We start from the raw sequence: 125495 nt of genomic DNA on the forward strand, positions 1-125495 counted from the left end.
CTCTCCTTTTTAACTTCTTTTTTATTTTGTTCTTATGGCTTTTTATTAGGGTTTATAAGTCATTTACAAAATATAAAATATGTCATTAGAATTTTTTATTAAAAAGTGGGTGGTGAAATAGGACATGTGACTATGTGAGTGGCTTTAGTATTCATTTAATATCATGAAAAGAATATTTATCCAGACTTATTTTTTCCTATGCTCTTGAAATATTATTTTGATCTCGTCTTGCCTTTTGAAATTTAAATTTTGTCAGTTAACCCTTCCACTCTACCAGCTGGATTCAATCTATTTCGTTAAATATCAGTATAATTATTGATGTGTCATTCAGAAATTATACGGCAAGCAATAGGAAGATGAATAGACAGATAAATATTCTTCTTATAATATTAGACATTAGTCAAGAAAGCACCTTACAAGATCTTTAACATTTAAATATATTTAAAAAAAAATTGAAATTCCACTGCAAAATCAATCGATAATATAAGGAGTATTATTTATAAGCACATCAAGTGTACTAGTGTAGTTCCTTCGCAAATGAACCTCAAAATACCAAGAGCACCATTCCCTTATGCAAAGCTTTCAGATAGTCTCATCTTGAGATCCATCTGAGCTCTCTGCATTTCAGGGAAGGAAAAACTTTACTTTTAGTGCTGGTGCCCTCCATGTTGAATTATTATTAAGTTGAAATGGGACACCACGACTTAAATTGATTTTGAGATCGTTTATGTTAGTTTTTGGGATGTGCACTTGGTGTATATATTGATCTTATATGTTTAATTGTTGATATATGAAAGTGTGATTAACTGAAGAGTTACTTTATATTTGTTAAAAATTGTAATTTTAAATCACAAAAGAGAAAATATTTGATTCATCACACGATGTTCTCTTAATAGCTATCTGAATTGACATATGTGACCCAAGTGATTACAGCACATATTAAGGTGACAAGCAATGATTACAACACCACTTATACATTTAATATGTGATGAAAAATTTACGTTACTTTGCATCCAAAAAAAAAAAATATATATATATATATATATATACACACGTCATTGATAATTCGTCATATATAGTAAGAATTTTCATATTTATGTACGAATATTTGTCGTCATAAATACCATATAGGTGGAGGAAGAATAATTAAACAATGTATCGGTATTTTTCTCATGATGTCACACACATAAAGAATTTCTTTATTCTTCTTAGTAATGATATTTGAGAGGAAAACAACAAGATGTGAGATTACCTGAAAACGGGAAATACGTATCATTCTTAATTGCACAAGCAAAACTAAATCCACGAGAATAAGGAAACTTATATTATTGATTATTTCCTCCTATAGGCTAACATAGAAAATAAAATATAATTCCAAAATTTTATAAAACTTGCCTATAGGTTTTAGGTTGTATATATACTCACATTCTATTATTTGGAAAAACTTTCCTGCTTTCCCATTATCCAACAAGAAAATTAATAAAACGTGTGTGATTAAGATATTGAATTTTGATAAAACTTACTCTAAACACTATACGCTCACATAATAACATCGTACGTATTAAAAAATTACGCTTACATGATGAGGATCTTCTTGGATCATTTATTTTTCCAAGACTTGTGAGAGTTGACTTTCCTTTGTTAACTTCTTCCCGAGTCCAAATAGGGGGTTGACCTTGTTATAATCTTAACTATAAAGAAGAGGCGCATGCACGTCCTGAACACACCATCAAATATCACCTTTCATACACTAGTACAAAAATCAATTTGCGCGACGGAAATTTGCGCGACGCATCAAATTTCGTCGCCCAAAGTGTGTTTGCGCGACACTATACAAAACACGTCGCGCAAAGCTGTTTTGCGCAACGTACTTTGCGCGACGAAGACGACGTCGCGCAAAACAGCTTTGCGCGACGAATACATCGTCGCGCAAAGTTTCATTGCGCAAAAGACGTTTGCGTGACCCCTATATGCGTCGCGCAAGATTTTGGCGCCAAACGAAGGATCGTTACCGCTTTTTTTTTCTAAATTTGCTCAACGAAGGCAGAAACACGTCGCGCAAAATAGCTTTGCGCGACGTAGTTGGGAAGGCGTCGCGCAAAACAGCTTTGCGCTACGTGTACCTATCTATGTCGCGCAAAGCTCTTTTGCGCGACACAGTTGTACCTACGTCGCGCAAAGTTTCTTTTTTTTTTATCCCTTTTGCTTTTCTTTTGGGGTTCTTTCATTGCCTTTTCCTTTTGTGGTATCCACTTGTGTAAATATTTTAAATTGACGATCTAATTAGTTCATTGTATTCATATAGGGTTAAAGAGTGTAGCTGTAAAAAATCATCAAAATCAGAGTTAAAATAACCGTTAAATCAAGATTTTTTCGTATATATCCGTCGAAATGGTTCGTCCCGTTACTTGATCTCTTAATGTTTGTTTTTTGCAATTTTTGGCGTATGCGATCTCGAAGCATATACAAACAAGTTTGACGGTTGGATCGTTGAAACTAGTTTCGTACAATTCGTATCCCATCAAAACATTAGCTTCACTAACACTTGGAGTTTATTTATACTTTCATTAAGTATAACATAAGATTTTGTGGTATCCACTTGTGTAAATGTTTTAAATTGACAATCGAATTAGTTCATTGTATTCATATAGGGTTAAAGAGTGTAGCTGTAAAAAATCATCAAAATCAGAGTTAAAATAACCGTTAAATCAAGATTTTTTCGTTTATAGCCGTCGAAATGGTTCGTCCCGTTACTTGATCTCTTAATGTTTGTTTTTTGCAATTTTTGGCGTATGCGATCTCGAAGCGTATACAAACAAGTTTGACGGTTGGATCGTTGAAACTAGTTTCGTACAATGCGTATCCCATCAAAACATTAGCTTCACTAACACTTGGAGTTTATTTATACTTTCATTAAGTATAACATAAGATTTTGTGGTATCCACTTGTGTTTCTTAATATTATTAAATTTCTTAATATTATTTTATTGTTTTTCATATTTGTAGGTCAATTTTGATGTTAACTTGTTGTTCAATTATGTTAAACATGTGGAACTAATTTCTTTTTATTCCAGATTCTTAATCTTATTTTGTTTCTTGTTTTAGGTACTTGTTTATGACTCGGAGTTCTCATCCGATTCGTGAACATATCCTGGAGTGATTGGGTTCTTCGTCCGGCTGCAAGACGTAAAAGAAAGCGCTACTTGGGAGGCAACCCAATGCACTGAATAAAACAAAGCATGTTCATAAAAAAAAAAAAAAAAAAAAAAAAGATACTAAACATGGAGAAAGGTGGAGCTTCACAAAGGTTGTTTGCGTGAAGCCCCACTACGAGGCGCAGAAGCAGAAGGCATAGAAGCGGGAGGCATAGAAGCGGGAGGCATCGGAGCGGAAGCCATCGGAGCGGGAGGCATCGGAGCTAGAGCATTCCAGGCCGCAATACTTGGCCAAGCGCTGGATGACCCAGGAAAAAGGTGCCTCTGAAGATAAGACGCAAGCCTTTGACGGTCACTGTGAATTCGACCCTCAGATTCTTGCAGCTCATCAAGCTTCCTCTTCATGCCCGACGAATAGTTATTTGCAAGCACATGCAAACTTCTATTCTCGTACTTAAGCTGCTGGATCTCTTGCTTAAGACGTTCCACATCTGCCATCAATGATTCCACCTGACGGGACCGAGCAAGCAGGCGTTGGCCCATGTTGGACACAGAGCTCGCACACTGAACACTAAGTGCGAGGGACTCTTGAACGGCCAACTCATCGGACCGTCCTGACAGCAGCTTACTATCTTTTGGAGTGAGGAGGTTCCTAGCTACTATTGTAGCTGTTGTGGCGTCCTGCATCACGGAGTCTTCACCTGTAAGAAGACCGTTAGAAGATAAAAAAGAAGGGCGCCATACATTACCTTGACGGGGCGCAACCGGATCGCTGCTGAGACTCAAATCTAAGCTAAGGTTCGATGAGTTTGCCATTTTTTTTCAAAAGTGTTCAAAGAGAAGGGGTGGATGGAGTAAATTTTCAAAGGGCCGGAGACGATTTTCAAGGAGATAGCTCTATAAAAAGCCAAGGCGACGCGTCCACCGATTCAAAGAGCCGGATTTTCCGGCGTAATTTAGGCGACGCTTTCTCGGCTTTTCAGAAGACGCGTTCAACTTTGTCAAAAGATATCTGACAAAGCTGAAAACACGTGGAGGCCATCATCGCAACTACACGTCTTTAGCCGACAAGCGCAAAGTTCGGCGACGCTTTCTCTGCTTTTCAGAAAATGCGTGCAGCTTTGTCAAAAGAGCCGCACCCGTGACTACTTTTTGCCATGCAGAAATCGAAGGGGCGTTTGTTCAGAAATCGAAGAGCCGTTTGTTCAGATATCAAAGAGACGTTTGTCGACAGTACCACCACTTGATATTATCTCTATATATGTCGACCTTCGTCTTTTATGGCAAGGCAGACCTGAAGAAAATGCCCAACTCTTCCTCACCTCTGAAGCCGCAAAGGCTTTCGAAATACTCAATTTTTTCTTCTTCCCCAAAGATGATACCAGATGCCTGGAGTACAGATGACCCAGGAGGAAACAGCACAACAAATACATGTGCTGATTCTTTCACCGCTTCTTCAAAAGCAAAGGTATCTCATATCATCAAGGTCAAAAGCAAAAGTATCTCATATCATGCTCTTTCCCTGTCCTTTTCTTTGTCCTTGTTCTTACTCGCATGGCAAAGTGAAAGAAGCAATCAGCCGGCACTTGGAGTCAGTCTTCCGATCTGGAGCCAACTGCCTGGAATCTATTCCTGATTGCTTACCTAGCGTTGCTCTCGAGTAGTCATCTTCAACGGATTGGAAAAACTGCATATGCTGAGCTATCCTCTAACCCTCTTCAATACGAATTGGAAAGATTGAACAAAGAAACAGATAAAAGGAGGAAGCTCAGACCTTCGGGGGAGACCAAAAGAATCTTGCTGCCCAGTTCAAGAGTAGCACAAAGGAAAATCAACGATTGGAGGAAACCAAAAGAATCCTCCAGTCCAGTTCAAGAGTAAGCCTGTGGAAGTTACATTCTTTTATTTATTTTTTTTTTTCAAAGGTGTTAAAAGAGAAGGGTGGATGGAGCAAAATCTCAAAGGCCTTGTTTGAGGGTATCCGGTTTTTCACCGTTGTTTTTATCTTGAGTTGTGTTTGAGGAATTGAAGGAAAGAAAAAAGAAAAAGTGACAAACAAAATGATTGTGTAGAAACATTTTAATTTAAGTTAATGCAGAAGAGGAGCCCTACTTCATACCAAACCACAGGCAAAAGAAAAGAAAACCTGATAGGAACACTTTAATGAAAGATGTGTCCTCCTTTAAGCACAAATATTTAAATGTGAAAGGTCTCAAAAGACAAAAAACGAAGGAATTTGAGAGGATGCAAGCACTTGCCGGATGGTCTACGAATCATTGAATGGGGAATTAACCATTCCAAACTTGACACCTCTTTCGATTAGAAACCGTCAAAAACCTTTCCATATTTTCCATTTTATTCCTGCAATTGACTGCTGCCTTCCTCACTCAGTCTTATCCGATCATCACCTTCAATTACGGGCAAATCTGCGAGATGAGAATTTTATTTTTAAAAAAGAAGATGGAGTAGGAGAAGAACGTGATGAGAGTGAGGGTGTGGGGGTCATGAAGGAAAGAAAAAAGAAAAAGTGACAAACAAAATGATTGTGTAGAAACACTTTAATTTAAGTTAATGATTGTTCCATTTGCATAATAGCTTTAGGTGTTTTTGATTTCTCTGTCACCATATCACTGTTGTATGATCTTTTATTTAGTTTTTTTCACACTTCTGGGGATCGATATACACGCAGAGAATGAGTTATTGGCAGCAGATGGATAGGCAAGCAGCATTCAACAGTTAGGAAGAAAGCTGGCAAAATCTAGTAGCAAAGGTGGCAGAAACATGCTTATTCACTCTTTTCATTCTCTTTGTTTTGATTTCCCTCTTGCAATCGACTTTAATTTGTAGAAACATGCTTATTCACTCTTTTCATTCTCTTTGTTTCTTTGCAGATTTATGAAGAAGGATTTGACTTTATCAGCATCCCACATTATCAGCATCTACTGCTCCACATTATCAGGATTCGTCGGAGCGTGACCAATGCGCCTCCCACATTATCAGCATCTACTGCTCCAGGCGTGATTGGGGAGCCTACACCCCTTACTGAGGCTACTCCTACGGCGTCTCAGGTGCCCGTATCATCAACATCATCAGTGTCGGTTCAACCTCTCAATGCACGGCGGCCTCACCGTCGCCGCCGCGAGCTGGAGCCTGGTGATCACGCTTCCTCCTCCTCCGGAGTCGATGGTGGGGCCTCCCAACCAGGTAGTTTTTTTTCTAATTCTCACTACGTTGTATTTTTTTTTTCTATTTTAAAACTATTATTGTATGATTGTGAAAATTTGTTGGATTGTGAAAATGTGTTGCGGGTTGTGAATTACTGTTTTAAGGTTTTGGGAAATTATATACTATTAGGGGAGGTTTTGCCCAATTTTCTGTACAAATTTAAGCTTTTTACCATTTAAGTTTTTTTGGGCAGCTAAAAAAAACACCAGGGGGCCTAATCGAATGCTAAAGGAGGCACATGCTGTACGTATGTCCGCCTCCTTGATCAAGATTGCATATGACTCGCAACATCGTGGAGCGGCTACCTCACAGCAGCATAGCAGCGTTGTTACTAGTTGTGGTTATGTTATTCGGAATTGTTGTCCTATGCGGTGGGAGTCTTGGGCACAAATTCCCGAGGAGACGAAGAAACTGGTGCGAGACAAGTTGTCGGTTAGTAAATTAATTTTTAGCCCTTATCATTTTTTTAAAAAATTTTGTTTACAAATATTATAAACCAAAGTATATTATCTTAATATTATTAAATTTCTTAATATTATTTTATTATTTTTCATATTTGTAGGTCAATTTTGATGTTAAGGACTTATCCCCTGAGGTCAGTGCCTACTTAGAGGGGACCTTAGCAAACCGGTACAAAGATTGGAAGAGCGCTTTTCACACGCATTTTCAGCTATGGGATGATCCGGAGATTGCTCGCCTAGAGGGTTGCCCAAACGAGTTGACGGAGCGGCCAGAGGATTGGGAGTGGCTCTGTAAACATTTTATGGATCCAAAATTTGTGGTATGTACATAATACTTTAATAATAATTTACTGTTTTTGTTATTTTTTTAAGTTTTTTTTAATAATTTCATTCAAATAATCGCACTAACATGTATATTGTATGTTTAACAGAAGAAATCTATTGCTGGCAAGAAAGCTCGGGACTCAAAGACACTTCTCCATCATTCCGGTTCGAAGCCCTTTTCGTATAGGCTTGAGGCACGACGTCAGGTAAAAGTATATTAATTTTTAAATTTTATACATTTTATTCTTTATTATTGACTAATAAAATTTACTTAATGATTTTTTTTTTAGGAGGGTTCTAAGTTCCCACAGATTGACTTGTTCAATGACGTTTACGTTCGACCCGGCAATGAGACCGCTAAGGAGATTCATGTAAGTATATGTAATTCTTATTATTCTTATTTTTACGAATCGTTCAAATATTATTTACATTTTGTTATTAAACATTATATGTTTTTTCTTTATTATTACAGGATGTTATGGTGGAAAAGTCCACTGCTGTTCTCCAAGAAGCAACATCGCAGCTTCCCCCGGAGACCCCGATCGAGGACGTCAATGTACCCGATGATGCAGATATTCAGATCGTGACTGAGGTCTTGGATCAGAAGTTGGGTCGTCGTTATGGCAAGGTTGTTCGATGTATGGGGAAGGCGGGGGTTTGTGAGACGGGTGCCTCCTCTTCCAGATCGTCCACAGGAGAGGTCAATGCCTTGAAGGAGGAAGTGACAACCCTAAAAGGTCAGCTTGCGGCCCAGGGCGAGCACATTAGGGCCCAGGATGAGAGGATGAGTATGATTGTACAAGCCTTAGCGATGTCCGGCCTCCAGATCCCGATGCCAACACGTGATGTTGCTCCACCTTCAACTTCCCAGCCACTTCACCCAGCTGATACCCAGTAGCATGATGTATCCTAGAAGACTAGTAGTTTTTTTTTTTGTGTTTGGACATCTTGTGTGTACATTTTTATATATTTTATAATTAAATACTTTTTCTTGGTTTAATAATTATTGTTTAGAATTTCATTACAATATTTATTAAAAATTAAAAAAAAAATTCTTTGGCCAAAAAAAAAAAAAAAAGGGTTTGCGCGACGAAGAAGTGATCTGCGTTGCGCAAAACCACTTTGCGCGACCCAGGTTCTTAGTTGCGCAAAGTGGTTTTGCGCGACCCAGGTTCTTAGTTGCGCAAAGTTGTTTTGCGCGACGCAGGACATTCGTCGCGCAAAGTGGTTTTGCGCGACCCAGGTTCTTAGTTGCGCAAAGTTGTTTTGCGCGACACAGGACCTAGGTTGCGCAAAGTGGTTTTGCGCGACGCAGGACATTCGTCGCGCAAAGTGGTTTTGCGCGACCCAGGTTCTTAGTTGCGCAAAGTTGTTTTGCGCGACACAGGACCTAGGTTGCGCAAAGTTGTTTTGCGCGACGCAGGACATTCGTCGCGCAAAGTGGTTTTGCGCAACGTAGATCACTACTGCGTCGCGCAAACCCTGCTTTCACGCACTTGGCGCAACGGTGAATGCGCGACGAACATCCGTTGGGCTAATTTTTGCACGACGTTTTTTGACTTTGCGCGACAAAGGTCCTGCGTCGTGCAAAGCCTTTTTTGTACTAGTGATACTTCTTGGAATTTCTATAGAGTACTCCCAACGTAGTCGAGACAATTTGCCTCGGACAAACTCCCCTCTGTCTAAGACTAGCTTGCACCGTCGTCGTAAAAAAGAAATCAATTAATGGATATACCTCATTCAAAAAAACCTCATCATGAACAGGTATATGATGACACAATTGTTAAAATTTCTCTTTGTTTCTTTACTATATAGAATATCTTAATAATTCCCTATGGTTCTACTTAATATATAGCATGAAGGAACCACAATTATTATCGTGGTCTTACGTAAAGGAGTAGTAATCGGTTACGATTCTAGGGTAACAAGAGATGAGGGACGTCGCATAGGTAATTGTTTTTATTTCCTTCTCCTTCTCCTTCTCATTCTATTATTATTTTGTTTTTGTTTTCGTTTTCTTTACAGGTTTTAGGGTTTATTAGCTTCACCTTAATTTATTTAGTCTTTGAATATTTCATATTTTCAGTTAGAGAGACACAGGAAAAAGTTTCAAAAGATTCAAAAGTAACTCCAACCAATATAGTTGTAACGATGGCGGGGAATGCTGAAGAATGCGAAAAAGCTTGTAAACACTTGGAGGAAAACGTATCAGCTAAAGATTTGAAAGGCTCTAAACCTGTTACACGAACAACAAATGTTGGACTCCGTTATATACAGACTATTAGTCCTCCCTGTACATTTGGATTATACATTGCCGGAGTGGAATTGGAAATTTAAGTGTTTATAATATACCACTTTATACTACACTTTAATGGTATTCTTCTTCGCATGTAAACTCGAATCTCGTGGATGTGACGAGTTCATGACCAATTTATTCATTCAGTCCTCAATGTAATCGTACATATAAAAAATGTCTATAATATAGTTATTTAATTATCTTGTTATTATTTATGTGCAGAAGCCAAAGGTGTCTCTTATCGGGTATGCTTACGATGAAAATAAGCAAAAGGGTAAATTGTTTTCTAGGAACATCACTACAATTGATGCATTAGGTGGAGGTGAGGAGGCTGCTAAGGATGCAATGACTGAAGAATTTTCTAGGTTTAAAAATATCAACAAAATTTCCATAACTAAAGCAAGCGAGGAAGTCAGCTATGTATTGTTACAAGCATCTTTGCTCGATCGCAGTACTGGAGGAGATTTGAAGGTTAATTAAGTAATCTCTCAATCAATTTGTTTCCTCAGTTGAGTTATCAATCAATGTATTAATTTATCTGTTTATCGATCGGTTGGCAGTGATATATGTGACATCGAATCAAATCGAACGTAAATCCAACAACACTGTTGTCCAATTGTATATGAAATTTTTTCATCGATTAAAAGCTGTTAACAAGACGTCAGTGTTTATTGTTTATAAGCCGAAAGGAAAACTTGCGGAAGAAAAACTAACGGGTTGGCTTGAGTAAGTTACTTCTCTCTTGTCTATATTTATGATCTTCTCTCTTCCCTGTACATACTCATAATATTTTCAACTTGTCTAGGCACGGAAGAGATATAAAAAATTACGGGCATCCCTTAACAAAATTGAAGGGCAACTATTATCTTCGCCTTGCGACTTTCACTTCAGAATCCTCTGTTAAAAAGTTGCTTCGATTAACAACCGTTGTAGATGAAGTGGTTAAGCTTCCATTTATTAGATCTTGGTGGAGAAATATGTATTTTGATGTTGAAGGCGACCAAGACAATCGAGTTTATATTGCAACGGTTTCGAAAAACTTTTTGGGAAATTTGTTAACAGTTAGCCAAGGGACTTGGCGGGTATTTTAAGCCAAGGGACATGGGAACATAACATGCCTAGTACGGAGAAAGCACTATAACATTATCAATAAACTGTTGCTTATATGATAGCCAGATTAATGTATACTTATACAGCTGGTACACAATATGTATATAGAGTTATGCATGGCACGGCCTGCTTTGCTTGAAATACTCTCTCCAGGAAAGGAAAAAAAGGTTATTTAGTAGCAACTGAGTTAAATATGTATGGAATTGAATTGAAATTGTTTTGAAGGATGGTATAGATGCACATGTATATTTATTTGGGAGATGTTAATAATTATTTATAATAATATCTTCTCCATCACAAATTAATCCTAAAACAAAAATAAAGCCATACAAGGATTCTTCCACACACCGGCTCCTGATCTCATGCGGTACTGGAAATATTTGGGTTCTGTTGTGGAGTTGTTTTTGGATTTGGATTTTGCTTTCAATTTTGCCGCCATGGCGTCATAAGAGAGAGAGAGGGATTGTAGAAGTAGCGTTTTTAGCGTTGTGAAGTAGAGAGATTGTAGAAGTAGCTAGGGCTTTTAGTGTTATGAAGTAGAGCGATTGCACAATTGGGGTTTTAGCATTAGGATGGTGTGAGAAAGTAAATAGTAGAATCAAGGTTTTAGCTTGAGAGAATTGTGAAAACCATCCATACATTTTTCAAAATAGCCCAAAAACTCGACCAAAAAAAAAAAAATAAATAAAGAAAAGAAGGCCCTATACAACAAACTTGAAAGTATTGACTTTTTAAGCTGTAAAATCAGTTTCTTTTAAAATACAAAAGAGGTAATTTCCTATTAAACCGAAGTCGGCCCTCTCCCTTTTTATACATCACCATTTTCCTAATAACCCTGAAACCCTAATTTGTGAAATCTGTGCCTCTCCCTCTCCTGACTTTCTGATCTGCAATATATTATCTGTGGAAAGCCATGGCCAAATCCAAAGCAAAAACTAGAGCCAAACCGAAATCCAAGTCTCACCTCCCTAACGCAAAAATCCTACTTGTGCAAACTGTCTGCGCCAAGGCAAAAGTGAAGGCCAAAGCCAAACCCAAATACAAATCCGGAACTAAACCCAAGTTTCGTGTGAGATCCGGATCTGTGGAGAAACCCCGATGGAGAGTCCTCCATATCCAGAGATCTAATGGTATGGCTTTTGCTTTTGTTTTAGGGTTTGTGCTGGGAAGATTACCTTGAATTTTTTTATTTGACTGAATGAGTAATATTAATAATCCTCAATATGTCCCGAATGAATATATATGCATGCAGATACTTTCCTTCAAGCTCACAATTACATTCAACTCAATTGCTACTTAATAATTGTGTAATTGGCTCAATACATTTTGTTTATAACTCTATAGTATGCATGTTGTGCTGCAAGAAGATTTAGGTTATATATTGTTATAACAATACGTGATTTAAAGAATTTTCTTCTGCTTCTTGTATTTAACAATGGAACTACTAACAAACAGAAAAAGAAAAATGTTTACTAAAGGACGTTGGAGACTCGAAGGCTCAACTCCAGATCGAGGTAAAAACTGAACAAGAAGAACGTAATTTCGGGCACTGTCGAGTTTGCCGTAAGGAAAATGAGCACTTCAGTTCTGCATGTCCATACTGGAATGGTGTTCCACCTGGTGCTATTGTTGGCGATGGCTATGGTGTAGTTTGTGGTATTAATTTTTGATCGTCAACTCTACAGAAACCCCAACCTTTGTGTCCACCCTGGTGGTTCCTGGAAAGGACGTCTTATTGTCGCATATTGTGACTATTGTAAGCATAGTGGTCTCCACTGGCCGGAAAAGTGCCCAGAACGTCCCAAGGACAAACCATATGAACCCCTATTCATCTCATCCTCTAAGCCGAAGCTGCTGAAGAATGTATTCAAGGATTAAGATGGGGTTAAGTCCTGTCTTTTGGTAATGGTGATAAATGAAATGCAATCCACAATGCATTTGCAGGCTTTCATTGGCTTTTTAAATCGTTTGAGTTTTCCTATGTGACTCATAACGTTCAATCGAAGTTTTTTTTCTTTTTCTTTTCAGAATATCTCAAGCTCATTAATTTGGGTGTACGTTTGTAAATTCTTTCACGCTTGAGCATTGCTTTTATATTTCAGATTAAGTTCTGATCGCAGACAATGAGAGAAACATCGATATTAAGTTTTGTGACACTTGATCGCAGACAATGAGTGAAACATGGATAGCAGATTGAATAAACATCTGTACACAACTAAATACTAGGAAATGTACAAGAGAAAAATGAAGTAAAAATTACTTTCCAAAAATAAAAAGAAATTCATTCTAATCATCTTTTGAAATGAAGGCCCATATGTCCAACGCATGACGAAAACAATGGTTTGAGCCACTGATCCTCTTTGGACCGTCAGCAGCACCAACAAGGTAGGCCCATTTCCAACCATAAGAGCTTCCACTTACAGCTATACCACATCGAAAGAAACAACCCCAGAAAAATTAAAACCCCCCACAATAAATCCCCACCTCAGCAGATCGACGAAGAATATCAGAGATGAACAATTCAACAAGTAATTGAAATGAATTCAAAGATTGAATATCAGAGATGAACAATTCAACAAGTACTTGTTGCTGTCACAAAAATATCTTTGAATCCAAAATGTTAATGTTTGAGCTACTTTCAAGCTAAATTTCTCTGGGTAATTGTAATCAATTCAACAAGTAATTGAAATGAATTCAAAGATTGAATATCAGAGATGAACTTTAGAGAGATGAACTTTGAGCTACTTTCATAGCTCGAATCTACATGGTGGGATTTATAGCTGTTGCATACCCACACTCACACACTTGCAGCGTGACTATTATCAATTTATCACATGCACAACACATGTTTTCATTTAACTTCTAACAAAGTAGACATGTGGCAGAATATACATCCTAGAAATGATATAATCCTGGCCGTTCATTACATTATTTGAACTTCAGCTATTCTAACACTTAGAACCTTTCGAACTCCATTTCTTTCTTCCATTCTTCAACTGCAATGCATCTGTGATCCAACTCCCATGCTTATCCACCAACACTCCCTTCTAAGCTGGTAGCTGGCTTAACTCCAAGCTTCTCTCTGAGTGTGCATAATCTATCTTTTGGCAGAGCCTTGGTGAAAATATCAGCAAGTTGATCTTCTTCTGATTTACAGTAGATTAGATTGATAATGTTTGATTGCAAAGCCTCACGAATGTAATGATATCTTCTCCCAATGTGTTTGGTTCTTTGATGAAACACAAGATTTCTTGTCATAGCAATGGCATATGTATTATCACAGTAGAGGGGTAGCTTCAGTTTGTTTTTCACAAAATCTTGAAGTACAAACCTCAGCCACACAGCTTGAGTAGTTGCCTCAGTTGCACTCATGTACTCTGCCTCTGTTGTTGACAAAGCAACACTATGTTGTTTAACTGAGGCCCAAGAGAAAACTCCACTTCCGAATGACAAATGATAAGTAGAGTATCAAAATAAAAGATTGATACTCCAACAAATTAGCTTTATCAGGTATGACAATATTTATGTATGTTTTACCAAGGCCATGTACAGACCATGGTAAGCAAAAGAGATAAAGATGCACCTAGTTGCACCAAGCATTGTGATTTGTGATGCGATCACAAACTGCCAAGAAAAACTCTGAGAAGAAAGTTGATTTATGTTAGAAAACCTATTTCTTCTTAGTATCACGGACTGCTAAATTCTATTTACAACAGTCTTCCTTATTATAACAAACGTAAACAAGTTTCTTACCTACAATCCATACCAAAAGGACATAGGTGTATCCATGAGTTACAGCCGAGATGCAACGAGTAAGTGTAAAAGGACGAACTATATATATATATATATATGGAAAGTAAAAGGTAAAATCTTAGAAGTTTACAATCTTTGGTCTCATATTTATATGAACTCTTGTGGGTGAACTGTATACCTCCATGTCATGTTAAATCAATGATTTTCACTTGTTATTCATTAATTTGTTTTTGAACTTATGCACTACAGAAGTTATCATGTAATCCAAAACGAAGTTCCCTTTGTTCGCCAACTTATCCATGAAACCAAAAGAAATTTGAATTTTATTTTGGTACAAAAGAGCATTTTACATAGAATCTGTGAAATGAATTTAAATATTCTTAACATTAAGAATTTGTGAAATGAAATTAAATATTCTTAACATTATTTCTAATACCTAGCTTAACATTATAATACCATCATGTCTCAAAAAAAATGTTGCTTTCACAAATAAATGATTATAAAAAAAAACAAAAGTTAAAAACTTTACTTTCAAACAATATAGCAACTGCCAGATAGCCAGGTAGTGAAAAACAAAGTTAAATACTTGTCTAGTAATTTATTAAGATTTAAGATTCAAAAAACTAGAACCCACACGTTGTTTTCACCTTAATCTTAAGATGGGATACAAACAGTTTACAATATGAAAATATAGTTCCCAAATGATCCAATCAAGTTAGCAGAAGACAAGATTAGGACACCATACCTCAACAGCAAGCAGAACCTTATATAGTTTTACATGTGGAAAATGCTCCCTGATCTTTCGAATGATTGAAATTGAGTACTGTATTGCATCACAACTTACTATTTGGGCAAGCGGTTGTAGTAACGCAGGAAACTGCTGGCAAACGTCCACCTACAAAATAAATAAGAAGCTGCATAGAATAACAAGCAAGGTTTTGAAAGTTATTTGTCCATGTTAAATGTGCAAAGGTGGTCCTTTTGGAAAGCCAGCCAGCAAGGGAGGAATATCCGAGTTCCAACTTAACTGAATATGCACTTGCAGGTGGGAATTAGGAAGCAATTCTGATCAGATTATGGATCATTTTTTCTCATTTTAATGTAATTAACTAACTAGTCCAAAGCAATACTAGGTAGTAATCTGCAGTTGTTTACCTTTAACTTGTTTAATTGCTCTCTTATATTCCTTCTTTTCGGGTCAACATGATCATGTCTTGGGGACTCAGAAACAGAAGTTCTGTAGAAACAACCGGCAGCGCAGTCAGTGGCAGATAGATGATAAAAAACAGGAAGAGAAAGAGCGGGAGGGGGTACTCACTTGATAAGGCCGAGACCCTGGCTGGGAGTGAGGCGGATGCGTTGGAGGAAGGAATGGCAAATGCTGCCGGTTGTTGGCATTGAATTTGGGGAGCTAGGGTTTGGACCGTAGGGTGATGATGAAGAAGACCTGGGATTGGGGGGTTATAGCGATTGCCAATCGCAATCATCGTCTCTCGTATCAAAACCCCACAATTCTTCCTTGCCTTCACTTTCATGTGTTTGAACAATAAGCTTTTGGGGAAATAAACATAATTTGCTAAGTTCTTTTACTTGAAATTAAAACTTGGCTAGTTGTTAAATTTCTCCCTGTAGATACATGGATTTTGTTCATAATAGTTCTAGAACTTATCACTCCTGTTTCATTTCTTGCTGAGGGGGATGATAACTAGACACTTTTTTCACGATGGTTTAGGAATGTAGTCTATTACTTGAAAAATATGAATTTTCTTCTCTTCTGAAAGTACTTGTTAATGCAAGCAAGGTTTTACACCAAATTTTTAAACAATAGCTGCAGGGTAAACTTGAAGGGGATAAATTTAGTGTGCATGGTGGAAATAATCGTGAGGCAACTGGTACAGTTGATGGGCTTTGCTTGACACACTATATGTACACACTTCGCATTCCACATGTCACTAGTGGAATGTTAGACGGTCACCCCGTTTCCTTGCATGAAGTTGATGAGAGCAAGTCGATGGAATGGTATGCACAGTCGTGCGAACTCAGAAATCATCATATTTTAAGTGCTGATGTCAAAGTAAAGGACGAAAAGGGTCGCGTGTTCTTGTTGACAACCCGAGCAGACGGTTGGTTAAAATCATGGGTTAAGTGTAACCCATGTTTTAATGCAAGATATCCCCATCTTCCATTTCCGAACTTGTTACTGTTAGTGAGGTAAATTTCGAGACTTGACATACTTAGGATGATGCTTTCTTTTTTATTGTTGTTGTATGATGTTATGTTGTTGTATCATGTTAGAGATATCTTGTGTGGTATGAGGGATGTCTAGCTGTAGACAAAGAGGAATCATTCTAATATCAATCTTGACCTGATTTTTTTAGTGTCTTTTGGCGGGCGATATAGAGCAAATGCTTGGGAATCCAATTTAGCCTCCCGACTTGTAGCTACTAGCATATGCAAGAACATAGCTCTATATTGCCCGCCAAAAGACACTAAAAAAATTGTGTCAAGATTAATATTTAAATGATCCCTCTTTGTCTGCAGCTGGACATCACCGTACAAGATATCCCTAACATGATACAACAATATAAGATACAACAACAACAACAAAGAAAGCCTTATCCTAAGTATGTTAATTCTCGAAATTTACCTCACAAACAGTAACAAGTTCGAAAATGGAAAATAGGGATATCTTGCATTAAAACATGGGTTACACTTAACCCATGATTTTAACCAACCGTCTACTCAAGTTGTCAACAAGAACACACGACCCTTTTCGTCCCTTACTTTGACATCAGCACTTAAAATATGATGACTTCTAAGTTCGCACGACTGTGCATACCATTCCATCAACTTGATCTCATCAACTTCATGCAAGGAAACGAGGTGACCGTCTAACATTCCACTAGTGACATGTGGAATGCGAGGTGTGTACATATAGTGTGTCAAGCAAAGCCCATCAACTGTACCAGTTGCCTCACGATTATTTCCACTATTCACACTAAATTTACCCCCTTGAAGTTTACCCACTGGAAGTTTACCCCTACAGCTACTATTTAAAAATTTGCTTGCATCCTGCATTAACAAGGACTTTCAAAAGAGAAAGAAACATTCATATTTTTCAAGTAATAGACTACATTACTAAACTACCGTGAAAAAAGTGTAGTTATCATCTCCTTCCTCAGCAAGAAATGAAACAGTAGGAGTGATAAGTTCTAGAACAATTATGAACAAAACAAAAAGAGCTTGCAAAAGCACAAAATCCATGTATCTACAACCCAGGCCAAGTTTTAATTCAACTAAAAGAAGTTACCAAATTATATTCTGTTTATTCCCCAAAAGCTTATCGTTCAAACACGTGAAAGTTATTCTACTACCATTTCCAAAACAATAATGCCAACTACAAACACCATTTGGAAATAATTGAACTCAACACTTCCGAAGGTTAGTGCGAGAACACATAACAATGCAACCGAAAACAATTATCAGTACAAGCAACAATACCACAAGCCCATAAACAACCCTACACCAATTCATGTACTAACATAACACAACAATCCCTCCTCCTAGTACTAATAATGGTATGTACTCTTATCTGTCAGTCCAACTTGTGCAAAGCAATTAAAAATTTTGAAACCGAAAAACTTACGGAAACCAACCAATCCACAATGGCAGCAACAACAACAAAGCATGATTAGAAACAAAACATGAATGAATTCAGAGACATACAAGCACTCTTAATCTTCCCCTACCCATTTCTCTCAAATTTAACACCCCAAAAACTCCTGTTGCCTCTCAATTTCCCATAAAAGAAATTTTGGCAAAAGCCAAATCAATCAGTCACTAAGCAATAGCCATGTTGCTTAAAAGAATTAATGAATGTATGTGCACTCCGGAATACCAAAAATACCAAAGAGAACTCAATTATGAGACATGAGACAAATAAAAACAAATGAATACAATTTGGTAACAAAACCCGCTTCTAATCATGGTGTAGGTCTACTTTCTAGCTTTGTCAATAATCCTATGCAACACCGACATGGAGCTAAGCTCACAAGACTCAATTTTTTTTAGTTAAAAAGCCCTTGTCTTAAAGTGATGGCATCATCCACTACCACATTTGGTAAATAAGGCTGATGGACATCTCAGCTATAAAAGTTCCCCTTATCTCATCCCTTTCTTGCAACTCACAAAATCCTTTCTTTGAGTGTGGTGAGCGAGCATCTAGGTTGTTATTCAAAACTACTGAGTGAGTATGCATGGTAAGGAAGAAAATGTGCAATTAAAAATTTTGAAACAGAAAAACTAACGGAAACCAACCAATTCCACAATGGCACCAAGAAAAAGAAGCAAGATCAGAAACACACACATCAACAAGGACTTTCAGAAGAAAAGAAATGCTCATATTTTTCAAGTAATAGACTACATTCTTAAACCACCGTGAAAAAAGTGTCTAGTTATCATCGTCGTCCTCAATAAGAAATGAAACAGTAAGAGTGATAAGTTCTAGAATTATTATAAACAAAACAATAAGAGCTTGGAAACCACAAAATTCATGTATCTACTTAGAGAAATTTAACAACTCATGCCAAGTTTTAATTCAAGTAAAAGAAGTTACCAAATTATATTTTGTTTATTTCCCCAAAAGCTTATCTTTCAAACACGTGAAAGTTATTGCACTACCATTTCAAAAACAATAATGCCAACTATAACCACAATTTGGAAATAATTGAACTCAACACTTCCGAAAGGTTAGTGCGAGAACACAGAATAATGCAACCGAAAACAATTATAAATACAAGCAACAATCCCACAGGCCCATAATCATCCCTACACACACACGCCCATAATCAACCCTACACTGATTCATGTACTAACCTAACCCAACCCAACAATCCCTCCTCCAAGTACTGATAATGGTATGTACTGATCTGTCGGTCCAGCTTGTGTAAAGCAATTAAAAATTTTGAAACAGAAAAACTTATAGAAAACAAGCCAATCCACAATGGCAGCAACAACAAAAAAGCATGATCAGAAATAAATCATGCATGAATTCAGAGACATCAAGCACTCTCAATCTTCCCCTACCCATTTCTCTCAAATTTAGTATGGAGAGCTAGAAAGAAAATGTTAAACTAGTAACAAAAACCTGGACTCGAAAAAATTACTATTGGAATATAATACAAATTGCAAAGACCCAAGTAACATAGTAAACCATGAAGCAAGCGTCCTTCGTGCTGAAATCAGAAATTGACCTCAAATATAAAGAAAACAAACCAGAAATTTGTGAGTAATAATTAATTCACTAAAGAGCATCCCAATTCATCAAATGACAGCAAACAAATAAATTAATTCAGAAAAATTAAAAATACTCATACCTTTCTAGTTTGAATCCAATCAACTTTGGTTGTCGATTTGATGAGAGACTAGGAGCAAGCGAAAGAAAAAGATACACTAAGGACTCGGCGGTACGCCCAATCGGTTCAGGCAGATGGAATCGGGGAAATTAAATAGAACAGTGCAGGAAATGTAAGAGGAAGGGAAGAGAATTGAGATTTAAAAGGAAAGAAGGTTCATTTCATTCATCAGATCCCCTTTAACAGAGCACAGCCACATTTACTTATATTCAGCTGGAAGGGAAAACCCTAGCTAGAAGAATAAAACGCAGCCATCGTGTGTCGTCCTAATAGCCTGGGCCTTGAGCAACAAAGCAAGTTGAGAACTAACAAGTATGGGCTGAAAGAGAGCAAATAGGCCCAACAATATGGTTCTTAACACTCGGAGTTCCGAGGTCCTCCTCTGCAAGCAGAGTGTCTTAAAAACATAGTAATATCAAAGTAGCCCTTAGTCTAGGAGCATAAAACTAGAAGCCCCTCTAAAAGAAGGAGTATTGTGTAGGAAAGGAGTTTTGTTACTTAGCTTTCACTTGTCACGCTGAAGCGGTCCAAGATTGGATCGTCGTCCATCCATAGCCTCTCTACGTAACAACACACACATACAGAGTTAATGAATGGAGTAAAAGAAAAGGGTACAAAGGAGGGAAAATAAAAAAAATAAAAAACAAGTGTATATGAAATAGTTAATACTAGAAATTTGTACTCGCGCGGTCCTGCGGGATTTAAAATTATATGAGATATTTTATAGCTTCAATTTTCATAAATAATGTTGAGAGAGAACAGAGAACTACGAATGGCAATGCAATTTATATGTATTATCATGAACGGATACCAAGAGAAAAATCTATTCCTTCAAAGTGCAAAGAAGAAGATAATTGTTCATTCAAAAAGTTGGACTAATGATAACTGCATAACTTACAAATGCAGTATTGAGAGTATACCAGTCAAACAAAGCTTGCTACATGCTAAATAAAGTTGAATGTAAAGCTTGGATACCAGACTTGTTCCTAGCTTGAGGAGTTTCCAGGGAAGGAAAATTTGACCTTTTGTTGTAATAAATTCCAGAGTGTCTTGGATAGTTGTGAATACAACTGCAAAACGTAACAAAGACAATTAGGCAATGATTAAAAAAAAATCAAAATTGAGTTTGGGAGCGTGGAGAGAGAAAGAGAGAGAGAGGTGGTAATTTGACTTGTGAAATTCTCAAATCAAACATTTAAATGAAGTTTAATCAAAATTTAGAACAAAATGTTAATTAGAAATGTGTTAAAATGGAAGTAAAAAAGATTGAAACTTGCCTAATGTGATGTGTACAATTTTACCATCTGTTTGTGAAAAATATACTGCTGTGACATGCCATATGTTGATCTTGCCTTCTTGGAAGTGATATTAGTCGTCGATTTCCAAGTAGCTAAAATCTGTACAATATTTTAAATTATGAGACAAATTATTATGTCAAAGTTGTGCGATAAAAAATAATTTATATTTCTATATTGACGCAAGTTATGATTTTAATTTGCATATACCTTGGTGGAGTTATTCTGTGTATGAGTTTCTTACATTCATCATCCATGTTATGTGAAAAGCTGATTCCAAGTTCTGCAAGAAGTCACAAAGAAATGAAATATAAAATTGGACCAAAAGGAAATTTGAAAAAACAGAAGGAAGAAAATATTATTTCAGTCATTTTCCAATCTTTGAATTGGAATGACACAGAACATATGACTAAAACTTTTAACTTTCTAGTTAAAGTCTTTAACTATTTTATAAATTTTTATCAGCCAATACTGGAAAATGAATGTAAGTAATGCTGAAGGAGGCAGACAATAAAAGTCGATATAACATGTAAAACCCAAAACGTTAAAAACATAACATACCTTTTTCAAAGACAAAAAATGTTGCAAAGGGAAAAAATGTGGTCTGCAGAAAATCTGAAAATGAGAAAAATCGAATTTGATAAAACTGTATTTGAAGAGAACTATTAAATATGCAGTGAAATCAAAATTAATACAGTTTTTGCAAAACAAACTCCATGAGTGATTTATTCAACCAACCCGAGTTTATTTGACCATAATGTATGTCATCTTTGATTAATATCATCTGCGAGAAAACATTTTGTTTTCTACACATCAGTAACCACTCATCTCTAGAGGCAGTATCTTTCTCTAGCTCCGCGAAATCCATGCATTGCCTTTTTATGTTTTGGATTTCGCTTGGCTTGGATGAGAGGTTTTAGATCTGTTGAGGTGGAGGTGGATTCTACTACTGTTGTGACTCTTCTTAATCAGCAGGATAATTTTCTCCATCCTCTCCACATCCTGATCTGTGGCTGCCAAGCTTACTTGAAGATGGACTGGCAACTCTCCTCTGCTTCTTCAAAGCTCAAAACTTTCACACTCAATGGATCAAATAAGCCTTGTTTTTAATACCCTTTTGGAGTTTGATCTTTAAGTCTGTTAAATTTTTTATTTATTTTTTGTCTGATTTGAATTTGTGGGTTTTGTCTCCCAATATCAAAAGCTTATAGTTTTATATATGTCAGTAATAATCCACAATATCTCAATTTTTTTCCAAGCAAAAATAAATATCTCAACAAATCAGTGCTTCATTTGGTATTCTTCTTTCCAGTTCCATATCAAAATCTATTTACATCCCTATGTTCTATAAAGAACAATTGATATGAAAAAATTATCTTATTTACATCCATGTAGTATAATACACAGTAAAAAATTATCTGATTCGTTGCCAAATATTTGATTTTTCGCTACGGTTTGTTATTTTAGCGAATTTGGTTGTTGATAATTCGTATTTTTTATCGTTCATTTGTGTTCTATTGGGGTTGTATTTTGCTAGAATTTCATAGAATTTGATTTGGCTGCGTAACTGATTGGCTTAAAATTTTGTGAGATTAAATATTTCTTGAATTTGATCATTAGATTTCCCTTTTTTTTTTCTTTTTTTTTTGTTTTTTGCAAATATCTTGTTTTCTAGGTCCCACCTTTTAACATTGTTGTTCAGTACTTCACTCTTCTTTGCAGCAAAGAAATGTTTTTCTTGTACCCTGCATAGGATTTTTAGAAATGGATCAAAACTAACATGAGACATAGAACTTCTGTGTTTCACTTACTTATTGATTGGGTTACAATCTCAGCATGAGAAACTCACTCCATGATCTGAAAAACATGGAAGAATTATATAGCTACAGTAGACAAACTAACCTACGATTTTAGAAATACAAAGTAGGATAAATTTGCTACATGGAGATCCCACAACAGAACCAACTTACAAATATTCTAAACTCTCATCCAAAATTCAAACCGTCTGCAATTCTATACAAAAATATAAAGTTGTATGACAATTACTACAATTTGAAGCAAAATTTAACCTATGCAATAGTTGAATTTAATAACTCAACAATATTAATATTCTCAAGAGAAAAAAAAAACACAAAAAAATAAAACCCCATATAAAAAAATCCAAGACTTTGTACAGAACATAGGCTTACCTTTCTTCAAGAACTGCAATTGAAATTGCAGCAGTTGCGTTTGTTGGCTGGTGGGAGTCATTTCGCTGTGCAAGAGTTGCTGAAAATTTACCAAAATCTTAGTAAGATAAAGAACAAAAATAGTAATCACAAACTCAAATTTAAAGCATAGTTTTGTAGCTCCTAATTTTTTTCTAAATAATGCAAACACTCTTCCCTATCTCAGATGGCTATAACTCATGAATCCAAATCTCATTGAATCAAGCCTATTCTCTTAAACCAAAGATGAAATTGTTTCATGATCTGCAACTAATATGATTTACAACTAAAAAATAAAATTAATCAACTCGAAATCAAATATAAATCCAATTCAATTTAAACCTACCAAGCATAACAGAACAAATCATAGATAGACAATCAATCAAACAGAACTGAATGAGATTTAGCTCCTTCAAAAATTTCACATTAAACCCAATTATAAAGCACAAAATCCTACCCAAAAATGAAAACAGAGATAAAACAAAGCAAAAATCGAACAAAAAGGGATGGGTACCTCTGTTTTTGACTCGAGATCTCTGCGCGCTTTGAATTTCTGCACACAAAATATATTACTTTATGTAACACTTGATAAAATTTGGAAGGTCCTTATATAATAAGATTCATGTTTGCTTATGATTTTTTTTTTAAATTCCCAAGCAAGAGGATTAGTAATGGTAAAGCTAAAGTTTGGGGATTCATGTGTGATTTGGCTTTTGATGTTCAAATGACGGAGAATGAATTTGTCAATGTAAGTTGGCAAATATTTGATCGAGTAAAAACTATGTTTAGCCACAAAATACTATCATGTAGTCAGATGGAAGCATTAAGGATTAATTTTCATTAATAGTATTCGATCTATTTGCAGACATTTTGTATGATAATCCTTTTTTCGTGGTTAGTCAGATCAATTAGGGATATATTTAACTAAAATGGTAACACATTTTAACTAAAATGATAATACAATTCAATATCCTTTTCTTTGAATTGGAGATTAAGTAGAAAATATTACCCACAAATCATCCACATATTCATAATTATGCATGAAAAGTAGAAATTCGAAAAGCAAAAACTAAATCACTTACATGGCAGGTCTTCAGCAAGAATAGCATTGCTGCAACCAAAATTGATACCAATAAGCCGTATGAATCTTATTGATTATGAGTACCAATTCTCTAGATTGAGCACTGCGGGGTAAGATCTGCACTTGTGGGTAAAATCAAATTAGGTTCTATTTAATCACAGGTGCACCAGAAAATTATAAAAAATTTCATACCTTTAAGTTTCAACGTTTTTACTCTGGAATCCAAGAAAAACCCATATCAGATTCTAAGTGGGTTTATCACAAATAATAATTTAATCAGAAATTAACACTGAAAATAAATCAAAAACACAAAAAAAATTGAACTTTTCGTACCTCTAAGTTTCTGGGTTTTTACTGTGAATCATATTGAGAACTAAGGGCGCAAATTGCTGGAGGAGAAGACGAAGAGGGAGGAAGCACGGGTTTGTTTTGGCGATGAATGGGAAAGCACGTCAACTTCCAAAAAAAAAAAAAAAGAAAAAAAAAAAGGGAAATCTAATGATCAAATTCAAGAAATATTTAATCTCACAAAATTTTAAGCCAATCAGTTACGCAGCCAAATGAAATTCTAGCAAAATACAATCCCAATAGAACACAAATGAACGATAAAAAATACGAAATATCAACAACCAAATTCGGTAAAATAACAAACCACAGCGAAAAATCAAATATTTGGCTCCTGGGTAGTTGAGAAGAAGTGAGATTTAATTACCTGTTGAAGGCTAGAGAAATTGGTTGCACGATTAGGCGGCAAGGAGATCGCAAAGCAGAGACCAAAAAGATGAGGAAGCAGAGATCGAAGGGATCACGAAGGAGAGATGGAAAGGAACAGGAAGCAGAGATGGAAGAGATCGCAAGGCGGAGTGTAGGACGCATGATCGAAACCGCCAACCCGTTGCAGAGCAGCTGAGAATTCTGTGTTTCGAGTGTTTTCGGCAGAAGTCGAGAGATTTCTACTGGAAACCATGCGGAAACCATGGCCAAAACCGTCATTTTACTGTGGAAAACACGAAAAAAGCAAGACTTGAAGAGCAGCTGAGGGGCAAAAACGGAAGAACACTGGCGAAGGAACAGTAAAAAGGACACAGAGGGAATTAAACAGAAAGTTAGGCGTTTAGTATATACTAGATAGTTTTGCCCGCGCGTTGCTGCGGGATCACAAATTGTGTGAAAATTTTGTTTCAAAGATATAAAAAGATTGTATGACAGAAAATGCTGAATAAATCTTTATATACGAAAGATTTGATTGATACAATCTATATACAAAAGATGATGTGCATGTGAAAAAGATTAATCTTTACTTACATTCCTGCATTCTTACATTTTTCGAACTCACCTACTTTAACTCCTCCACACTCAATAGGCACGAACTTTCATCTTTCTTGTTGGATTAAAAGCTGGCAAATCGGAGAGCTGAAACCATTTTCATTCAATTACAAAGTTGTAGAATCAAAATATCAATTTTATCAATTTACGAAATCACAAATATGCAGATTAAATTGCATGTAAAGAAATGTGTAAATAGAAAAGTATCAAATTGCAAAAGAAATGTTAACACAACACCACTACAATAATAAGAAATCTCAAATAATAACATCTACCACATATGATTTTTTAAAATGGATACTGGTAATAGATAACTTATAGCTTTCACTTGCTTACTGTTGTTAATGAGATACAAAATACAGCCAACAAAAGAAAACATAACAAATACCAAAAGAAAGATTAAGCTCCCAATCAAGTATTTAAATGAAAGAGATGTAAAGGTAGTCAAATAACTGAAAAACATCAATGTTTCAAATAATAACCATCACAAAATTATTCCACTCAAAGTCCCCTAAATAACACATCATGGGCATCCTGCCACGATTATCTGAGAATATATCATTGGTTACTGTTGAAAATATACTGCATTATCTTGAATTCAAAGTACAAACAATGAAGAATGCACATGAAGAACACACAATTTCTTTGCAAAACAATTTTATAATGTTATAATGTTGAATTGGAAATTCAGAATGAACTTCATTAGTTCAATATGAAAAATTCAAGAATTTAATTACACTGAAAAATGAAAATCACGAAGCAACGAAGAAGCAAGCAAACTACAGAATTCAAAGAACCAAACATGCCAGAACTGAAACATTAAAAATAGCATTTACCTATTTCAAAGATAAAAAATCTCAGATATCAGTATATCAGCACTCCCTGCAAAACACCAAAATCAGAAAATTAGAAAAATCTAATTTGATATCATTGTATCTTAAGAAACCACCAAATTTCCAATCAAAGAAAAAGTAATAAAAACCCCTGCACAAAATAATCAGAAGATAAAAGCTGAAATTTGTAAAGCATTTGTGCAAAGCACTTATTAGAGGAACTTACATATGGATGAAAGTGTTGGTCTCTTGTATCATGTTAGAGCAGCATTAGCTGGAATTTACAAATATAATACATTCTGAGCATTCGAATGATTCACTTTGCACAAAACTTAATCATCCAACTGTGCAGAAAAATAAAAAATGCACAATGACAAATTTGAATCTATAGTACTACAAATTTGAATCTATGCACAATGACAAATTTGACCAGTTTTTATTGGTGTCATTACCCCCAATCTTGTACCATATACCAAGATACTGAAAACATACTGTTTCACATTTAATTACACTGTTTCACATTCAACTGTGCACACATAAAATTGGTATCAAATTTATTTCAGTAATGGCTCAATGGTGTAAGGATTCTTTATCGCTTGTTTTGACTTAGACAAATTTTTTCATCATTGCGCCTGTATTTTTTTCTAATACCATCACGTAAAATAAATGCAAACCAAGAATATCTAGAACAATATAAATAAGGAATTTCAAAACATTATAGCAGAAAATCAATTACATGCAACTTTTCTTTAAACACTCTTTAAATGTAGAAAACAAAACTAACCTTTTTTGTAGTAGCGATGATAAGGAATTAAAAACCAAAACAACATCTGCTAAAAAATACAAAAAAGAAAAATCAAAATGAAAAAAAAAAAAATCAATCTTCAAAACCATATGCAAAATAGCGGATTTGTGTCATCATCATTATCCTCACCATTATCATTATCATTACCCACTTGCAATTCCTTGATGTCTGGTTTCAAATTACTCTTAATTCTCATCCAAGTTAATGGGTTTTGAATCGCCACCAACTTCTACAATTCCCAAATCACAAAATTCTAGTAAAGGGTATGCCAAAAACACAAATTCAAAATTCAATTTCTTTTTGTACAGGACAATAGAAAGATTGAGACTTTTTTTACTTCTACAGTTCTACACACTTTCGAGCTCTAAATTTTCTCGGAAACAAACAGAAAGTCAAAGAAGTTGTACCTGGTCCAAGAGAAGAGCAGTGCTAGAAGAGATCTCTGGTGAGAAACTTAATAAGATGGACCAAACCATTGAACAAAGAAACCCAGTAAGACTAAAAGAATGATAATCAACCATAACAATTATAGTTAACAATAAATGTAAAAACCCAGAACCATTAACCTTCCTTAAAAATATGAACTATTGTCCTTATTACTATGTATTTAACCAGATCGCAAACAATCTCATTAGATCTCATGATATCATGAGGGGGCATAAACACATGCAATTATCAAGAAGTTAATTCTCCAATTTCTAATCACAAATTCCAAACATAAACAACGGAGTGCAAGGGATAAGAACATATTGGACTGATGAACGAAATAGCTAATGTGATGAAAATGCTCAAACCTTACTAACAACGCTGCAACTCCTGAAAAATCATAGACTCACAAAATCTGGTTTTACCAGGCAAACCGTGGACAACCCATTGCAATTTACTGCAAAACAAAATTGTTAGTATATCCAAAACACGATTAAAACCCACAAATCCATCACCAAAACAAATAATTTCCCTAACAAAATTAATCATATTAATAATTTTTTCAACCTGATATATAGATACACAACGACATGTATAAACATATCAGAGATATAGAGAGAGAAAGAGAGAGGTAGAGGTAGAGGTAGAGAGAGACCTGATGGTGTTGATGAACATTGGAGAGTGAGAAAAGCAGAGGACAACTGGAGGTTGCTAAAAGAGATTAAGTACAGTGAAAAATTAAATATTTGACTTCTGGGTACTTGAGAAGAAGTGAGATTTAGTTACCTATGTAAGGAGAGATTGGGAAATACTCTGAAACCCTTGCATCAGCAATCGCAAAATCAGGAAGAAAAAAAACCTTGGAAACCAATTTTATGACCTTCCACATAGCGCCGACAAATCTAGGTTTACAGGGATGCAAAACTCATCTGAAAAAAGAGAACCCAAACAAAATCTCAAATAAAAAAAAAAATTTAAAAAGAAAAAAGAAAAGGAAAACCACGATCACAAAACCCCATATTTGAACAAAAGAAAACCCCAGATGTAAGATCCGAAGAACTCACCAAGAAATGCTATCCTTTATGGGTAAAATTTTTCTTCGAATCAAATCGAAAGCGTTTATTGGTTGGGTGGTTTTTCAGCAAAACGGAGAAAGTGAAAGAGAGAAAATCCCTTAAACCACGAAAATCAGCAACCCTTTCCGCGAAAGAAAGCACGGTTATCACAGGAACAGAGGATTGGAAGAAAGAACATCCAAAACGAAAAGAGCAAAAGCCGAAATCAAGAAAAGCAACGAAGGAACAAAACCCTAACTCAAGATGACTCTCGAAGTCGAGAGAATAAAATGAGCGCCTCGTGGAAAACAGGTACACAAACGGAAAGAAAACAGAGAAGCGAGGGCAGTTCCGTCCGGACACTGGTCATCCACAGTACCCAACCCCTACGGGTTTTAGTATATATGATATAATTTAATATGGAGAAATGTAAAAAGTGGTATCTAAGAAATGAATTTTTCTACCTAGCTAGGGTTTGTTGGGGAGTGTAAGGTACAAATTTTTGAATTTGAATTTCATCCGAATTTAAGTTGTGGGAATCCTAGGATCCTCACATTCCTAACCGTTTATTTTGAATTTTTTTATTTAAAATTAAACATAAATAGTACATAACAAAAACTGACCGCTATGACTAAGATGTGAGGATCCTAAGGTTTGGATATCTAACCCACAGCTTCCATGACACGACAAAAATGTGAGGCTCTCTGCCTTCTATGTTCATCATCTTCATCATCTTCCATTGCAAAAGTCTCATCTCCACCTTCCACGAGATTGAGCAATTCTTCATGTTGTGCCAACAATTTTTTTTGTTACTCATACAATCTCCTCGAAGAAGACATTGTAAGAACTCAAGATTTAAAAACGATGAATAATGATTATGAGCTACAAAAGAAGGATTGAGTTTGGTGTATGAATGATGATGGATGTAAGGTTTATATGGACAAAAAAAGAAAGGATGAGGTTCTGGACAATATCACGTGGCACTACATGATTGGTTGAAAATCTATCGAAACCTTGACTAAATTATTGTAAACAGATAGTGACACATGATGCGTTGGGATTGATTGAAAATCTTATCGAAATCTATCCACAATAATAATTTCGAATAATGACACGTGGCATGACAAGATTGGTTACAAATCCTATCCAAAATTAAAACTAATTTTTTTTTTATTTTATAAAAAATAATAATATTTTAAATGGGTTGAGTGCCAGCATATTTTTTAGACTTTGTGCCAGCACATTTTTTAGGAGTGAATATGCATTTGGCCAATTACTGTTCATTGTGGTTAATCACTATTCATTTGAGTGAATTAAATGGGCTTGGTGCCAACGCATTTTTAGGAATGAAGTTGCTCAAATGTATGTCTATTATTAAGCATACGAAAAACTTAATACTTATTTAGCACTAACAAAATTCGAAAAGATTACTTTTCAAGACAATTTTTTTCAAATTCATTAAAATTTCATATGCGAATTCTTGAATATCTACTGTGGTACAATATTCATGTCATATTTTCTCAAATTTTGGCATGGCAGCAATAAAATTCTAGCAGCATCGCTGCTACCAATATGATTTATATACACCTAAAAATGAAGAATAACAAACAAATAAAAAATTGCAATAATAATAATATGAACTGTGAGCGAATGTTTACCCCAATAACAAGGGTGGATGTGCTTGTTTTTCCTTTTCTTCTTTTCTCCATAATCATCATCAGCAATCGATGCATCCACCTATCAAACCAATACAATGCAATACAATACAATTCAATATAAAGATGCAAAAGGAGAAAATAAAATAAAAAACATAAAGAAAATAATAATAATATTGTACCTAGCCCCCAGAATTGTAGAATTTTCTTGACTTTGGTGGATGAATATTGGGCAAAATTCACATCTTTTGAGAAAATTGAAGATTGAAAACCACAACCAAAAGTAGATCTGAAGAAATCAGAATTTGTTGCAGAGGACATGGTAAATCTGGGAGTTGTTGGGAGACCAGAGGTGTGATTTGATTTGTGATAAATTTGCTAACGATGACAGGATCAGAAAGTCTGACTGCTTCCGAGTGGATTGGATTTGACTGGTTTGCTATAACAAGGAAAGGAAAGTACAAGGCGTCTCTCTCCTCTCCTAGGAGGAGGAGGCGGAGGAGGAGGAGGCGGCGGTGGTACTCTCAAGTATTGTCTACTTTTGCTTTTCAAGTTTTAATTAGGGTCTGCAAACGGGCAGAACCCGTGATACCTGTTTTCAAAGCTAAACACAAAAAGGGAAAGGAGGAGCCTCGGGATTCTATGGATTTTATGATCGTAACCATTCATTATACATTGTATAATTAGAAATTATTTTAAAATTTAAAATTAATCATACGATACACGATCACGATTACGAAATTCGTAGGATTCTCAGGAAAAATATCCAACGATAATCCTTTTCCAAACAAAAAAAGAAAAATAAAGGAAACAGTGTCTGTGTCACAGTTATATCCTGTGATATTTTATAAAACAAATAAAATAGTTAAGTAATTGATAATTTAGTGTGTTTACTAGTTCGTTTGTAAGTACTTTTAAAATGATTGAAAGTGTTTAGGTGAAATTAATTTTAGGTTTAAAAAACACTTCAAATATTTTTTCAAATAAGCTTCAGATATGCATCTACTCTCCTTCAAACTCACAGTTATATTCAACTCAAGTAGTACAGTAATAATTGTGTAATTGGCTCAATACAAGTTGTGTATGACTCTATAGTATACATGTTGCGTTGTAAGAAAAATTAAGCTACGGTTATAACTCTATTCGTTTGATTTGAAAGTTTTCTTCTTCTTCGTGTATCCTAAATGATGTTGAAGACTCAAACACTCAACTCTAGCTCGAGGAAAAAACAAAAAAAAGAACATAATTTCGGGCGCCGCAAAGTTTACAATGATATATTTTACACTAAAGAAACGGGGAGTTTGGCTAAGCGATATAATGGGCAACCTGATTTGATATCGAATTCGTCATATACGAGATTTGAACCTAAAACCTCTCGCTTACAAGTGTAGAGAAATACCACCAGACCGTAGTACTGAGTGGATGGGCACTGTAGAGTTTGCCGTAAGAAAAATGAGTTATGCAAGAAATTGCGATCCTTTTCGAGCTCTATTTTCCAGTGGTTACAAATATAATCTTGAGAGAGTAAAAGAAAAGGAATTGTTACTGACAGTCCAAGTTTTTTGTTCATGTTAGATGCAAAGGTGGTCCTTTTGGAAAGCCAGCCAGCAAGGGAGGAATATCCGAGTTCCAACTGAACTGAATATGCACTTGCGGGTGGAAATTGTGAAGCAATTCTGATCAGATTATGGAGCATTTTTCCTTGATTGTTTTTCTCATTTTAATGTAATTAACTAACTAGTCCAAATCATACATGTTGTGTTCAATCCAATGCAATACTAGGTAGTAACCTGCAGTTGTTTCAATGCAATACTGGGTAGTAATCTGCAGTTGTTTAGCTTTAACTTCTTTAATTGCTCTCTTATATTCTTTCTTTTCCGTCAACATCATGACTTGGGGACTCGGAAACCGAAGTTCTGTCAAAACAGCCGGCAGCGCAGTCAGAGACAGATAGATGATAAAAACAGGAAGAGAGAGAGAAAGAGCGAGCGAGAGGGGTACTTACTTGAGCCTGGGCCTACAGCCAAGGCCGAGAGTGCACCGGAGGCGGAGACCCTGGCTAGGAGTGAGGCCAAGGAGGAGGCGGATGCGTTGGAGGAAGGAATGGCAAATGCTGCTGCTGTGGTTGTTGGCATTGAATTTTGTTGGGGGGGGGCGCTAGGGTTTGGACCGTACGGTGATGATGAAGAAGACGACATGGGATTTGGATTCGGGTGTTATAGCGATTGCCAATCCCAATCCTGATCATCGACTCTCGTATCAAAACCTCACAATTCTTCCTCGCCATCTCCACCTCTCTTTCTCTACTCTCTCTGTCTCTCTCGTCGTTGGTCTCTGCTACGAATGTAACATGCCTAGTATGGAGATTGTAAGATGCCACATCGTCCGGGGAGGTGAGGTGAGGTGATGTGCCTTATATGTACATGTCCACCTCCTTATAGTAAGACGCGTTTTAGGTGAAAGCCCAAGAATAAATCTGTGAGGTCATGGCCCAAAGCGGACAATATCTTACTATACGGACTAAGATGTGACAATTTGGTATCAGAGCCACTCTCCAGCCGGAAGTGTGCTCTCTGGCGGGAACTGAGATGTGACAATTTGGTATCAAAACCACTCTCCGTCCAAAAGTGTGCCGACAACCCTAAGGGGGGTGGATTATATATATGTCCACCTCCCTATTGTAAGACGAGTTTTGAGTGGAAGCCCAAGAACAAATCTGTGAGGATGTAGTCCAAAGCGGACAATGTCTTACTATACGGATTGAGATGTGACCGAGATGGTCGGAAATAGGTCTGCACAAGCACTATGACATTTTCAATAAACTGTTGGGCATATATATACTAGCCTCTCTGCACGCACTAACGTGCGTGCGAGAGGCATTTTTGCATCACGGGCGCTACGCGCCCCTAAATGTGTATTGTGTTAGTTTTGTTCCATTGTGGTTGTCAATGTATATGCTTTAGAAAGTATGATACCAAGTTTGGAGGTGAGGTATGAAATCTAGAAGATGACTGCACCTAATTGGAAGCAATAAATTGAAGTTGTTGACGTGGATACTCTCTCACACGCAGCAATGCCTATTACGGTGTTCTCAAGCACGTGCGAAAGACACTTTTTAAATCACGGCACGCTACATGCAACTTACACATTTTAGATGTATTTATATGCGAGGATTGGTTCAAAGTATAGAAACATAAAATAAAGGCGATTATCATCTCTAATAATATAGGCGGAATCTAAAGTATTTTGTCTAGAATATGTAAAAAATAAAAAAGTAATAAATAACAGAGAAGATCCTTATAACTTAGTTGCAACTAAAAGTTAAATAAAAAGTATAAAAACAATCCGAGAAATTTAATTGACCTTGATGCACATGACACCAAAAAATATCATGAACTCATATCATTCCGTCCTGTTGAAAATTTAATGTGTTTGGTTAAAATCAAATATTAGCATTATTTGTAATTGAAGTGCATTAAAAGTTGAAAAAGGGAATTAAACATTAAAAGAAAGAATGTAACCTTATGTTGAATTCGAGGGAAGCAAAATATCTTTGTACACAACATTTCTTGTGAAAACTCCTTCGTTACCGTGTAACTCTCCTTTCTTTACCAATACTTTTGTTGTAGACGCTGAAACTCCTCTTGATAAAGCCACGTACAATTGTCCATGACTGAATACGTGATCTGGTAGATAAATACCCACATTTGGTATTGTCTGCCCTTGTGATTTATTTATAGTTAGTGCAAAACTCAATTTCATTGGAAACTGTTTTCTCATCATTTCGAATGGGAGTCCTGCACTTTCTGTGGTCTTTAAAGAAATTCTTGGTAAAAACACTCTAGTTCCAGCAAATTGTCCAGATAAGATTTCGGCATCAATTAGATTATTGTAAGCTCCATGGCAAGCCAGTCTTGTACCATTGAACAACCCCATCTTCGGATCGATATTTCTCAAAAGCATTATCGGGGCACCTTTTTTCAAAGTTAACTGATGAGGGGGCATTCCACCAGGTGAGATTGAATTCAAGAATTCTTGTTGATACAAATTTCTCACATCGTCCTCAACTGAATCGAAAGAGTATAAGATATGTTCAATCCCCGGAAATTTATCGATGATCATTTTATTGATTTTGTCAGCATCCTCATTTTTTGGTGTTATAATTGCTTTTTCCACCAAGTATCTTGCATCACATACATGACATTCCAAATCGGGGAAAACTTCATTAACCAATTGGACAATGGATTCTTCACCATTCCATGGAATAACCATAGATGATGGTAATTGCATCATGTCGTCTATCATAGTTTCTTGTTCCCCATTACCAACATGAAGTAAGAAATCTGAAAAGTCTTGATCATTGATGGATCTCATGTTATGCCTAAGACAAATGATTTTCACGTGTTCCCAAAATGAAGCATTAATCATACTTGTTTGCATCAATTCAGATCTTGTACCTTTTGGAACAACTAGAAGAACTTGTCGAAAATCTCCTCCAAAGATTATGACCTTTCCTCCATATGGTAGGTCAACGCCCATTATATCTTTGAACGTTCGATCAAGAGCCTCAAATGCAAACCTGTGTGCCATTGGTGCTTCATCCCAAACAACAGCTGATGTTTTTCTTATCAATTCTGCCAAATCTGACTGGATACTAATAGAACATGTGGAAGATGCATCTGGACTGAGGGGAATTTTAAATCTAGAGTGTGTTGTCCTTCCACCTGGCAATATGGTTGCTGCAATTCCAGATGTTGTTGTTGCCAATATAATATGACCCTTACTCCTTAAGGTTGCTAACAAAGCACGATATCAGTATGTCTTTCCTGTCCCTCCGGGACCATCCACAAAAAATATGGCATTGTCTCGTTGTTCAATAGCAGACACAATCGAGTTATACGCTGCCATTTGGTCTTCATTTAGATTTTGTACCGCATTGAGGTCTGCTTCAGAGATGTCAAGTGAAACTTCATCTTGTATTCTCCTTGGAATTGTGTTGTCTCTAACACAATCTTGTGTTATTTGTGGTAAATCGTAATCAGATACAGACTTACTATGTTGCACTAATAGTCCGTTCAAGTCTTGCAAAAGCTTGTTCAAGATAGAAGTATTATTTGTGGTACTTGAAACAGAATAATCTTCCACCATAAATGAATGAAATTCATCCCATAATCTTCTTACTCCATGTGGCTCACAATAAACTAAGATGGTAACAAACAACCTTCGCAAAGCTGACGGCATGTGAATGTTAGTGGCTTCACAGAGACACTGTCTGATGCTATCATCATCTTCTAGCAAACCTCGTTGTTCCACTGCCTTCTTAAATGTTGGTTGTACAATGTCATTGACTGTTCTTAAATTCTCAAATGATGTTGGTCCTCTAACATGATTAAGAAGAATGCATAAGTAGAATTTTTCACCCTCATTCGGCTAGACTGCATATATCCGGCCAATAACTTTATGGTTATTCATCCTCTCACTCCAGAGTTTATCTCTTTGACTCCATTTGAACCGTTCAGGGAATTCCCGGTATAAGTATTGTCGGGCTTCCGGGCAAGTGGTATTCTTGGTAAAAAACTCTGTCAGCATAGTCATCGAGTTAGTGTCATCTGCCAAAATATCTGCTACTCTTTGGTGAGGGTAAAAAAGAATAGTTTGTCCTTCAGGAAGATGAATTTGTAATCGTTCCACCGATGGATAAAGTCGATTAGTTACAAATTTGAATATTCTCCATAAAGCTTCAGGTGCACAAACCCATCTTGCATCAACAAACTGCTTTATTTCATCTTGAATAGGTTCATGATGGACTTCAAAAGCTACTCGGTCGGGACCTTTGTAAACATATTTGTACAGATACTTAACACTCTTAATGCTGCAACAAATCTCAACATTAATATGACAATCATATCTGAGGAGTAGCCATGAGTTATACGGAATGACCCACCGATTATCCACCATTATACATGCATTATGATCTAATGGGATTGGATCATGATTGTCTCTTCTACGATAGACTGGATAAGAATCATTTCCTTGAACTGTAGTTGGTGCAAATGGCTTAGGATAATTTCGTTTACAGCTACCACGTTTCATACAGGGTGACCGTGAATTGTGTATTCCACATGGACCATGTATCATATGCCTTAAGACGGCACCATACAATTCAGGCTCTTCATTTGGATTTGGTATTTCAGCCCGTACCACCTGATCATAATCATCTGGACTATTAAGCTTATCATTTTCTTCTAACATGAGAAGCATGTGAACATGGGGGAGACCGCGCTTTTGAAACTCAATGACATATACATATGCAAGAACTTTGCCTAAAACACCTTTTTTTATAACATCATTCTTCAACTCTTCAAATTTTGCACGAAAAACCCTTGTAAGCAAATCTGGTCGATCTTGTGGTGTTTGGCCAGGTAGTAGCTCATCACTTATTTCTTCCTAAGTTGGATTACATGTCATTGTTAGGAAAATATCTGGTCTTCCATATTTTTGAACCAAAGTCATTGCATCTTGATACCTTTGATACATGTCTCGGGGACTACCAACAAAAGATGATGGTAATATAGTCCTACGACGACCGACGTCTCCTGTATTTGTTTTGTTATAGGTCGTTAATAAGTCTAAATATGTTTGTTTTGTTTCAACCCTTTAATAAGTCTCATTTAATATGACAGAACATGAACTTAAAGAATATATGTTTTATTATAAACTGATTAGCTTCATACCTGCATTATTTTGTCCTGCAATTAATGAGTCTTGCAGTCCTCGATAAAATTCAGATCGAATTGTGTGTTGATTATTACGCATCCATCTAAGCTTTTGTGATTCGATCTTGATGTAATTATCAACTACATATTGTTGCAATAGGCGGCCACCACGAAGTAGAAGCGATTCGTCGTGTTGACGGATCTAAAATGATAAAATTCATTGTTCAACACAATATAAGTTTTAAAAATTAATATTGTATTCATAGAGATGAAGGTCTTAGGTTACCTGAAGAAGATACGAATAATAGTCACAACATGTCACTTTTCTGCTGTTGTTATTTCGAGTATTCACATCCCATCCATATGTTCCATAAGGTAACAACAATGGATATTGTAAAGGGTCATAGTAGCCGACACAGTCTTTGATACTCTTAAGTTGACCATCTGTAGTTTGCACAACAATATCTCGACCTCTAATGTTTTCTGATCCTTCACCACCTACTATGATTGCAGCAACCTGAGATGCAGACGGTAAACAATATTGTCGTTGATTCGCGGGCTGCTCTTTGATAATCAATCTACAACTTTGCAAATCTTGACGTTGCACAAGGTGGTGAAATGTTTGCACAAATGGATTATATTGATTCAAGATTTGTTGGATTTTTTCAACCACATCTCTGTTTAGTGCTTCACTTTCTCTCATTCGATTGTCTATTTCATGAGCTATGTCATATATATACATTTGTAGGAATCTCGGTCTACTATCTCTAATAGGCAAAAGACTTCCAATCTTATGATATATGGAACCTTGAGCACGAAATGTGTAAATACCACGTCTTCCTGTTGCTAGGTTTTCGTAAACATGAACTCCCATTGAAGTGAAGGCAAAAATGTGGTTGTAAGCTCGTATATTCTGCCTAAAATGTCTTCCCTCGGCAGATTGGTTGCAAAAAAGCTCAGTCATTTCAGGAGGGGACGGTGCCAATGGTAGAGCAAGCTTTCCACGTAAGCAACACATTTCAGATGTTTCATGAGAGAACAAACGGGCATGACAATCTGGACATGTGGTTGGATTTGGCATGTGAAATCTTGGGATTTCCATGTTTTCATTAAAGTTTCTAGCACAATTATGAATTGGCCTTCTTCCCATAGTATGATGTCGATGTGGTACGTTCTCGTTAGGCTGGATCTCATTTTCATTAATGAGATTAAAAGCATCTGCTTAAAAAGGAAACATTAAAGGTGTTTCATGATTTAGAGAGCATAGTTGAAATTGTAGGTATTAATATTTAAAAAATGATACCTTCATTGATGATGGGCAGATAACAATGACTCATTGGAGTATTCGAATTGAACGATTGCGCTGTTGTATTTTCTGTTATAATCAAATGAAATGGAAGTAAGGTAATAAGTAGTGTTTACAGTAATGATGATATTGATGTTTATCTTTTTCAAAGTTGTACTATGGTAGTTTGTGTGATTACCATTATTAGTAAAACTTTGTATTAGTCCATCCCTAGGCAAGCGTGTCCTATTCGATCGGGCAATTTGCCTTATATGAGTTAAGCGCATTGTTCTTGGAACTTGATTGATGCTGCCTTCTCCAAACGGCACTATGTTTAGTCGTTCAACATGATTGCTACTGCCTTCATCGAATTGCACTATGTTAGGGTGTTGAACTTGATCGGCCTCACCACCAAATAACATTATGTTTGAGCGTTGAATTTGTTGAACACGATAATTGGATCGTCCCCGTGCTAAATATTCGTGTCTTTGGCTTGAACTCATTGAATTCCGCCTCATACGTTGTTGATCCCGCCATTGCTCTCGTTGGCTTTGTGTCTGATCAGTAACATATGCATTTCGTTGCTCTAAACCAAGAAACGTAATGGTGCACGAAAAATATTAGTAAGCATAGAATATTATTTAAGTACCTACATACGTATTTTTTTTCCTTTTGTTTTTGTAATTGAATCATTGGTATACATTACGTTTTTTTTTCTTTTCGTTTGATTGAGACTGCCTAGGTCGCATAATAAGTGGCAGAGGAAGAAGAAAACAAAGAAAAAGTGAATGTTTTGTATTTTGAGTTATTTTCTCTTTAAAGTCTGTAGCTTTTAGTGATCAGAAAAGCAAAAACTGTGGATTGTTTTGGATGCCAGACCTTGGATGAATAGTAATGTTTATTTTAATTGATCACAGAAAAGAAAAACACATTTTTTTTGGATGAGAGTGGTTTTCTTCTTGCCGTTTTCGGATGAAAATGAATGCAACGCCAATATCTCTGAATCTAGGGTTTACTAAAATTTAGTGAATTTCATGCACTGAATCATTGATTTATGATTTCATTTCTCTGATTTGGGTTGTGCTTTTTGCTTCCTTTGATTTTGCATATGTGTAATTATGTGCTGCATGTTTTTTTTTAACTTCACAATTTTTTCCATTTAGTATCGATGTACTATATCTTTATGTGATGTTATTTTTATATTTTTCTCTTGACTATTATACTTGAACTGTTATTCCAAGTTTACATAATATTCCTTTCCTTCTTTGTTTATTTTTATTTTTATTTTTTTATTTATTTTTCTTGTTTGGAGTACTTGTTAAAACGTTGGTCACTATGGTAAATATATACAATCCAAAATATTGAAATTATTATAGACATAACAGAATTATTAAATGGATGTTTGCATTGATAGTACAAAAAGGCAATGACAACTTAGAATCACTGATTTGTTCAATCTTAATATATTTGTCTTAATAATTTGTACAAAAATGTTAATACAACGTACGAATTGAATAGAGACAAAAAAAATAAAAAATCATAGTTACCCGCAGATGTCGATCCTATGTTTTCTTGGTTTACTTCCGTTTGATTTTGGACTATATTGATTGAGTTCAAGCGGGTTTGATAATTGGCACGTCGTCGTATTGAAATTCGAGCCCGCTGTGATGAATTCATAGATTGTCGTCTTTGTCTTTGTTGATTGCTCCTATGATTTTGCCCTTGTTGATTACTCCTACGATACCTTTGGTCTGACTGTTGAAAATTGTGAATATTTGTTTGTCCAAAGTCAACTTCTTCATTGCCAACCTACATTGAGAAATTGCTAAACAGAATGAATTTTATTTTATTTTTGAAAAATAAGAAAAAATATATCATCTGTACAAAAGAGGAATAATGCAGATAAGGTAACAACCTCTGACATATCGCTTCTATCAATTCCCTCCATACTTGATATGTTGGAGTCCTCCAAAAATCTTAAAACTGAAATTTCAATTTGATGATTCTTAATAAAGGTAAATGAACAAAATTTACGTACAAAATATGGGCAAAATAGATTAAAATAAAAAATGCATAAGTAACTTAAAAACTGCACATAAACAGAAAACTTTAGCTGTGGCTGTTAGGTATTCCTCCCATTTGCAGATCCAATTGAGCTAATTTTCCGGAGCTTACCCTATGTGAATCATAGGCACCCAAGGGAAAGCAAATATTTGAGAGGCGCAAGCATATTTGCAGAGCACTTAGATTCCTTTCTATCAAACCCATTCTTCAGAAATCATTTAAAAAAAGGGAGGTTGGTAAATTTCAGTTCTTACATATCAAATCCCTTTTCATAACACACCAATCTCTGGAAATGGTAGAAATTTAAAAAATGCATAAGTAACTGCACATAAAAATAAAACTTTACCTGCTGCTGTTAGGTATTCCTCCCATTTGCAGATCCGATTGAGCTAATTTTCCTGAGCTTCAACCACGGACCCAATCATGAATCCCTAAATTTACCCAATCTTAACAACATGAAGCATTTGGTACAAATATTTAACCGAGCAGTAAACTTCAAAAGCAAAAAGAGTTACGAAAACAAATAGAAAACATAACGGTTAAACATACAACAAAACATGGAAGAGAAGCAAAAGAGAATAAGACCATTTTAAGTCAATATGTATGTTGTAAGTCTTTGCTTCTTAGTATCCTCTTAGCTACTGTGAACTCTGTTTCTGCAAAGTAATTTAGTAATCAAACTTTCAGCAATACAACTAAAGTTTAAAATTTAAAACAATTAAGTAATGTAATCATTAAACGAAACCTAACACTAATACTCTAAAAGTTTCGTGATATAGGCCCTAAATCAAAGAAAAAACGTTCTAAATTTATTAAAATGGCTAGCACACCTTAAAAACAAATAAAACCTAACCATTTGTTTTATACTGCTGCTTCAAAAAAAACTACAATTCTTGTCTTCGGTAAGCCTCACATATTCATCATCGGGGTGTTTTATTTTATTTTTTTGGGACATTTCAGCACCTAAATGCAATGACATTACCAAAGTCTATAACTGTAGAAATTAAGAAATAGCATAATTAACATTCTACAATACAATCGAATGTAATACTCGGATAAACAAAAGAGAGACCAACGTCCCTCCACCAACTACCCATTACAAAATATGCATAAAAAAATAGATGATGATCAAAGATCGAAGCAACAAATGAGAAAATTTTCGAGTAGTGCAACCATGTAAATGAAGAAGGAAAAAGATAAAAGTACCGAAAATGCAGACTAAATGAACAAAATTGATGTACAGAATATGGGCAAAAGAGATAAAAATAAAGAATGCATAAGTAACTTAAAAACTGCACATAAAAAGAAAACTTCACCTGCTGCTGTTAGGTATTCCTCCCATTTGCAGATCCAATTGAGGTAATTTTCCGGAGCTTACCCTATGTGAATCACCGGCACCCAAGAGAAAGCAAACAATGAGCAGGAAAATAAACTTATTGGCAGAAAGAACATAAAAATGAAAATCTCTAATCCGTCTATACATCTGATGACTTACCGATGCGCATATAAACGTTCATCGATCTGAAAATCTCTAATCCGTCTATACATCCGATGACTTACCGATGCGCGTATAAACGTTCATCGATCTGGAAAAAGTAGCCTTGCCAAAACTGAAAGAATTTCAAAGCAGTTCTTTCTACCTGAAAGAATTTCAAACGCCCAAGATCAGATTTTACATTTCACAATAAAATAAGAACCCAAAAATTATCAAATTATAGAAAACCAAACCGAATTTAAAGAAAATGCGCGGGAGAGATTTTACAATAAAATAAAAACCCAAAAATTATCAAATTATAGAAAACCAAACCGAATTTAAAGAAAATGCGCGGGAGAGAGACTTACCGATTTGTGTACATTCTTAGCATGCAAATGGGTGAGAACTGAAACCTGTAGAGAAATAGTAGTGAAAGAAGGAAAGAATATGGAGTGGTAGGCTGCAGTTAGAAAACAGAATGAATAGAGTTGTACGTGGAATTGTGTGAGGAAGAAGTTTGATCAGAAAATGGGGGAATAGAAGATAGACGTGTGAGTTTGAAAATTGTATGGAAACTGCTATGCAGTTTGAAAATTAAACGTGCTAATCCTGAGGAATTTTATCCCCACGTTGGTTGTTCTCTCTCCTAAAATGGAGGAGTTATCTGTTTCTTTTTTTTTTTTTTCTGTTAATAAAACAAATTTTATATTTTTGTATTCTGACAAAAATGTCCATGAGTTTTTTAATGTATTATATTGTGTCGGTTTTTGTTTTTTTTTGTTTGAGGGTTATTTTAGTCTAGAAATTTTTGGTGAAGCCTTGAGACATCAAAGTTGATTGCTGGCTTTCTAATATTAAAGATTAAAGATTCAGAGTTGGTACACAGTATGTATACTATATATAGGGTTCGAAAAAACATGTACTGAACCAATTGCACAAATTAACCTTTCTTCTACAAACAATACGATTGCCATGCAGGCCACCTGCTTTGCTTGAAATACTCCACTCCAGGAAAGGAAAAAAATATTATTTAGTAGCAACTGATTTAAATAGAATTGAATTGAAATGAGTTTGAAGGATGGTATATAGATGCATGTATATTCAGTTGGAAGATGTTAATTATTTATAATATTCGATTAGCCTATAACCAAAATTCCATATAATATCTTCACCATCACAAATTAATCCTAAAACAAAAATAAAAAGCCATACAAGGATCTGACCTCACGCAGTAGTTGAAATTTTGGGTTTGGTTGTGGATTTGTTTTTGGTTTAAGAATTGGATTTTGCTTTCAATTTTTCCATGGCGTCGTGAGACAGAAGAGAGAGATTGCAGAAGTAGGGTTTTTAGCATTATGAAGTAGAGAGATTGCAGAATTAGGGTTTTAGCGTTAGGATGGTGTGAGAGTAAATTGTAGAATTAAGGTTTTCGCTTGAGAGAAAATTGTGAAAACCATCCACATTTTCAAAATAACCCTAAAATTGCGACAAAACAAAAAAAAGGAAGGTTTCGAATGTATTGACTTCTTTTAGCTGTAAAATCAGTTTTCTTTACAAATAAAAAAAGAAAACAAAAAGGCAATTTATTTACTTTCCTATTAAATTGAAGTCGGCCCTCTCCCTTTTTATACATCACCATTGACAATAACGCTAAAACCCTAATTTGTGAAAATCTCTCGTTTTCTGTCCCCTCTCCTAACTCTCTGATCTGCAATCTTTTCTCTGCGGAAAGCCATGGCCAAAAACGAAGCAAAACTAGAACCAAACCGAAATCCAGTCTCACCTCCACAACGCTAAGGGCACGCTTAGTAATCCGTAATCAAATTGAGAGGAATTGGATTGAGGAGGAATTGAATTGAGGTGAAATCAGAATTAGATTCATGTTGAAGTTGTTTACTAAAACTGTCTGAAATCGGAGTATGAATGATGTTGAGTCCATATAAGTTGTTTACTAATTCACTTCAATCGGAATTAAAACTAGGTTGATTACTAAATTTCCCTTACATAAATAAATTATTTTCATACTAATTAATTAAATTAAATTTCTTAGTTAAATTTATATAATAAAATTATTCTATATAAAAATATATAAATAGGTCCAGCTGCACATTTCCCACGTCTCCATCTTTCCCACGCCTTCATCTTGAAGGTCAAGCTGCAATGCGCACAACCCACCCCTGTCTTTCCTTGCCCTGTCTCCATCTTCCACCCCTTTACGCCTCCATAGCCACCGCCCCACCCCAACTATCTTCAGCTTCCCCCTCTTATTTTTCCATCTACTTATCATCTCCCTCCATCTCTCTCCAACCACACAATCATTGGAATATACCCCCCAACCACCATAGCAATGGATCCACGACCACTGCAGCTTCAATTCCAGGTGTTAGTCGTTCAATTGGTAGATGCGGCATCGAAGGAGTTTCAAATCCGTTCTTCGCCAACGACAACTCATTCCACCAACTCAGTCTTCAAAGCCCATCCTGGCACAAAATCATCCAAAACCGTGATTGAGCTGGTGAACATGCAAGGGAGTCGGCATACTGGGCAATGAAAGTCATAGATACGAAGGGGTAGGTAAAAGATACGGGGGTAGTTTGGGTATAAAAGTTGGATTCCTGGAAGAGCCTTCCTCCCGGAATCCAATTACCACCTCCATCTAGGGGATCCAATTCCGGGAGATTTAGGGATCCAATTCCTGATTTTTAAGTGTACCTAATCTAGAACCGTGATTGAGTTGGTGAACATGCAAGGGGGTCGGCAGACTGGGCAAACAGAGTCACAGATATGAAGGGGGAAGTAGAAGATACAGTTTGGGTATAAAAGTTGGATTCTTGGAAGAGCATTCTCCATGGAATCCAAATACCACCTCCATATAGGGGATCTAATTTCAGGAGATTTAGGGATCCAATTCCTGATTTTAAGTGGACCCCATCTTGTTTTGATTCCGAAAATGTTAGTAAACGACTTGAATGTCTGGGAAAGAATGCAATTCCATTAGCCCTATTCATGCAATCTCTCTTTCTCTCTTCTAATGACGCAAAGGCAAAAGTCAAAGCCAAATCCAAGTACAAATCCGGAACCAAACCCAAATCCAAGTATAGTGTGAGATCCGGATCCGTGGATAATGAAATTAGGGTTCCACCATAAAACCAATTGGTCATATGGAAAGTAGCCCAAGACCATATAAGCCCATAGCAAGACATGTCCCTCACCGATGTAGGACAAACTTTTCCTCACATCATCAAATCTCAACAGTGGAGAAACCCCGACAGGGAGTCCTCCATATCTAGAGACATAATGGTATGGCTTTTGATTTTTGTTTTAGGGTTTGTGTTGGGAAGATTACCTTGAATCCTTTTTATTTGATTAATTGAGTAATATAAATAATTATCAATATCTCCCGAATGAACATATATGCATGCATCTACTCTCCTTAGGTCACAATTCATTTCAATTCAATTGCTAATTAATAATTGTGTAATTGGCTCAATACATGTTGTTTGTAACTCTACAGTATACGTGTTGTGTTGCAAGAAAAATTAGGTTATGGTTTTTACTCTATACGTGTGATTTGGAAGTTTTCTTCTTCTTCTTCTTCGTGTATTTAACAATGGCAGTACTAACAAATAGAAAACCAAAAATGTTTACTAAAGGACGCTGGAGACTCAAAGGCTCAACTCCAACTCGAGGAAAAAACAGAACAAGAAAAGCATAATTTCCGGCACTGTAGAGTTTGCCGTAAGGAATATGAGCACTTTAGTTCCGCCTGCCCATACTCGAATAGTGTCCCACCGGGCACGATTGTTGGCGATGGTTATGGTGTAGTTTGTGGTCTTTTTGATCGTCGACTCTACAAAAACCCCAACCGTTGTGCCCATCCTGGTGGTTCCTCCAAAGGACGTCTTATTGTGGCATATTGTAACTATTGTAGGGATAAAGGTCTCCACTGGTTGGAAAAGTGCCCGGAACGTCCCAAGGACAAACCATATAAACCTCTATTCATCTCATCCTCTAAGCCGAAGCTGCTGAAGAAAATATATTGAACGATTAAGATGAAGTGTGTCAAGACCTGTCTTTTAGTAATGGGGTTTAATAATAAATGAAACACAATACACAAATGCATTTGCAGGTTTTCATTACCTTTTTAAATTGTTTGAGTTTTCCTCCCTGCGACTCATAACGTTCAATCGCTAGGTGTATTTTTTTCTTTTCAGAATTCTTAAGCTCATTACTCTGGAAAGATAAAATAAGAGTTTCCAAAACATTAAGGTGTATTTAATCGGGAATTTGAAAAACTTTAACGGAATTATAAATTCATGGATTTTTATAGAGTTTAATTGATTTATAAAGATTCCATATAAATTTTTTATTCAATTTCCTCGAAATCTCATGGGGAGAGCTGAGATTTGTGGATACTTAAAATACATTAAGAAATCTCTTCAATTCCCTCTAATTCCTCAATTTTTTCAAATTCTTTAAAATCAATTTCTAATTCAATAAACTTCTTTAAAATCATAATTGAATACCCGGATTTATAAGAATTTTAATAAGGGAGCTTTAATAAAAAGGGTTGGATTAAGTTTACTTTAACCAAAAATCACCATATACTATTATTTAACCAAAAGAGCTTTATATTTCATGATAAGGACAAAACTATTATATATCAGGCCCTATAAACCTTGAATACACATGGGCTGAATTAAAAGTTCAAAACGAAATATTTTTTTTTCCAGCTCTCACCCATAACTGTTTTTCCAGCTCTCACCCCTAACGGAACCCCACTCCGTCAGCCGCTCCCGTTAGAAATAGACTTTCCTTTTTTTACAAGTATGCTACTTCCTCATTAAAAAAAAATTTGAAAAAAAAAAAACCCCAATAATTTATACGATCACAAATCCCATCTTGAATTTTGTTCGTTCTTGCTTCGTTAATTTTAAATCGGAGGGGAAAATGTTAGGACCTGTTTGGTTGCTCAGAAAATATCACTGAGATTCTGTTTTCTATTTAGAGTTTGAAACTTGCATAGCTAATTTCAATGGAGGAAGCTCGGAATTTGAGGAGCACTCATTTTTTGCGTTTTATTATGATGAGTTGAGCTCCGAAAGACTGAAAATCCCATAAAGATTCATGAGAAATATGGAAGGTAGAATAACTGGGTTAGTTTTGTTGTTCGACCCTAGCGGCAGTGCGTGGAGTATTGAATTGATTCAACAGAATGGTGGTTTGTTTTTGCATCATGGGTGGCCGACATTTGTGATAGACCATTACGTAGAATGCTGGGACTTCTTGATTTTAGATACGACGGTGATTTGCGTTTCATCGTGCTAATCTCTTATAAAAGTTTGCGTGAGAAAGAAGCTGCATTTCGTTTTGGATATAGCCAAGCCTCTAGCAACTTTGAAAAGTATGTGTATATGAAACGAAAAAGGGGAAGGGAGGAGGCCCCATCATCTGGCAATAAGCTGGTTGATGGTGCGACGAAGAAGATGAGAAATGGCTTGTCTCAATTCCAGTCAGAATGCATCGATGAGGGTTGAGAAGAAGCAACTTGTTCCAAGGAAGAAAATCCACATGAAAACCCTGGGTTGGATGTTGTACTATGAAAAGCCTGGTTTGGATGTTTTTCTATATATATAAAGCAAAGTTTCAAAGAAACGAGACCATAATAAAAGATCTCGTTGAGCAGCACCCACCATTAACATTCCTTCCTGCGCCACAATGCTGGCAAACACTAGTAGTACTAGTGCATTGTTATAGTACTTGTGAGCCATTTATCCAAGTTTCCTTGAACGTGCTTGTTAGTTGTTACTTGTTCGATGCTATATATATATATATATATATATATAGCATCAGCATAGCACACATGACTAAGATGACTTGTCGTGAGGGTGGTGGGTTAGGATTAGCTAATTTGGTAATCCAACTTCTGGTTGCCTAATTGACTAATAGTCTAATAATTAAAGTCATTGTTGTAAGTGCGTTCATTGTTACTTATTAGGATGAGTTATTTTGGTTCTGTTAAAAAATAGTCAGTCAATTTAATAAATGGTGTAGTACCTGTGTCAGTTTAATAAATAGTGTAGTACATGTATCAGTTTCATAAATAGTCAATTAGTTTAATAAATAGTGTAGTACCCATATCAATCTCATAGATAATCAGTAAGTTTAATAAAAATAGTGAGTGCCCGTATCAGTTTCTTAAATAGTGTAGTACATGTGTCAGTTGATAAATAATCAGTCAGTTTAAGAAATAGTGTATTATCCGTATCAATTTCATAAATAGTCAGTCAATTTAATAAAAATAGTGAGTGCCCGTGTCAGTTTCATAATGTAGTACATATGTCAGTTTCATAAATAGTTAGTCAATTTAAGAAATAGTGTAGTACATGTATCAGTTTCATAAATAATTAGTCAATTTAATAAATAGTGTAGTACCCGTATCAATTTCATAAATAATCAATCAATTTAATAAATAGTGTAGTACCCGTGTCAGTTTCATAAATAGTGAGCTTAATAAATAATGTAGTACATGTGACAGTTTCATAAATAGTCAATCAGTTTAAGAAATAGTGTAGTACATATATCAGTTTCATAAATAGTTAGTCAGTTTAACAAATAGTGTAGTACCCGTATCAATTTCATAAATAGTCAGTCAATTTAATAAATAGTGTAGTACCCGTGTCAGTTTCATAAATAGTGAGCTTAATAAATAGTGTATTAGATGTGTCAGTTTCATAAATAGTCAGTCAGTTTAATAAATAGTGTAGTACCTATGAAAATTTCATAAATAGTCAATCAATTTAATATCACTATTTTTTAAACTAGACATTGACAATTTCTGAAAATTAAAAACCTTGATCATACAATATTCACTCCTGCATATACAAATTCAAGATCAAATGTGTATGAACCTTGAGTATTGATTTCTTTCGCATAAGGACAACAAAATCAATATCCCTTAGGGAAAAGTGCAAAGAAAATGCCTGCCCTTTACACTAGCGCAGAGTTCCATTGCCTCTAGCTTGGCAGCAATTCGTGCCACGCAACCATCCACAACAAATATGGTTGAGATATACCAACGGGGTATTTTCAATCAGCTGCAGGAATCAAGAGGACAATGAGAGTGCATCATAGGCCAAATCAAAATATAAAACAAAATAAAAATTGAATGCTTAAGTTTGATGAAGAAAAATGGTACTTCGGTGACATCGTTCTTGATTGCAAATTTGACTTGCATATTTATCTTCTCTTGCAGCAAGCTGTGAAAACAGATTCAAATGTTCAATTCTACTGCAGACCAACCAATCTTTACATTTAAAAAATAATTCATTTATTAATTTAAACAATAAAAGTTCTACAAATCAAAAGCAACCAGAAAACTCCAAACACTTAATCATTTCATCTTCTAAAAAAATCACTTGAAAAGGATATGAGTAAAATATTGCAAAAGCCCAGAAATACTCAACATAATCACACCTAGAAGACCCCAAATATGCAGAAAATAAATAGAGAGAAACAAATCCACACTTTTTCACAAATTCGAAACAAAATTTACAGTTACCTCTTGGAGTCCATCTTTAAGCTATCTCTGATGATCGTCAGAACTCGCTCGAACTTCTAGTTATCAGTGGAAGACTGGTCGGGAGCGTTCCGAACTTCTCGAACTCTTCCTGGCCTTGACTTCCTCATGGATCACAAGGGTGGGGTCATCTTTATCGTAGACAATCAGATCGAAATTATAAATTGAGAAAATAGCAGAGAGAAAATGCCATGAGATCTGTAGAAACTTGTAGAAACCGTACAAAAGTTTTTTTTATTTCATCTGAAGTGAAGCGGATGAAATAAACGGGAGAATGTGTTGCCATTAGGGTAAAATCGGAAACTCATTGTTTGGGCCAATTTTGATTGGGTTGATTTAATGTTTGGTTTATCCTAACCATTAAATAAAGTTAGTATGTGATTTTTTGTTAAGATTCAAAGTTATGAAGCCCTTTTCATTAGTTTTCATTTTTAATAAACTATCTTAAACTCCTGATGGAATACATTTTGAATCTCGAAGAATCACTGAAAAACCTGATTGAAAATACCTAAATTTATTAAAAGAATTAAAATCTTTCAAAATCCCGATTGAATACATCATTTAAGTTAGATGGGTAAATGGAATCCACATGTGATGAGATAAGCGTGAAGGTAGGAAAAATAAAAAGGCAAATTATTATGATAAAGAGAATCAACAATTCAAAGTATAACATTTGTACACAACTAAATACCAAAAAAATGTGCAAATGATATTTTACCACAGTGATAGAAAGGAGTTAAGTCCTTGCATGACAACGTGAGTTTAAACCTCGTCGGTGACTAATCTAAAATCTAATCTAATAAAATCTATTGTTTCACCCAAAAAAAAAAAAAAAAAAAAAAAAAAAAAACCAAAAAATGTACTACAGAAAATAAAGTGCGAAAAACACTTCCCGAAAATAAGAAGAAATTCAATCAATTATCTTTTCAACCAATTAACATGACGAAAACTGTGGTTTGACCCACTGATCATATTTGGACCGTTAGCAGCAGCAATAAGGTAGGCCAAAGCTTCCACTTACAGCTAGATCAAATCGAAAGAAACAACCCCAGAAAAATACCCCCCCATCCCACCTCAGCATTCAGGAAGTAGTTAGAATCCAGTGGAGTTCTTGATGTCCTCACCAAAGGTTTGTTGAAGTTTGAGACTTTTCCTGGTTTATTTTGTGGGTTGTGTTCTTTTTATTGACTAATTTGATGCACATTTTATTTTTCTGTTTTATTTTTCATATATTTTTGTGATTTTTTTATATGGGGAAGTCCCGGATGCATTGTGTGAGCAGAACGAGAACCCTTCATCTGCACTTGAGTGAGTTCATTTGTTTGAATAATTGCTCAAGAATTCAGATGTTATTATTACTTACATATTCTTCCACATCAAAAGTTAGATGTTAGCTTTTTCGGGTTTGCATTTTCGTTTTAAATCTCATTGTCATTGCACACATTTTTGCTCGTATTGTCAACCCTTACGATATTGTTTCTGACCAGTTTATAATACACCTAGAGTAAGTGTGAACCGTGTTAGGAATTTTGAGAGCTTTGAACATATGATCGTTGGTATGCAACTAAGCGGTCATTGTTCGCGGGGTTTAGTCGAAATACTACTTCATTTGTGTATCAATTCTTTTGGAAATGGTACTTTAAATTGTCAATATGCTCTTTGCTCAATTTACACGGGTTACTAAGGTATAAATCCGTTATTAACAAGTTCATAACGGGTGACCCGATTAGTATTGATCCAAAATCTGTTATTTTTGTGTTGTATTAACGGATCGTGTAAGAAATTATGAAATTATCAGATCTAGCGCCACATCACAGGTTAATGATTGTTTAAAGAGAAAGCTTAACAAATGTATGAAAGTGTCCCATAATTATCACTTTAGGTATCAAATTGGAACGAAAAAACTTGATGTATAAAATTTTGAAAACCAAAAAAACTTCACGGTAGTAAACTGAGAATTACAATACGCAACACAGCTTGGCATGATATATTTGCGTGATTTGTATGGACTTGGGTCCAATAAACTATTATTTTATTTCGTACTTTATGCATGGATTTAAGTTTGACTTGTGACTCTTCTTCAACGATTTGACTTTGAGAAGTGATTGGGCTTGTAATTGAAATTCGCCCAGGCTAAACCCTATTTTTAACAACCGCCGGTTTTAGGGATCAGCGAATCGAGATCGAGAGAGGCGAAAATGGCGAGGATGAATTTCGGGGGGGGTTTTGACGCGGCAGTTGGTCGGGGGAAATCGCAACAAGCACCAGCTCTGCGCACGTCTCCTTTCTAATTCTGTCCAAACTCTAAACTCCTCCAGACCATCAAAAACTTCCCCACCACAGACGGCAATTAATTGGAAATTAGCCGCCGCCCCTGCTGCCGCCACCTCCTCCGTCTACTACCCTTGTTCCCTCCTTAACTACCACCCAAACCCAAACCTCCATTTTGTGAGACACAAGCACTCGGTTCCACTTCCAGATGGAGATCGAGATCCGGCTCCTCGTCCTCCTCCCAACGTTTTCTTCTTGAATGTCGCACCCAAATATGACGATGCACTCAAACAAGTTGAAGGTGTGCATGCTATTATTTTACTAGTAATTTCTTTTTGAAAATGTTTTGTTTTAGGGTATAATTTTGTTTTCTGGTAATTTATTGGTACAGATGAAAGTCTTTCAGCGGTTTTCTACTTCACCGAACGTCGGGGATCGAGTTCTGGTAAGTTGTAATGATCGAATTCCCTTTCATTTTTTTTGTGCAATGAATTGAATTTAGGAAGTTTTAACGAAAAGTCCGGTACTGTTTACTTTAACGAAAAACTACATTTTTTTCATTCAAAAGTCAAACCTAGTGCTATTCAATTTACCCTTTATTTTGTCCTTATCATTAAAACTTAAAGTTTTTAAGTTATTTTTATTAATTTTCCTTTGAATTTACTGTAATCAATTAAGTAAACCTTAAACCCTAAACCCAATAATAATCGGTGTTTCTTCTTGTGCAGTCTCTTACTCGAGTGATGATCCAATCTTGAATTACATGTGTGTGTTTTACCCACACATTACAAAATTTAGGGTTTGCTTTTTCAAGGTACGGAATCTAGTTACGGGTCTAAGTTCAGTTCAATAGTTAGTTCCTGTATTTTTGAACATTTTAATAGTTATTCGAAACGCTCGCTAACTTAGCAATTCTCTGATTACTTCCTCGTTATGTGCTAATAGCTGAATAGTCTAGATCCCTAGTCCTTATTCTTTTCCTAGGAGCAACAAGCATGCTAAACTGTTATGGGTAAAAGATTACTTAATGATATAAATTATGATCCGTCGTGTAGCTGCACATAGAAGAATCATACGATAACTTCTTTTTATTATGCCTTTAAATTTGTGAACCTGACGTTCTATATTTTATCTATAGACTGCAGGTTGTTCCTCATTGTGCTGGGTGGGAGTTTACAAGACGGTAAATGATTTGATCCTTGTATTTTTTATACCGCACGTGTCTGTTCTTGAAACCTTGTGTGTGCGTGTGTGTGTTCCTTTGCTGATGTGTGCATTTTTCTGCAGCCAACGTTCCGTTTCTTTCTAAAAGGGGAAAAGGTTGATGAACTTGCCAAACCTTCTATCAACAGCTTGTTAAAGACTCTCGCAAATGTTTACAAGTAATCCTTCAATCTCTTGGTTTCTTTTTTCTTTTTTTGGTGGTCAATCTCTTGGTTACTTTTTGTTTGCTGATTTTGTGTATTTGTTAATGGAATCATATATGTTGAATATCCTCGATCGTCTGATGACTTGCTTAATGTGTGTAAATTAGTCCATCTGGGATGAAGAAAAGGAGAAGACAAGTTATAAAAGGTGGAGTGGATCCGTCACAACTTGTTGAGGTACTTCCGATTAGTTTTGTTGCATCGTCATATCCTAAAGCGATGGAGGCAGTTGAGTCTTTACCTGGGGTAGAACCCGGTGACAGGCTATGGTGGTTTGCAAAAGGGCTATTTTTATCTCAGGAGAAGAGAGAGACATTTTCCAAGCTGCAAGATGATGATGCCAAGCTTGAATGGCTGTGTAGTGAGATGGCTGAGGGGGAAGAAGGAGAGATGTTTTCTGATGAATGGCTGTATGCCAACATGCCTTAGGAATAATGTATTTATTTATATTAGGATTATGAATCTTGTTATGTGAGGTTGTTGACACTATGGTCCAGACCACTTAGTGTCCTGGTTTGGAATTTGGATAATTATGTAAGTAAATGTAACGCTCGACTTGTTTGTTTATTTACGTAATAGCACTCGATAATAGTCGTCATATTGCACTCGTGCATGCACGATTGAGTGTAACGCTCAACTTGTTTGCTTATTTACGTAATAGCACTCGATAATAGTCGTCATGTTACACTTGTGCATGCACTACTGAGTGCAAGACAGACGACAACTTTGGAGTGCTATATATTATCGGCTTCTGGAAAAGTTTTATGTTACTCTTGTACCGTTTCTGCTATATGAATGAACCCCAAACAGTTTTGACTGATTTTTCATTCCTTAGTAATATAATGCATCGATCAAGCATGTGGCAGTTTTCTTGAGATCCACTATGATGATGGAGCATTTAACATTGAACCCATAGCTTTCACTATACTAAGTATCAGTCATTTTACTATCTCCCCGAGTCATGTTCCACCATAATGATGGAAATAGTGGTCACTTACTATTGTTAGATAAAAGATCAAATGGTGGGTTCAATCTTAATCCAACGGTGAAAGATAAAAAGTACAACAGAAAAGTTAAACGAGCACCTACAGTTAGATCAAAGACCAAACGGTGGGTTCGATCTTAATCCAACGGCGGTATAAGATAAAGTACAACTTAAAAATAAGCACCTACCGTTAGATTAAAGACCAAACGGTGGGTGACACCCATTTTCTCTAAACCTCTAGGGTTTAGGAGAACAGTTCTGACAAATCACAGCTGGTAAACATATGATAAAATGGGCAAAAAATTGTTGCACTGGCAGATAATAACAATGCTAGTACCAGAAGGAAACCAAAGATAGGCTCAATATTATATAATCAAATAAGAGTCAACGTAGCACAAACATCTACTAGTACAACTTACTTGTCCAAATTTAAATAAACCCACCCATCCGAACCATATATATGATGTCAACAGCATATAATATAATTCATAAATTTAAGTGCATCCAACTTATTCCACCTCCATTTCTTCACGAAACCAACCAATCTTGAGCCCAGGATCTTTAATGTTTGAAAATACCACTCTCTTCTCAGGCTTAGCTGTAAATAGTCCTTTCGCAAAACACCACATACTGAAACCCCTTGGTGCTGTACATAAAGATTCAACATCCTTCATCACTTCACTAACTGAAGGTACGTCACTACTATCAACAGCTACCGCACCACCTTTCCATTGGAAGAACATCGAACCATCTCCCACTTTCCACCCTCCTGCAACTACTACGTCATTCTCATCTTTCTTAGCTTGTAGGACAAGTTGTTGAGTATCCGTTTTCCCCTTCCAGGATGACCTCGTCCGCTGAGGGGTTTCAACTGGCCTGATGTATCTTTATTGGAAAGTACACATATGTGGAAGGTCAATAATAGGGTTTAGTAACTAACTAACTAACTATATATATATATATATATATAGGAGAGACAGATATAAATCCAAAACAAGTGAGATACTGCGCGTGATCACATAGATGTAAACTTAAACTGAACCATCAAAAACCCCAAAGGCACCAAGTGAGATACTGCATTCACAAATATGCAAAAACAAACAAATGTAAAAAAATGAAGAAAAGAATTACCTGTAAAGTTTTTCACACATATCCATCACGGGATCAGCATAAGCACCAACAATCTCATCAACCTTAACCCCGTTTTGATAGAAAAGGAATGTTGGCTGCAGCAAAATGCACAGGTCATCAAATTAATTTGCAATTTTTAGATGAAAGCAAGGCTGAATTATTTACTCAGCTTAATCTAACGGCCTAATTAGCCAATACAAATATATATGTATAGCAAGTATAGCTATTCTAAACTTTCAATTAGCAGATGGTAAGAAAACACCACAAGTTTTTTAATCATAATAAAAACACAAAGGTTACATACATGAGCAATCAATGAACTAATTATGTTACGAACATGCAATGATAACAAAAGGGACAGAATCACTTACAAAAATGCAAACAGCCAAATCATATGCTATTGGGCGCAAGTCGCTCTATAAATAGAATAAACAATGTTAGGACAATAATTTAAAGGGCATAACAAGATATAATACCATAAGCCTTCTATATACCATACTGCATGACAAATGATAATTAGAGTATCGAAATAAAAGATTGATACTCCAGCAAATTTGCTTTATCAGGTGTGACAATATTTATGTATGTTTTACCAAGGCAATGTATAGAACAGGGTAAGCAAAAGAGATAAAGATGCACCTAGTTGCATTAAGCATTGTGATTTGTGATGCGATCACAAACTGCCCAGAAAAACACTCAGAAGAAACTTGATTTATGATAGAAAACTTATTTCTTCTTAGTATCAAGGACTGCTAAATTCTATTTACAACAGTTCTTCCTTATATATATTTGGAAAGTAAAAGGTAAAATCATAGAATTTTACAATCTTTGGTCTAATATTTATATGAACTCTAGTGGGTGAACTGTATACCTCCATGTCATATTAAATCAATGATTTTCACTTGTTATTCATTAATTTGTTTTTGAACTTATGCACTACTGATTGTTGGAAATTCAACTCAAAACAAGTTGGTGCTAGCCATTGTTGAAAATCAATGTCAAAGTTAGGCATTGAAAGTTAGGCAATGTTAGGTATGGTTGAATAAAAATTATTAGGTGCAATTAATGTGTTTTGTGTGGTAATAAATAATCTTAGTTTAATCATTTGGTTTCCTATAAATACCCAAGTTCTCAAGCATTGTAAATCATCCCATCCCACTTCCAATTGTGAAGAAGCTTGTAAGCTTTCTTATTCCAATAGTTTGTAAACCTTTTTCATATATCAAAGTCCAAGTGTTTTGCCAAAGCTTGTTGCTTCCCTCCTTTCTCTATTTCTTTCTTTGTCCAATTTTATTTGAGAGTGCAAAGTGAAAGAGGTGTGATAGAGTTTGTAAACTTATCACCCACATATTTTGGTATTGAGTTAGTAAACTGTCAAATACCAACAATTGGTATCAGAGCCAGAATACCATTCTGGCAGGTGCAGCAGTTATGGCGTCCAACTTAGTGCAACTCCAAGTTCCCACATTGAAGAAAGAAAATTATGAAAGATGGTGCATCCAATTCAAAGCATTGTTTGGATCACAGGAGCTATGGGAAGTTGTCAGTAGTGGGTATGTTGTACCCACTGCCGAGCAAGAAGCCGTATATACTGCGGATCAAAGAAACACTCTCAAGGACTTACGAAAGAAGGACCAAAAGGCGCTGTATCTTCTATACCAGGGTTTGGAAGATTCAACGTTCGAGAAGGTTGCAGAAGCAACAACGAGCAAGCAAGTATGGGATACACTCAGTACAATCTACAAAGGAGTAGATCGAGTCAAGAAAGTGAGGTTACAATCACTTCGAGCAGATTTTGAAACTGCTCATATGAATGAAGGGGAGAGCATCTCCGACTATCACTCAAGGCTCATTGTGATAGTAAATCAGATGAGGAGAAATGGCGAGAGACTCGATGAAGTACGAGTTGTGGAGAAGATACTCCGGTCACTCACATCTAAGTTTGAGCATGTGGTGACTGCCATTGAGGAATCCAAGGATTTGGAGGTGATGAGCGCAGAAGAGCTACTAGGATCCCTCCTAGTTCACGAGCAACGCATTCAGAAGAATGCAAGCCCCACAACGCTAGAGCAAGCTTTGGAGTCAAAGTTGAATATTGACAAACCAAATAAAGGTCGTGGGCAGTGGAACTCACGTCGTGGGAGCTCATCCAACCGTAGCCGAGGACGAGCCCGAGGAAGAGGTCGAGGCTATGCACAAAATCAAGGTCAGTCTCAGGAGTGGAGATCTACTCGAGGAAAGGCGCATATCCAGTGTCACAACTGTAAGCAATATGGACATTATGCCAATGAATGTTCACATAAAAATGGTGAGCATGTCAACATGGCAGAATCAAGTGGAAATACTGATGAAGAACTTACAGTCTTACTAGCACACCATGATTCCAGTAGCCAACAAGATGTTTGGTATTTGGACTCTGGTGCAAGCAATCACATGTGTGGAAAGAAGGAGTTTTTTGCCGAACTCAAAAAAGGGGCCTATGGATCTGTAAGTCTTGGTGACTCCTCAAAGTTGCCAGTTGAAGGCAAAGGGAAGATCAAGATCATCCAGAAGGATGGAAGAGAAGAATACATCTCCGATACCTACTACATACCAGGTATGAAGAGCAACATTTTGAGCATTGGTCAACTGCTCCAGAAAGGGTACATTATACATATGGAGAACATGCTTCTCACTCTCAGGAATGCAAGGAGAAAGCTTATTGCACGTGTTCGAATGTCAAAGAACCGGATGTTTCCGTTGAATTTGAACACAAAGATTGGAAGCTGCAACATCGGTGTAATGGAAGATGAGTCATGGAAATGGCATCTTCGATTTGGCCATCTTAATTTCAATGGCCTAAAGTTGCTGTCAAGTGGAGGAATGGTTCGTGGTCTACCCCAGATTGAAGCCACACGCCAAGTATGTGAAGGTTGTGTGCTTGGCAAGCAAGCACGACTATCGTTCCCTGTTGGTGATACATGGAGAGCAAAGGCACCACTGCAGTTGGTGCACACAGATATATGTGGTCCATTGGATCCCATGTCTTATGGAGGTAATAGGTATTTTATTACCTTCATTGATGATTTCAGTAGAAAGACTTGGGTCTATTTTCTCAAGGAGAAGTCAGCTGCCCTAAAAATTTTCAAGGAGTTCAAGGCACTCACAGAGGCAGAAAGTAACCACAAGCTTGTGGCTGTGAGATCAGATAGAGGTGGAGAGTACACCTCCAATGCTTTCCAAGCATACTGCAAGGAGCAAGGAATTAGGCATCAACTTACTGCTGCCTATACCCCACAGCAAAATGGGATAGCCGAAAGAAAGAATCGAACCATCCTTGACATGACAAGGTCCATGCTTAAGGAGAAGAATTTGCCAAAAGAGTTATGGGCAGAAGCTGTAGCTTGTTCGATTTATTTGTTGAATCGATGTCCAACAAAGAGTGTCAAGAGGATGACACCACAAGAGGCTTGGAGTGGATACAAGCCGAATGTTACACACCTAAGAATTTTTGGGTGTGTTGCATATGCTCAAGTTCCAGAAGCCAAGAGGAGGAAACTTGATGATAGAGGTGAGAAGTGTGTGTTTGTGGGCTATAGTGAAGAGTCCAAGGCATACAAGCTCTACAACCCACTAACTGGCAAACTAGTGGTTAGTAGAGATGTCATCTTCAGTGAGGAAGAGACATGGACGTGGAACAACAAAGAAGTCAGTAAAGAGAAGATCGTCTCCACTGATTTTGAAGAACCAGAAGTTGTACCACCGATTGAGCAACAACCTGCTCAAACAATCACAACAACTCCAGTGCACAGAATTGCAAGGAGTGGTCCTACATCTAGTGAGGAAAGCAGCTCCTCAACTCCAGTGAGGTTAAGGAGTCTCACAGAGATTTATGGACAAGAAGAAGAAGAAGAAACCAACCTTTTCTGCTTGTATGCAGACCACGAGCCTTTCTCATTCAATGAAGCTGTGGAAGAAGATTGTTGGAAGAAAGCCATGGAAGAAGAGATCCATGCCATCGAGAAGAATGACACTTGGGAGCTGACAAAGCTCCCACCAAATCAGAAGGCTATTGGTGTCAAGTGGGTTTACAAGATCAAACGCACTGCAGATGGGAGTGTGGATCGATACAAATCAAGGCTTGTAGCAAAGGGCTACAAACAGAAGTATGGAGTGGACTATGATGAAGTCTATGCTCCAGTTGCGAGACTTGACACGGTAAGATTGCTAATCTCTCTTGCCGCACATCATAAATGGAAAATTTATCAACTAGATGTCAAGTCAGCCTTCCTTAATGGAGTACTTGAGGAAGAAGTGTACGTGGAACAACCGGAAGGCTTCCAAGTACAAGGAGAAGAAGATAAGGTGTATCGTTTGAAGAAGGCTTTGTACGGCCTCAAGCAAGCACCACGAGCTTGGAACTCAAGGATCGACAACTACCTTCACCAAAATGGATTTCAGAAATGTCCATACGAGCATTCAGTTTACATGAAGAATGGTGAAAAAGGGGAGTTCTTAATTATTTGTCTCTATGTAGATGATTTATTGTTTACAGGAAACAATGAGGCAATGTTCCATGAGTTCAAGCAATCCATGTTCAGTGAATTCGAGATGACTGACAATGGATTAATGTCATACTTTCTTGGCATAGAAGTGAAGCAAGAAAGTGATGGTATCTACATCTCTCAACAAAGGTACATGAGAGACATATTGAAGAAGTTCAATATGGACAAGTGCAACACTGTCAATACCCCAGTCGCAACTGGATTGAAGCTGTCCAAAGGAGGAGAGGGTGAGTTTGTAAACTCAACAGTGTACAAAAGCCTCGTTGGAAGCCTAAGGTACCTTACAATCACAAGACCTGATATAGTTTATGGTGTTGGACTCGTGAGTCGATACATGGAAACACCAAGGGAGTCTCATTGGCTGGCCGCCAAGAGAATTTTGAGGTACATAAGAGGTACTCTAAACTATGGTCTATTTTATAATTTTGGTGAAGATGCAAAATTATTTGGTTATTCAGATAGTGATTGGGGAGGTGACCAAGATGAAAGGAAAAGCACAACTGGCTATGTGTTTTTTCTAGGATCAACAGCTTTCTCATGGACTTCAAAGAAGCAATCAATTGTTGCTTTGTCATCATGTGAAGCCGAGTATGTTGCTGTAGCCTCAACCGTATGTGAGGCAATTTGGTTAAGAAATCTGTTGAAGTCAGTGTGTCATCCACAAGTGGAATCGACTGTGATTCACGTAGATAACGTGTCTGCAATCAAACTTGCAAAGAATCCTGTTCAACATGGAAGGAGCAAGCACATTGATACCAGGTTCCATTTTCTAAGGGACCATGTGAAGCAAAAGACAATTGAACTTGTCTACTGTCACACCAAGGAACAAGTGGCAGACATCTTCACAAAGCCATTGCCAATTGAAACATTCCGGCTACTGCGTGAAATGCTAGGAATGAAGGCGTTTTGATTTGAGGAGGTGTGTTGGAAATTCAACTCAAAACAAGTTGGTGCTAGCCATTGTTGAAAATCAATGTCAAAGTTAGGCATTGAAAGTTAGGCAATGTTAGGTATGGTTGAATAAAAATTATTAGGTGCAATTAATGTGTTTTGTGTGGTAATAAATAATCTTAGTTTAATCATTTGGTTTCCTATAAATACCCAAGTTCTCAAGCATTGTAAATCATCCCATCCCACTTCCAATTGTGAAGAAGCTTGTAAGCTTTCTTATTCCAATAGTTTGTAAACCTTTTTCATATATCAAAGTCCAAGTGTTTTGCCAAAGCTTGTTGCTTCCCTCCTTTCTCTATTTCTTTCTTTGTCCAATTTTATTTGAGAGTGCAAAGTGAAAGAGGTGTGATAGAGTTTGTAAACTTATCACCCACATATTTTGGTATTGAGTTAGTAAACTGTCAAATACCAACACTGATGTTATCATGCAATCCAAAATGAAGTTCCCTTTGTTCGCCAAGTTATCCATGAAACCAAAAGAGATTTGAATTTTGTTTTGGTACAGAGGAGCATTTTACATAGAATTTGTGAAATGAATTTAAATATTCTTAACATTATTTCTAATTCCTAGCTTCACATTATAATACGATCCTGTTGGGAAAAAAAAAAAATTGCTTTCATAAAGAAATCATTATAAAAAAACCAAAGTAAAATACTTTAATTTCAAACAGTATAGCAACTGCCAGATGGCCAGGTAGTGAAAAACAAAAGTTAAATACTTGTCTAGTAATTTATTAAGATTTAAGATTCAAAAAACTAGAACCCACATGTTGTTTTCACCTTAATCTTAAGATGGGATACAAACAGTTTACAATATGAAAATATAGTTCCCAAATGATCCAATCAAGTTAGCAGATTAGGACACCATACCTCAACAGTAATCAGAACCTTATATAGTTTTACATGTGGGAAATGCTCCCTGATCTTTCGAACGATTGGAATTGAGTACGTGACGGCTGCAAAAGAATAGTACACCCAAATACAAGTTGCAGAGGAGCAGTTTACAAGAAATAACTTGACTGATAAAATTGTTTTGCATCACAACTTACTATTTGGACAAGCGGCTGCAGTAAAGTAGAAAACTGCTGGCAAACGTCCACCTACAAAATAAATAAGAAGCTGCATAGAATAACAAGAAAGGTTTTGAAAGTTTTTTGTCCATGTTAAATGCAAAGGCGGTCCTTTTGGAAAGCCAGCCAGCAAGGGAGGAATATCCGAGTTCCAACTGAATTGAATATGCACTTGTGGGTGGGAATTGGGAAGCAATTCTGATCAGATTATGGATCATTTTTTTCATGATTGTTTTTCCTCATTTTAATGTAATTAACTAACAAGTCCAAATCATACATGTTGTGTTCAATCCAATGCAATACTAGGTAGTAATCTGTAGTTGTTTACCTTTAACTTCTTTAATTGCTCTCTTATATTCCTTCTTTTCCGTCAACATGATCATGTCTTGGGGACTCGGAAATAGAAGTTCTGTAGAAACAGCCGGCAGCGCAGTCAGTGGCAGATAGATGATAAAAACAGGAAGAGAGAGAGAGAGAGAGAGAAAGAGCGAGCGGGAGGGGCTACTTACTTGAGCCTGGGCCTAAGGCCGAGGTCGGGAGTGCACCGGAGGCGGAGACCCTGGCTGGGAGCGAGGCCAAGGAGGAGGCGGATGCCTTGGAGGAAGGAATGGCAGATACTGCTGCTGCGGTGGTTGTTGGCATTGAATTTGGGGGGGCTAGGGTTTGGACCGTACGGTGATGATGAAGAAGACGACCTGGGATTGGGATTCGGGGGTTATAGCGATTGCCAATCCCAATCCCGATCATCGTCTCTCGTATCAAAACCCCACAATTCTTCCTCGCCATCTCCATCTCTCTCTCTCTCTCTCTCTCTCTCTCTCTCTCTCTCTCTCTCTCTCTCTCTCTCTCTCTCTCTCTCGTCGTCGGGCTCTGCTACGAATGTAACATGCCTAGTATGGAGATGGTCGATCGGGAATAGGTCTGCACAAGCACTATGACATTTTCAATAAACTGTTGCGCATATATATATATATATATATATATATATATATATATATATATATATCAGAGTTGGTACACAGTATGTATACTATGTATAGGGTTCGAAAAAACATTTACTGAACCAATTGCGCAAATTAACCTTTCTTCTACAAACAATACGATTGCCGTGCAGGCCACCTGCTTTGCTTGAAATACTCCACTCCAGGAAAGGAAAAAAATATTATTTAGTAGCAACTGATTTAAATAGAATTGGAATTGAAATGAGTTTGACGGATGGTATATAGATGCATGTATATTCAGTTGGAAGATGTTAATTATTTATAATATTCGATTAGCCTATAACCAAAATTCCATATAATATCTTCACCATCACAAATTAATCCTAAAACAAAAATAAAAAGCCATACAAGGATCTGACCTCACGCAGTAGTTGAAATTTTGGGTTTGGTTGCGGATTTGTTTTTGGTTTAAGAATTGGATTTTGCTTTCAATTTTTCCATGGCGTCGTGAGACAGAAAGAAAGAGATTGCAGAAGTAGGGTTTTTAGCATTATGAAGTAGAGAGATTGCAGAATTAGGGTTTCAGCGTTAGGATGGTGTGAGAGAGTAAATTGTAGAATTAAGGTTTTCGCTTGAGAGAAAATTGTGAAAACCATCCACATTTTCAAAATAGCCCTAAAATTGCGACAAAAAAAAGAGAGGAAGGTTTCGAATGTATTGACTTCTTTCAGCTGTAAAATCAGTTTTCTTTACAAATAAAAAAAGAAAACAAAAAGGCAATTTATTTACTTCCTATTAAATTGAAGTCGGCCCTCTTCCTTTTTATACATCACCATTGACAATAACGCTAAAACCCTAATTTGTGAAAATCTCTCATTTTCTGTCCCCTCTCCTGACTCTCTGATCTGCAATCTTTTCTCTGCGGAAAGCCATGGCCAAAAACGAAGCAAAAACTAGAACCAAACCGAAATCCAGTCTCACCTCCACAACGCTAAGGGCACGCTTAGTAATCCGTAATCAGATTGAGAGGAATTGGATTGATAAGGAATTGAATTGAGGTGGAATCAGAATTAGATTCATGTTGAAGTTGTTTACTAAAACTGCCTGGAATCGAAGTATAAATGATGTTGAGTCTATATAAGTTGTTGACTAATTCACTTCAATCGGAATTAAAACTAGGTTGATTACTAAATTTCCCTTACATAAATAAATTATTTTCATACTAATTAATTAAATTAAATTTCTTAGTTAAATTTATATAATAAAATTCATCTATATAAAAATATATAAATAGGTCCAGCTGCACATTTCCCACATCTCCATCTTTCCCACACCTTCATCTTGAAGGTCAAGCTGCAATGCGCACCACCCACCCCTGTCTTTCCTTGCCCTGTCTCCATCTTCCACCCCTTTACGCCTCCATAGCCACCGCCCCACCCCTTTACGCCTCCATAGCCACCGCCCCACCCCAACTATCTTCAGCTCCCCTCTCTTATTTTTCCATCTACTTATCATCTCCCTCCATCTCTCTCCAACCACACAGCCACTGGAATATACCCCTCAACCACCATAGCAATGGATCCACGACCACTGTAGCTTCAATTCCAGGTGTTAGTCGTTCAATTGGCAGATGCGGCATCGAAGGAGTTTCAAATCCGTTATTCGCCAACGACAACTCATTCCACCAACTCAGTCTTCCAAGCCCATCCCGGCACAAAATCATCCAAAACCGTGATTGAGCTGGTGAACATGCAAGGGAGTCGGCATACTGGGCAATGAAAGTCATAGATACGAAGGGGTAGGTAAAAGATACGGGGGTAGTTTGGGTATAAAAGTTGGATTCCTGGAAGAGCCTTCTTCCCGGAATCCAAATACCACCTCCATCTAGGGGATCCAATTCCGGGAGATTTAAGGATCCAATTCCTGATTTTTAAGTGTACCTCATCTAGAACCGTGATTGAGTTGGTGAACATGCAAGGGGGTCGGCAGACTGGGCAAACAGAGTCACAGATACGAAGGGGGAGGTAGAAGATACGGTTTGGGTATAAAAGTTGGATTCCTGGAAGAACCTTCTCCATGGAATCCAAATACCACCTCCATCTAGGGGATCTGATTTCAGGAGATTTAGGGATCCAATTCCTGATTTTAAGTGGACCCCATCTTGTTTTGATTCTGGAAATGTTAGTAAACGGCTTGAATGTCTGGAAAAGAATGCAATTCCATTAGCCCTACTCATGCAATCTCTCTTTTTCTCTTCTGACGACGCAAAGGCAAAAGTCAAAGCCAAATCCAAGTACAAATCTGAAACCAAACCCAAATCCAAGTATAGTGTAAGATCCGGATCCGTGGATAATGAAATTAGGGTTCCACCATAAAACCAATTGGTCATATGGAAAGTAGCCCAAGACCATATAAGCCCATAGCAAGACATGTCCCTCACCGATGTAGGACAAACTTTTCCTCACATCATCAAATCTCAACAGTGGAGAAACCCCGACAGGGAGTCCTCCATATCTAGAGACATAATGGTATGGCTTTTGATTTTTGTTTTAGGGTTTGTGTTGGGAAGATTACCTTGAATCCTTTTTATTTGATTAATTGAGTAATATAAATAATTATCAATATCTCCCGAATGAACATATATGCATGCATCTACTCTCCTTAGGTCACAATTCATTTCAATTCAATTGCTACTTAATAATTGTGTAATTGGCTCAATACATGTTGTTTGTAACTCTATAGTATACGTGTTGTGTTGCAAGAAAAATTAGGTTATGGTTTTTACTCTATACGTGTGATTTGGAAGTTTTCTTCTTCTTCTTCTTCGTGTATTTAACAATGGAACTACTAACAAATAGAAAACCAAAAATGTTTACTAAAGGACGCTGGAGACTCAAAGGCTCAACTCCAACTCGAGGAAAAAACAGAACAAGAAAAGCATAATTTCCGGCACTGTAGAGTTTGCCGTAAGGAATATGAGCACTTCAGTTCCGCCTGCCCATACTCGAATAGTGTCCCACCGGGCACGATTGTTGGCGATGGTTATGGTGTAGTTTGTGGTCTTTTTGATCGTCGACTCTACAAAAACCCCAACCGTTGTGCCCATCCTGGTGGTTCCTCCAAAGGACGTCTTATTGTGGCATATTGTAACTATTGTAGGGATAAAGGTCTCCACTGGTTGGAAAAGTGCCCAGAACGTCCCAAGGACAAACCATATAAACCTCTATTCATCTCATCCTCTAAGCCGAAGCTGCTGAAGAAAATATATTGAACGATTAAGATGAAGTGTGTCAAGACCTGTCTTTTAGTAATGGGTTTTAATAATAAATGAAACACAATACACAAATGCATTTGCAGGTTTTCATTACCTTTTTAAATCGTTTGAGTTTTCCTCCCTGCGACTCATAACGTTCAATCGCTAGGTGTATTTTTTTCTTTTCAGAATTCTTAAGCTCATTACTCTGGAAAGATAAAATAAGAGTTTCCAAAACATTAAGGTGCATTTAATCGGGAATTTGAAAAACTAACGGAATTATAAATTCATGGATTTTTATAGAGTTTAATTGATTTATAGAGATTCCATATAAAATTTTGATTCAATTTCCTCGAAATCTCATGGGGAGAGCTGAGATTTGTGGATACTTAAAATACATTACGAAATCTCTCCAATTCCCTCTAATTCCTCAATTTTTTAAAATTCTTTAAAATCAATTTCTAATTCAATAAACTTCTTTAAAATCATAATTGAATACCCGGATTTATAAGAATTTTAATAAAGAAGCTTTAATGAAAAGGGCTTGGATTAAGTTTAATTTAACCAAAAATCACCATATACTATTATTTAACCAAAAGGACTTTATATTTCATGATAAGGACAAAACTATTATATATCAGGCCCTATAAACCTTGAATACACATGGGCTGAATTAAAAGTCCAAAACGAAATATATTTTTTTCCAGCTCTCACCCCTAACGGAACCCCACTCCGTCAGCCGCTCCCGTTAGAAATAGACTTTCCTTTTTTACAAGTATGCCACTTCCTCATTAAAAAAAATTTGAAAAAAAAAACCCCAATAATTTATACGATCACAAATCCCATCTTGAATTTTGTTCGTTCTTGCTTCGTTAATTTTAAATCGGAGGGGAAAATGTTAGGACCTGTTTGGTTGCTCAGAAAATATCACTGAGATTCTGTTTTCTATTTAGAGTTTGAAACTTGCATAGCTAATTTCAATGGAGGAAGCTCAGAATTTGAGGAGCACTCATTTTTTGCGTTTTATTATGATGAGTTGAGCTCCGAAAGACTGAAAATCCCATAAAGATTCATGAGAAATATGGAAGGTAGAATAACTGGGTTAGTTTTGTTGTTCGACCCTAGCGGCAGTGCGTGGAGTATTGAATTGATTCAACAGAATAGTGGTTTGTTTTTGCATCATGGGTGGCCGACATTTGTGATAGACCATTACGTAGAATGCTGGGACTTCTTGATTTTAGATACGACGGTGATTTGCGTTTCATCGTGCTAATCTCTTATAAAAGTTTGCGTGAGAAAGAAGCTGCATTTCGTTTTGCATATAGCCAAGCCTCTAGCAACTTTGAAAAGTAAGTGTATATGAAACGAAAAAGGGGAAGGGAGGAGGCCCCATCATCTGGCAATAAGCTGGTTGATGGTGCGACGAAGAAGATGAGAAATGGCTTGTCTCAATTCCAGTCAGAATGCATCGATGAGGGTTGAGAAGCAACTTGTTCCAAGGAAGAAAATCCACATGAAAAGCCTGGGTTGGATGTTGTACTATGAAAAGCCTGGTTTGATTGTTTTTCTATATATATAAAGCAAAGTTTCAAAGAAACGAGACCATAATAAAAGATCTCGTTGAGCAGCACCCACCATTAACATTCCTTCCTGCGCCACAATGCTGGCAAACACTAGTAGTACTAGTGCATTGTTATAGTACTTGTGAGCCATTTATCCAAGTTTCCTTGAACGTGCTTGTTAGTTGTTACTTGTTTGATGCTATATATATATATATATATAGCATCAGCATAGCACACATGACTAAGATGACTTGTCGTGAGGGTGGTGGGTTAGGATTAGCTAATTTGGTAATCCAACTTCTGGTTGCCTAATTGACTAATAGTCTAATAATTAAAGTCATTGTCGTAAGTGCGTTCATTGTTACTTATTAGGATGAGTTATTTTGGTTCTGTTCAAAAATAGTCAGTCAATTTAATAAATGGTATAGTACCTGTGTCAGTTTAATAAATAGTGTAGTATATGTATCATTTTCATAAATAATTAATTAGTTTAATAAATAGTGTAATACCCATGTCAATTTCATAGATAATCAGTAAGTTTAATAAAAATAGTGAGTGCCCGTATCAGTTTCATAAATAGTGTAGTATATGTGTCAGTTTGATAAATAGTCAGTCAGTTTAAAAAATCGTGTAGTATCCGTATCAATTTCATAAATAGTCAGTCAATTTAATAAAAATAGTGAGTGCCCGTGTCAGTTTCATAAATAGTGTAGTACATATGTCAATTTCATAAATAGTCAGTCAGTTTAAGAAATAGTGTAGTACATGTATCAGTTTCATAAATAATTAGTCAATTTAATAAATAGTGTAGTACCCGTATCAATTTCATAAATAATCAATCAATTTAATAAATAGTGTAGTACCCGTGTCAGTTTCATAAATAGTGAGCTTAATAAATAGTGTAGTACATGTGTCAGTTTCATAAATAGTCAATCAGTTTAAGAAATAATGTAGTACATATATCAATTTCATAAATAGTTAGTCAGTTTAACAAATAGTGTAGTACCCGTATCAATTTCATAAATAGTCAGTCAATTTAATAAATAGTGTAGTACCCGTGTCAGTTTCATAAATATTAAGCTTAATAAATAGTGTAATAAATGTGTCAGTTTCATAAATAATCAGTCAGTTTAATAAATAGTGTAGTACCTATGAAAATTTCATAAATAGTCAATCAATTTAATATCACTATTTTTTAAACTAGACATTGACAATTTCTGAAAATTAAAAACCTTGATCATACAATATTCACTCCTGCATATACAAATTCAAGATCAAATGTGTATGAACCTTGAGTATTGATTTCTTTTGCATAAGGACAACAAAATCAATATCCCTTAGGGAAAAGTGCAAAGAAAATGCCTGCCCTTTACACAAGCGCAGAGTTCCATTGACTCTAGCTTGGCAGCAATTCGTGCTACGCAACCATCCAAAACAAATATTGTTGAGATATACCAACGGGGTATTTTCAATCAGCTGCAGGAATCAAGAGGACAATGAGAGTGCATCATAGGCCAAATCAAAATATAAAACAAAATAAAAATTGAAAGCTAAATTGAATGCTTAAGTTTCATGAAAATGGTACTTCGGTGACATCGTTCTTGATTGCAAATTTGACTTGCATATTTATCTTCTCTTGCAGCAAGCTGTGAAAACAGATTCAAATGTTCAATTCTACTGCAGACCAACCAATCTTTACATTTAAAAAATAATTCATTTATTAATTTAAACAATAAAAGTTCTACAAATCAAAAGCAACCAGAAAACTCCAAACACTTAATCATTTCATCTTCTAAAAAAATCACTTGAAAAGGATATGAGTAAAATATTGCAAAAGCCCAGAAATAGTCAACATAATCACACCTAGAAGACCCCAAATATGCAGAAAATAAATAGAGAGAAACAAATCCACACTTTTTCACAAATTCGAAACCAAATTTATAGTTACCTCTTGGAGTCCATCTTTAAGCTATCTCTGATGATTGTCAGAACTCGCTCGAACTTCTAGTTATCAGTGGAAGACTGGTCGGGAGCGTTCCGAACTTCTCGAACTCTTCTTGGCCTTGACTTCCTCATGGATCACAAGGGTGGGGTCATCTTTATCGTAGACGATCAGATCGAAATTATAAATTGAGAAAATAGCAGAGAGAAAATGACATGAGATCTGTAGAAACTTGTAGAAACCGTACAAAAGTTTTTTTTATTTCATCTGAAGTGAAGCGGATGAAATAAACGGGAGAATGTGTTGCCATCAGGGTAAAATCGAAAACTCATTGTTTGGGCCAATTTTGATTGGGTTGATTTAATGTTTGGTTTATCCTAATCATTAAATAAAGTTTATGTGATTTTTGGTTAAGATTCAAAGTTGTGAAGCCATTTTCATTAATTTTCATTTTTAATAAACTATCTTAAAATCCTGATGGAATACATTTTAAATCTCGAAGAATCACTGAAAAACTTGATTGAAAATACCTAAATTTATTAAAAGAATTAAAATCTTTCAAAATCCCAATTGAATACATCATTTGAAGTTAGATGGGTAAATGGAATCCATATGTGACGAGATAAGCGTGAAGGTAGGAAAAATAAAAAGGCAAATTATTATGATAAAGAGAATCAAGAATTCAAAGTATAACATTTGTACACAACTAAATACCAAAAAAATGTGCAAATGATATTTTACCACAGTGATAGAAAGGAGTTAAGTCCTTGCATAATAACGTGAGTTTAAACCTCGTCGGTGACTAATCTAAAATCTAATCTAATAAAATCTATTGTTTTGCCAAAAAAAAAAAAAAAAGAAAGAAAACCAAAAAATGTACTACAGAAAATAAAGTGCGAAAAACACTTCCCGAAAATAAGAAGAAATTCAATCAATTATCTTTTCCCAATTAAAATAACGAAAACTGTGGTTTTGACCCACTGATCCTCTTTGGACCGTTAGCAGCAGCAATAAGGTAGTCCAAAGCTTCCACTTACAGCTAGATCAAATCGAAAGAAACAACCCCAGAAAATACCCCCCCATCCCACCTCAGCATTCAGGAAGTAGTTAGAATCCAGTGGAGTTCTTGATGTCCTCACCAAAGGTTTGTTGAAGTTTGAGACTTTTCCTGGTTTATTTTGTGGGTTGTGTTCTTTTTATTGACTAATTTGATGCACATTTTATTTTTCTGTTTTATTTTTCATATATTTTTGTGATTTTTTATATGGGGAAGTCCCGGTTGCATTGTATGAGCAGAACGAGAACCCTTCATCTGCACTTGAGTGAGTTCATTTGTTTGAATAATTGCTCAAGAATTCAGATGTTATTATTACTTACATATTCTTTCACATCAAAAGTTGGATGTTAGCTTTTTCGGGTTTGCATTTTCGTTTTAAATCTCATTGTCATTGCACACATTTTTGCTCGTATTGTCAACCCTTACGATATTGTTTCTGACCAGTTTATAATACACCTAGAGTAAGTGTGAACCGTGTTGAGAATTTTGAGAGCTTTGAACATATGATCGTTGGTATGCAACTAAGCGGTCATTGTTCGCGGGGTTTAGTCGAAATACTACTTCATTTGTGTATCAATTCTTTTGGAAATGGTACTTTAAATTGTCAATATGCTCTTTGCTCAATTTACACGGGTTACTAAGGTATAAATCAGTTATTAACAGGTTCATAACGGATGACCCGATTAGTATTGATTCAAAATCTGTTATTTTTGTGTCGTGTTAACGGATCGTGTAAGAAATTGTCAGATCTAGCGCCACATCACAGGTTAATGATTGTTTAAAGAAAAAGCTTAACAAATGTATGAAAGTGTTCCACAATTATCACTTGATGTATGAAATTTTGAAAACCAAAAAACTTCACGGTAGTAAACTGAGAATTACAATACGCAACACAGCTTGACATTATATATTTACGTGATTTGTATGGACTTGGCGTCCAATAAACTATTATTTCATTTCGTACTTTATGCATGGATTTAAGTTTGACTTGTGAGTCTTCTTCAACGATTTGACTTTGAGAAGTGATTGGGCTTGTGATTGAAATTCGCCCAGGCTAAACCCTATTATTTACAACCGCCGGTTTTAGGGATCAGCGAATCGAGATCGAGAGAGGCGAAAATGGCGAGGATGAATTTCGGCGGGGTTTTGACGCGGCAGTTGGTCGGGGGAAATCGCAACAAGCACCAGCTCTGCGCACGTCTCCTTTCTAATTCTGTCCAAACTCTAAACTCCTCCAGACCATCGAAAACTTCCCCACCACAGACGGCAATTAATTGGAAATTAGCCGCCGCCCCTGCTGCCGCCACCTCCTCCGTCTACTACCCTTGTTCCCTCCTTAACTACCACCCAAACCCAAACCTCCATTTTGTGAGACACAAGCACTCGGTTCCACTTCCAGATGGAGATCGAGATCCGGCTCCTCGTCCTCCTCCCAACGTTTTCTTCTTGAATGTCGCACCCGAATATGACGATGCACTCAAACAAGTTGAAGGTGTACATGCTATTATTTTACTAGTAATTTCTTTTTGAAAATGTTTTGTTTTAGGGTATAATTTTGTTTTCTGGTAATTTATTGGTACAGATGAAAGTCTTTCAGCGGTTTTCTACTTCACCGAACGTCGGGGATCAAGTTCTGGTAAGTTGTAATGATCGAATTCCCTTTCCTTTTTTTTGTGCAATGAATTGAATTTAGGAAGTTTTAACGAAAAGTCTGGTACTGTTTACTTTAACGAAAAATAACATTTTTACACTAAAAAGTCAAACCTAGTACTATTCAATTTATCCTTTATTTTGTTATTATCATTAAAACTTAAAGTTTTTAAATTATTTTTTTATTAATTTTCCTTTGAATTTACTGTAATCAATTAAGTAAACCTTAAACCCTAAACCCAATAATAATCGGTGTTTCTTCTTGTGCAGTCTCTTACTCGAGTGATGATCCAATCTTGAATTACATGTGTGTGTTTTACCCACACATTACAAAATTTAGGGTTTGCTTTTTCAAGGTACGGAATCTAGTTACGGGTCTAAGTTCAGTTCAATAGTTAGTTCCTGTATTTTTGAACATTTTAATAGTTATTCGAAACGCTCGCTAACTTAGCAATTCTCTGATTACTTCCTCGTTATGTGCTAATAGCTGAATAGTCTAGATCCCTAGTCCTTATTCTTTTCCTAGGAGCAACAAGCATGCTAAACTGTTATGGGTAAAAGATTACTTAATGATATAAATTATGATCCGTCGTGTAGCTGCACATAGAAGAATCATACGATAACTTCTTTTTATTATGCCTTTAAATTTGTGAACCTGACGTTCTATATTTTATCTATAGACTGCAGGTTGTTCCTCATTGTGCTGGGTGGGAGTTTACAAGACGGTAAATGATTTGATCCTTGTATTTTTTATAGCGCACGTGTCTGTTCTTGAAACCTCATTGTGCTGATGTGTGCATTTTTCTGCAGCCAACGTTCCGTTTCTTTCTAAAAGGGGAAAAGGTTGATGAACTTGCCAAACCTTCTATCAACAGCTTGTTAAAGACTCTCGCAAATGTTTACAAGTAATCCTTCAATCTCTTGGTTTCTTTTTTCTTTTTTTTGGTGGTCAATCTCTTGGTTACTTTTTGTTTGCTGATTTTGTGTATTTGTTAATGGAATCATATATGTTGAATATCCTCGATCGTCTGATGACTTGCTTAATGTGTGTAAATTAGTCCATCTGGGATGAAGAAAAGGAGAAGACAAGCTATAAAAGGTGGAGTGGATCCGTCACAACTTGTTGAGGTACTTCCGATTAGTTTTGTTGCATCGTCATATCCTAAAGCGATGGAGGCAGTTGAGTCTTTACCTGGGGTAGAACCCGGTGACAAGCTATGGTGGTTTGCAAAGGGGCTATTTTTATCTCAGGAGAAGAGAGAGACATTTTCCAAGCTGCAAGATGATGATGCCAAGCTTGAATGGCTGTGTAGTGAGATGGCTGAGGGGGAAGAAGGAGAGATGTTTTCTGATGAATGGCTGTATGCCAACATGCCTTAGGAATAATGTATTTATTTATATTAGGATTATGAATCTTGTTATGTGAGGTTGTTGACACTATGGTCCAGACCACTTAGTGTGCTGGTTTGGAATTTGGATAATTATGTAAGTAAATGTAACGCTCGACTTGTTTGTTTATTTACGTAATAGCACTCGATAATAGTCGTCATATTGCACGATTGAGTGTAACGCTCAACTTGTTTGCTTATTTACGTAATAGCACTCGATAATAGTCGTCATGTTGCACTTGTGCATGCACTACTGAGTGCAAGACAGACGACAACTTTGGAGTGCTATATATTATCGGCTTCTGGAAAAGTTTTATGTTACTCTTGTACCGTTTCTGCTATATGAATGAACCCCAAACAGTTTTGACTGATTTTTCATTCCTTAGTAATATAATGCATCGATCAAGCATGTGGCAGTTTTCTTGAGATCCACTATGATGATGGAGCATTTAACATTGAACCCATAGCTTTCACTAAACTAAGTATCAGTCATTTTACTATCTCCCCGAGTCATGTTCCACCATAATGATGGAAATAGTGGTCACTTACTATTGTTAGATAAAAGATCAAATGGTGGGTTTGATCTTAATCCAACGGTGAAAGATAAAAAGTGTACAACAGAAAAGTTAAACGAGCACCTACAGTTAGATCAAAGATCAAACGGTGGTATTGATCTTAATCCAACGGTGGTATTGATCTTAATCCAACGGCGGTATAAGATAAAGTACAACTTAAAAATAAGCACCTACCGTTAGATTAAAAGACCAAACGGTGGGTGACACCCATTTTCTCTAAACCTCTAGGGTTTAGGAGAACAGTTCTGACAAATCACAGCTGGTAAACATATGATAAAATGGGCAAAAAATTGTTGCACTGGCAGATAATAACAATGCTAGTACCAGAAGGAAACCAAAGATAGGCTCAATATTATATAATCAAATAAGAGTCAACGTAGCACAAACATCTACTAGTACAACTTACTTGTCCAAATTTAAATAAACCCACCCATCCGAACCATATATATGATGTCAACAGCATATAATACAATTCATAAATTTAAGTGCATCCAACTTATTCCACCTCCATTTCTTCACGAAACCAACCAATCTTGAGCCCAGGATCTTTAATGTTTGAAAATACCACTCTCTTCTCAGGCTTAGCTATAAATAGTCCTTTCGCAAAACACCACATACTGAAACCCCTTGGTGCTGTACATAAAGATTCAACATCCTTCATCACTTCACTAACTGAAGGTACGTCACTACTATCAACAGCTACCGCACCACCTTTCCATTGGAAGAACATCGAACCATCTCCCACTTTCCACCCTCCTGCAACTACTACGTCATTCTCATCTTTCTTAGCTTGTAGGACAAGTTGTTGAGTATCCGTTTTCCCCTTCCAGGATGACCTCGTCCGCTGAGGGGTTTCAACTGGCCTGACGTATCTTTATTGGAAAGTACACATATGAGGAAGGTCAATAATAGGGTTTAGTAACTAACTAACTAACTAACTAACTATATATATATAAGAGAGACAGATATAAATCCAAAACAAGTGAGATACTGCGCGTGATCACATAGATGTAAACTTAAATTGAACCATCAAAAACCCCAAAGGCACCAATATATACGACTGCATTCACAAATATGCAAAAACAAACAAATGTAAAAAAATGAAGAAAAGAATTACCTGTAAAGTTTTTCACACATATCCATCACGGGATCAGCATGACCACCAACAATCTCATCAACCTTAACCCCGTTTTGATAGAAAAGGAATGTTGGCTGCAGCAAAATGCACAGGTCATCAAATTAATTTGCAATTTTTAGATGAAAGCAAGGCTGAATTATTTACTCAGCTTAATCTAACGGCCTAATTAGCCAATACAAATATATATGTATAGCAAGTATAGCTATTCTAAACTTTCAATTAGCAGATGGTAAGAAAACACCACAAGTTTTTTAATCATAATAAAAACACAAAGGTTACATACATGAGCAATCAATGAACTAATTATGTTACGAACATGCAATGATAACAAAAGGGACAGAATCACTTACAAAAATGCAAACAGCCAAATCATATGCTATTGGGCGCAAGTCGCTCTATAAATAGAATAAACAATGTTAGGACAATAATTTAAAGGGCATAACAAGATATAATACCATAAGCCTTCTATATACCATACTGCAAGACAAATGATAATTAGAGTATCGAAATAAAAGATTGATACTCCAGCAAATTTGCTTTATCAGGTGTGACAATATTTATGTATGTTTTACCAAGGCAATGTATAGAACAGGGTAAGCAAAAGAGATAAAGATGCACCTAGTTGCACTAAGCATTGTGATTTGTGATGCGATCACAAACTGCCCAGAAAAACTCTCAGAAGAAACATGATTTATGATAGAAAACTTATTTCTTCTTAGTATCATGGACTGCTAAATTCTATTTACAACAGTTCTTATATATATTTGGAAAGTAAAAGGTAAAATCATAGAATTTTACAATCTTTGGTCTAATATTTATATGAACTCTAGTGGGTGAACTGTATACCTCCATGTCATATTAAATCAATGATTTTCATTTGTTATTCATTAATTTGTTTTTGAACTTATGCACTACTGATGTTATCATGTAATCCAAAATGAAGTTCCCTTTGCTCGCCAAGTTATCCATGAAACCAAAAGAAATTTGAATTTTGTTTTGGTACAGAAGAGCATTTTACATAGAATTTGTGAAATGAATTTAAATATTCTTAACATTGTTTCTACTTCCTAGCTTCACATTATAATACGATCCTGTTGGGAAAAAAAAAATGTTGCTTTCATAAAGAAATCATTATAAAAAAACAAAAGTAAAAAACTTTAATTTCAAACAGTATAGCAACTGCCAGATGGCCAGTAGTGAAAAACAAAAGTTAAATACTTGTCTAGTAATTTATTAAGATTAAAAAAACTAGTGTTGTGCTAGGATAGCACCAAAAAACCAAATTTTGGAACCAACTCAAGCTAACCCACAGGAAATTTATCAAATGGAAATGCAAGAACAAAATATTAAAGACACAAAGATTTTAACGAGGTTCCTCCACAGTCAGTGTAACTGGAGTACGTCCTCGGAGCAGTAGGAGCTCACCCAATAATCCACTATCAACCAAATGGGAGTTTACAAAGTGTTGGCAATCTCACGGCCCAAATAACCCAATACACCCAATAGCTCTCACACACCAAAGAAACAAATAGAGGAAGAAATATAATGAATAATTTCTTCTCTGTACATATAGCTCAAAGCTATTACAACAACAACAACTACTTTGGTGGATGATTACTAACCAAATGAAGCAGCAGCTTCTTCTTCCTTTTGGGCTCTCTGCAACTCTCCTTGCTCTCTGCAGAAAAAGAGCTCCCTCTTTCTTTTTCTTCTCTACCGAAATAAGCTCTCCTCTCTCTCTTCTTCAAACCGAAATAATGAGCACTCATCACAACTTTTCCAAAAGCAACAAACACCTTTCCCTTTTTTTCTCCTTAAAACAAGGAAGGTGTTTCCCACCTTCTTTTGTTTATAATTTTTTATAGCCAAAGTTGTTTGGATTGTTGTGTAGCCGAAAGCAATGTTGGCCACTATCCAACAATCTCCACCTTGGCCAAATTCCGAAAAACGCCATGACAAGACAACCAACACAATTGATACACAACATTCCCAATCACTAGCAAGAGAACAACTCATACCGAGCCAAATGCTCCAAAACTCCTACTGCTCAACGCCTTCTTTATATAGGCAAAATGTGAGCCAAGTTCAAGCAATGAACAAACTTGGCTACACCAACAACCTTAGTCAACATATCAGCGGGGTTGTCTTTAGTTGGAATCTTCTGGAGAATGATTTCTCCTTCACCAACAACTTCACGAACAAAGTGATAACGCACATCTATGTGCTTGGTCCTCGCATGATGAACCTGATACTTAGCCAAATAAATGGCACTCTGACTATCACAATGCACCTCCACCTGCTTCTGATCAACCCCCAAATCTCTAATCAGCCCATGTATCCAAATGGCCTCCTTTATAGCTTCAGCAACTGCCATATATTCAGCCTCTGTAGTAGACAAGGCAACAGACGACTGCAAAATGGACCTCCAACAAACTGGCCCTTTAGCCATAGTAAACACATAGCCTGTAGTAGACTTCCTTCCATCCATATCACCTGCATAATCTGAATCAACATAACCAACAGCAAAATGACCAATACCAGAGTCATCCTTCTCAAAGCATAAACCAACATCTCGAGTACCATGGAGATACCTCAATATCCACTTAGCTGCATTCCAATGCTCTTTACCAGGATTATGCATATATCGACTCACCATGCCAACTGCATGAGCAATATCCGGTCTAGAGCATACCATTGCATACATCAAACTACCAACCAAATTTGCATATGGTATATTTTTCATTTGTAGCTTCTCTTGATCAGTTTTAGGACATTGTAGAGAACTCAATTTAAAATGAGGAGCCAAAGGGGTACTAACCGGTTTAGTTGAATCATGAACTCCAAACTTCCGAATCAACTTCTCAAGGTATTGTCTTTGATTCAAACAAACCAAACCCTTCTCTCTGTCTCTAGTGATCTCCATGCCAAGGATCTTCTTTGCTTCACCAAGATCCTTCATCTCGAACTCATTCTTCATTTGCTTCTTCAATTTCTCAATCTCTTCGACATTCTTTGAGGCAATCAACATATCATCAACATATATCAATAAATAAATGAAAGACCCATCTTGCAACTTCTTGAAGTACACACAATGATCATATTGACTTCTAGAATAATTTTGGCCTCTCATAAATTTATCAAACCTCAAATACCATTGTCTTGGAGATTGCTTCAAGCCATAAAGTGATTTCTTCAACTTGCAAAACAAATTCTCCTTCCCTTTCACTTTATACCCATCCGGTTGACACATATAAATCTCTTCATTCAAATCACCATGTAGGAAAGCCGTCTTCACATCAAGTTGCACAAGTTCAAGATCATATTGTGCAACAAGAGCTAACATAATGCGAATTGAGGAGTGCTTCACAACTGGAGAAAAGATTTCATTGTAGTCAATGCCCTCCTTTTGTGCATACCCTTTAGCAACTAATCTTGCTTTGAATCTGACATTGCTATTCTCAGCAACATCTTCCTTCTTGGCATACACCCATTTGCAACCAATAGCTTTCTTACCCTTAGGCAATTTAGCTAACTCCCAAGTCTTGTTTTTCATGAGAGAATTCATCTCGTCGCCCATGGCATTGCACCACTTCTCCTTTTCTTCACTCTCAATGGCTTCCTCAAAATTGGATGGAATCTCATCAGTGATAATAGGAAGAGCAAAAGCAACATAGTCACTATACCGAGCTGGCTTGGTAATATTTCTCTTTCCTCTGTTCTTGGCAATAGACTCTTGAGGTGAAACTTGCTCTTCAACTTGAATAGAATCTTCAAGTTCAACTTCTTCAACATCCTCATGGTCTCCCACTTCTTCACTTGTAGTGGCTTCGACATCAGCGGAAATAGGATTTGAAGTACTAGAGGCAACTTTCTCAAGCTCCACCTGTTGGACATCTTTCACATTCTTTTCAGAGTCTCTGAACATATTTTCTTCATCAAATGTCACATCTCTGCTGATTACAAGTTTCTTCATCTCCGGGCACCATAACCTGTAACCTTTGACACCACTACTAAAACCAAGAAAGATAGCCTTTTTGGCTCTAGGATCAAGTTTATTTTCAGTTACATGAAAATAAGCAGGTGAACCAAAAATACGAATATAATCATAATCATTAGAAGGTTTTCCAGTCCATACCTCCATTGGCGTCTTACCCTGAACAGCAGCTGAGGGTAATCGGTTGATGATGTGACATGCATAAGTAACTGCCTCTGCCCAAAACGACTTGCTCAAACCCGACTGAGACAACATGCATCTAACCTTCTCAAGCAAGGTTCGATTCAATCTTTCTGCAACTCCATTTTGTTGTGGAGTTCCCCGGACACTAAAATGTCTCACAATCCCTTCCTCTTTGCAAACTTTAAAGAAAGGGTCGGATGTGTATTCACCACCATTATCCGATCTCAAAATCTTAATCTTTCTCCCAGTCTGGTTCTCAACCATTTTCTTCCAACCCAAGAAAATGCTCAACACCTCACTCTTGTGCTTCATAGTGTAGACCCAAGACCTTCTTGAATAATCATCAACAAAGGTCACGAACCAATGTCTACCACTCAAAGAGGGAGTCTTTGTAGGACCCCAAACATCCGAATGCACATAATCAAGAATGCCCTTCGTCTGATGTACAGCAGTACCAAACTTTACTCTAGTTTGTTTTCCCAAGACACAATGCTCGCAGAAATCAAGCTTACAAGTCGTGGCACCTTTTAGAAGACCTTGTTTCACAAGCCCTTGTAGAGCTCTCTCACCAGCATGGCCTAACCTCATATGCCACAGTCTAGTAGTATCAGAATCGGATGTGCCCATATTTTCTGAGACTACAGACGCTTCACCTGTCACAGTGCTTCCTTGCAATAAATACAAATGGCCACATCGAGGAGCTTTCATCACAACAAGTGCACCATAAGTCACCTTCAATGTCTGCCCATCTGAATGAAACCTGAAGCCCTTGGCTTCCAAAGTTCCCAAAGAAATAAGATTTTTCTTCAAATTCGGTACATACCGAACACCTGTCAACTCTTTAACCATGCCATCATGCAATTTCAAACGAACTGTACCAATCCCTTTTGTTGTGCAAGGATTGTCATCTCCCATGAACACAACACCGCCATCAAACTCTTTCAAGCTTGAAAACCAATCCTTGTGAGGAGTCATATGATGAGTACAACCCGTATCCAACACCCACTTAGTAGCACAATCAAATGATGAGGAAGTGGTTAAAGCAAAATCAGAAAAATCTGTTTCAACCTCAGCAACATTAGCTTCAGAACTTTCTTTGCCTTTGGTCTTCAATCTAGGACAATCTTTCTTCCAATGGCCCTTATTACGACAAAAGGCACATTCATCCCTTTCCAAAGGTTTTCTACATTTAGAGTTTCCTCTAGGTCGAGACTGTGATTTTTTCCTGCTAGAAGAGGATCTCCTCTCCGATGATCTACCTCTAACAAATAAAGCTTCAGAGGTACTATCATGATTTTTATCTCTATGCCTCATTTCATAATTCATCAAGGCATTTGACACATCTTCAAATTTCACAGTTTCTTTACCATGCATAATAGTGGTAACAAAATGCTCATAAGAGTCCGGCAAGGAATTCAACAATATTAAGGCCTTATCTTCATCCTTAATATCCTCATCTAAATTTAACAAGTCGGCAATCAACTTATTAAAAGCATCAAGGTGTCTAATCATTTTTGTACCTTCTTTGTATTGGAAGCGGTAGAGCTTTTTCTTCAAGTGTAGCCGGTTCTCTGCACTCTTCGTCATATACTTGTCTTCCAATTTTTGCCACAACACACTTGCCAAAGTCTCCCGCATCACAAAATACTTCTGAGTTTTTGCAAGGCACAACCGAATTGAAGAGCAAGCCCACAAATTTAATTTCTCCCATTCCAGTTTCGACATAGCTTCAGGCTTCTCTCCCAAGGCGGCAAGAAGATCTTGTTGAGCCAACACATCTTTAACCTCACATTGCCACATCCCAAAGTTGTTTGTGCCATCAAACTTTTCAACTTCGAACTTTGCATTTTGCACCGTAGTTCTTGCAAACCCGGAGCTGCTTCCAAAAGGATTCTCATCTTGCCCGTCTGACATCTTTGGCAACTAGACAGTACCCAAGAGCAACCAGTGCTCTGATACCAATTGTTGTGCTAGGATAGCACCAAAAAACCAAATTTTGGAACCAACTCAAGCTAACCCACAGGAAATTTATCAAATGGAAATGCAAGAACAAAATATTAAAGACACAAAGATTTTAACGAGGTTCCTCCACAGTCAGTGTAACTGGAGTACGTCCTCGGAGCAGTAGGAGCTCACCCAATAATCCACTATCAACCAAATGGGAGTTTACAAAGTGTTGGCAATCTCACGGCCCAAATAACCCAATACACCCAATAGCTCTCACACACCAAAGAAACAAATAGAGGAAGAAATATAATGAATAATTTCTTCTCTGTACATATAGCTCAAAGCTATTACAACAACAACAACTACTTTGGTGGATGATTACTAACCAAATGAAGCAGCAGCTTCTTCTTCCTTTTGGGCTCTCTGCAACTCTCCTTGCTCTCTGCAGAAAAAGAGCTCCCTCTTTCTTTTTCTTCTCTACCGAAATAAGCTCTCCTCTCTCTCTTCTTCAAACCGAAATAATGAGCACTCATCACAACTTTTCCAAAAGCAACAAACACCTTTCCCTTTTTTTCTCCTTAAAACAAGGAAGGTGTTTCCCACCTTCTTTTGTTTATAATTTTTTATAGCCAAAGTTGTTTGGATTGTTGTGTAGCCGAAAGCAATGTTGGCCACTATCCAACAACTAGAACCCACATGTTGTTTTCACCTTAATCTTAAGATGGGATACAAACAGTTTACAATATGAAAATATAGTTCCCAAATGATCCAATCAAGTTAGCAGATTAGGATACCATACCTCAACTGTAATCAGAACCTTATATAGTTTTACATGTGGGAAATGCTCCCTGATCTTTCGAACGATTGGAATTGAGTACGTGACGGCTGCAAAAGAATAGTACACCCAAATACAAGTTGCAGAGGAGCAGTTTACAAGAAATAACTTGACTGATAAAATTGTTTTGCATCACAACTTACTATTTGGGCAAGCGGCTTCAGTAAAGTAGAAAACTGCTGGCAAACGTCCACCTACAAAATAAATAAGAAGCTGCGTAGAATAACAAGCAAGGTTTTGAAAGTTTTTTGTCCATGTTAAATGCAAAGGCGGTCCTTTTGGAAAGCCAGCCAGCAAGGGAGGAATATCCAAGTTCCAACTGAATTGAATATGCACTTGTGGGTGGGAATTGGGAAGCAATTCTGATCAGATTATGGATCCTTTTTTCATGATTGTTTTTTCTCATTATAATGTAATTAACTAACTAGTCCAAATCATACATGTTGTGTTCAATCCAATGCAATACTAGGTAGTAATCTGCAGTTGTTTACCTTTAACTTGTTTAATTGCTCTCTTATATTCCTTCTTTTCCGTCAACATGATCATGTCTTGGGGACTCGGAAACAGAAGTTCTGTAGAAACAGCCGGCAGCGAAGTCAGTGGCAGATAGATGATAAAAAACAGAAAGAGAGAGAGAGAAAGAGCGAGCGGGAGGGGGTACTTACTTGAGCCTGGGCCTAAGGCCGAGGCCGAGAGTGCACCGGAGGCGGAGACCCTGGCTGGGAGTGAGGCCAAGGAGGAGGCGGATGCCTTGGAGGAAGGAATGGCAGATGCTGCTGCTGCGGTGGTTGTTGGCATTGAATTTGGGGGGGCTAGGGTTTGGACCGTACGGTGATGATGAAGAAGACGACCTGGGATTGGGATGGGGATTCGGGGGTTATAGCGATTGCCAATCCCAATCCCGATCATCGTCTCTCGTATCAAAACCCCACAATTCTTCCTCGCCATCTCCATCTCTCTCTCTCTCTCTCTACTTTCTCTCTCGCGTCGTCGGTCTCTGGTACGAATGTAACATGCCTAGTATGGAGATGGTCGGGAATAGGTCTGCACAATCACTAAGACATTTTCAATAAACTGTTGCGCATATATATATATATATATATATATATTCAGAGTTGGTACACAGTATGTATACTATATTTAGGGTTGCTACTCTGAATATATATATATATATTCACAGTTGCTACTTAATAATTGTGTAATTGGCTCAATACATGTTGTTTGTAACTCTATAGTATACATGTTGTGTTGCAAGAAAAAATAGGTTATGGTTTTTACTCTATACGTGTGATTTGGAAGTTTTCTTCTTCTTCTTCGTGTATTTAACAATGGAACTGCTAACAAACAGAAAACAAAAAATGTTTACTAAAGGACGTTGGAGACTCGAAGGCTCAACTCCAGCTCGAGGAAAAAACAGAACAAGAAAAGCATAATTTCGGGCAATGTAGAGTTTGCCGTAAGGAAAATGAGCACTTCAGTTCCTCCTGCCCATACTGGAATGGTGTCCCACCGGCGCTTTTGTTGGCGATGGTTATGGTGTAGTTTGTGGTCTTTTGGATCGTCGACTCTACAAAAACCCCAACCGTTGTGCCCATCCTGGTGGTTCCTCCAAAGGACGTCTTATTGTCGCATATTGCAACTACTGTAGGGATAAAGGGCTCCACTGGTCGGAAAAGTGCCCAGAACGTCCAAGGACAAACCATATAAACCTCTGTTCATCTCATCCTCTAAGCCGAAGCTGCTGAAGAAAATATATTGAACGATTAAGATGAAGTGTGTCAAGACGTGTCTTTTAGTAATGGGTTTTAATAATAAATGAAACACAATACACAAATGCATTTGCAGGTTTTTTTTACCTTTTTAAATCGTTTGAGTTTTCCTCCATGCGACTCATAACGTTCAATCGCTAGGTGTTTTCTTTTCTTTTTAGAATTCTTAAGCTCATTACTCTGGAAAGATATAATAAGAGAGCTCCAAAAATTTGAAGTTAGATGGGTAAATGGAATCCACTTGTGATGAGATAAGTGGGAAGGTAGGAAAAATAAAAAGGCAAATTATTATGATAAAGAGAATCAACATTTCAAAGTATAACATTTGTACACAACTAAATACCAAAAAATGTGTAAATGGCCATTTATCATAGTGGTGGAAATGAGTTGAGTCATTGCATGACAACGTGAGTTCAAACCCTATCGGTGACTAATCTAAAATCTAATCTAATAAAATTTATCGTTTGATAAAAAAAAAAATAAAAACCAAAAAATGTACTACGGAAAATAAAGTACGAAAAACACTTCCCGAAAATAAGAAGAAATTCAAACCATTAGAGCTTCCACCCACAGCTAGACCAAATCGAAAGAAACAATCCCGGAAAAATATCCCCCAACGCACCTCAGCATTCAGGAAGTAGTTAGAATCCAGTGGAGTTCTTGATGTCCTCACCAAAGGTTTGTTAATGTTTGAGACTTTTCCTCGTTTATTTTGTGGGTTGTGTTCTTTTTATTGACTAATTTGATGCACATTTTCTTTTTCTGTTGTATTTTTCATATATTTTTGTGATTTTTTATGTGGGGAAGTTCTGGTTGCATTGTATGAGCAGAATGAGAAGCCCTACGTCCTCATATGATTCTTGCCTTTCTCTCTCTCTGCCATCCCTCTCCTAACCTTCAACACATTTTTATTTTTTATTTCTCAAAAGAACAAAAAAAAAAAAAAAAGATTTGTCACAATGGTAAAATTGGAATTTAAAATATGCAAAAAAATTGTTGGGTCTGGACTTTGGAGAACTGAAAAATTCCATCAATACATAACTTGGGCCCAGCCCAAAAAAAAAAAAAAGAACGTACGATTGTGAATGAGTCAGCCCTAATATTGACTCCCCAACAGCACAAGAGTTAAAACTCTCTTTCAAGCCGCAACCGGACTACTCTGAGATTTCCCCTCACCTTATCTGCCATTGAAGCTCTTTCCCCAAATCTTCAGCAAAGTTTTGTTCATCCACTGTAAGTCCTTATCTCTCTTTCTCTCTCTCTCTCTCTCTTTCTCTCTCTCGTCATATGCATATGTTTCGGTTCGTTTTTTTTCGAGTTTCGTCACGAACTGAATTGAATCTCATATATATGTTAGCCAATTTTGCAAATTTTCTCGCTTTTAGGGTTTTTATTGCAAGACTCATTAAGCTGTGAAAGATTTTGTAAATCGGAGAATACGTTCCATGATGATTTTCTGACGAACTGGAAGGCGAGCTCTTGGCCGAATTTTCTTACCGTTTCTCGAAAAGCGAACATGGATGTTATTGTTTTTGATGACCTATTGCTGTGAAATTGGGTATTTTAATTTTAGCCTGTTCTGTTAGTTCTCTTATGGTAACGGTGTGTTTGTTTGAGCTCGCTAGCTTTCGCTGGCTTGGACTGGACCAAATGTCAATGTAATCCCATGTTTGTTGCACGCACAGACTAGCGTTAATGATTCTCACCTACACCAACCCCGACTGAACGATTCGCTAAAGGACCTTAGGGAGGCCCCCCGAAATCGGGTGGACTGCTAAGACCACCTCTATCCGCTTCACCTCTCCTCACTTCGCCCCTCCCATCTGCTTCTTACTTGCTTCCACAACCATTTTCAAATCCATATCCTGCAAAATTCAAAAGAAAAAAAAAATGCAGTCGTTCCATTTTTCAAATCCAGATCCAACCTGCAAAATCGAACCCAGAAACCTAGAAAACACACCAAGAAAAAAAAAAATCTGCAGTGGGTTTAAGCTTAAATCCATGATGGGATTGACTGCACGGCAAGCCGACCCAGAAAACATAAAACTCCCTGATTGCAGACCTTCTCCAATATTAGTTTTTTTGAGTCCCTTTTTTTGTTACTAGTTTAACATTTTATTTCTAGCTCTCCATACTAAGTAATGATAGGGTAAGATTGAGAGTGCTTGATGCCTCTGAATTCATGCATGTTTGGCTTGGTTTCTGTAAGTTTTTCTGTTTCAAAAATTTTAATTGCTTTGCAAAAGTTGGACTGACAGATGAGTACATACCATTATCAGTACTTGGCGAAGGGATTGTTGTGTTAGGTTAGTACATGAATTGGTGTAGGTTGATTATGGACTTGCATGATTGTTGCTTGTATTTATAATTGTTTTCGGTTGAATTGTTCAGTGTCATAGCACTAACCTTTCGAAAGTGTTGAGTTCAATTATTTCCAAATGGTGCTCGTAGTTGGCATTATGGTTTTGGAAATGGTAGTGGAATAACTTTCACGTGTTTGAACGATAAGTTTTTGGGGAAATAAACAGAAGATAATTTGGTAACTTCTTTTACTGGAATTAAAACTTGGCTGGAGTTGTTAAATTTCTTCCTCTAGATACATGGATTTTATGGTTTTCCAAGCTCTTTTTGTTTTGTTCATAATTGTCACATCCCAGCTCGTGCTACTCGCTTAACTTCGAACCTCAGAAATAAAACCGCGCTACTCGCTTAACTTCGAAGCCCAGAAATAAAACCGTGAGGACGTAGTCAGGGTCCAAAGCGGACAATATCGTGCTACGGCGGTGGAGTCGAGCTCGTGATGAAGTAAGGGCCTAGGCCAGGATGTGACAATAATAGTTCTAGAACTTATCACTCCTACCGTTTTATTTCTTGTTGAGGAGGGAGATGATAACTAGACACTTTTTTTATGGTGGTTTAGGAATGTAGTATGTTACTTTAAAAATAGAAATATTTCTTCTCTTTTGAAAGTTCTTGTTAATGCAAGCAAGAATTTACACTAATTTTTTAAATAGTAGTTGTAGGGGTAAACTTCAAGAGGGTAAATTTAGTATGCATAGTAAAAATAATTGTGAGGCAACTAGTACAGTTGATGGATGTTGCTTGACATACTATATGTACACACCTCGCATTCCACATGTTACTAGTAGAATGTTAGAAGTTCACCTTGTTTCCTTGTATGAAGTTGATGAGATTAAGTCGATGGAATGGTATGCACAATCGTTCAAAATCAGAATTCATCATATTTTAAGTGCTGATGTCAAAGTAAAGGACGAAAAGGGTCGCGTGTTCTTGTTGACAACCCGAGTAGACGCTTGTTTAAAATCATGGGTTAAGTGTAACCCATGTTTTAATGCAAGATATCTCCATCTTCCATTTCCAAACTTGTTTTTGTTAGTGATGTAAATTTCGAGACTTAATATATTTAGGATAAGGTTTTCTTTAATATGTTGCATTAAAACATGGATAAGCTAAAGAGATAACCCACACAACTTAACATAACTAAGCAGCTTGGATCTCAGAATGCTTATCCATGCTTTCATTGGCACACCTTTGCTCTTCTTCAGTCATTTTCCAACTTAGGCACATCTTCCACCTCTTTACCATTATCTATCAAACTGTCACTGTCACACTCAAAGATTGAAAGGATATGATCATCTGTTCCAGAAGCGTGTGATAGATCCTTTCACAGTGACAGTTTGATAGATGATGGTGAAGAGTTGGAAGATGTGCCTAAGTCAGGAAATGGTTGAAGAAGAACAAATGGTGTGCCAATGAAAGCATGGATAAGCATTTCGAGATTCAGTCTGCTCAGTTATGTCAAGTTGTGTGTGTTATCTTTTTAGCTTAACCATGTTTTAATGCAACATATTAAAGAAAGCCTTATCCTAAGTATGTTAAGTCTTGAAATTTACATCAATAACAATAGCAAGTTTGGAAATAGAAGATGGGGATATCTTGCATTAAAACATTGGTTACACTTAACCCATGATTTTAACCAATTGTCCACTCGGGTTGTCAACAAGAACACGCGACCCTTTTCTTCCTTTACTTTGACATCAGCACTTAAAATATGATGACTTATGACTGTGCATACCATTCCATTGACTTGATCCCATCAACTTCATGTGAGGAAATGGGGTGACCGTCTAACATTCCACTAGCGACATGTTGCGAGGTGTGTACATATAGTTTGTCAAGCAAAGCCCATCAACTGTACCAGTTGCCTTACGATTATTTCCACTATGCACACTAAATTTACCCCCTTAAGGTTTACCCCTGCAACTACTGTTTAAAAAATTGGTGTAAATTCTTGCTTGCATCCTGCATTAACAAGAACTTTGTTCAAGTAATATACTACATTCCTAATCCATCGTGAAAAAAAATGTCTAGTTTACCACTATTCCCACTAAATTTACCCTTGCAACTAATGTTTAAAAATTTGCTTGTATCATGCATTAACAAGGACTTTCAGAAGTGAAGAAATTTTCAAGTAATAGACTACATTTCTAAACCGCCGTGAAAAAGTGTCTAGTTATCATCACCCTCCTCAGCAAGAAATGAAACAGTAGGAGTGATAAGTTCTAGAACTATTATGAACAAAATCCATGTATCTACAGGGAGAAATTTAACAACCCAGGCCAAGTTTTAATTCAAGTAAAAGAAGTTACCAAATTATATTATGTTTATTTCCCCAAAAGCTTATCGTTCAATTATTCCACTACCATTTCCAAAACAATAATGCCAACTATGACCACCACTTGGAAATAATTGAACCTTCTAAGGTTAGTGCGAGGACACTGAACAATGCAACCGAAAACAATTATAAATACAAGCAACAACAACAAAAAAACATGATCAGAAACAAAACATGCATGAAGTTAGAGATATCAAGCACTCTCAATCTTCTCCTACCCATTTCTCTCAAATTTAGTATGGAGAGCTAGAAATAAAATGTTAAACTAGTAACAAAAACCCGGACTCAAAAAAACTAATATTAGAATATAAAACAACTTGCAAAGACCCAAGTAACACCATGAAGCAAGCATACTTCTTCCATAAACCAAGTGCTCAAATCAGAAATTGAACTCGAATATAACGAAAGCAAACCAGAAATTTCTTAGTAATAATTAATTCACATAAAGAGCATCCCAATTCATCAAATAACAGGAAACATATAAATTAATTCAGAAAAATTAAAAATTCTCATACCTTTCTAGTTTGAATCCAATCAACTTGGTTGGCGATGGCTTGGAGCAAGCGAGAGAAAAAGACTTGGAGTTCCAAGGAGCGTTTTAAACCCTGAAACAAAATCAACGGGATCCAGAATGATTGAAAAGTGATCGGGCAGAACCCGTGACACCTGTCTTCAAAGCTATAAAGGAAACATTGTCTGCATCACACTTACATCGCTTGTGATATTTTATAAAATAGTTAAGTAATTGGTAATTTCGTGTGTTTACTGGTTCGCTTAGAAGTGCCTTTAAAATGATTGAAAATGTTTAGATGAAATTAATTTTGGATTTCAAAATCACTTTAAATGCATTTTCAGAGAAGCTTCAGATATGCATCTACTTTCCTTCAAACTCACAGTTCTATTTAACTCAAGTAGTACAATAATTGTGTGATTGGCGCAATACATGTTGTTTATGACTATAGTATACATGTTGCGTTGTAAGAAAAATTAAGCTACTGTTATAACTCTATTTGTGTGATTTGAAGGTTTTCTTCTTCTTCGTTTATACTAAAAGGATGTTGGAGACTTAAACGCTCAAGTCCAGCTCGAGGAAAAAACATAATTTCGGGTGCTGCAGTGTTTTCAATGATATATTTTACACTAAGAAGATGAGGAATTCAGCTAAGTACATAATGAGCAACCGAATTTGGTATCGAATTCATCATATACGAGATTTGAACCTAAAGCGTCTCACTTGCAAGTGAAGAGGAATATCACCAGACCGTAGTACTGAGTGGATGAGCGTTGTAGAGTTTGTTGTAAGGAAAATGAGCTATGCAAGAAATTGCGATCCTTGTCACAAAAGAGAGTTTGCTGTAAGAAAAATGAGCTATACAACACTTGTCACGAAAGAGACATTTGTCACCAATTTGTGGCAGAAATTCTCTCCTTTTCTTGAAGCAACTTAACACCAGCTGCTACTGCTAACAGAAAACGAGTACAGCAACCACGACGATGATCGAGCAAATTAAAGCCTGCACCTGTACGAATTTTCAGCACAAATGGAAATAAAATGTCGATACTAACATCAAAGGACAAAAATGGTAGGAAAAATCTGCATAATTTATTACTGCCGAGGGCTGTGGCATAATACCATGGTGGTGGAAAGGCAAATCCCAAGAGAAACCAGTCACAAGCATAGCGCCTTCAAACTTAATTTCCGTCTAAAATACGAGCACGTACTCAACACGAACACATGTATAAGTTGTTGAGAGTGCTTTAGCGCCCTTACTAAAAGTCCTACTACACTGTCTGACTGATTTAATACATTATCTTATGAGCCACTTATAATACTCGTACTTAATACGTGTCTTGTACCTTCAAAAACCGCAATAAAAATCTCGAGCGTTCTTTAATTAAAGAAAAGTAAGCATTAATACAAACACATAATCAATTCAGTATGATCCATTCACTATTACTTGTTGCTCGTATATAATACGTGTTTATGTCCTGAAAAATCCGTTAAACGTCAATTTCTATCATTCCTTAATTAAAAGAAGAAAGTAAGAATCTTGAATGAGAAACTCACGAGGACCATCCAATGCCACAATAACCAAAAGCATGAGAGAGGCTTATCATACATCCCATCAAGCAAATCCAATTCTCTTCCATCAATTTGGAGTTTCACAGTATCTTTATTTCCATGATCTCCACCTATATCTGGAGTTCCACAGTATTTTTATATCCATGTATTTGAATTTAAGTGCAAAGCGTTACCCGATTGAACACTATCTTAATTAACTGACCTAATTCACGTTTCTTAAATGTAGTTATATTGGACCGTCAATATTCCACAACAATAGCATTACACTATTGTTCTTCTTCTGGTGTACAAACCAAAAAAATCTGATAATTACTTGCACTAACTTGTGAACAAAGCCCCACCAGCAGGTATGTATCATTTGGAGAAATAACTTAGGGTTGGTTGTGAGGTGCCAATTAACAGAAATTGTACCACCAAAACAAACATAATTTGCAATATATTAAACAAAAAAGCAGAAATGAATTTAAACTCATAAAATTTAATAAAATCTATTGTTTCCCGAATAAACTATTTTTAATTAAGATTAAAAAGTTCAATAAAAGAATTATATTTGGAATATATTAGTTACGTCAATAATGAGGAATGCATGATATTAATTATTAAGGAGATAATTACAAGGCCTTCCATTCTAATTCATCGCATGCCAATCCAAACTTTTTCATTTCTTTTTAAAGATGTTAGTGTATAATATCGTTTGTAATTAAAATAAAACATGTAATAAAAACAAATACGAATTAAACCAATTGATTAAGATAGAGGTTCTTATACTTAATTTGGCATCTCTTACTTGCATATTTTTTTTCGTGCAATGATATTTTATCTTAAAATAAAAGATTTTAGTTAAGCCACACTATATTTTATCCTAAACCCTAAAATCCACAATTAAAATATTTTTTTTTACGTACAAATAAAGAAAAGTATAGTTATAAATATTTTTTGAAAAAAAAAAACGTAAATTGTGAACTGTTGACTGGAGTCAAAATGTCAAATCAACAACCTAAAACCCAATCCGACGGCCCAAATCACACCACACAAATAAACGCGCAAACCAAAGCAAAAAATAAAACTAAAAGAAGAAAAATAAAATAATTATTTTGTTTATTCGACGGATACGCACTCTCTCTCTCTCTAAAACTCAAAATGGAACCCAATGAAAACCAACTGAGCTCCTACTTCCAACACCCCACCACCGCCACGACCGCCACCGGCTCCGCTGCCACGACCACCCCCTCTCCGACCAATGGGCTCTTTCCCAACACACACTCCACTGATGGGTCCCACATGGTGTACTCTCACTCGGTTCCCTCCTCGGCGGTGACCTCGCCACTTGAGGCCCCCAAAAGGAAGCGGGGGCGGCCCAGAAAGTATGGCACGCCGGAGCAGGCTCTTGCGGCCAAGAAGGCAGCGACGACGTCGTCTCACTCCTCGTCCTCCAAGGAGAAGAAGGACCAACACGGTGCCGTCTCGCCTTCGTATTCTGGGTCGACCAAGAAATCCCAGCAGTTTTCTTTTGGTGGGTTGCAAATAAATACCCTTTTAGATTTTTTCTGCAATTACTGAAATTCTTCGTTTTGTGCTGCTAATTTCTTCAATTTCGATATGGGTTTGGAAATTTTGGTTGCATTTTTGCGGAAATATTGAAACTTGCTGGTTCTGGACGGGTGTTCTGGAAATGCCCTATTTGTGTTTGGTTGTGAAATTTCGGATTCTTGGCGGGTTATATTGGCAATTGCTTCGATTTTATGTGGGTTTTTTTATTTACATTGTGTCTTGGTGCTTTGCCCTATTTTCTGATTTTTGTTTCCGTAATGGTTTATTGTAAATTCGTTGCATTTTAGAGGGTTTTGTTCCAATGGTTGAATTTGTAAGTGTTTTCGGTTGTTCGGTCTCCTCACACCCAAAGTCGTAACCTTTTGGTAGTGTTAGTTTAATTATTGCCAAATGGTGGCATGGTTGGCATTGTTAATTTTGAAATGGGAGTAGAATAACTTCCCCACCTGTTTAAATGATAAGCTTATGGGGAAGTAAAACGAGAAGATAAGTTAATCTGGTAACTTTTATTTACATGAACCAAAATCTTCCTAGATCACACATCCTTGGAAGTGGAAACTTTGGTTGGCTTGAGAGTAAGATATTGATAAGAAGCTCATGAGCTCCTATGTTTTTACTTTTGAAGGATAGTATACCTAGCTTTCTATTAGAGGGTGTTTAGTTTCGGAAATACCGAGTATAAAAGTGATCTCAATACTTTGAAAGTGGCTTGTTTTGTGGTTTAGCAAGCCCTTTGTTTTGTTTTTTTAAGAATTCTAGAACTTATTAAACCTGTTTTCATTAAAGAATGCTGCATATCACTTGACAAATATGAATATTTTTTCTTCCCACTTCTGAAAGTCTTTTTTGTCCTAATATATGTATAATCCTTGTTTTTCTGTGATGCCAAGTAAATTTATTTTTCTGGTTTGACAAAATGAGGTATTAGTAATCATACTTTACTCATGTGGTACTTTTTCTCTTAATTGATTGACGCAGGCAATGCAGGGCAAGGTTTTACACCACACGTTTTAAGTGTCGCTGCTGGGGAGGTATGCATGTCCTAATGAATTCTCAAAGCAATAGTGTAGTTAATTTAGGAATAACGTGACAGTTTATTTCATGTTTGGCCCTTTCAATCACATTTTTTCTTATAAATTGCAGATACTGGAATATATCTCTTTCGTTTCTGATTCCATGAATGAATTTTTTTCTTTTTACATTTGTGTTTCAATGTGTCACATGCTGATCTGGGATATAGAAAAATTCCTTGAATATATTTGTGGTTTTTGTACAACCTCACAGAAATGGTTTCCTTTACCTTTAGTGCAGATCCTATTGTATTTTTATAACATCAACAGTTGCCTCATCTTATGTTGTTTACCTTGCCTGAGTTGACTTTTTGTGCAGTTATTATGTGCTGTTTCTGTTATAGTGTTTTCTTTATGTATTATCTGCTCATACAGATTAGTGAAATGTCTAACAGGATGTGGGACAGAAAATTATGTTTTTCATGCAACAAAGTAAGCGTGAAATATGCATTCTATCTGCTTCTGGTACCATCTCAAATGCGTCTCTCCGCCAACCAGCTACTTCAGGAGGCAACATTACATATGAGGTAAATTTTGTCCTCAACCTTTTCCTAGTGTGATAATTTTATCTTAAAATATATTGTGTTTGAAGTTTTTGGTATATCATATTCAGTATTATGTTCAATATATGAGTGTGGACCTTCCATATGGTATTTGATTTATGGTGGGCAAGTATAGGAACTGTCACAGGTTAATTTATCCGTGGGCTCTCGGTTGGAGCATAAATGTACAAGTTCAGCCATTACTATTGTGTGTATATAGATATTTTTGCTCGGTTCATTCATTCAGTTAATCTGAGATACAACAAAGATGCTAGCCTGAAATCTGAAAATAACAATTATCACTTGCCTCTAATTTAGTTGGTAGATGTTTTTTGAATGATTGTTCTTCTTATTTTCTCAAATAAAAAAAAACTTTTTGACTGTACAGTTCTGAGCCATTTTGCCCCGTAAATCCTACAAAAGGAAGGGGTATCATATGATTGATGAAAAAGTACCAACCACAGCAATGTGGGTGGCTGAATTTTGATTTTAATAGTGTCCAAGTTATTCGTTCATTGTTACATGTATAGTTGGGCAATGTGTCTTTGCTCATGTATGTGTGTAGTTCGGCGGGAGAAAAGGGGGAAATGACGAGTCACTAATGCCTACAGTGGTTTCTTTTGAAAATAAAAATATTAGTTTGTAAATGTGCGTATGCTTATCTATCCAGAAATTGTGGAAGTTGGAAACAAAAAAATATATGAAAAAATGTTTTCAAACTGTGCATATTCTTGCTAAGAAAGTATTATGTCAGTCCTTAGATTAATATTATATGTCTGGCTAAGTCCTTCTTGATCATCTTCCTCATGTTTAGTTCATCAAAGTATAATGATTTCTTTCTGATGTTAGGGTCGCTTTGAGATTATTTCATTATCTGGGTCTTATGTACGTGCTGACCATGGAGGGAGGGCTGGTGGGCTCAGTGTATGCCTATCTAATACAGACGGACAAATCATTGGCGGTGGAATTGGTGGGCCCCTGAAGGCTGCAGGCCCTGTGCAGGTACTATTTGAGAGCAAGTTTACTCTTGGTTGAATAACGTTTGTAACATTGTTTTAGTGCACAACTGCGGCATAAGATACTAGCTACTTATTGTGTCTCTGCGTTGAAGCAGTAAGGGGTTTGGATGCCATCTGATCCCTTAAATTGGTTTTTTGCCATGTTATTTGGCATTGGGACATTTATGTAACTCTTTCTTCTTCTTAACCGAAGTCTCTGCTCGTTTCAGTTAGCATGTTTCATAATTGGTTCTGCTGTATTTATCGAAACACTAGTTTGTTGCACGTACAGGTTATTGTGGGCACATTTCAGATTGATGCCAAAAAGGATGCGACTGCTGGTGTAAAAGGAGATGCTTCTGCCACCAAGTTGCCATCGCCAGGGGAAATGATGAGCGGAGGCTTCCGCTCAACACTGGACTCTTCTGGAAGAACTCTTGTCAGGGGAAATGAAGATCAGCAACCTATGGGGGGTAGTCATTTCATGCTTCAAGGCATGCATGTCGCACCTTCACGGCCCACAGATTGGAGAGGTGGTCCGGATGCTAGAGCCTCAGGCGCTTATGAATTGACAGGAAGAGGAGGCCGTGCACCGAACCAATCTCCAGAGAACGGGGACTACGATCAAATTCAAGATTAGGGATTTGCTTTTGGGATTTGAAAGCGCTGTTTTTTCGTAGATAGCTGTATAATACAGACCCGAGAACGTTATGTCACCGTACTCTGTTTGTAGTGTGCAGCATTCATTAGAAATGATGGCTCCATACCCGTGACCTCCACCCTCTGAAATATCTCGCTGCCGTCAATATTGCTCATGGTGTATGTGCGTAGGTATCGCCGGCGAGTATCTGTTCTATACTTTGCCGGATATGGTTGTCGATATTTATCCATTTGGAAATTATTCACAGTTCTGCCTCTCTTTCAAAGCTTTTGTTATGAGCTGCTTGAGCCTCGAATGGTTCTTCACCTTCTCGGTGTAAATTGTTTGAATCGCGTTCGCCTGAAAGCCTGCTAAATTTTCTTTCTAGGGTACACGTTAATGGAAACTGCAACTACACTTGTTGTGCCTAACAAGGTGCTTCTTTCAAGTGCAGTTTTTCAAAAGCCAAAAGCAGTTTGAATTACTTATGCTAAACACTGTCATAAGCACTTTTAGCGGTTGGGAAGTGCATTTAGTTATTTTAAAAGTAATTTTTTTTTTTTTAATGCTTGACAATTGTCAGTATATGTTAAATGTTCAAATATGAAGATGTGTTTTAGTTTTTTTTTCTTTCACATATCCTCTTATTATTGATTATTGGGATAGAACGTCACAAACTCACATATGAACATGTGTCATACAAGTTTCTTTTCTCTAACCTAACCTAATGGCTACATATAAAACAGAGAATCATGAGCACGTGCATCACGTGTTCCTACCTACTCCATCACCAGATTGGACCCATCCAACGGTGTAAAAGCTAGGATGCACATCCTTCATACGTGCCCGCCCACATTTAACCAACACAAAAATGGAAAAAGAACAACCTTTTTTTAACGAATTAAATAAGGAAAGAAAATATTTTATTAAATTAAAGATGCACTAAATAAGTTAGAGCCTTTAAACTTTTAATTTTCGTTTCTGCAACAAGTTGGTGGCGAAAGATCGAGTCTTTGGCTTTGATTAATGGTGGGTTTTGCCTAAAAAGTTGGATTAAAGTAAAAAGTTTCCAACTTTCGGTTTCTAATTTGGACACGGGAGGCACGAGGTGTGTTGCTTTTGCTTAGATTTTTTTTTTTTTTTTTTTCCAGATTTTTTTTTGCTTCTGTTTCTTGTTTTCTCTGAGGTTTTGATTATCCGAAATCAAGCTTTTATTTGTAATTTTTGAAATGAAAGAACAGCAGAGGAGTGGATTGCAGAAAGTTTGTAGGGAAATTTAGATTGGATAGGGAGAAAAATTTGGAGTTCCTGGCAGATGAGTAGGTTAGATCTTAAGAATTTAGGAGGGGGTTATGTCAGTCCCCTCCAGCAATCCAGGTTGGTGTTTTCAGATCTTGGAATTTGGAAAATATGTTTTGAGATTCTTCATTTGGGATTAAAGTGATAGAATTTGAGTAGTATTCGTTTTTTTTTCGGTTTTTGAGTGAGTTTTGGTTGTTCTGGAGTTTGAAAAATCGAAACTTTGATAGAAGGAGAATGATCTGAACAAAATTGATCACTTGGGGAGGGTGCAATCTGCAATGTTAAGAGCATTAGCAATTGGATTGTTGGTTTCGTGTTTCGTTACGTTAGTGTCAGGCAGTGATCATGACTTTGCACATTGTAATTGTGATGAGGAGGGTTTTTGGAGCATTCCAAACATTATAGAGGGCCAAAGAGTGAGCGATTTCTTGATTGCAATTGCATATTTTTCAATCCCTATAGAACTCCTTTACTTTGTCAGCTGCTCGAATTTTCCGTTCAAATGGGTTCTCCTGCAGTTTATTGCATTCATTGTACTCTGTGGCTTGACACATTTGTTAAATGCTTGGACATATTATGGCCGTTACACGTTCCAACTGATGCTGTCCCTCACCATTGCCAAGTTCCTCACTGCCCTGGTCTCTTGCGCAACCGCAATAACCCTTTTAACTCTGTTCCCTATGATTCTCAAAGTAAAAGTGAGAGAATTGTTCTTGAGGCAAAATGTGATGGAATTAGACCAAGAGGTTGGGATGATGAAGATACAGAAGGAGGCGAGTTGGCATGTTCGAATGCTGACACAGGAAATTAGGAAGTCACTTGACAAGCATACCATATTGTATACAACTCTGGTTGAGCTTTCAAAGACGTTAGACTTGCATAACTGTGCAGTTTGGATGCCAAATGAGAAAAGAGGAGAGATGAACCTGACCCATGAGTTGAAAGCAAGTTCTTCGCAAAAGTATCGCCTTTCTATCCCAATTAATGACCCAGATGTGTTAGAGATAAGAGTGAGCGAGAGGGTAATGATCCTGAGACCTGATTCAACGCTGGGATCTGCAAGTAGTGGCGAGTCTGCTGAATCAGGTGCTGTAGCAGCAATCCGGATGCCAATGCTTCAGGCTTCAAATTTCAAAGGGGGTACACCACAGTTGGTTGATACTCATTATGCTATATTGGTTTTGGTTCTTCCAATTGCAAATTCTGGAGGTTGGAGCCATCATGAGCTGGAGATAGTGGAAGTTGTGGCTGACCAGGTCGCCGTGGCTCTATCCCATGCTGCAGTACTTGAAGAGTCTCAACTAATGAGGGAGAAACTGGGTGAACAAAATCGAGCGTTGCAACAAGCTAAGAAGAATGCAATGATGGCTAGCCAAGCAAGGCACTCGGTTCAGAAGGTAATGAGTCATGGAATGAGAGGGCCAATGCATACGATTTTGGGTTTGCTTTCGATGTTTCAAGAGAATTTAAGTTTCGAACAGAGCATTAATGTGGACACAATGGCAAAAACTAGTTATGTTCTCTGCACTTTGATAAATGATGTGATGGAGATGTCAGCAAAAGATAACGGAAGGTTCCTATTGGAGATGAAACCGTTTGAACTACATTCTATGATCAAGGAAGCTGCTTGCCTTGCCAAATGCTTGTGTATGTATAAAGGGTTTAGCTTTGAAATTGATGTTCAAAGCTCATTGCCTAATCAGGTGATAGGGGACGAAAAAAGGACTTTCCAAGTGCTCTTGCATATGATTGGGTACCTATTGAGCACCTATAATGGTGGGGGGACTGTCATCTTTCGGGCTATTTCTGAAAGTGGTAGTGATGGCCCTGATGATAGATTGCAAGGAATGTGGAGAACAGGTATTCCAGATGAGTACATTTGTATAAAGTTTGAATTTGAGATTAGTGAGGCAAGTTCTTATCCCGGCGGATTAGTAGCATTGACACACGATGATGGTAGGCGGCATGACAATGATGATATCAAAAGGGGCTTGAGCTTCAGCATTTGTAAGAAGATTGTTCAGGTACGTGCTGCGGATGTTTATTTATGTTATCAATATTCTTTAGTTTGCTGCGTGGTGCTATATAAATTTCTGCATTATTAGCTATGAATTCAGTTGTTGGTAGGCTTCACTTGAAATAGATTTTGTGTGTAGAAATGAGTACTCAAGACGCCATGGTCTCAGAGTCAAATATCTCCGTTGTTCATTTAACCGCGTAAAGATATTTGTTAACTTGTTCATGCCTGTTGGTTTCTTACTATTTAGTTTGGTTTCAAGAAATCGTTCACGCAGTTACATGAAAACGGCACCAGGTTCTCTCCATACCATATCTCAGGCATGCTCAAGTTTGATCGGCAAACTAATTATACTGTATTGAATTGGTAATACTGTGAGTCAAATTGTATTTTCTGCTCTGAAGTAAAAAATATTGGTCAACTTTTTATCTTTGACTCTATATGAGTGGTGGTAACAATCTTCACTTTTATGCGAATTTTAGTGTCATGGATACAAATCCACAGTATAAATTCAAGTAGGTTTTTTATCTGGACTATCTTGATATGAGAAGACAATTAAAGAATAGCATACGAGGAGTAATTTTAGCGACTTATGATTGTTTTTTAATAAATTCATGGACAGATGATGCAAGGCAATATCTGGATATCCATGAATCCGGTGGATTTTGCAGAAAGCATGACACTTGTTCTCAGGTTTCAAATCGTCTCGTCTACTGGGAGAGCCATATATCCCCTCGGAAATACATTGGAGCAACCAAATTCGAACTCCCAGTTCAGTGGCCTTCGGGTTATAGTAGCGGATGATGATAACGTAAACAGGACTGTGACCAGTAAGCTGCTCGAGAAACTTGGCTGTCAAGTTACTGCTGTGTCTTCTGGGTTTGAATGCCTGAGTGCCCTTACTGCTGCCGAAAACTCTTTTCGAATTGTTGTTTTGGATCTCCACATGCCGGAAATGGATGGGTTTGAAGTGGCAATGAGAATCAGGAAGTTCTGCAGCCGTAGTTGGCCATTGATCATAGCCCTCACGGCAACTGCGGAGGAGCATATATGGGAGAGATGTCTGCAGCTGGGAATGAACGGATTGATTCGAAAACCTGTTCTTTTGCAAGGAATGGCGGATGAACTTTGTCGAGTTCTGCAATGAGCACAAGTTGTAGAGAGAGATGGAATCCAACTTTAACATGTCAAACTTAGTTTTTACTCAGAAAATATAGTAATTAGATATTGCTAATTAACCTTCATATCACAATATGTACTGAGTAGTGAGTTTATTTGTTGTTGATGTTAAGCCAAGGCTACTCACATTGAAGTAAATTCAATGATTATTCTAACTCTACTATTCAATCCAATGATTTAATTCAAACAAAACAGTCTGCGAAACTTACCTACACATGTATGCCACTATGTGCGTGATTGATTTGGGATACATATTACAAAGCATTTAATCAATAGAAGAACAAAAAATTTAGGAGTTGGGAGCGGAGTCGAAGAACGAAAAGATAGTCGGAGCAAAAACAATGTCTAGTTAAACCAAATTTAAGGACCGATTCACAATTATATTTCAGATAAGACAAACGATACTGGGGTGAATTTGCGAATTTCTCGACATCAAATCACTCGATTTTCTTACTTCATTTGGATGCAAATGTACGATTGTTCATTTTCCAATTGGGTAGGAATTGATCAGGTTGCATCTATGGTCACTCTCTTCACGAACCCTGGAAATGATTCACTTCTCTCTTCCCCGACACTACAAGAAAATGAAAAAAAGAAAGATGGAAAAGTCTGAAATCCCATCGCATTCAGGTAAAATCGAATTGACATTCCATTTACTTGTCATCTTAACTTTTCTGTTTTTGGGACTGTAATCGCTACTGTATGTTTGAACAAACCCTAACCCTAACCCTAATGCTCTGTGCGTTTAATGGTACTCGGGTGTCCGGAGGATACGTATTGCCGAGACCATGACACTGTGTAAGTCTCTCTCTCTCTCTCAACTTCTGTTTTCTCTCGTGTGTGTAAATATATATGCACTTACATAACTCCACATGCATTTTAAACGAAAATTGATTGTTTTTTTTATAATTCTCTGGATCTCCTGTCTGCCATTCATCTTAGTACGAGAGGCTCGACATGCCCATACATCACACTGATGAGAGTAAAAACTGACCTCTTCTGGCAACCTTGCTTCCCCTATGTCCACTTGAAGTCATACGTGCCTCCAACTTTTCTTGCTTAAATTCAATGTTTGCTCATTTTTTCTTTTTTTCTCTAGGAAACTTGGGGGCAGTGAATATGTTCAAATGCCACGCCTAGAAATCTGATGCATTCACTTCGAAATGTACCCGTTCCTAATCAGGAACTTTCAAGGGGTACGAAGGGATTGACCCTTGAAGCTACAAAAAGTATAGGCCAACATCCTCTTTTTGCATGGCTGCCCAATGAAAATTCTAGGAAAGAAAACCATAACTTAACACCTAAGCAATGTCATATGTGTGGTCAAGTGAATGGAGTCGATCATACGTTGGCTCACTTCCGTATTGGTCATGTTTCAATGTCAACCTTTGGTAGGGGTACGCTTTTTCCTTACTCAAGTTTAAAACCCCGACAAGGTTTTTACGAGATCACATTTTGTACAAATATCCTCGTGATCATTAATAAAAATTTAAATCTTATCCTATCAAATATAGCCAAAAATTAACCCTTAATTTCATAAATGTCACTTTTTATTAAATAATTCAGATATTTCAAATATATCCAAAATTCCACCTAAATAGACACAAATACCCTCAAATTTAACAATCAAATAAATTAGAGACGTTTTAGCCAAAATGATTCGTGATATTGACATAACTCCTTAATCTGATCCTTAACCATTAATGATAATCAATAGTAGTGTTCTTGACTTTGTCCATCATGATCATTTTAATCTTTCTTTGAATTTGTCCATCGTGATCATTTTAGTTTTTGGTGACAAATTTGTCAATTGTTCTGTTAGTGTGATGATGTGGCGTCACATGGGTCTCACAAATACAATCATATAACGAAATGTAGATTAACTTTGAAAACTATTTTTATATTTAAAACTAAAAATGATATTAGTAAGCAAAAAGGCATTGAAGGCATGATTGAAATTCTGCTGCTTCTACTTAAAGTAACTGCAGCGGTGCTCAATGTCAATGATGAAGGGGTCGAAGGGGATACAGTTGTGGTGGTGGAGTGTAGAAGCGAATGTGAAGTTGGACCGGAGATTAAGGCAACAATAGCTAAAAAACCTTTAATTTATTTAATTGTTAAATGTAAGAGTATTTATCTCTATTTAAGTGAAATCTTGGATATATTTGATTTTTTTTTAATAAAAAGTGACATTTTTGAAATTAAGAGTTAATTTTTTGCTATATTTGATAAATACTCAAAAATGATCATGTACAGTTTTATCATTAAATTATTGGCTTTCTATCTGTTATCCTAACAAAGTAGTATTTCCTGGGCAATGGCAATGAAAAACATAATTGGTTTATATATGCTTACGACGAATGCCTTGAGAATTTTTAATTGTGACAGGAACACGAGTGGTACATCACGTATTTTTATGTAAGTGATGAGAAATTTTATTTTTTAAGTTATTAACTTTTTAATACACATATCTCACAATTTGTATAATGACACGTAATGTACCACTTCGTGTGCCAATCACACTGAAAAATCTCTCATGCCTCTAACAGAATCTTTTGAACGTCGTTTCCATCCATCTCAGAATTCATGTTGCTTGTTCTACAACATGTTGGAGCTCCATTGTTGCACGTTTGAGTAGACCTGAACGTATTTTGTCACAATACAAACAGGTAAAAAAAAAAAAAAAAAAAAGACAACATTTTACATTTTTTTAAAGAGTGGTGCTATTTACACATCATTTTTTTACATCCAACACACTCATCTCAAGTTTTGGTTGAGGGATCGAATGAAAGGACAAAAGTCAAAAGGAGTGTGGTATGTAAAAATAGGTGTATGGATAGGACCACGTACCCTCTCTAGAACTGATAGAGGAAAGTTTGGCTGCAAGTAATTGTGTAGTTGACTTTACAAATTAATTGCTGGACAGGGATAATCAGAAGAGTAATACTAGAGAGACAAAAATTTTAAACTAACATTATTTAGTTTGCAAATTTTATTAAAAATTTAGTCTCCCTAACATTATCCTAATCAGAATTCGTCAGTTCTTTGGCAGATTAGGACTAAATAGCTCATACCATCCACGAGTATGATTCTAGCCCTCTATCAGTCCAAGTGATCCAATTCGTAGTCAAAGGGGTGTGATATTCACACACATTTTTTTTACTTCTCACACATTCTTCTAATTTTAGGCCATCAGATCGAATGAATTGAAGAAAATTAACGGACATAAATTAACAAAGGGTATGTGAAAAGTAAAAAAAAATATGTGGATAACACATCAAAAAAGAGTGTATGGATAGCGCATCCTGTAGTCAAAATGTCAAAGTGGGGAATTGCTTTTGGAATGGGTACCAATTATGCAAACCCATATTTTTGTCTTTCGACGCTATTGCCTTTTGAATTCTCAACCCTCAAATACAATACAATTTGATTTTGATTTCTACTTTGGTATCCTTTAGAAACATGATTATTAAAAGAAAATATTATAAAATTAAAAACGGCACTAAAATAAGTAAACCAGTTTCAATATATATAAAAACTAACCAGATATAGAATAACGCACAACTCATCATAAATAAAACTTTTGATTCAACCACCCAATCGGAAACTCGTATGGATGCATAGCTCTAATTCTAATGCCTCCAATTTGGTTTCATTTTCTTAATTAATTTCTTAGATTTGGTTTCATTTTCTTAATTAATTTCTTAGTTTTACTATTGGTTTCTTCCTTATCAGCTTCACTAGATCGATAAACTAGTGACTAGACCACGGTATCTTTTCTGAATTTAGGTAATGTGAAAAGCTAGATATAGCTTTCCCTTGTTCAACTTAGCAAACTAGGTCTCATGGTATATTATAATCAAAAGCATATCGTCATTACTGCACTACTATTATGCGATATTGTGGATTTATATCGGCTTCAGAAAGCAGTTAGAAGAATAGAATATTAAGAAAAAAGGTAATCCCATGATTAAAGAAAATGTTCTGTTTGTATAATGAAAGCTTAGATTGTTGACAAATCGACTTATAATTTATAAAAGGTTTTTCAGTTAAAATAGTCTCTGAGATTTGCATAACATATCATTTTGACCTTTGAGATTGAAAATCAATAGAAATGGTCACTGAGATTGTCCACCATCCATTATTTTGATCATTCCGTTAGAAACTCCGTTAAGTGTCTCGTAGCTCTTGGCCGAAAGTTTGAGCAATTTTCAAAGTTTCATAACTCAATCATTTCTTAACCAAATTCGATCCATAATATATCAAAATGAAGATAGAAAAATGTAGAACATGATTATACCTATTTGGCTCAAAAATGGCTATCTTGGCGTTGAGTTAGCCACTTTCGAACCGTTTTCCGGCCAAACCATGACGAGTTAGCCACTGAGAAAGGTATCATTCTCTTCTTCTCAATGAGAAGTATGATTTTAGTTTTTGAATCAATTGATTTCGTTGAGTATTGAAGAAGTTATGAACGTTTAAAGTTTACCCAGTTTCGAACGAGTATTCCAGTTTTTCCGCTGACCCATCACTTTTCAGACTATTTTCCGACCATCTTTGACGATCATTGGGCTTCCAAATAAGTATACTCTTGTTCTACACTTTCCCATCTTCATTTTAATATATTATGAGTCGAATTTGATTAAGAAACGATTGAGTTACGAAGCTTGGAAAATTGCCCAAACTTCCGTCTAAGAGCTCCGAAACACTTAACTGAGTTTTTAACAGAATGACCAAAATAATGGATGGTGGACAATCTCAGAGACCATTTCTATTGATTTTCAATCTCAAGAACTAAAGTGACGTGTTATGTAAATCTCATGGATCATTTTAGATATAAAAACCTTTATAAAATGAGATCCCATAGCTGGTTTGTCTTGCTGCCATTCGAATTGGGATCAAATATAATTAAGTTAATTAGGTTCGAACTTCAAATTATTATAAAACAATCTCCAGTATAAATGCATGGAACACATCAATCACAAAACCATCTCAGTTAATTAAGTTAATTAATTAATGATATGAACCAGTGCCCTCGCTGCAGCGAATATATATGAAGCATGGTGATTAGCCAATAGCGATGAAGAGTTTTGAGAGGTCCTCATTAACAAGAGAAGACGCAGTTAGTGGCAGATTTATGATTTGAACTTTGGGATTCAATATTAAATACAAGTTCTTTTAGATAGAAATAAAGTGTGAAGAGCTAAAAAAAAAAAAAAAGAAGGAACTTTAAAGAAAAATCATATTTTTACATTAAAAAATCAATCTTAGTACTATTCACTTTACCTTTTATTTTGTCCTTATCTTTAAAACTCAAAATTTTCAAATCCTTTTTCATTAGTTTTTCAAAAAAAAAAAAAATTTATTTACTGAAGCATTTCGTCAAATGCTTGGTAGGCTTGTTATCATCAGCTAAACCATGTTGTGCATACACGTAATCATCATATGCCAAATGAATCTGATGAGCGATGTAGCGAGAATTTGTCGGGTAGTGTTGGTACAACTTGTCGAGATACAAACATTTAGAAGTCACAAAAAAAATTTGTACCAAACATTCAAAAGATTATCGGAAGGCCTTCATATGTATATTTTTCGGACTTCAGGTGGTCCTGGACCACCTTGGTTCCTACTTTCATCCGCTTGGACGCAGTCCACTCAAATTTTTTTTCTTTTGCAATTAAGATTTAAGGGATGTGATATTCACACACCTATTTTTACTTCTCACACACCTTTCTAATTTTCGGCTATCGGATCGATTGAAATGAAGAAGATCAACGGACATAAATTAACAAGAAGTGTGTGAGAAGTAAAAAAAGATACGTGGATAGCATACCCCAAGATTTAATAGTAGCTAGTAGCGTCATTTGTCTAATAAAATATTCGCAACATGTGTAAAAAGTAATTCATCCAAAGACAACGGGCACCCTACGGCAGCATTCGAAAACAACTATACATTTTAATTAGATTTTTAATTGTGTTTGCATCATCGCATGATCACGCATTCATCAGAGGTAGAGTTGGAAAGTGATAATATGCTCTCAAGTTTTTAAAATTTCTCATGGTAATGCATAATGATTCCTCAATATTTAAATAACCAATGAATTAATTAATTAATTGTGTTAGTAGCTTTCTACTAAATTACTAAGGATTTAATTTCGCTGCTGAAAGAATTAGCAGTTCCTCCTGCTGAGAGCCTATCACGACACGACACGTGTCACTTGGACACGTATCGTGCTGTGATAGGCTCTCAATAGGAGGGGCTGCTGATTCTTCAGCAGCCAAGTCTTGTTCAATTACTAATTGATATCAAATGTAGAAAACTTCAACTTTATTAGGTTGTCCTCGTTTCTTAATGCAGGTTTTACGGATTCCCCTTTCAAAGTATTATAGTTTAATTGGCTTGTTTAGACATTAAAAAATAATTGGGGCTTGAAAATGTTGGTAAAACTACACCAGCAAAGACAACCACTGGAGCACAAAAAGGAGGTTTTATTTGTTTGTTAGTCTTAGTCCGCAGATTATTTTAATTAATCATGCTGCTTTAAATATTAAACTCCTTGAGGTGGGCTCCATGATCCTCAATGAAAAGCTGCCTTACCATTAGAAATTTAGAACGAATGTTGTATGCAAATTACTAGGTAATAAACAAATTAGGGTTCATTAAACAATGACATGTGAATCCATGTGAAGAGGGTCCTTCATGTTTCTGTATACAACTCGATCTGTAAGATACATCCTTTGAGTGTCAAGGAAACATCCTTTTAGCGACAATTTTATATAACTAGTTTGCTGTAAATATAAAAGTTTTATTCATGTATAGCTCCTTTATATCTCTAGTACCATAATAGTTAACATGGATGGAGATGAATATTATGCGTGTGAAGCGTATAATTATGTATCTTTAAGATGTGAAGCACATGTGTCCGTTAGCAGGGGTAGATCAATTTATGAACCCAAGTGGTCTCGGGACTACTTGAAAGTTCGAAAAAAGGCCTGTGAGGATCTTCGAGGACCATTCAACGGTCTGGATAGGTGGTGGAAGAGTTGACCACCATGGTTGTGCAGATGTTATGCAGCAAAGCTTTGAAATAAGAAGAAATATCGAAGTTCAGACGAAGAGGAACACAAAGAAGACCACCAAGGCTCTGTTGTTCTTGGACCTTGGTTCCAAGGAAAAAAGAAGACTTTCCATCTCCATTTTCCACATGACCAACTCTCCATTTATTTTTTTTCTTTTTTAATTGTTGTCCAATCAGGTTTTGCCACTTAATATTTTAATTAATAAAGGGATATGCTATTACTCAATCATTTTTTTTTTTTTTTGAGTTGACCGATAGCGTTAGTAAGTTAGATTAGCCGCCAACGGGGTTCGAACCCACACCGTTATGCAAGGGCACAACACCTTTTCAGCATTGTGGTAAAAGGCCACTTGCTTATTACGCCATCAATACTTACTTTTTGTACCATATATTTGACACCGTTTCTCTTTTAAAATTCACTATAAATTCATACAATATTAGAAAAATATTTCGTAAAGTACCACGAACTTGTAATCACTTGAATTTTCATCTCATACTATCAAATTCACTAAAATACTAAAGCAAAAATTTTGATATTTTTGTATGTTAAATGTTAAATAATAAACCAATCTAAAATAATAAACCCAAATTCTCAATACATGTATAGCTTTTTTATGTGTGAATAGGCACTTAATTTTATGATATATAATAAATTTTCTTAAACTCGCCTAGTCTGCCTAGGCTATTGTCTAGGTCCCATCTAGGCGCATAAGCTTTAAGTCGCAGCTCGTCGCCAAACTAGCGCCTAGTGTACCTTGATTAGGATCGCCTGATGTTAGATTAATCCTAAATCCTTTGAAAAATATTTCGTAAAGTATCACAAACTCATAATCACTTGAATTTTCATCTCAATTCAATAAACCCAAATTCTCAACATAACTATAGTTTTTTATGTGTAGATGGCACTTATTTTTATGATATGTAATACATTTACTTAAATTTGGCTAAACTCTTATCTAGGCCCCGTCTAAGCGCATAGCCATTAGACTCTGGCCCACCGTCCTAGCGTACCTTGTTTAGGACCGCCTGATGTTAAATTCACCAATAGCCATTAGGGTTCAAACGTGAATTAACCTAATAAATACTATGAAAGAAGTTGAGATTTTGAAATGTTCCATGTCTACACATCCCTACATGATTTACATATTGGTCGAGATGGCGCCCGAATTGTTTTGGATATTTTTATTCAATTTGTTTGCAGTGATGACTTTCCCTTTGTTGATTTCGCCAAGGAATTTTCGGCACAAATATATACTGATGAATAGCTAGAGACTAGCTAGAGTGGTAAGCATGGAGATATTTCATTTTATAAAAAAACTTAAGCTAACTAATGAAAATAATAAATCTTATATAGATGCATGCATGGTAATCTGTTCATTTGCTGACCATTGTTCCATTAATTGCGTACACTCATGGCTAATTAGTAGTTTATATATATTAACCTAAGCTTCATACTTGGCTCTTCAGTTAATTAGATATATGTGCATGGAAAAGTTTTTCAAATTCTATAACATATATGTGGTTTAGTTGAACAAAAATTTTAGACAAGCACAGTAGCCAAGATCAGCAATATTGGTCCTATAAATTAAACTAGCTAACAAATTAAATTAATAAGTTAGAGAAACAACATGTGTATTGGTTTCATGGAAAAGTGGACTTAAATCTTCACCTAATAATTAAATATGAATACAGATGAACGTCACTCGTGAGACGAAAGAAAAGTGTGGATATAGCTTCCAAATTTTTTGTATTTTTATGCTTATTATTTGTTAAAATAATTTCTAGTTTAATAATACTTCATAATATTTCCGGTTAATACATTATCAAAAAGAAAGAATACAATAAATTAAACATATCCTTATAAAAAAAATAGATAAATTATATATATACCGATCCCACCACAAGATAAGTATACAATAGAATACAATAAAATGTACAAGTTTAATTGATGACCAAATTAATATACATTATAGTATAAGACTTGTTTCAAAAGATTAGTAGTTTAATTGGAAGAAATTCTCAAATTAGTAAAAAGTATATCAGAAAGATGCAAAGGGCCTATATTTATGTATAAATGTTTGTACATTTAATTTAATTTAACTCTTCCAACAATCTATGATTCATTTCTTTCATGTTTTAGTCATTAACTTACATATATAAATGCTAATGTGTAAAACATCACCTGATTTAAAAGGGAAAATTTCTACAGTACTCGATGTTTTAATAAAATTGAAAGCAAGTACTTGTTTTACTATATATACTACTTATACTAAACAGAAGAATTAGAAGAAGAAGAACGATGATATTGATATCGATATCGATGATGCATAAACAAATGATGGCTAGCAAATCATAGCTATTGAAATATGTATACACAGAATATATAATCCACTGCTCAACGCTTCTCATCTTCTATAATTCATTTCTACCAAGTACAAAGCACAACATAAATTAAGGAAGCTTAAGTACCTTAATGATTTCCAGTTTAATTCCTCCTATAAAGTTAAGTTAATATGAAAGAGTAGTAGTACTACTAGTAAGCACTCACGTCTCATTTTTATTCCGAATTAATTGTCCATAAACCCTAATTTTATTAAGTAATTAACTTTTAAAAAGGAGGCCTACCACCACCTTGACCATGAGCCCAAGATGAATAAGCTGCCTGCTGATCGTGGCTCAACTGTGTCTGCCCTCCTCCATTCGGAAGCAAATTCGGTGGAATATTATAAACCCCTGCCAACGCCGCCGGGTCTCCCATCCCACCACCGCCAATTCCTGGCGGCGACCCCACACCTCCTGCCGCAGTCCCCGAACTAGTACCCCCTCCTGCTTGCTCTTCTTCCTCCTCCAACGGCAACCTCTCATACGTCGCATTTGTAAACGTCGCTGCGATCACCATCACGGGCCCTGAAGCCACAAGGGGTCCCACCACGCTTCCTCCAACAACCTGGCCTTGCCCGCCTGCCAAGTATATGGTCATTCCAGTCGACCCAGGCGGTGCAGGGCCAGGCAAAAACGCCCCAGTCAAGGACAAAATCTCGAACCTCCCGTGAAGCGCCATGACTGCGCCGGGCGCGGACGGCTGCCTGAGCGTGACGTTGGTGACGGTGCCACTCCCACTCATGACACAGACGCCACGCTGCCTTCTCCTGGCGAACTGGGCTACGCTGCTAGCGATGTCGGCCCCGTTGGATATCTCCATGACGTGGCTGCGGAGAGCGTTAGGGCTGTCTCTAGTCACAAAGATTGGGGGTTTGGGCTTGTTTTTGGAGCCAGGCGGACGGCCTCTGGGTCGTCTCGTGGCGACTTCGATGGCTCCTTCCTTGGGGTCGTCGCTGTTGTTATCATCTTCATCCCCGCCGGATCCTCCAAGGCTGCTGGTTCCGGTGTTGTTCATGGAGATTCCCAGATCTGGTTTGATGATGTTTTTCATGGGGGAGCTTCCGGCGGCTGCTACAGCTGAGGTTTCGTTCACTACTCCTCCTCCCGGTAGACCTACATGTCCAGTCCACCACCGGTTCGCCATGATCGATTCAAAAAATGAAAAATAAAAACAAAAAAAAAGGAGGAGGGAAGGATGAAGGTATTATAGTAATATATAAATTTATAAAATAAAGGAAAAGATATAGGCACAAGTAATATAATTAAGCTGGTTGATTATATAAAGAAAGTGTCTGTGTATAAACAGGAAACCTAGATATATATAGACATATATATATATATAGACATATATATATATATATATATATGTATATGTATGTGTGTGTGTGTAGATATATAAGAACAGCTTGAAGAGGTAGGGTAAAGAAATGGGAAAGAAAATTGAGAGGGCCCTAGCTGGCTAAGTAAGGTAACAAGAGAAGTGTAAGAGAAATCTGGTCAGGTGCGACCAAGATATATAAACGATCAAATGGGGAAGAATAAAATTAACAGTTTGGGTTTTTTTTGGGGTTAAATTAACTTGGGTAGGGTTTGGGTTTGTCAAGGTCAAGGGCAATCTAGGGAAGCTAGCCAGCTTTGTGTTCTTTCTTTCCTTCTTTTAGTCTCTCTCTCTCTCTCTCTCTGAGAAATTATAGATGTGATGCGAATTGGAAATAGAAATGAAATTAAATTAATGAAAAGTTGAATGGGGGAAGGTGGTGGTGCGTAGTGTCTGTCTTGGGAATTAGGGTTTTGTTTGGGTGGGGTCGAGTGCACGTGATGAGAAGGTGGGCTGCAAGTCCTCCTCTCCTCCGATTTCTTGTAGCTAAGCTTCATTTGGTGATTTAATTATGTAAGAAACTTGACTGGAAGATCGATTTTCATGACAAGTACCATCATCAATAATGCATAATTACATATAACCCAACCTCTCTATGTATCTTAATTGTCACATTAGCAAGAGCGTCAAAAAGAAATAGTTTTCACACATTTTTGTTTCTCTTCATGAATATTTCTATTTAGAAAAATACTAAGGAGACTATTTTTGGATACCATTTGATGTGATAAGTGATATGTACATACCCCGTCAATTAATAAATTCATCTCATTAGATGTTGATTGTATGCATCACTTGTCACATAAAATGATACACCATTGTGATATAAATATGTGGTTTGTCTAAACAAAGTGTGCAGATAAACAAAAAATGGTTTGTATAAATCATTTCTCGAAATTACGGACTCGCTTGGAACTACTTATTTAAAGCACTTCTGTTAAAAAACATTTCCAATAAAAATGCTTCTATTAGAAGAATACTAAAATATTTAATAAAAAGAAGCGCTTCCTAAAAAGTGTACTTCAAACTTCTCATTCCAAATATAATCAAAGCACTTTTGATGATCTAAAAGTGTTTCTAGTTACTTCAAAAACACTTACAAACAAACCCTAAATCATTTAAATATTTTATTTTCAAGTACATATTCCCTCATTTGGATCGTATATAATATCATGTATATGCTCATTCATAATTCAAAGATATAATTTGGGATTTTGTTTTTGCTAATATTTTTACTCCAAATTGATGAGTGAGCTACACTGATCTCTTATACATGAATATCATGTGAATAAGAGGAACTACGCACGTACATACACTAAATTTGGGAATGCAGTACCACTGCTTTTAGCTTAACTTGTTCCTTTCCTATGCATTCTAATTAGCATTTCCCAGTTTTCAGCATTTTATTCTAATATTATATATGAAAAACATAAAATTATGTTTATATGCTGGTAATTTAACATAAAAGCCACTATCTGATTACATATTATATTAATTACTATATGTTAAATCTCCAGCACTACTCTATCTCTCTTGGTAGAGCTGAGTCCATCAAAAAAGGGACAAGGGAAGGGAAGGGGAGGAGAACGCCCCCCGGGTGGGGGGGTGAAATAAAATTTGACTAGGAATACCCAATTCGTGAAAGCGGGGAGATAACATCTTTGTTGGTAAAAGACGTCTTAAGAAACCTGGCTATATATCTTCATGTTTCAACCTATGGCCACTCCACATCTTTGCATGGATGTTCCTTTTATTTTTCTTAAATTTTGAAACATACAATTCGTAATCTCTATTATTACATTCCAATTTTCAGCTTTAAAAAAAAAAAAAAATATTTGGGTTTAAAACTTTAGGATTGGGAACAAAAAAAAAATCGAATCGGATAAGAACTTTCAATTAAACTTGCACTATGGCCCTTACCTATTGAAAATGAATCAATTTGGAATAATGGAGAATTTTATTCTTTTTTAAAGAAGCTGCAGATTCTCATCAACAAAAGCCAAACGGCAAAGAAGAAGATTTCTCCTCTAGAAAGACTAGAATCATATCTGATATAACTAGAGAAGGATCCCCAATTCAATCACAATTCTCAACAACCTAATGAGCAATCCTGGCAAGACGATGGGCCACTCCATCAACTTGGCGGCGATTAACGTGGGAAGGTGCAACTCCAATGATCGATTTAAGCAAGGCCTTAGCATCTTCTACAACTGGACCAACCATTGTCGAATTGAGAGAACGCTCCAGCAGCACCAAAGTGATATGGAGATAATCATGAAGACAAATCTCTCTTTATCATTGTCACATCAACCTAAGTTCTTAGAATGTTTGTCAGGTGGTTAGGTGATTTGTTAGTTAGTTAATTAGTTACTCTATGCTTAAGTGAACTTGTATGGTTCAGTATATAAGGTGCTTTAACTTACAAATGTAATTAGTCAATCATCTTGTTAGAAATACAGAAATACAGAACTCTATTTTCTCTTTGAAGTTTCTCTCTAATTCTTCATCTTACTCAATTCTTCATTCTCCTTTGATTGTTTCACAATGTGGTTAACAAATCATTCTTAAAGATGAAATTTTGAAAACCCCTTCCGCCGTTGAAGCTAACCCCGCACGAACCTATTGAGAGTTGTCCCACATCGGTGAGGGACTAGATTTGCTATGTGCTTATATGATCTTGGGCTACTCCCCATATTGCCAATTGGTTTTATGGTGGAACCTCAATTTCATCATGGTATCAGAGCAGGTTGTCCTCGTGTGAAGCTAAACGGCCACACGCGCGCCACGTCACCAAGTTGTTGTCCACTTGTAGGCTTGAAAATTGGCCACACGGGGGCGTGTTGAGAGTTGTTCCACATCGATGAGGGACAAGGTTTGCTGTGTGCTTACATGATCTTGGACTACTCCTCATATTACCAATCGGTAGCTTCAGCCTGCAAAGGGGAGAAAACATTGGCCAACTTTCTAAACGAACGCAACAACAAAGACGCCCTCAGAGTCTCTGACCACTATTCCTACACCCCAAAACTTTAAGGATTCATTCCAGGCTCCATCAATAGACGACCGCTTCGAGGACGGGACCATTTGGGACCGCTTCGAGGACGGGACCATTTGGGATGAATACTAGAGTTAACTAGAAGGCAGATTATCTGCCTTCTATTTGGGTGTCTTTTTTATTTTATTTTTTTTTGTGCGGTCACGGTTAAGTTTACACTTGATTGAGTTAACTTTTGCATATATCACAATTATCTTCCATTACATTATAGTAAATTTAATATCAAGTGAAAAACCAAAAATAAAAAAGGTCATTAGTACTAGGTTTTTTATTTTACCCATTCAATTGTAATGAACGAATTTTCATCGTAGAAATGTTATAATGATCAGACTTGTTCATTTTATTAATCATTAAAATCTACTTTGAAAAAAAAATCAATTAAATTATAAAATTGTTTTCCAAATCAATTAAATTATAAATTTTGAGTTTTAACGATAATGACAAAATAAAAGGTAAAAATGAATAATAACATAATTGACTTTTTAGTATAAAAATGTAATTTTTCGTTAAAGTTCCCTTTAAAGAACATGAAGGGTTGGATTTGGTTGCGTGTTTTCTTTTTTTAGATAAAATAACACCGGCCCAAGATGTATTCACATTTATAATGGGCTTGGATCAAAGCCCAAGTTCAGCTTACGCTCTGTTTGGACAAGCTCCGAAACTGTTCGTGATAGAGAGACAAGGCTGACGACCTGTTTGAAGGCCTTCCTCTGCCGTCTGCAAATCTTCCTCCTCCTTCTTCTGAACTTCAACTCCGGCAACCGCCGCCTGAACCACAAAAACCACCAAAACCTCGAAAGACCGCTTCTTTTAGCTGCGATTCTTCGTCTTCTTCTTCCCCTGCTCCTCCTCCTCCTCCTGCAGCTCCCCCAAAACCAATTCTCAAATCCGCCCTCAAGCGGCCGAAGCCCACCGAATCGATCCCAGAAGGTAATTTCTTTGTCTTTTTTAATATATGGCTACAAAACCCGTTACTTTACCTTTAAATTCTATATTTCCAAAAGCTGCAAATAGTGCCTGATTAGGGTTTTAGCTTTTCTTTCCTTTTCGCTATCGAAAACCCATGGAAGGAAAATTGAACTCATTTATCCATCTGGGTTGCATTTGTTTTAGTTATTGTAATTTGCATCCCTGAATAATGTACAGAGGTTATGCTCTTTGAAAATATTAGTCTTTTGATATAATTTTGGGAATGTAGCTTCTCTTACAGGAAATGCGGTTTCTTAGTGTTCGAAATCTATCTAGAAATCGGAGTGTTGACAGTTTCGTAGTGTTCAAATTCTAGCTGGAAATCGGAGTGTTGACAATTTAATAAAGTTTGATTTTTGTTTATTTCTTCATTGATGCAACTTCTGTGAAACACCAATGTTTTGAAATAATTTTGGGAATGCAGCTTTTCGTGCGGTTTCTTAGTGTTCGAAATCTATATAGAAATCCTGTGTTGACGGTTTTGTAATGTTCGAATTCTAGCTGGAAATTGGAGTGTTGACGATTTAATAAAGTGTGATTCTTGTTTATTTCTTCATTGATGCAACTTCTGTGAATTACCAATGTTTTGAAATGAGCTAATATGTTGGAACTGGTTTTTAGAAACTGTGCCGGAAAAGAAAAAGTTGATGTTTAGAACCACGACGGATGCCTCAGAGCAACAGGTGAAAGAGGCTACGCAGAAGATAGCATCACATATAATGACTCCTGCAAAATTTAGTAAGGCTTCAAAGCTTGCCATCCAGCTGATTCAGGCGGGAAGTGTCAAGGCTGAGACCAGTGATTACTTTTTTTCGATACTGGAAGCCGCAATGGCATCTCCTGCTGCTTGTACGGATCCTTCCTTGCGAGCTGATTACCATGCACTGTTTTCAGCAGCACAAGATGCCTCTGAGGTAAGACCGTAATCTATAAGTCTACAGATGGTACATGATAATGTTAATACTGGTTATATACTCAACTTAATAGCTTAAATTTTGTATTTTAGTGTCTCAGTAAAAAGCAGAAGAATCAGTTAACTACGTGTACAATCAGGGCGGTGATGGCAAATGAGTTGTTCACCGACGACAGCTTCCTGGTAAGGACTTCTCCTATGCCATAGTTTGTGATTTTGTTTTTTGAATCATATAACAAACCATATATTTCATGTAATATAATGAATTTCGGCGTGGAACTACTATTTGTTTTTATGATTCACTATGCCTGACTTGCCTTTTTTTCCGTCCTTCATTTTCTTCCTCTTTTTCTTGTCATGCATTTGTTATGTGACCGTTTACAAAGTTCTCAAAAGCAGCTGGACGATTAAGGGAAGCCATATCTAATCTGCCTGTTGCAACCGAGGATGTTGACAGATAGGAAGCGGCTGTGCTGGAAGATGAAACAAATTTAGCAAATGAAGATGATCTGACAAAGCAGGACGTGACTTCAGCTGCACCAGCGGAAAATAATGATGAGGAGTCTGATCCGTTTGGGCTTGATGCATTTACAACTCCTGCCTCTACGAAGAAAGATGATAAAACAAAGGGAAAAAAAAGATAACAAGATCACGAAGGAGGAGGAAGAGACCAAGAGATTCCTCAGGTCAAAAAGAGAAGCCTTGGTTCTTTGTTTAGAGATAGCTGCTCGGCGTTATAAAACCCCATGGTAGGTTCTGGAAAACTTATTCGATGTGCTTTTCTTAGTATCCAACCTATTATCACCTGAAGAGCTAGAATTTCTTATGTTATATTGTGCTTTTACTTTGCAGGTGCCAAACCGTCATAGACATATCAGCCAAGCGCGCTTTTGATAACGTAGCAAGGTTCACATGGAAACAAAGAAGGGCCATTGAGAAACTTCGGGCTTCCATACGGGAACAGCATAATCGTACAAAACAATGGAAATCGGTCACTGGGAAACTCGATGCCAATGCTTTCGAGTATCTGCAGCAGAAGTATGCTACTGAGAAGATCAGTATTCGACATTCAGTTGGAAATAGTGGGATCGTAAAACCGAAATGTGGCTTGGATGACAACATATTATCGGTATGGATGTTGATCATTCTTTAGAAGGAAAAGCGTGTAAAATTTGTAGTTGTTGATCTAGAATACTGTAATTGTTGATCTGAATGAATTAATTACATTTAGAATTAATGTTAAATAGTCATCGTTTGCTACCAATAACATCGATTGTTCAAAAAAAAAAAAAAAAAAAACTCATGAAATAGTACCACCTCATGGCCGTATGTCACACGCACAATGACATTTCTCAAGCTGAGTAGTTGTTGTGTTGTCTGAAATTATGGTCAAATCTCGTGCTACCCCATCAGTTACAAATTACAGTGGAAAGAGATCCTTCCGGATCTTTCCCTTCAAAGTCTAGGAATCAAGTGATATGGACCTTTAAAATTTGATATAACGGCTAAAAACAGATAAATTAGTAAAGACTTTTAAAAGCTATAATAATTTTTTTACCATTAGATCAAATTTTAAAAGTCCGGATCACTTGGTTCCTAGGCTTTGGACAGAAAGATCCGGAGAGGATCCCTTTCCAATTACAATGACCCATTTTGCTTCCTTGACCAATTTGCATTTTGCCCCCTCCTTATAAATTTCATTAAAATTTTGTAAAACATGATGACGTAGTAGAAATTTCATTACAAAGTAAACGTGTTAGTAGCAAAGTGAGACACACAATATCAATCACATAACTAGATGAGTCATCACATATTTCGAAGTGTAATGCGAAATTTGAGGACTGAATACAATACAAATATGTACTTAATATAGTCACTAATCATTATATAATTGTAAAATAATAATTTATTTAAATACATGTAAATATTATAGCTACATCCTTGAAATTTGACCATAATTTCCGAGGTACAAAAACAATTAAGCCTAAAAGAAAATAGAAAGGGGGCAAATGGAAGAATACCGCATAAAACAAGGACGGCCTTGCAAAATAAATGACCATTTCATCCAAAAATCCCTAAACCCTCATCCTCCTGCGCCTCTATATAAACACCCCTAAAACCCTGGCCTCTCATCGCATCCTCTCCAGAGTTCATCTCCGATACAAATTTCATCTGCTGGTAACGTTCTCTCTCTCTCCCAAGTGTTTCTGTATTTCAAATTTGCTAGCTTTTTTTGTTCAATCTGTGATGCTATTAGATCCCAATTCCAAAGAATTTATATTTCTAAAGAAAAAAAGCAAACAATAAATCGAGGAAAAGCACATATCGAAGGCTTATGGGCGATAGATATGAACAGCCCATGCGCTCAATAATTGTGCGAAATCATAAATCTTTCTTCTTTTTTTATTATATCCTCTCGACATTGCCCGAGGATTTCGAAGAATGATGACATTGTGTTAATATTAATTTCTTTGTGCTGTTTGGTGGGGTTTGTTGATTTTATTTGTTTCTTGATTTGTTTACTGGGTTTTTGTAAAGTGTTGGAATTTTGAAAGAAGTTGCCCGATTGCGTTGTCAGATCACGAAAATTGTGTCAAAAGTATCGTCTTTGTGAATTAATTGCTGTGTTAATTGATTTGATCTGTGTGTTTGGTCTAATGTGGTTGTGATTGGTTTCGGCAGATTGGAAGTTGTAGAGAAAATGTCGAACCCGAAAGTTTTCTTTGACATATTGATCGGAAGGATGAAGGCGGGTCGAGTTGTAATGGAGTTATTTGCTGACAAAACCCCGAAAACTGCTGAAAATTTCCGCGCTCTTTGCACTGGAGATAAAGGGATTGGATTATCAGGGAAGCCACTGCACTTTAAGGGCTCCACATTTCATCGCATTATCCCGAACTTCATGTGCCAGGGTGGAGATTTTACAAGAGGCAATGGGATCGGAGGAGAGTCAATTTATGGGGCAAAATTTGAAGATGAGAACTTCAACTTGAAGCATACCGGCCCTGGAATTTTGTCGATGGCGAATGCTGGACCTAATACCAATGGTTCGCAGTTCTTCATTTGCACTGCAAGAACCCCATGGCTTGACGGAAAGCACGTTGTGTTTGGAAAAGTTGTTGATGGATACAGTGTTGTTGAGAAAATGGAGAAGGTGGGTTCGGAGAGCGGGACTACTTCTGAACCTGTTGTGATTGAAGACTGCGGCCAGGTAAAAGATGAGTGTTGATGTTTGAATAGTTGGGTGAAGTTTCAAGTAACGTCTTAGCTTAGGGTTGCTGGTAGCGTTAGTTAGTTTCAAGTTTCCAGCAAAAATTGTGTTTTGCTTGAAGAAATTTGGACGCCTACTGAGTATGTAATGCAAATGATACTTGAATCGATATATATTTTTGTTAAGTTTGGTTCCTCTACGTCGAAATTCATTCTCTAAACATGCTAAACAAGCCTCGCGGAGGCATTTTGTTCGAATGAAACCAAACTCGAAGCATTAGGTTGAATCGGGGAGTTAGGCCTCCAAAACGTGCTAAACAAGTCTCGAGGAAGCATTAGATCGACCGTAGATTGTGTGAACTGCACGTTTTCGTTTCGAACTTTTAGTGGGTTCATCACATGGCAGTTTGTTCCCAGGAGATTACTGTTCTGTTTTGTTACTGAAACCGAAAGAGTTAACCACGATACACATTGCGAAAGATAACACATCTAGTTAAGTCGAAAGTCGTTTCAAATATTCTGAACGTATAAGATAATCATACAAAAACAGTTCAAAACCTACTAAGACAAAATAACTGGGAAAATTATGACGACGAGTCTGGTTAAACAACATTACCAAAAATCGTTGTTACAGAAGAGTGATTCAGAAGGACCATCTCTTACTCTTACACTTCCTACTCCCAATCCTCTTCGCTCAATTGATCGTCTGTCTCGTGTCTTGGCGGCCTCACGATCAACACCACAGTCCCTAAACACTCCTCCACACCAGCTGCCGTCAATGCCGATCCCCTTACAACCTTAAACCCCAAACCCTCACCATCCACCGCCGCCAAATAAAACCCGTCATCAGCTTCCACCTCTCTCTTGCTCCTATCAGCCACCACCAGTATAGGCTCTTCCTGATACCACCTATTCACCTTCCCAGGCAAAACCCTCGCGTCACTAAACGACACCACCACTCCGCCCTTCCCTAAACTTACCACTGGCTCCCAACCGGGCAACACCACCCACCTCTGCCACCCCTTCTCTGCCACCATAACCCCAAGCTCCCCCTCACCCGTACACTCCCACGGCGCCTCCATAACCTCCTTATCCTTTTCCTCCGCCCTACAAACCGGCAAGATCACAACTTTAGTTGACTCTGCCACCTCCCCAAACTTCAATCTCACAACCGGAACCCGAACCCCAACTGCAACGTCCTCCTCCCCCTCTTTATCTTCACTCTCCCCCTCCAACTCTTTCAAAATTACTTTTTTGGCCTTATCAGTCTGTGCAACCTTCAATGCCTGCTCTAAAGCAGCAGTTCTAGGTTCAGATGGATTCTTGTGCTCCCTCCCCTGCCTCAAATACATAAACCCTAAACAATCACCAGCGCTGGCATAGTCAAAGCTCTCCCAACCCTTTTCGGTCCGCCGACGAGGGAAGTCTTTCATCGAACGGGCCAAATCCTGAGCGCCTTCGGCATCAAGCTTGTTCTCAATTATGAAACGGGCAGCAGCAGCTCGCTGCTGGACGCTCAGGAGCCGGATTTCGTACAACAATTCGGAGCCCCCCAAGTCGAATTCGGAAACAATTTCTGGGTCGGTGTTGGATTGAACTAAAGAGTCCCTCACCTGCGCCGCCACCACCAGGCGGTTCTGCTCGACGCTGGAAATGCCGGTGATTTCTTCGATGGTGGGGGGAGTAAAGCCTTCTTGGGTTAGGGAGGGGATTAGTGGGGCGTATTCGAACCAGAGGCCGAGGCGGTTGGCGAGGATCTCGAGGCGGCCATTGGCATCGAGGGAGCGGAATTTGGAGGGGATTGGAGATGGGGGCGGCCGGAATGGCTGGTAGACTTGTTTCTGTTGTTGTTGGGAGCTGGAGGAGGGAGTGATGGTGGCGGAAATGGGTTTTGGGGAGGAGGGTTTGGGGCGGGGGAGGGGTGATGGGTGGGGATTGAGTAAGGAGGTGGAGGATAAGAAGGTGGTAGTGGAGGTGGTGGTGTGGTTGAAAGATGGGAAGGTTTTGAGAGAGTTTACTGTTACAGAAAGCATGGTGGTGGTGGCGGCGGTGGTGGGTTTTTGGAAATTTGCAAAATTTGGAGGGAGGGAGGAGGTTTGCCCCTTATCTCATCAGTGATATACTTCTGGATGAGAGAGAGAGAGAGTTCAGTTTCAGTTTCAGTTATGCAGCTGAGGTAGTTGGTAAATTCAGTTGAAGTTTTGTTGGGCTGAGCCATTTAGTAATTAATAGTTGGTTATGTTTGCCATGGACCATCCTCATAGGCCTAACTTAACCCATGCCCACTCTAGACACAAGCTAAACCAGGTCGTCATTCAAAAACTAGGGTCCTGCCCAATTTCAAGAGAGTATTTGCTGCTTGCCATATACAAACAACAACAATTAAGTCTTATTTCACGAAGTGTCCTATGCTCGGCTGTAAGAATCTTAGAATGTGTCCTATGCTCGAAATTGCGCAAAGTCTTCCGTTAACTCTACGTACTTCATTTACTTCTTTATAATCACTTTTCAAATCTTCCTAGTTTTTTTCCTATGCTTTTGCCTTGAACCTCTATCTCATAGTCACATCTTTCAAATGGAGTATCTAAGATCTTCGATTCACGTATCCATAGCATTTTAACCAATTTTCTCTCATTTTATCTTTAATTGCAACCACTCATACTTTACCTTGCATATCCTTGTTCTTAATCCTATCATTTCTCTTGTGGTGCTTGCCATACATTTTGAATAAATCAGCCCAATTCACTAACTCTTCTCTTTTTAGTTTTTGAATTATTCACTATGATTCACTAACCCTTGCTGAGTAGTTCTTTAATCTGGACGCCCGAACCACCAAGACTAAGACCCAACATGCGAGATCTGAAGCAGGATGTTGGGCCTTGAATAAGGGGTTGGCACGCAGAGGTTTGGCAAGGTCACCGACACTCAAGAATTTCTCCTTCTTAAGGAGAGATTCTTACATATAATCGATGATATATCTTGCTCCCCTATTCACTAGCCTTTGTCGGTGAGATATTCTTACTTGTATGGGTTATATTTCTTGTTCTTTTATCTCACGATAAGCAGGATGGAAAAGAGGATATATATTAAGGGCGGAGTCACCTTAGGTGAGGGCGAGCTCCAACCCTATGCAAAATTTGGGTAAACCTAATTTTAGGTGTTATTTCTTATGAAGTTAATCCGTTTAATGAACATATAGCCAAGCCACCCAACGAAAAAATTGGCCTCATTCACATTAACAACTGCTAAAATAAAACTTGTGTCTCCGCTCATAATTAAACTTTGTTTCTCGAATGTTTCTTCTTGATGAGACTTCACATCTCAATACTGTTATTAGGATGACTGTTATAATTGCCACGAAATCAGTGACGTCGGGACATTGAATCATTTGACCGCAATTCATAGGAGAACTTGAGCTTCGGAAGACTTTTCGAGCACTTCTAGAAGTTCTAATCGAAGTTTGATTGACCAAGCTTTAAGGAGGCAGAGGCAGAGGCAGTCACGCACACAATGATAATTAGTTCAAAGTATTTAGTGAGTGATTATATAATACAATAGCTTGACCAGCTTTTGAAACGCACAACAACTGCACGAGTCTTAGTTGGTAATTTTGTATTAATTTTCTTTTATGTGGTGAAAAGATGGGGTGAAGACATCGAAAATTTTGTATGATTTTATTATCATGGACTAGTTTGGTATTGTTGTTTTTTTAAAAAAATTGTTTATACTGTGATGTGAAAATAAATAGCTGTAAAATAAAGTTGTTGAGTGTTTGATAAAAAAAATTTTGTGTGAATGTTTAACAAAAAAATAGTGTTTGAATTTTTGGTAAGCTTTTATATAAAACTACTATGAATATGTTAAATGACTAAAAATAATATGGTATTGAATGTGATATAATAATTGCCAAAAAAATAATGTACAGACAAAGATTGTTATTTGGTAAAATATGCAGAGGTATACTTATCATTTGAAATTTTCATTAAATGAGTATTGTTCACTATACTTTGAAAAGGAAAAAAAAAAATTAGGAGCATGGTAGACCCTTTTTCTGCTTTTCTATGCTTTTTGATGTCATTAACAGCAATTTAAAAAAAAAACATTTTTATTTGTTTTACTAAGTACATTTGGTGTTCCAAATTTTTCAATAAACTACTTCTTTTAGAAACACTACAACCTCAAACCAGCCCTAAGCATGGGGATATATATGCATATATATATATATATATATATATATGTATGTATAATTCAGTCAAATAAGATTCAAATGCAAGCATTTGAGAGATTTGAGGCCATATATAAAAGGGGGTATTGATCGATTTCCCCTCAACTTGTAAGGAGCTGCCAATTTTCTTTATGAATTTTAAGTTTAGCCGACTATCTCTTTGAACTTTTATAATTGGTCAATTGCCTCTTTGAACTTTAATTTTTATCATAAACCCTAAACCATCAAATTCAAACAAAAAGTGTAAGAAGTGAACTAATGGATGTAACATCCCACATTGCCCAGGGGAGTGATCCTTAAATGTATATTCCCATCCCTACCTAGCACGAGGCCTTTTGGGAGCTCACTGGCTTCGGGTTCCATGGGAACTCCGAAGTTAAGCGAGAAGGGGGCTAAAGCAATCTCATGATGGGTGACCCACTGGGAAGTTGCTCGTGAGTTCCCAAAAACAAAACCGTGAGGGAATGGTAAGCCCAAAGCGGACAATATCGTGCTACGGTGGTGAAGCGGGCCCGGGAAGTGATCCGTCCGGGCCGGGATGTGACAATTTGGTATCAAAGCCTAACCCTGGCTGTGGTGTGCCGACGAGGACGTCGGGCCCTTAAGGGGGGTGGATTGTAACATCCCACATTGCCCAGGGGAGTGATCCTTAAATGTATATTCTCATCCCTACCTAGCACGAGACCTTTTGGGAGCTCACTGGCTTCGGGTTCCATGGGAACTCCGAAGTTAAGCGAGAAGGAGGCTAAAGCAATCCCATGATGGGTGACCCACTGGGAAGTTGCTCGTGAGTTCCCAAAAACAAAACCGTGAGGGAATGGTAAGCCCAAAGCGGACAATATCATACTACGGTAGTGGAGCGGGCCCGAGAAGTAATCCGCTCCGGGCCGGGATGTGACAATGGAAGGTAAGCCCAAAACAGACAATATCATACTACGGTAGTGGAGCGGGCCCGAGAAGTAATCCGCTCCGGGCCGGGATGTGACAATGGAAGACGAGAAGAAGAAAAAAATTATATAAAAGTTTAGGAGAGGTAAATGGGTAAAACTAAAGCTCATAAAAGAAATTGACAACAGCTTATAAGTTTGAATAAGAAATTGAATTAAGATAAGCATTTTTTTTTTCACCGATGCTACTGAAAACCGTACGCATCGGTTGAAATTTAAGCGTACTTATATTATTGAACTTGACTATTATTTTTTCCTTATTTTTGTTTTATTTTTTCCAATATTAAAAACGACTTCAAACTCCTTCATTTCATTGAAAGTGACAATTGGCTAGCTTCATACAATGCACCACATGGCCTATCTTCGTTTTACGCTGTAGCATTCCCAATTCAACACCACAATTATTAAAAAGTGGATATTTAAAGGAGAAGTATTATTGGCACTTCAAAAATCTTATTCTACATTTTTTACAAGTGTATTTTTATTTTCAAATATAAAAGTTTGGAGTGTAAAATGAAAATTTTGAATTTGTGATCAATTTCTGAAGGTTTGATGAACCATGCAAATTAAAGCATCCTTTTTTATATCTACCTAATCTTCTATTTTATTTATAGAAAAATGCTAAAGCACCCTTTGGCCTTTGCAAAGGTAAAAGCAGTAAGCAAGTAATCCGGTTTGTAGCTCAAATAATAATAATGAGCGGTTACACATGCACCCAAAGCTCTTTATTCAATTCGCTTAATACTTGTATAAAAAAGATAACAAGGTACAATGCTTTTAACAATTTCTATACCCATAACACAAAAGAAAAACATATTCAACTTGTATATATAACAATTAAGATGATAATGTTGTGGCAATGGATGTATGTGATGTTTCACTAGATATAGCTTATTCCCACGAGGGAAATGCACCTAGATTGACCTCATGATACGATGGGTAGCTCTTTATCCGGTCGTCCTTTGAAACTCATCTATCTTCCTTTCTTAAAGATGCACTGAGTTCTCCACCACAAAAATGCAGAACTTGTCGCTAAATATATATAAGTAAAAGATGGCAGTTTCTGAACCCAATAATTTGAACGAAAAAATTGAAGGCAGTACACCTAGCT

General features: G+C 36.7%; 13 protein-coding genes, 5 long non-coding RNA genes and 1 pseudogene across 36 annotated transcripts; 8 read left to right on the forward strand and 11 right to left on the reverse strand.

Moving 5' to 3' along the window:
- Positions 1-6225: 6225 nt before the first annotated feature.
- On the forward strand, positions 6226-8167 carry LOC137743931 (uncharacterized). The gene is made up of 6 exons (XM_088693095.1): positions 6226-6358; positions 6573-6811; positions 6942-7160; positions 7272-7370; positions 7455-7535; positions 7637-8167. Exons 2-6 carry the CDS (start codon positions 6602-6604, stop codon positions 8060-8062), a joined length of 1035 nt encoding a protein of 344 aa, XP_088549221.1. The 5' UTR covers positions 6226-6358; positions 6573-6601; the 3' UTR covers positions 8063-8167.
- Positions 8168-13253: 5086 nt separating this feature from the next.
- Positions 13254-25433, reverse strand: LOC137721857 (uncharacterized). 4 transcript variants are annotated; one of them, XM_088693099.1, is made up of 14 exons: positions 25033-25433; positions 24654-24776; positions 24513-24535; positions 24322-24437; positions 23754-23792; positions 23222-23300; positions 21594-21647; positions 21243-21315; positions 19699-20807; positions 15642-19557; positions 15479-15560; positions 15069-15350; positions 14154-14209; positions 13254-13953 (listed from the first exon to the last, which is right to left on the reverse strand). In XM_088693099.1, exons 4-9 carry the CDS (start codon positions 24346-24348, stop codon positions 20675-20677), a joined length of 405 nt encoding a protein of 134 aa, XP_088549225.1. In that variant the 5' UTR covers positions 24349-24437; positions 24513-24535; positions 24654-24776; positions 25033-25433; the 3' UTR covers positions 13254-13953; positions 14154-14209; positions 15069-15350; positions 15479-15560; positions 15642-19557; positions 19699-20674. The 4 variants fall into 4 exon arrangements, with proteins under 4 accessions (XP_088549225.1, XP_088549223.1, XP_088549227.1 ...); XM_088693097.1 differs by having other exon boundaries at positions 13254-15218; positions 15479-19557; XM_088693101.1 differs by lacking the exons at positions 14154-14209; positions 15069-15350; positions 15479-15560; positions 15642-19557.
- A 315-nt stretch (positions 25434-25748) lies between these two features.
- Positions 25749-29046, reverse strand: LOC148697664 (uncharacterized). 10 transcript variants are annotated; one of them, XR_015961889.1, is made up of 7 exons: positions 28775-29046; positions 28497-28639; positions 27692-27726; positions 27414-27513; positions 27264-27309; positions 26706-26753; positions 25749-26528 (listed from the first exon to the last, which is right to left on the reverse strand). It is a non-coding gene; the product is annotated as an uncharacterized LOC148697664 (long non-coding RNA). The 10 variants fall into 10 exon arrangements; XR_015961888.1 differs by having other exon boundaries at positions 27264-27312; XR_015961897.1 differs by having other exon boundaries at positions 27692-27737.
- A 4851-nt stretch (positions 29047-33897) lies between these two features.
- On the reverse strand, positions 33898-35010 carry LOC137740661 (uncharacterized). The gene has a single exon (XM_068480495.2). The coding sequence runs from the start codon at positions 35008-35010 to the stop codon at positions 33943-33945; it is 1068 nt and encodes a 355-aa protein (XP_068336596.2). The 3' UTR covers positions 33898-33942.
- Positions 35011-35232: 222 nt separating this feature from the next.
- On the reverse strand, positions 35233-38990 carry LOC137722211 (uncharacterized). Its single transcript, XM_088691973.1, has 7 exons — positions 38621-38990; positions 38440-38511; positions 37423-38354; positions 37155-37338; positions 36925-37016; positions 35933-36867; positions 35233-35800 (listed from the first exon to the last, which is right to left on the reverse strand). Exons 1-7 carry the CDS (start codon positions 38937-38939, stop codon positions 35233-35235), a joined length of 3102 nt encoding a protein of 1033 aa, XP_088548099.1. The 5' UTR covers positions 38940-38990.
- A 1433-nt stretch (positions 38991-40423) lies between these two features.
- LOC148697665 (uncharacterized) lies at positions 40424-41993 on the reverse strand. Its single transcript, XR_015961898.1, has 3 exons — positions 41802-41993; positions 40832-41141; positions 40424-40597 (listed from the first exon to the last, which is right to left on the reverse strand). It is a non-coding gene; the product is annotated as an uncharacterized LOC148697665 (long non-coding RNA).
- A 6716-nt stretch (positions 41994-48709) lies between these two features.
- LOC137722264 (uncharacterized) lies at positions 48710-49894 on the reverse strand. Its single transcript, XR_011066749.2, has 3 exons — positions 49521-49894; positions 49158-49218; positions 48710-49056 (listed from the first exon to the last, which is right to left on the reverse strand). It is a non-coding gene; the product is annotated as an uncharacterized LOC137722264 (long non-coding RNA).
- A 1842-nt stretch (positions 49895-51736) lies between these two features.
- LOC148697666 (uncharacterized) lies at positions 51737-53791 on the forward strand. Its single transcript, XM_088691974.1, has 7 exons — positions 51737-51816; positions 51857-52110; positions 52201-52254; positions 52538-52623; positions 52948-52992; positions 53097-53191; positions 53344-53791. Exons 1-7 carry the CDS (start codon positions 51737-51739, stop codon positions 53663-53665), a joined length of 936 nt encoding a protein of 311 aa, XP_088548100.1. The 3' UTR covers positions 53666-53791.
- Positions 53792-54555: 764 nt separating this feature from the next.
- On the reverse strand, positions 54556-89545 carry LOC137722212 (uncharacterized). 4 transcript variants are annotated; one of them, XM_088693106.1, is made up of 10 exons: positions 89363-89545; positions 62999-63053; positions 62753-62838; positions 62427-62708; positions 62246-62326; positions 61897-61947; positions 61718-61803; positions 55724-55768; positions 55353-55447; positions 54556-55106 (listed from the first exon to the last, which is right to left on the reverse strand). In XM_088693106.1, coding segments are annotated over exons 3-10 (1017 nt in total). In that variant the 5' UTR covers positions 62754-62838; positions 62999-63053; positions 89363-89545; the 3' UTR covers positions 54556-54730. The 4 variants fall into 4 exon arrangements, with proteins under 4 accessions (XP_088549232.1, XP_088549230.1, XP_088549231.1 ...); XM_088693104.1 differs by having other exon boundaries at positions 62999-63058; XM_088693105.1 differs by lacking the exon at positions 62999-63053.
- LOC137721879 (uncharacterized) lies at positions 68832-69961 on the reverse strand. Its single transcript, XR_011066735.2, has 3 exons — positions 69622-69961; positions 69259-69319; positions 68832-69149 (listed from the first exon to the last, which is right to left on the reverse strand). It is a non-coding gene; the product is annotated as an uncharacterized LOC137721879 (long non-coding RNA).
- Positions 71719-73769, forward strand: LOC148697667 (uncharacterized). The gene is made up of 6 exons (XM_088692028.1): positions 71719-72164; positions 72255-72308; positions 72593-72678; positions 73003-73047; positions 73133-73227; positions 73381-73769. Exons 1-6 carry the CDS (start codon positions 71792-71794, stop codon positions 73700-73702), a joined length of 975 nt encoding a protein of 324 aa, XP_088548154.1. The 5' UTR covers positions 71719-71791; the 3' UTR covers positions 73703-73769.
- On the reverse strand, positions 74607-83458 carry LOC137721769 (uncharacterized). 2 transcript variants are annotated; one of them, XM_088693102.1, is made up of 7 exons: positions 83048-83458; positions 82874-82954; positions 82526-82576; positions 82347-82432; positions 75774-75818; positions 75403-75497; positions 74607-75148 (listed from the first exon to the last, which is right to left on the reverse strand). In XM_088693102.1, the coding sequence occupies exons 1-7, from the start codon at positions 83334-83336 to the stop codon at positions 74782-74784; spliced, it is 1014 nt and encodes a 337-aa protein (XP_088549228.1). In that variant the 5' UTR covers positions 83337-83458; the 3' UTR covers positions 74607-74781. The 2 variants fall into 2 exon arrangements, with proteins under 2 accessions (XP_088549228.1, XP_068316890.1); XM_068460789.2 differs by having other exon boundaries at positions 74607-75157; positions 83048-83452.
- LOC148697668 (uncharacterized) lies at positions 85283-85833 on the forward strand. The gene is made up of 2 exons (XR_015961899.1): positions 85283-85384; positions 85537-85833. It is a non-coding gene; the product is annotated as an uncharacterized LOC148697668 (long non-coding RNA).
- Positions 89546-92003: 2458 nt separating the features above from the next.
- On the forward strand, positions 92004-95998 carry LOC137722764 (AT-hook motif nuclear-localized protein 14). The gene is made up of 5 exons (XM_068461848.2): positions 92004-92443; positions 93460-93512; positions 93947-94078; positions 94943-95095; positions 95384-95998. The coding sequence occupies exons 1-5, from the start codon at positions 92071-92073 to the stop codon at positions 95729-95731; spliced, it is 1059 nt and encodes a 352-aa protein (XP_068317949.1). The 5' UTR covers positions 92004-92070; the 3' UTR covers positions 95732-95998.
- A 651-nt stretch (positions 95999-96649) lies between these two features.
- Positions 96650-100421, forward strand: LOC137722865 (protein EIN4). The gene is made up of 2 exons (XM_068461967.2): positions 96650-99057; positions 99673-100421. The coding sequence occupies exons 1-2, from the start codon at positions 97312-97314 to the stop codon at positions 100195-100197; spliced, it is 2271 nt and encodes a 756-aa protein (XP_068318068.1). The 5' UTR covers positions 96650-97311; the 3' UTR covers positions 100198-100421.
- A 9195-nt stretch (positions 100422-109616) lies between these two features.
- On the reverse strand, positions 109617-111401 carry LOC137721702 (AT-hook motif nuclear-localized protein 20-like). The gene has a single exon (XM_068460727.2). The coding sequence runs from the start codon at positions 110832-110834 to the stop codon at positions 109917-109919; it is 918 nt and encodes a 305-aa protein (XP_068316828.1). The 5' UTR covers positions 110835-111401; the 3' UTR covers positions 109617-109916.
- Positions 111402-113925: 2524 nt separating this feature from the next.
- On the forward strand, positions 113926-117246 carry LOC137722213 (uncharacterized; annotated as a pseudogene). Its single transcript, XR_015961190.1, has 6 exons — positions 113926-113937; positions 114795-115050; positions 115711-116003; positions 116096-116185; positions 116389-116751; positions 116855-117246. The product of XR_015961190.1 is annotated as an uncharacterized LOC137722213 (transcript).
- Positions 117247-118040: 794 nt separating this feature from the next.
- Positions 118041-119398, forward strand: LOC137722565 (peptidyl-prolyl cis-trans isomerase CYP19-3). Of its 2 annotated transcripts, XM_088693108.1 has the most exons (3): positions 118109-118180; positions 118539-118601; positions 118685-119398. In XM_088693108.1, the coding sequence occupies exon 3, from the start codon at positions 118704-118706 to the stop codon at positions 119229-119231; it is 528 nt and encodes a 175-aa protein (XP_088549234.1). In that variant the 5' UTR covers positions 118109-118180; positions 118539-118601; positions 118685-118703; the 3' UTR covers positions 119232-119398. The 2 variants fall into 2 exon arrangements, with proteins under 2 accessions (XP_068317698.1, XP_088549234.1); XM_068461597.2 differs by lacking the exon at positions 118539-118601 and having other exon boundaries at positions 118041-118180.
- Positions 119399-119705: 307 nt separating this feature from the next.
- On the reverse strand, positions 119706-121398 carry LOC137722564 (rubisco accumulation factor 1.1, chloroplastic). Its single transcript, XM_068461596.2, has one exon. It carries the CDS (start codon positions 121243-121245, stop codon positions 119887-119889), a length of 1359 nt encoding a protein of 452 aa, XP_068317697.2. The 5' UTR covers positions 121246-121398; the 3' UTR covers positions 119706-119886.
- Between the last annotated feature and the right edge of the window lie 4097 nt (positions 121399-125495).

Source organism: Pyrus communis, chromosome 4 (genome assembly GCF_041283825.1).
Source record: "Pyrus communis isolate YQ-2024b chromosome 4, ASM4128382v1, whole genome shotgun sequence".
In the NCBI taxonomy this organism is placed as follows: Eukaryota; Viridiplantae; Streptophyta; class Magnoliopsida; order Rosales; family Rosaceae; genus Pyrus; species Pyrus communis.

Bases quoted from the DNA above. Each gene is read 5' to 3' on its own strand.
- LOC137743931 (XM_088693095.1), top strand. From the start codon at position 6,602: ATGCTAAAGGAGGCACATGCTGTACGTATGTCCGCCTCCTTGATCAAG. The intron at 6,812-6,941 runs GTTAGTAAATTA...TCATATTTGTAG, and splicing joins TGGTGCGAGACAAGTTGTCG to GTCAATTTTGATGTTAAGGA. The intron at 7,161-7,271 runs GTATGTACATAA...TATGTTTAACAG, and splicing joins TTATGGATCCAAAATTTGTG to AAGAAATCTATTGCTGGCAA.
- LOC137721857 (XM_088693101.1), bottom strand. From the start codon at position 24,348: ATGCTATTCTTGCTGAAGACCTGCCAT. The intron at 23,793-24,321 runs GTAAGTGATTTA...TTTTGTGTGCAG, and splicing joins TCTTGCTGAAGACCTGCCAT to AAATTCAAAGCGCGCAGAGA. The intron at 20,808-21,242 runs GTATATGCAAAT...TACGTTTTGCAG, and splicing joins CACAGAATAACTCCACCAAG to TTGTATTCACAACTATCCAA.
- LOC137740661 (XM_068480495.2), bottom strand. From the start codon at position 35,010: ATGGCACACAGGTTTGCATTTGAGGCTCTTGATCGAACGTTCAAAGAT.
- LOC137722211 (XM_088691973.1), bottom strand. From the start codon at position 38,939: ATGAGGCGGAATTCAATGAGTTCAAGCCAAAGACACGAATATTTAGCA. The intron at 38,355-38,439 runs GTATCATTTTTT...CTTTTTAAGCAG, and splicing joins TCTGCCCATCATCAATGAAG to ATGCTTTTAATCTCATTAAT. The intron at 37,017-37,154 runs GTATGAAGCTAA...AAACAAATACAG, and splicing joins TGCAGGACAAAATAATGCAG to GAGACGTCGGTCGTCGTAGG.
- LOC148697666 (XM_088691974.1), top strand. From the start codon at position 51,737: ATGGCGAGGATGAATTTCGGGGGGGGTTTTGACGCGGCAGTTGGTCGG. The intron at 52,111-52,200 runs GTGTGCATGCTA...TTATTGGTACAG, and splicing joins TGCACTCAAACAAGTTGAAG to ATGAAAGTCTTTCAGCGGTT. The intron at 52,255-52,537 runs GTAAGTTGTAAT...CTTCTTGTGCAG, and splicing joins ACGTCGGGGATCGAGTTCTG to TCTCTTACTCGAGTGATGAT.
- LOC137722212 (XM_088693105.1), bottom strand. The intron at 62,327-62,426 runs GTAAGTAGCCCC...CTGTTTCTACAG, and splicing joins GGCCTTAGGCCCAGGCTCAA to AACTTCTATTTCCGAGTCCC. The intron at 55,448-55,723 runs GTAAGTGATTCT...ATTTTGCTGCAG, and splicing joins ATTTGGCTGTTTGCATTTTT to CCAACATTCCTTTTCTATCA.
- LOC148697667 (XM_088692028.1), top strand. From the start codon at position 71,792: ATGGCGAGGATGAATTTCGGCGGGGTTTTGACGCGGCAGTTGGTCGGG. The intron at 72,165-72,254 runs GTGTACATGCTA...TTATTGGTACAG, and splicing joins TGCACTCAAACAAGTTGAAG to ATGAAAGTCTTTCAGCGGTT. The intron at 72,679-73,002 runs GTACGGAATCTA...TTTTATCTATAG, and splicing joins TTAGGGTTTGCTTTTTCAAG to ACTGCAGGTTGTTCCTCATT.
- LOC137721769 (XM_068460789.2), bottom strand. From the start codon at position 83,336: ATGGAGATGGCGAGGAAGAATTGTGGGGTTTTGATACGAGAGACGATG. The intron at 82,577-82,873 runs GTAAACAACTGC...TTTATTTTGTAG, and splicing joins AGCAATTAAACAAGTTAAAG to GTGGACGTTTGCCAGCAGTT. The intron at 75,498-75,773 runs GTAAGTGATTCT...ATTTTGCTGCAG, and splicing joins ATTTGGCTGTTTGCATTTTT to CCAACATTCCTTTTCTATCA.
- LOC137722764 (XM_068461848.2), top strand. From the start codon at position 92,071: ATGGAACCCAATGAAAACCAACTGAGCTCCTACTTCCAACACCCCACC. The intron at 93,513-93,946 runs GTATGCATGTCC...AATGTCTAACAG, and splicing joins TAAGTGTCGCTGCTGGGGAG to GATGTGGGACAGAAAATTAT. The intron at 95,096-95,383 runs GTACTATTTGAG...TTGCACGTACAG, and splicing joins AGGCTGCAGGCCCTGTGCAG to GTTATTGTGGGCACATTTCA.
- LOC137722865 (XM_068461967.2), top strand. From the start codon at position 97,312: ATGTTAAGAGCATTAGCAATTGGATTGTTGGTTTCGTGTTTCGTTACG. The intron at 99,058-99,672 runs GTACGTGCTGCG...ATTCATGGACAG, and splicing joins TTTGTAAGAAGATTGTTCAG to ATGATGCAAGGCAATATCTG.
- LOC137721702 (XM_068460727.2), bottom strand. From the start codon at position 110,834: ATGGCGAACCGGTGGTGGACTGGACATGTAGGTCTACCGGGAGGAGGA.
- LOC137722565 (XM_068461597.2), top strand. From the start codon at position 118,704: ATGTCGAACCCGAAAGTTTTCTTTGACATATTGATCGGAAGGATGAAG.
- LOC137722564 (XM_068461596.2), bottom strand. From the start codon at position 121,245: ATGCTTTCTGTAACAGTAAACTCTCTCAAAACCTTCCCATCTTTCAAC.